General features: G+C 36.5%; 2 protein-coding genes across 3 annotated transcripts; one reads left to right on the top strand and one right to left on the bottom strand.

The window, feature by feature from the left end:
• Positions 1-10,762: 10,762 nt before the first annotated feature.
• On the bottom strand, positions 10,763-70,985 carry Dus1 (Dihydrouridine synthase 1). Its single transcript, XM_090375018.1, has 11 exons — positions 70,770-70,985; positions 58,779-58,938; positions 47,796-47,908; positions 47,471-47,553; positions 40,077-40,180; positions 38,197-38,341; positions 36,105-36,207; positions 33,101-33,189; positions 24,684-24,891; positions 22,643-22,718; positions 10,763-11,078 (listed from the first exon to the last, which is right to left on the bottom strand). The coding sequence occupies exons 1-11, from the start codon at positions 70,929-70,931 to the stop codon at positions 10,849-10,851; spliced, it is 1,473 nt and encodes a 490-aa protein (XP_090231144.1). The 5' UTR covers positions 70,932-70,985; the 3' UTR covers positions 10,763-10,848.
• A 34,856-nt stretch (positions 70,986-105,841) lies between these two features.
• lwr (ubiquitin conjugating enzyme lesswright) lies at positions 105,842-143,892 on the top strand. 2 transcript variants are annotated; one of them, XM_090375016.1, is made up of 8 exons: positions 105,842-106,000; positions 115,286-115,459; positions 120,899-120,976; positions 126,096-126,179; positions 130,839-130,911; positions 137,228-137,337; positions 140,576-140,655; positions 143,480-143,892. In XM_090375016.1, exons 3-8 carry the CDS (start codon positions 120,911-120,913, stop codon positions 143,544-143,546), a joined length of 480 nt encoding a protein of 159 aa, XP_090231142.1. In that variant the 5' UTR covers positions 105,842-106,000; positions 115,286-115,459; positions 120,899-120,910; the 3' UTR covers positions 143,547-143,892. The 2 variants fall into 2 exon arrangements, with proteins under 2 accessions (XP_090231142.1, XP_090231143.1); XM_090375017.1 differs by lacking the exon at positions 115,286-115,459 and having other exon boundaries at positions 105,842-105,998.
• The last annotated feature ends 287 nt before the right edge of the window (positions 143,893-144,179 follow it).

The following is a 144,179-nucleotide window of genomic DNA, read 5'->3' as shown; positions in this document are numbered from 1 at the left end:
TCCATACTTACCTATACAACAGCCAGACCCACAGAGTTATCATTAATGACAAACGAGGAGAAAATTCTTCAAGACATAGAAAACAGTCCAAATTTCTCTGACTCTGATAGATATTTTCAGTGAAAACAATTGTTGCATGGAACTGAAATCCAAGCTGTAATTTAAAAAAAAAGATGAGTTCAGTAGTCATTAACAGGAATGTAAAGAGCCAGCATGGATTCAGGAACAAGCAGCCTCACTTGGCTCACCTATTCCAGTTTCTGCATTCTATAAATTATGGCAGTTGGGCTGCCTGTACCTTCAATCTCGATGCCCCCATCTCTAACCATTTTTTTTTTTTTGTTTATATTTCCTTCCATTTCTATTACTTCATTAATTTTGAGCTCAAATTTGCATAGCTGTCTTGTACAATGTGTATTATCTTCCTTCTCACAATCAGACCTTGGGACTTTTATCAGTCATATGGTACAATGAAGCATCAGGCTTTGTCAGCCTGATGCTTCATTGTACCATAGGAAGGAAAATTGTTTTTTAAAATTTACATTAAAAACTTTTTTTTTAAAATTAATTTTTAATTGTGTTCATTTGTGTTAATGTTTTATTCATTTTAATTTCTGTAGAGTATCATACAGAAGTGTTCTACGTATCATATTGAGGTAAACTTCTCTTATTCTTTTACATATTTGAGTTTAAGTAGCTGAGTGGTTAGACTCCAGGGTGTATTAGTACATGCACTTTGTAAATGGTTCAAGCTCATGTGACTGCTAAACACAGTGCTGTTTCTTGTATTCTCTACTTTGTAAACTCCTCTGACCATGTGATCATCCTGAAGCATAAACAGAAAATTTGTTTTATTTATTTTGAAGAATATTCTGGATATGCTGAAGATAAGTGTGTTGAGCTCCTCACCACCAGGCACAGCTTAGAACTTTAAACTCGAATCAAAACATCAGAGCAACAAACAGTGCTTCAACAAACCGAAGCAATTTGAAGTACTTCATGGTGTTGCTGATATTTGTGATAGACAAATATCAGCAACACCATGAAGTACTGTTCCTCTTCATGCTATACTAAGGATGTTTAATCATTGTGCAGTACTGTTCACCCCTTCAGCACCACCTGCAACTTAAACTAAATTGAAAGTGGATACATTTGTTAGGCATTTCACTTTTTGCATAACAGTACAATGCCAGGGGTTGCAGCACTTGCAATGCAACTTTTTGATTCAATGAAACTGGGAAATACCAAATTCACCCTACTCTTTTCAACTTTTGAAATCAGATTTTGAAAACAGGCCAGCTATCTTACATTGTATAGACCAGTCACTTGGAGGTAGGGGTGTGCTGGAGGAAACTTGCACAAGCTGCTTGTTAAATTCTTAGAGATTTTCCAAGCTCCCTGCTAAAAAAAATTTGTTTGATAAAATGTGCTGGACTATTAACCTGGATGACCCTTAGCTGAAATTCTTCTCGAGTAAGTCCCTTATTAACAAATTGGCAGCACACCCCGGTTTGTATATATTGACAAAAACTTCTCTGAAAATTTTATTGAAGGAGTATAATCAATAACTACATGCTAATAAATTGTACTTTCCTGTTATTACTCTTTTCCTCATAATAAAAGAAGCTTCTGTAGATTTTTATGTAGATTAAAAAAGCACAATCTTCAGTATCTTTGATGTACTAAAGTACATCTTCAGTATCTTTGATGTACTAAAGTACATCAAAGATACTGAAGATTGTGCTTTTTTAATCTACATAAAAAAAATAGAAACTGTTTTTTGAATAAATATGGCATTATTTCATTGGAGTACAAGTGGTAACCTGATAACACTAGCCAACAAAAAAAATTTTGTCATACCACCACAATGAAAATATGTGATTCTGGAGGAAATAAACATGCAGATTCTGAAAATCACCATAAGTCTCTCTCACGTCTACATCAAAAGATGTACCAACGTTTAATGTTAAAATAAAGGGATATATATGTATAATTCAGGTTTGTAATACAAGTATAAAAAAAATATGTTATAACTCATTTAACTTCGGAAAAAATATAACTCATTGCGAAATAGTTATATTTCAATAACATATAATCAGCATACCTGTAATTGTCCTTAAAAATGTTTGCTACTAAGGGATTTTCTCTTGTATTCCTGCTTACCCTCCCTCACAAGGAACCAGCAGTAATCCCCATCATTACAGGATCCCAGCAACCTTGATACCGCCTTTCCATTCTGGAAATATCCTGATGAAACCTCTCCCCTTGTTCATCACTCGTATCTCCCCCATTTTCGGGGAAAAATTCAAGATGGAAATGAAGAAAATGAATTTTCAACGACATTCGACAGCCCATGTTTTTGTAGCACTCGAGTAAATTAGATAACAACATTTCAGTTTTCTTCTTTCCTATTATCCAAAAAACCGTGTACTATTGCTTTAAATGATTGCCAAGCTGCCAATTCAACCTCCTTTAACTGGGTTTCAAACACATCGTCTTTCAGGAGTTTCCTAATTTGGGTCTTACGAAAATCCCTTCCTTAAGTTTGGCATATGTTCAATTAGGAAACACTTCTCAAGTATGTAAATCTGTTACCTTCTTTATCTAGTACCTTCATGAAAGTTTTCATCAATCCAACATTGATGTACAGGAGTGGAAGAAGAACCTTGTTTGATTGCACTAAAGAAATATATTTTGCATTACATTGATGTAGTATGAACTCATCCTGCTTATCCCAATGTTGCACAACATAATGTTCTTCTGTCACAAGGCTGTCCCACAAATACAAAAAATAACATTTTGTGACCCCCCCCCCCCCAAACCAATAATCTTAAGATCACTGCATGTTCCAACCATAATCCTGGTATTTTATAGCATGTAGAACCTTAGACATACTTTCATAACTTTCTTTAAGTCCAACTGAAACACAGAAACTGATGGAAATTCGTTGCCATTATAAAGCAAAACTGCTTTTAAACTTAATTTTGGGGCATCTATGAATAAATGCCATTCATCTGACTTATGCACGACACCTAGTTCTTTCAGAAGTCCAATAATGTCTTTGCAAAAACATAGGCTGTCCTCCATAGTAAAATATTTCAAAAACTTTTCATGTCTTTTTCGAAACGCTGAAATCTTTGTTCCTGTTGCGCGTATATTCCACTGCTGTAACCCAGAACCTATCAATTCAGCTTGTTCTTTCAAAAAATTTAAGTCTTGAACCAAATAATTCAACTCATCTTGTTTGAATAAATGTACCTCACTACCCGAACTTACTGGCTGATACTCAACATCTTGTAAAGTGGTAGGAGGGCTGCACCCACCTACTCTCGAGGGGGTTTATGTTTGGAGAATAGATTTACAACCCACAGAACATGTCACGATCATTTAATACTTGGAAAACCTTGGCACAGCCTACAAAAATCCTCACCAAAAATACTAAACATGCTCTCTTCAAATTGTAAATTGTTGCATTGGAATTTGAACCTAAGGACCATAGGTAGAAGACTGATTTTGTTAATCACAAGAAAACCGAGGCTAGAATCGACTGCTAAAATTAAGAGAATTAGCTTATATCTGTTAAAATAAATCAGTATGTCATACATTACTGGTTAGATTATGCAAAACTGGCATATTGGCAAAATTTAACTCCCTCTATATTTGATAACTGTGACATGATGTGTAACTATCGTGGTGATTTTCGAAATCTACACATAAAAATTGGTTAAAAACAGCATTCAAGTTCTTGGAGGTAAAAATCGTGTTGGTTAGCATAATCGTGTTTTGTTTTTCTAGATGTGTACATCAGAAAATATACAGCCACACCTCCCAATTTTATAGCCACCATCCTTGCCTCAGAGAAAATGGCTAGTTTCCCAACAAGAACATGTTCTTATTCTACCTCCCCTTTGTTTGACAACAAACACAATGGGTGTACAAGCCCAGAGATAGAACTTTCTTATTGTAGGTTCAGGAAATTTGTTCAATGATCTCTATCCAGGAGATGCAGATGAGGTCAGGCTTCTCTTCTACTGCATGCTACCACATATTGTTGTTAACACTTCCTCCCATTGTTGTAATGCAGTCAGGGGTGGATTCAGGCACAGCTAATAGGGCTTGAGCCCTTAGCCCCTCTTGAGTCCAGAGAGCCCCACTAAGAATGCCAGCCCTGGGTTCCCAAGAACCAAGATCCACCCCTGAATGCACTCTCCCATATCTAGATGTTTAAGGGAAGACACACCATAGAATGTCTCTGGTTTCAAGTGGAGACTAGGACTGCTACTTCTGATGTGAGAATACCTTTTTGTATCCATAAAATACCATGTTTGCAGCATTACAGCTTAAAACCACAGACACAGCTTAGAGAAGATTTGAATTAGACGGAGATTCAATATTGAATCTATGAACTGAAATTAAAAAAGAAATTAATTAAAAATTTTACTGATGCTTATATACTTGCATACACTATATGTGAATGTAGTAACGATTATTTGTTCTAGAAAGACCTCAATACAGCTGTTAAGTTATTTATGAAGCATGTTAAGTTCTGTCAGTGCCAGCTCCTTAGCTTTCCATATTTATAATTTATGGAAAATCATCCACAATGCATAAATTCACACGGGCAGTTTAGTAATAAAAATGCCACGGTGTTTTTTAATTTTACACCAAAGAGAATCTTAAACTGAATTGGATGAGAAAATGGGCAGTTCTTCATTTGTTTTGCAGAAAAATATGAATTAGCATCTTCATTATTTTTTGTTTAATTACAGTTTGGTATTACTGACATAGAAGAGGACTTAAAGATCATGAGAATAAGAAGTTGGAAAAGTTTGACTTCTGGGAGGGCTTACTAGTGGAATATCGTTGAGAAGGCTAAGACCTACCCTGGGTTATAATGCCAGAAAAAGAATATTTTGGTATTATACTGTTTTGATGCATATAGTTTTTGTTCATACATTAATGTCATGACTATATTAACGAGATATTTATCCGATTTTGCTCATCCCTGATTCTAATAAGAATATGAGTAATTACTGCAATCTGAAATTTCCATTATTATTTTTATTAAATTAATCATAAGCTCTATTGACTCAAAGTTTCATATCTGAAATTTCCATTATTATTTTTATTAAATTAATCATAAGCTCTATTGACTCAAAGTTACCAATCCAACAAAAAAAAAACCAAAAAAATAAAAAAATAAAATAAAGACTACATGTAGTCAAAGGTATTAATCTCAAGATATATTTTAGGGCAGAAAGCCTCAAACTATGACATTAGTACAATGTACAAAACAAAATATACAATGTATAAACTTCGGTTTGTCTAAAACATTCAACTATATAGTAATGATGAAAACGCACTACCTAATGTCATATCTTAAGAAATTTTAACACTCAATTGAAAAGATTGTTTAAACCATATCATTTCTAAGCATTTTTAATGCTATAATCTTTTTTTAGCAGTCAGTTAGTTAACTTTCTTTAATTTACACGTCCTTTGTTTCTAATATTGCAAAACTGGCAATAGACGATGTTCCACTGAACTGCTTTTTTTCCTTTCATGTTTTCTTTTGCAGTATTATGGAGATGAAAAGGATCTTTTATGAAAATTAGAGAATTTCTATATCTGCAACTTGAAAGTTTCATCTGAAATAATCTGAGCAGTAGATAAGATTGAAGTAAGTTACTTATTGATCAGGATCAGTTTGATTTTAAAGACTTTGTACATCTTCCCTAAATTTTATTAAATACAGTAAATCTTTGATTTTACAGACTTATAGGGGAAAGGGGGTAGATGACCAATATTGCCAAATGTCTGTTAAATCAATTTTTTTCGCAAATATTTGTATCCTACATAATTGAAAATTTAAATAGTTACCCTGTATATGTATGTATTACAAATGTCCAAGTTAAACAACAAAAAACAACAAGCTTTTAACTTGATTTTATTGGTTGATTCATAGTAGATTATTTTTACTGTGATTGTATAGAAAAACTTTATTCAGATACTAAGCGGCTGAAGTTGAGAAATTGGTGAATCTTCAGACCACTTAAAACCTCTTTGAGCATAGCCTTGCTTTTTACAATATATGACAGTTCATTTTTTTCATGCCATATTCTTCATAGATGTGAGAAACAGACACAGTGTAACTTCTCTAACAGCTTTAATTTCTGTTCAACTGCTAGATGGACCCTCTCTTTTTACCATTTTTTTTTAAAGGCCATGATGATACATTGTGAGGTTATATAATAAATTTTATAATAAACAGGGCAGACAAACACTTGATATGATAGTGACTGGGATGCTTGCTGTCAGCTGCTGACACTTCCAGGTTTTTCTTATCTCGCAAGTATACTCAAAATGCAATCTGGTGTCAGTCAAACTTTTTTCATCTGTTAAATCAAGGTCCATAAAACTGGAGGGTTTTCTATACTTCAGTGGTAAAATATTTTGTAAATTTTATACTTTTTAATATATAGTGGTCTGTCAAGGGCAGACCCAAGAATACACTCAACAGTCACTTCTCCATATCTTCCTATCCTCCTTATTCCTCTTCATTTCCCCACATCCACCATCCCCTCTTGATTCATCTGTCAGTTTTTCTCAATTTACCTCTGGCTTCCTTCCATTAACTTTTCCCTCCATTGCATCCTTCATCAAACCTTCACTTCATGACACATCCAATTTCTCTTCTGCCTGTATTTATTTTAGTCAAACATCTGATTTCATCCATCTCAAAATCTCATTTCTCACTTTATCAACTTATCTTTTCCCTCCTTCTCCATATCAACCAAAACTTTCCAATCTTTAAATATCTTTAATTCTCAGTGCCTGTGTCTGTTGTATATAGAATTAAGAGAAGCCTTCATGCATGACAAAATATCTGTTTTCCATAAAAGTATGAGGGCTGTTCAATAAAGAATGATCATAGTTTTTCGTGAACTGTACTACATACTATTTTTAGCAGAGCTGCAGAATTTAAGATCAAACCATGCTGCATCACATAGCAACTGCACAGATAACTCATGCACATGGTGTGACCTTGGTGGTCGGCAAGTTTATGCCTGTTCAGTTTTGCTTATGTAACAATGGATATGACATGCAATGAACAGTATGCTGCTTTCAAATTTTGTTTCCATCTCAAGAAAACATCAGCTGAAGGGTATGAAATGTTAAAAGAGGCTTATGGTTAATCTACGCTTCCAGTTTGCAGGTGGTTCACAATGTTTAAAGATGGATATGATTCAATCACAAAAATCAGTGGTCCTGGAGATCCAACCAATGCTGCTGCCACAGAAATCATCATAACCACTGCTTCTGTAATCATGAGAGAAGATCATCGTATAACAGTAAGGCAACTGGCAGAGATGTTGAGAATATCAGTAGCAAGCACGCATGGTATTCTCCATGATCCTTTCCATGTGATGTGTTTGTGCATGCTGGGTTCTAAGACTACTCACACCAGAGTAACAGCAAGTTTGCATGTTGGTTTTTCAGGAGCTGCAACAGATGCTTACTGAAGGTGGTGAGTTTCTGCACAAGGTGATAACAGCAGATGAGACATGGGTTCATCATTTCAACCCAGAGAGTAAGCAATAAAGTTGTTTGGAAGTCTACATCTTCTCCAACACTGAAAAAAAAAAGCAAAGGTTGTGGCTTCTGCAGGAAAGGTTATGGTCAGCTCTCTTTTTTGACATTCAAGGAATGGTTTACCAGCATGTTGTGCCATGTCATATGACTGTTATAGGACCTTACTACAGAACTGTACTGTGTGGTTTGTGGGATCACATTCATCGCAAACAACCACAACTGCATGCAGGTGGGTGGATGCTGCATCATGACAATGTGAGACTTCACATTGCTCATACTGTCATTGAGTATTTAGCCAGTATTAATGTCAAATGTGTTCCTCTTCTGCACTACGGCCCTGACCTTGCACCGTGATTTTCTTTTATTTCCAAAGTTAAAGGAGATATGAGGAAAATATTTTCAGTTGTCAGAAGCTGTAAAGACATTGGAGGCAATTATCAAAATGCATGTTAAAAAAATGGCTTCTACCTTGTTTTTGAAGAATGGCAGAAATGTTGGAATAAGTGCATTTCATGAAATGGGGACTACTCTGAAAAGGATCATCAATAAAAGTATGTTGTGAAAAAAATATTATGATCATTCCTTATTGAACAACTCTCATATTGTCTTATTTGGTTTATGGTCATATCTTCAAGACTGTTGAAATGAATACTATTTTACCATTAATGCAAGTTAAAAATAATGAATTCTGATGCCTGTGATGTCCCAATTTAAAAAAATAATAATATAACATGTAGCAAAGAAACGAATAAATATGAAACAAATAAAAATTTGTTCAGTTTTATTTTTATTAACTTTAGGACTGATATCAACCTTCAGTAGCATGAATGTACAACTCCCCACCCAACGAGTCACATCAACTACAGAATATCGGCACTTGCACTGCAATAGTCAATTTAATATTTAATTCCTTGATATTCTTCTGGCTGATAATAGAGTATGATTTCTTGGGAAGGCTATCCATATGCTCACACACTACCACATTGGTATTTATGTCTGATTTTGATTAATTTCTTTGATAATTTTTCATATTTTATTGTAATTTAAGGTATCTTGGCAAACAAGCAGCAAAATTCGTCCCTCTTCAGGTTTGGCCTTAATCTGCATTAATATATGATATAATAGTGTGCATTTCGTCAAAGGAGAATATTCAGTTTTGAATGCATGTACTAAAGGCAGACATTTTTTGGGCTCTCTTCTCACTATGGCTGAATTAGCTGGTAGCCAGTGAAAGTTGCTTGAGAAAATATCTGGTTTTATTTTCATCAAATTGGAAGAAAATGGTTCTTAAAGTCAGGCAATTTTTCATCCATGTGGATTTAAAAAACCTTTCACACACATATCCATCAATGCAGTTAACATGTTAAGCAGTATGTACCTGGATTCGACAATGAATGGAATCCCTATGCAGTTATAAATAGAACAGATAGTACTTTTATTATATATGTGCAGCGACTCTTATAAGGAAGGAATGAACTAAGACATGATCAAATGAATAGAATTCTACTGCATCAACTGCTGGTATTTGTAAAAGAATAAAAATAGTAACTTAATTTCTTAACATGTTAGAAACACATGTTGACAACACAATTAGAAGATATCTATTACTTTTTAGCAGTTTTGAAAATTAAAGTAAAATTGGTCGTTTTATCTGCATGTCAATGCTTTAATAAGTATTATAATAAATATAAATGCAACAAGGCATAATACTTTAAGAGCTTAAAATTATACTATTAAATATAGGTGTAGATACTTCTTAAATGAAAACTACAATTGTAGTGTAAAGGCATCAAAGTTAAATTGTATCTCATGTTGTGATCATCTTTCACAATGAGTTACCATGTATTGCATTACCTCGAATAAGTAACAATAGTCTTCTCTATTAGTGAAGAGTTACTTATTCGAGGTAGTGCAATACATGGTAACTCATTGTGAAGGATGATCACAAGATGAGATACAATTGAAATCATGTCTATAGTGTATCTACACGCATATTTAATAGTATAATTTTAAGCTCTTATAGTATTATGCCTTGTTGCATTAATATTTATTATAGTATTATGTACACCTTCTGGTATCTCTCATGATTGCAATACCGGGGTACCTGCCTGCCCACTCACCAATGAAAGACCAACAAGCCTTGAAACGGTGTCGTCTGGGTGGTGGTGCCCACCGAGAATAAGTAACAATAGTCTTCTCTGTTAGTGAAGCATTACTTATTTGAGGTAGTGCAATACACGGTAACTCATGTTGTGAAGGATGATCACAACATGAGATACAATTGAAATGATGCCTTTACAGTACAATTGTAGTTTTCATATATTTAATATTTTTTTTATTTAATAATTATATTCAAACTATATTTAATAGTTTAATAAGTATAAAAAGTGGAGTCCAGTGTGAAAATGTATTCTTATCTTTAAAATTAAAAGTGAATAGAAAATAACTTAATGCTCTCAGGATTTTTTTTAATTTAAATATTTTAAATAAAACAATGAAATTTCAGATTTGTTTTTACTTATTGATTTAGTGATATCAAAATTTGTTTTCCAATTTTACCTTTTCAAGGTAAGTTAAAAATTCTTGATACAAGACAGTCAGCAATTTAAGTTGATAAAATTGCTTGCATAATATATAATTAATTATAAATAAATAATAAAAACAATAAGATATAATACAAACAGGCAGGTTCCCTCCCAACTGTAGTTTATACTGCAAGTTAGTACAATTTTAAATGCATTTGCTACATTGCTACATATCATATTCACTGCCATTTTATATGACAAGCAGACCAAGGCATAATGCAAAACTAGCAGTAATTTATAAATTTGGAAATGTAGTTTTCAACTCAATTTCTTAGAATTTAGAATCACGAACTACTTGAAGGTGGTACTACTACTACTACTAAAGTACTTACGTACTGCCTTGCACATGTTCACACTCGAAAAAGTTTCTTTTATTAAGGCATAAAGAAATCACTTTTCCAAAATAGAATGATTATTATTTAAAACTTTTTGAGAATGTTATTTAAGTATATAAGGGTGAGGAGAAGAAACATACTTATCCGGAATTTTTACAGTAAAACTGCTTTTTGTTTTCACTTTGTTAAAAATATTCTTTTTAAAAATGCTCTTCTTTTTTAAGAAAAGTGTTAAGAAAATATTTCTGTACAACTTCTGTATAACATAGAATGCTCATATTGCACCATTCAAATGCACACTATGTGGGCCCAGTGCTACTAATTACATGCAGTCATCATAAGGATATTTGTTCCAATGTGTACTTATTTGAAGCTTCCAAAGAGCTGTCAGGATTAACTTGTAGATCTTCACTAATAATATTGGTTACTATCTTACAGTTTTCTTTCTGGGTATCAGCACAAATCATGTCAGCTGAACCTTCAAAAGATGATTTAAGTACATGATTTTCTGAGACTGATTTCTCTTGCAACTGTATCCTCTTGGTCAGAATGAACAACTTATGTCCTGTAAAACAACAAAATTTTATCCATTTTAATTAACTTTCTTTAAAAAAGACAGTAAACAACACACAAAGGTTCAGTCAATAACTGAGTTCAATAGCTGCAATGGGCACTGAAAACCTTTGAAATAAAATATTCGAGAAATATACAATGCTACTTAAATTGGAAGTTAAGGAAACATAATAATATACAATTGAACTTGGTTATAACGAACATCAAGGGACCGACAAAATTTCCTCATTATAACCATTACTTGCTATATCAGTGATGAGTTAAATCTACCTCCTATTTTTTTTAAAATTCTCAATAACTTGATAAAAAGATAGTCAAAAAAACAAAAGAAATATTAGAGAGAAAAAAATAATAAGTATATACCTACAATACACTTAATATTAAACACAATTTATTTCTCTGTAATTAAAAACAATACTATTTAATAATAAACACTATTTCAATTAGTCTTTATTTATTAATCTTAAAATTGATGCTTGTTTTAAAGATTTCACTTTGATATTTCTTAAGTTTCCCCTTAAAACACTCAATGTGTTAAAAGTCTCATTACTTGCCTCAGTTCCTTCAAAAAAATTGACAAATGGATCTATTGCACCTTCAGCTTGTGAGATTGTCAGCACTGATTTTGATTCACTTGTCACCATATCATCTTTGTTGAGCACAGCATATACAATGTCACTCTCTGTAGGAAGACCACTAGTTAATAAGTTGTCATCGACTTGTACAAATTCATCAATGTTATCTGTATTAAAACCTACAATGTTTTTACGTAGCAACCATTTGGATACTGGTAAGTTGTTTTCTTCGTTTCCATCTTCTTCACCTACAATTGAAATTTCATTTGAATTTAATTTCAATTTCTTGTCAAAGTAATGTTGTTCTACGCACCATTCAATAAATTTAGAGCATCCAATATCGATATAGACTGGGTAAGTTTCTGTTCTCTTTGACTAATCAGAGGTAGAACTAGAAATCTTTTATAAAATCCTTTCAAACTCTTGATTACACCTATGTCCATTGGTTGTAAAATTGATGTTGTATTGGGAGGCAGAAACACTAGCTTAATGTTGGACAATTTTATTAGTTCCTGTCATATTTGTGCATACGAGCACCATCAAGAGAGCCTTTGAATTTTTTCCACCAACACATTTTCTCCCTTTGAATTTAAATGTATTGTCAGGTGACAAATTATAAAAAAGTCCTGTTTCATCGGCGCTGTAGCAGTAGTAGAGGCATGTGATGTAGCATCAGTAAAAAAAACACAATTTCACACAACCATTACCTCTAAAAGTTTGTCCAGTTCCTCCTCAAATTTGTTTAAGTTATCAACTTCCACAACAACAGATGGAAGTCTGTTCCAGCAATTATCTACCCACTGGCTACAGGCAAATTTCAATTCCACACATCTATTCTACAACTGTCTTTTCTCATTCTGAATTTATGCCCCCTCAGGTTCGTAATCTGAGCTTGCTCAACCCATTCAAAGCCTCATACACCTCAATCAGATCACCTCGTAGGTGCCTAGTCTCCAGATGCTGCAATTTGCAGAATTTAAGCCTTTCTTGGCAAGAGAACCCCTTCGTTTCCCTCACCAATCTTGTTGTCCTTCTCTGTGCACGCTCAAGCAACTCTACATCCCTCCTAAAATGAGGCCTCCAGAACTGTAACCGTACTCAAGGTGTGGCCTGACCATTGCCTTATACAAAAGGATAATCACCTCTTTTTCCCTGCTAGCAAAATTCCTGTATATCATTGACGATACCCCATGACCTACTCTGGCAGCCTGTCTGTATTGCTCAGAAAACTTCATATCTAACTGCACAATCGGTTCCAGGTTTTTTTTCATTTTCTACCACCCTAAGTGTAGTACCACACAGTTGGTACATTCCTCTGGGGTTACTTCTACCCATATGCAGTACTTTGCATTTGTCAATGTTAAACTTCAGTTGCCTCTTCTCAGCCCATCTGCCCAAGCTTTCTAGATTCTATTGCAGTAGCACAACTGCTGTAGATGTCTTCGTCATTGAAATCTTTCCTGATTTCTGCCCAAACACGGTCAATCCTTTCATTTGCCATTATTGGATCTGCAGATCGAGATTCTCCACTAGTTTTTGCATAAACGATGCTATGCTGGTTTTTAAATCGATCCAGCCAACCGTTGTTACACACAAAATCATCACATCCAAGTTGTTTAGCAAATTTTTTTGCTTGAGCCTTCAAGATCAGACTGTCTATTGAAAATCCAGCACTTCTTTGTGTGGTGACCATTGAAGAAATGCTTTCCTCAATGTTTGTAACCTTGCACTTTCTAAAAATTATTTTTTTTTCATTTATGTTCTTTTCCAGTGCTGATATATAAACATCTTTATTCTTCCACAATGTTGATACACTTGAAGAGAACAAAGAAAACTTTTCACACACTTCAACATTTTTTGCGCCACATTCTAACTCACGAATAATTTTGACTTTTTTGCGAATCGAGACACTTTCTCTCGATTCGCGAAAAAGACATGTTTCCAAAGGAAGGGTTAGTTTCTAACTGATTTTACTTTAAACCAATAAAGTGACCTGCATACAAAGTTCTTAGAAGTCCTGAAATAAAATTATGGTTCAGTGAATACAAGACAATCTGTAAATAGGATAATGCGACAAGCAGAATGCCAATGCACTCTATTGTATAGCCCCCGTCCCTGGAGGTCATAAACTGGCTGCTAATTCGACGCAGGTGGCCATAAAGCTAAGTGGCCCTTTCATTTTCATCTATTCCAATAATTGGGTTTTTCCGACTACCCGAGCGATTAAGAATGTTTGCAGTTACCAAAATTTGTTCAGTATATCCATGTAGTGTGCTCGTTATAACAGTGAGCGATTGTATGGGAATATGCATAAATTAAAATCATTATGGCTTTTTGTTCGTTACAGCCGTGATCTCGTTATTTCCGTGCTCGTTATAACCAAGTTCCACTGTATATTAAACAGCCAATACTTCTAATGTAAACACAATACGAAAGCCTTAATAGTATTGTTTCCTTTCAAATGTTACAGCAAAAACAAAGCCAAGAATCACACACAATAAAAAACATTATTACATGAAATGACAAGGTCAGTAGTAATTAAGACAACTGCAAACTTCATATACAAATTGATTAAATCACTAAAAAATAACAATTATTATATAAAGTTATATGATTATATAAATTAATTACAATAAATCCAAGAATCACATAAAAAAACAGATTTTTGATATGCGTCCTTAATAGATAGAAAGGCTGATTTTTAAGGTTATAGATGGTATTACACTGGTGTGTGTGTGTTAAACATTCCTATGAGAGGTGATCAAAAAAAAGCAGACACATTAAAGTAATTTGGGAATGACGATATATGGTGATCATCCACAGATTAATTACATTAAGAAACACTCTTATACTATATGAATAATTCAAAATTAGTTTATTAAGTGCTTATGGCCTGATTTACACTAAATTTGATACAAAGGTGAAGTTTCAGGATCTTTGCCAGATATTTGTCAAATAAATACATTAAAGAGTAAGGAGCTGTTATCAGCTGTTGTTATCAGCTCCTTGCTCTTTAACTCTCATGCAATAGTCTTAGTTTGACAGCCAAAGGAGTGAGAAGCCATTATCAGCTCATGTACTGGTCGATGAGAGAATCTGGAAAGGGTCCAGAAACATTACCTTTGCATCAAATTTAATATAATTTAGGTCATAAGCACATAACTATGATGGTTATTCCTTTTTTGATATAATCCCCATCTACTTCAATACATTTAGTATTAGTATCATATTAGTAGTCGCAAATGATACAAAAAAGCAAGTTTATACAGCATCGGCCAAAATAATAATTCCATTTCACCTATCCATCCCACACAATAGTTTGTCTAGTTCTTTCTTGAATTTATTCAAACCACCAAAGGTTTGAATAAAGTGTGTAAGCAACCACCAAAACAAAAAGGTGTTCACTTCCACAACAACAGATGGAAGGTTGTTCCAGCAATCAACCACCCATTGGCTGAAGGCAAACTTTTGCATCATATTCTGCAACCATCCTTCCTCAATTTGAATTTATGTCTCTTCATGTGCATAGTCTGAGCAAGAAGAACAATCCCATCAGCACTGAGTTTGCTCAATCCATTCAAAGCCTTAAACACCTCAATCAGATCACCTCACAGGTGCCTCGTCTCCAAGGCTCCAGGAAAGAGCACCCCTTTGTTCTCCTCACCAATCTCATTGCCCTTCTCTGTACCTGTTCCAGCAGCTCTACATCCTTCCTAAAATGGGGCCTTGAGACCCGAGTTTGAGACTATTTGTCCCATCTCTCCAACCATTTTCTAAATACAGTGAACCCCCGCTTTACAATATTAATTCGTCCCAGAGATACCATCGTAACCATGTGAAAATATCATAATGTAAACCCAATAACACGGTTTTTTGATAATTCATTCAAAGTCCTCAGAAGTTGAAATTTTTGCTATATAACTAAGCTATTTATCCCTGTAAAAGGTGATTTTTATAATAGAAATTGTAATAGTTTTATATAGAATACTGAATACCGTATTTTCCAGTGTATACCATGCACCTTTTATCTAAAAATAGCTTTCCCTAAAATTGTGGTGCATCTTATACACCGGAATAAACAGTAGGGCATGATACAAATTAAAAAAAAGATAAAAAATGCTAATGGTGCCACACGTTTTTTACTTATCCCCCCCACCCCGCAATGTTTAAAATGATAATTATAAACATTAAAAAAAAACAACAAAAAATCGTAATTTTCATTTAACTTACATTGGAAAAGCTGTGTCAATGGTGGGGTGGTGATGGAGCCGGAAGAGAATCTTTTACCATCAAAATACCAGGACAACCTTCAGGATCTTGTGTTCTTTCCGATCGCTGCCTCTTGCTACTTATGGTATAAAAACTGTCCAAGATGATTTGCTTTTGGTGCTTTCTCTGAAGATTCTTGAAATAACGTAACACCTGATCTTCAAATTTGCAGGTCATCAATTCAGTGGTTTCAATATCTGGGTTTTTTCTTATTGTCCTCTTCACAATATCCCACATAGCAAACATGTCTTTAATTTCTTGAGTTGCTGCTACACAGTCATCCTCCTCATGTTCCTCATCTCCACTGTCATGCTCGCCCATCTGCTCTTAATTCCTGGAGCTCCTCTGTTGTCAACTCCCTTCCATGGTCCGCAATTAACTCCTCCACATCCACCACATCAATCTCTAGAGCCAAGGACTCACACCAAGAGTGATAATTTCCTGCTCTAGAACACCTTCAGCTTCAAATCCTTCAAAATCATGGATGACTGAAGGCCATAAGTTCTTCCAGGCTGCATTGAGGCACCGAGCTGAAACTTCATTCCAAGAACCGTCAATCATTTGTATACAGTCTAAGATGTTAAACCTGGTCTACCAGAATTCCTTTAAGGTGATGGCTCTGTCTCCTGAAGTCTTTTCAAAGCACTTCACAAGCATCTTCTTTGTGTAAATTTTATTTAAGTTGGCAATCACTTGCTGATCCATCGGCTGAAGCAGAGGGGTGGTGTTGGGTGGGAGAAATATGACAGTAATGAAGTTAAATTGCTCCTCCAGAGATCAGGCAAATTGGGGATCATGACCTGGAGCATTATCCAAAATTAACAGTGCCTTTAAAGGAAGTTTGTTTTTTTCTAAGTAACCTTTGACTGAAGGACAAAACACTTCAAATACTCATTCATTGAAGAGGTGTCTTGTCACCCAGGCCTTCTTGTTACACCGCCAAAAGACACCCAACGTGCTTTTGATGACCTTTTGCTGTTTAAAACTCCGGGAGTTTCTGAGTGGCAAACAAACATTGGCTTAAGTTTAAAATCACCACAGGCATTGGACCTTAATAGCAGAGTAAGCCTACCCTTCATAGGCTTATGACCAGGCAATGAGGCCTCTTCTTTTGTGATGTATGTTCACCTAGGCATCCTTTTCCAAAAGAGGCCCGTTTCATCTGTATTTCAAACCAACCTTTGCTGGCTTTAAAGTCCCCATATCGCATATCACTAGCTGAAGGTGTTTAGGTCTTTAAGTCCACAAAATTCTGCTTTGCACGTTCACAAATGTATCGTCCAGGAACTGTATCACCCTTCATTTGTTTTTCTTTTATCCACAGCAACAAAAGCCTTTCCATTTCTACAATCAGTTCTCTGCCTTTTTGGACTGTGTTAGATGCATCACTTACTTTTTTAAGGTTTTCTTTTTGTTTCACTATGGTAGAAATGGTTGATTGTGAAAAACCATATTCATGCACCAATGAACTAATTTTGGCACCATCATCATGTTTTATCACTATTTCTTGTTTAATTTTAATTGAAATTTTCTTCTTACTTTGCTCTTTAGGGGGCCATATTATGTAATGTTGTATGTTCAAGAATTCAATACAGTAAATTTATGGAAAGTAAGCACAAAAAAAAAAAATCACTTGAACTAAAGGATACAAAAACAAAACACATGCCCAACATGTTTACAAATGCTGCTATTGGCTGAGACAAAGGACCACGTGGTCCGGTCAGAGATGATCGTAAGCCATTGTAGAACGAAATAAGCTTGTTTGTTGTTTGGTTTTTAGGAGCATTAGCAACTAAGGCCATATTGCTCCGGGATATGCGGTGGTCATTCCCTGACCTTTCCGCATCCTCCGTATTTGGTGGTGACGGGCTCGAACCCCGGTTTAATCAAGAAGCGTGTGCTATGCACTGCTGCTCCTTCCCACCTGGCTACGGAGGCGCCTACGAAATAAGCAGGCACCAGTGATCACTGGTTAGTAAAATCAGCCGCTCAAATCATTAAAATGCACTACACTTTCACCGTTTATTGCTATGTTTTGTTATAAGAATGAATTTTGAATGCATTTGTGATATTTTTCTAAAGCATGTTTCACGACCATAAAACAATAAAAACAATTTGTTCTTTCCAGTTTATTTTTTTTGTTAGTGCAATCTATTATAAACAGTTACTAAACCCGATCTTATTGCATTTGCGATAATACCGATACTGGAATTCTGCGGGTTTTTATCTTATTATGGTGAAATGTGTTTCCCCTTCACTGAAATCATGTAAAAAACAAAAATAAATTTTCAGAATCTTCTCTTCATTCCTATTTTTTAAACTCTGTTTAACAGAATTAATTAATTAACATAGAATTAAAATTCAATTCATAAACATGATGACAACATCCCGCACTTACTACATATAGCAAAATGTATTTTATTACGGAGAATCCATCATAAAGTGATTTGATCGTATAGTGAACCCATCGTAAAGTGGGGGTCCACTGTACTTCAGAAAAACCATTGTTTGAAAGGTGATTTAAGATACCCTAATTCATCCTAAACTTAAACAGAAAAAAAGAAAGTCACAAGGGGCAAGATCTAGAGAGAGCAAAGAATTTTTGATGCTTGACTCATAATAGTTCCACAACAACTGAGGCTATGTACACTTTCACATTGTTGTTATGTTATGTTGTTATTTTGGTTTTCAGGAGCATTAGCAACTAAGGCCATATTGCTCCGGGATATGCGGTGGTCATTCCCTGACCTTTCCGCATCCTCCGTATTTGGTGGTGACGGGCTCGAACCCCGGTCTAATCAAGAAACATGTGCTACGCACTGCTGCTCCTTCCTACCTGGCTACGGAGGCGCCTCACATTGTTGTAATGCAGAAGTTTTCAAATCAGGTCTTCTGACCCACTTTGTTTCAATTTCTCTAGAACCTTCAACCATAATAATGTCCAGACACAGTATACAACATTTCTTCCACAGTATAAGTGTAAATAATGCCATTCATATCAAAAAAGGTGGTCATACCTTTATTATAGTAAACTGTCAAAATAATGTCACCCCCAAATAACGGAACATTCAAGCTAACGGCACGTTGAGATTGGATGTTTTAAGTACAAAGGGTACTAGGAAAGTTTTGCAATACAGCTTTGTTTATTTAATTTTTTCAAAGTAATTTCCTCTACATTCAATACACCTCTCCATCCTCCGAAACCAATCTTTAAACCAGTTCTGCCAAGTTTCACTAGGGAGTAAAGCACACTCGTTGTCCCAAGCCCGTAGAAGGTCCTCATCACTGGAAAACCGCCTCCCTTTTAGCTTCATTTTCACATGCGGGAACAGTGCAAAGTTGCAGGGAGCAAGGTCTGGACTGTAGGGAGGGTGCTCGATAAGTTTCAGTCCTGTCGTGGTCAAATATTCGGTGCAGGCTTTGGCGCACTAAGCTGGAGCATTATCGTGATGGAGGTACCAGGTGTCCATCCTTGACTTTGGCCGCAGGTTCTTCATAGATCCAATGACTTTAGGCAGGCATTGTTCAGTATACCACTTAGCTGTGACTGTCTTCTGCGTGTCCAAAACGACACGTTCCACAATTCCACTCGATTTGAAAAATACAGCTATCATTTTCTTCTTTACAGATCGGGATTTTCTGACAATTACGGGTGTGTCGTCGTCATCAAAGACCCAAACTTTGTTTTGAGCCTTGGTCGGCAGATCGTAATAGTACAGCCAAGTCTCGTTACCTGTCACGATGTTGTTCACATACCGAGATTGTCCCTTATCAAACTTTTTTAACATCTCCCGGCACCAAGTCACACGTCGTGTCATCTGCTCTTCAGTCAGTTGATGCGGCACCCAGAGAGAACAAAGTTTCTTCACGTGCAAATGATCTTGCAGAATCGAACGAATTGCTGGTGCATTTAGGCCCAAAGTATCCTCTATCTGTTGGTAGGTCACTCGCCTGTTTTCGTCAAGCATTTTCCTCACAGCAGTAACGTTTTCCTCCGTAACTGACATTCGTGGCCTTCCCGGCCTCTCAGAATCCTCCAGAGTGAAATTTCCCCTTTGGAATTCTCTATACCACCTGAATATCGTTGTACGATGTGGACAATCATCATCTAGTGCAAGAGTCATTTCTTCTAAGCACTCGGCTATGGTTAAACCACGCACGAAATTATACCGCAAAACTGTCCTTATCTCATTTCGTGACCACGATGCCATCGCAAGCACTTTACACTCTCACTACTAATGAATAACTGAGCCCATCGACTTGGCGCGGCGGCTACTATGCACGTATGAACATGTCTCAACATGCAGCAACACGCAGCGTCCTGTGATTCATTGTTGCGTCATATTGCAAAACTTTCCTAGTACCCTTTGTACAGCACAGATTTCTTGTAGTGTCGAAAAAAGAAAACAGCAAGTCACGTGATTACTGTATTTGTTTATGTTCGCCATTTTGAAAGTGAATTCTGTATTAATATCACGGATTAACTGCTGTTTTCCATTTATTTTAAATTAAAAACCCCGCACTATGGCTCCTAAAGCTAATAAACCTCATACAGAGAAGAAAAGAACAACATTAAAGCTTAGTGACAAACTTGATATAACCCAAACTATTACATTAGGGTCACCCGGAAAGTTAATTCATATACCCGTGTGTATTGTGTCTGTAAATTGTGTGTGTTCTCTGGTCAATTTTCCTGTTTTTCTGGAGGAAAAAACCTATCTATGCCTGAGACCGACTAACTCTGCCACGGAGTGAAAAAAGCCCATAAAAGTTCCTCGCGTCATCGACGGGATTTGAACCCTGGCCTTTACCACCCAGTGTGGGGAGGATGGTGACGTGCTACCCATGCAGACTAAACTTGTTATAATAAAGAAAATAGAACAGGATACAAGCAGGAATGTATTAGTGGCCGAATATAACGTGGTTGTTTTTTTATGTGCAGTTAATAAAATTTCATTATTAATCTCTCTATTTCTTATTTAGCCTCATTATTCTGCATTAAATATTAAAAATAAAACTTTCTAGATAACGGAAAAATCTAAATAACGGCACCTTGAATCTAAAAAATCTAAATAACGGCATGCTGTTATTCTGAAAGTGTATTGTATTTTGTGATATCAGTAGGTGTTTTTGAGGCAAACACATATGTCAATTCTAACCTGCCATTGTTCAGGTGTAAGCAGTCAAGGGACTCAATGTGAACAAACATATCATTCCTAAGTTCTTTCAAAATGCTTAATGTACTCCCATAATTTTCAAGACTGTCTTCAAGTACAATAGCATATACTACCAATAATCACATCAGTTATTAACGTTGATGAATATCTTGGAGTAAGTCACGTTCTGTACTGTTTCTCCCATCTTTGAAACATTTATGATATCTACATACAGTGGATCTATATGCAGCAGATTCTCCCATATGCTTTTTGCAGAAGTTCATTCTTTAATTTTTGCTTCTGTCCCAAGAATGGGACAAAATTAACTATTCTAACAAACAAAACAGGAGCTGAGCCATGGCTGACATTATTTACAAGCAATTATGAACTGTTAATTGTACCACAAACAGGAAAATGTTGTGATCTCCTGGAGTTGAAAGAGGGATGATTGTTGGTATTGAGGATGCCCCCCCCCCCTCCAAAATAACACAATTGTTGCCACGAAGGCAGTAGCTCTAGGATTCAGAAAGGGGTTGGGGATTAAACAATGGCTCAGCTAAATGTTTGGTTTGCAATTTTTAATTTTATTACATGGAACAAGGTGGGATGGGAGTCATTTGAAATGTCACGATGCATTATAAGTAGAGAAGGGGTCTGGTTGCAGAAATGCTACATAAGAGATTTTTTAATAAAAAATACTTGGAATGATTTCCTCAATAATAGGGGATGGTCAAAGCTTGTTATTAAGTGTGTGTGTGTGTGTGTGTGTGTGTGTGTGTGTGTGTGTGTGTGTGTGTGTGTGTGCCTCATAAATCATGAATATACCTATTCACGATTTATGAATAGACATGATTGATTGGTGGGGAATATAGCAAAAAGATTGTGAATCTGCTACCTATTTATTTACTAATGTTTAGTTTATCATTCAAATTTTACTGAATTCAAACTCTTCTCCAAGCAAAAGTTTAATGTGTAGAAAATTTATCTGCCACACACATCCAAATAGTATTGAGTGATGCACTTATCTTTAAGCAAGATAAGTGCATCACTCAATAACTAATGAAAAATTATGAACATGTTAAACAAATGGGGTTAAAAAATCAATGATGCTTCACATAACTATTATAAGTAATAAAAATTGTCTTTTTTATCAATTTATCAGATGTAATTCTTTTTTAATAATGAGAAGAGAATATTTCAATTATTTATGTATGTATTTCATTTATATATTCATTTTAATATATTTTAAAATTCAATTAGTAAGTACACGTGAATCATTCTCTTGTTAATGAAAATGAGAAATAGCTTTGGAATTTCATTTAGGCTACCTTCTGTCAATATCTTACCATTCAGAACAAAAGGTTTTGAGGGTCTTATTCTGAAAATTTGTTTTAATTTTAATACTCTTCAGATATGAATAGTTGTATGGAAAAAGCAAAAATATAAATAATTACTTTCAAAAATGTTAAAACTAAAAGTCCATGATAAAAATCCTAGAAACAAGAGATTAACTTATTATAGAAATATGCTAATATAAACACATTATGAAAACTTACCTAAACAATCCAATATTTCAGAGGTGGTTTTACTTTTACAACATGCCTTACATAAACCAAACACACACTTGGAGCCCTAAATAAATAAAAAAGTTAAGCTATACATGTAAATTTGTGAGTAGATAAGAGTGCATTTTAACAGATAGAGATTATACTCTATTTAGAACATGGACATACTCTTAGAAATCATGGGTTAAATCAAAACATTTATAATATGATGTACTGCTCCTTCGTTTTCACCTATGCTGGTGTTCACTGGCTTATGGAACCAAAAGAGATAGCAAATGTTGAATGTGGTGATCACTTTCTCTTTCTCTGAGCCATTAATAATGAAATAGTATTTGGCTGCAAAAGTCCAGCATAAATAACAGACCCTCTACAATGATTGGATGTCCGGATGCATTATCCAGGAGAAAAGTTTTGTGATTGAAGTTTTTCTTCTCACAGTAATCCTTAACAAAAACAGAGAAATGTACAGTTATTCAACACTGGGATAAAGTCATAATCCAAAGTTTTATCCTCAAACCCACATCCAAAACAGTCTCCATACTGTCTACAACTTTCATAATCTCACAAAATTTGATGGCCACATTCTTTAATTCTGACAACTTTGCATGAATCATTATCATCATCACTAGGGTCTGTAGTTAAGTTAAGTAAGTGCTTAAATGCCTTTCTTATATTCATCTGCATTAAACTATATTAACACTTAATTCTTTCAATTTCACTTCTAAAGAGGTTATTTTTGTCACTTTCTAACTAGTGTACCAGTAAAAAGCACCCAGATCGTGACATAGAAAGGTTGGGGGGGGGGCAAAACATTTGTTAAATTGTTTATGTATGTTATAAAAAAAGGTTGGTGGACCTCAAAACCAAATGTATACTTAGGCTCCAAAGTACGGATGCACTGTCGGGGCTATATTGGCTGGCATTTTACAATTTGGAGTAACCTGGATACAATTTGTAATACCTCGGCACAGTACTTATACATATTCATTGCAGATATGGTGCTCCACACATGTACAACAAATGAACAAATGACTGTCTCACTGCACAAATAAAAATAATTCTGACACTGTTCATTTTTCTCTTGTTGATATAGTGTAAATTGATGACCAATATAAAATAAGAGCTTATAAAAAATTGAATATATTCTGATAATACACAGAATGCTGTTCCCCCCTCTAAGCCCCTTTTCCATCTACCTATTGAACACTAAATATATAAATAAAAATAAAAATAAATAAAATAAATTTAACAAGTGTGAAGGACTGAGAGAGCTAAAAAAAAATAATGAAAATGATTTTGGGTCAAGGAAAATATTGTATTGGCAGAAGCAAAACTTATGTAGTACCAACTAAAAATGAATAAATAAATAATAAATTTAAAAAATATGAGTACATTAAGAGTTTAACAGGAAGAAAATATGCATGCATTTTTGTTTTATGAAAACTGGGAATCTCAGAAAATAAAATAAAAAATACATTAAGTAAACATTCATTTTAAAGGAAGTAGAAACAGCTGTTATTTAATTTCCAGGCTACATTTAAGTAAATCAATTGTCTATTTTCCTATATTTCTGAGGAGGAAGCAGAACAGTTCTATCATACCTTTCCAAGGTTAGGCTATGACTACATACATGATGTGAACTGATTACTTTGAAATGTGTTATACATAAAAGAGACACTTGTAGATCATTTTTTTTTTTTTTTTTTTTTATCTTGCTAGCACATCTTTTATTTTTTCAACAAAGAATCGATCCTCACTTCCAGCTTCCTCTGAAGACAAATTTCTGGGAGTGGTAATATGCGAGAGAGAGAGAGAGGGATTTCTTCATTTTTTTTAAAAATAAAATGGACCATTTACATGAAAAGGAGGGAGGAAGGACTTTTAAATGCTCTACTGTTATTATACTAAAATCAACATTGATCATATATTGAACATATTAAAAACCTTACTGTTAAATGTAAATAACTTCCTTATCATTTTTATAACTGTTAACTACTATGCATTATTTAATTTTATGAGATTTTTTTGTTACCTTTGGATTAGGACAAAATTCACATTTATCAAATACAACTTTTCTTTCTCCAAACTTTTTCTGTGGATTTCGTTGTAATTTTTTTAATCTCTTTTTTGACATATGAAAATCTTTCTCTTCCAAAACTCTTTTCTGAATGGCCTCTGAAAGTGAGTCACTCAAAGCAACCTTTTCCCTGATATGATCCTTTTTTGCTGCTTCTGAAGGGCTGGCAAAAGTTAAAAAAAAAAAAAAAAAAAAATTGCGGATGCAATAAAAATGAGATGCATATCCCAAATTATACATAAAAACTTGCAATACATATTAACTACTGGCTATCAGTCAGCTTGAAGCAATTGATGTAGTTATCAAAATCTAATATAGCTTTTTTTCTTACCTCTGATGCACAAATTTCAGGAATCAACTTCAAATGAATATTTAACTATTTATTTCACTCTAAAATAATATCCGCCTCCCCATTTTTAGCTCAGAATTATGACAATTCTTATAAAGAATCCAACTATTTAAAAATATATTATTGTAAACATTCAAAAACAGCAGCATGATAGTACTATCACTTTTAATCCTCTAGTGCAGTATTTTCCAAACCGAGGTCCAAGGATCCCTGGGGGGGGGGGTCCGTAGACCAGTTCTGGGTGAAGGGTCTGCAAAACACTATGATCAACCATATATATATACACTAGGTTTATTGCACTCAGGCGAGGCTCGTCGCCTGACTGCACTACAACCTATTGCCAAAATTAAACCCCCCCCCTCTCCCATAGTAAGAGGCTGTATATATGTATATAGTTTTGCCTCTGGACAAACAAGTGCTGTTACGCCTTGGAAAAGCGGGTACCGGCACTGTCCGAGGTGAGACATAAAATAAATAAAAATATTGTAAATACACAACTAAATAAATTCATTTAACCTGCCACAAAACCACCATAATAGACCTTGGCCTGAAGTTCGGGGACTTCTGCCAAAACACCATCGGAACACAGGGAAACGCTAAAGCGACAAAGCCATAAAAATAGCCATCTATAAAACAAGTTAAGGGTGCGAAACATTCCTTTTTCGACTCGACGACCTCCACCGAAACACATCAAGTAGGATGGGAAACTTTCCTGATTCGACACTACGACCTCCACTTATACACATCAAGTAAGTAAAGTTATTGTAATTTTTTAAAAAACTCACCCGTTGGGCTTTGTGTATTCTATCACAGTTGCTGTAGAAATTATGGGATATTAATTCGGTTCATAATAAATTTATAATAAATAATACCTATTTAACTAATAGCAATGGGAAAGGGACAAAAATGGGAATTTAAAAGAAACTTAGAATTCAGTATCGGACAAAATAGCAAAGCTGTGATAGATACAAACAGAAACGGGTAAGTAAGTAATGCATTACATCGAATGGACCGTCAATCCGCTCAAAGCCCCCGATGAAGTAGGGGATTGACGACCATGTGATGTAATACAAATATGTATAAAGATGTAATACAATAAATGTATAAAAATGTTTAATATTTTATCATTTTGTCATAAAGTAGTATTGCTACAGTTTTTCATCTATAATTAATATGACAATTTCTTTAGCAATACGTAACAAGTTGAAAAATAATAAATGAATAGGCCCTGGGCATTTAAGATAACCGAGTTTAGGCTAGCTTAAAGACCAGTAATGTATTAACCATAATACCTATGAGTAGAAAACACCCGTAATTAAGAAAATAAACACAATAAACCACAATAGAAAGATAAAATAATTATATATATATATATATATATATATATAATGTTATATATATATATATATATATAACATATGTTATATATAGGGATCGATAAACCTTTTTTGATTTTTGAAAGGGTCCATAGATCTCAGTAGTTTGGGAACCACTGCTCTAGTGGACATATCAAATAAAAAATAAATAAATAATAATAATAAAATCACGACTCCAGGCATTTTTGGTGTACAGAATTAACCAATCATATTTTTTGGATAAACAGCAAGAAACAATTCAAAATTAAGAACTTAAAATGTCTTAATTCTGATATTATGTTGCACAATAAAATCAAAAAAAACATTGTAAACAGCAGTCCTGTTATCCAAAAATAAAAAGAACCCTGGTAGAGCAGTACCCTTTTTACTCCATCACAGAGACTTAAAGAATTTATTACAGCTATACTTCTCCAATTAAATAATAATTAACAATGCAGATCAGGAGAAAATACCATACTTGAGGAATATTAAAATCCACACTTTGAAACTTCATATGGAAAATTCACAACACTAATTTTTCTATTTCTGGTAGACACTGCACACAGAACCCACTCAAGGATTAACATTTAACTTTCCAAAAATCATAAATCTACATCATAAGCTTGGAGATTTATGATTAATATACTGTTGTTGTATTCAATGACAAAAAGAACAATTTGGTATGTCAAGGCTTTGAGTAATAAAATCACTCCTGAATTTTGTGCTACCATCAAAACTGCATCGATGTGCAGGTTTTGCTATTTAGAAAGGAATTGTATATCAATTATAAATGATTCTGATTTTACAATAAAAAAAATTAGAAGAAATGTTTTTAAAGCCAAGGGATTATTGTATAAATGCAAATGCCCAGTTCTGAATTGTTGAATTTTATATTTTCTTACTTTGCAAGCTTTACACTTAAGCCTTAAGGAGCAAATATAAATATCATGCAAAACAATACTATTTCATGAAATACCGTTGTAAAATCAGCCTACAGGAAAAAAACAAATCTTTTATGGAGCATATCTGAGAAATAAATTAATTGAAAAAATACTGGTTATAATTTTGACATATAATCATATGTCAAATAATCATTATACTCATGTATCATATGAAATTTAAAACTACAATGAACAAAGCAGTACAACTTATATATTTTTTGAATCATTTGCACATATAATTTCATTAACAGATTCAACACAAACATTTTGCAGTTTTGTTCTCATCTCAGTTAGCAAAAAAACCGAAATTAGATTATCAAAAGTAAGGTTTTATATTATCTTTTAACACACTAACAGATAACCTAAAACAGATTTTTTTAAAAAATCATAGAGTAGGCCATCTCATTGAAATTTCTTACAATCAGTGAAGTAGAGAAAATTAAACTATAAAATGTCTGAAGGGTACTGAATCCACTCATAACAGAGATTCAAATATACACAGGATAAAGTGCTCATTTGTTATTATTATAAATTTTGTGTTTAGACAAAACGCTGAGGCGATGTAAAACCGACTATAAAATATTAAATTAAAAACTTATCGGGTTGGATTGGAATATCAATAATATCTCAATACAGATTACAGAAAAATTATTTTAGAGATAATTATAAAACTTTTATTTTGTAATTGAGAATATGTATACAAACATATGATTAGTACAGCTCAAGTAAGAAAAACTGATCTTAACCATTTTAAAATGTAATTTATATATAAACAAAATATTATACATAGGGAAATGGAAGAAAGTGAAAATGAAAAAAAGTTAAGAGAAAAGATATTTATGGACAAGTGCCACTAACAGACAGAGAATACTCAATGACCATAATGAATATAAGTGATATTAAAAGAGAAAGAAATATAGAAAAAAAAGAGTAAAGCGATGAATGAAAGAAAGAAATTATGGTATATGTTAAAAAAATATATACACAAATGTACCATCATATATCCCACAACCATAATCATGAGTCAACCACCAGAATTGCACAAAAAGATGACAATATAAAGCCCCTGTTTCTAATGTAAAGTGCATGCCAAAGTAAAGTACCATTAAAAAATGAGAATTTAATAAAATTAAGAATTTGAAATAAAAAATGTAAAGGTCAAAAGGGGATAAATATGGGTGATGACACATAATGCAGGCACGTGGTTCACAGTTGACTCGACAGAGGAACAAAAGAAAAATGTACAGTCAAGGTCAATCCAAAACAAAAACTACGAGAATATGCAGTAGAAATGTCTAGAATATAAGAATAAGACAAAAGATACCTCAAGCAGTTAAAAAAAAAAAAAAAAAAAAAGAAATGAAAGCAAGAGGTTAAATTCATGATAAATACAACCCAAAAGAGAAAAAGTAGTAAATAAATAATATACAAAGTAGAAAGAAAAAGTTTGCTAAAACTATGTGAAGGAGAAAAATAAATAAATAACGGTAGTACAGTCAGTCCTCATATAGCACGATAGTTGTGTTCCCAGAAACCCTCGTGCAATGCAAAATCGTGCAATATAAACAACATGCCCTATGGGAAAAATAGAGTTAGGTGCCGACCACCCAAGATTGAACACACATTTGTAACCAAACCATTACCAAGCACAATAAATAATCGTAATAAAATACATATTTTATTACGACTATTACGTAATAAAATATTGCTAATGCTTTTGCTTCTACCATAAGAAAACTTGTTTTTTGTTTGATTTTCTATCCAAACAGATGACAGCCATTCCATCTCTTCCAATTCTCTGTCTTAATCTAATGGATTTTAATTACACTTTGAGTTGTTCCTGCTATGAAAGTTTTTATTTTCTCTGCATTCTTTGAAATTCTCAGCGTTGCCTCATTTAGGCCTGTAGCACGTGCAATATCACGTGGTCTTTCATTTCGCTCAAAGTGTTTCACAATTTCATATTTTTTTCTCTATCGACAGAGGCGGACTGGCCATAAGCCTTACCAGGGAAACCATGGTGGGTCAGAGGCCGGCATGATTTTGACCACTACAAAATTTCCCGGGTAAGAATTTTTGACCCAGTCCGCCTCTTTTTATCGATATTGCTTTTCTTTTTCTCTCTGAATCTGTAGTGTCTTCACCAGGATGCTTCCTTTTCACACCTTTTAAGTATTTTACTCATTTTTAGGGAATAAAGCACAATTACAAAATGAGGAGGCATGCTTGATACACATAAACAAAGCTGCACGCATGTAGCAACTGAATAAACAACACCATAAAGGCAGAGACACCATGAACACCTCACTAGCTCACATTTTACTAAAGCACATTTCTGGGGGTTACTACCACAAAGCAATAAAAACAATTTCCAGTTGTGTTCCTGCTAGTGGAATCTGTTATAAACTGGTAGTAAACTTGATCCAATTGCATTTGCGATAATACCGATAGCTGGAATTTTGTTATTATGGTGAAATGTGTTTCCCCTTCACTGATATAAAAAACATAAATACATTTTCGAAATCTTCTCTTCATTCCTATCGTGTTGCATTCAGTTGGGGTTATTCCGCGTCTGACTGCCATTTCTTGTAAACACAAAGGCGAATCGTGCATAAGCGAATTCGGTTCGTGTTATATACAATATCGTTCTCCTATTTATAAATCGTGTATGATCGAATTTGTGTAGTGTAAACACATGTTTACAAGGACTGACTGTATAGGAAAAATAGTTTCTTGATACACATTCATAAAACTAATGAAAAAATCATGAGAAATAAATAAGAATATAGAAAAGTAAAAAATTTTAGAATAAATGGGATGGCTCAGCAGTTCGAGGATGCAAAGGACTTTGAATGGAGTTCTACAAGTATGAATCATGAATTTAAAGACAGTTATAAGAGAATAATAGTTAAAAAAAAAAAAAAAAAAAAACACATACAAGAGTACAGCAATCTGTATTCATGTACAAGCTTCCTGTATAATGTATTCATAGGTATAAGCTTTCCACCACCTATTTACCTTCCTTTTCTCCTCTGGGTTGTATTTATCATGAATTTAACCTCTTGCTTTCATTTCAGTATTTTTATTTTATTTATTTATTTATTTTTTTTTTAACTTCTTGAGATCTCTTTTGTCTTATTCTTATATTTTAGATGTTTCTACTACATGTTCTTTTAGTATTGGTTTTGGATTGACCCAGTTACACTGTCAGTTAGGTAAGTTCTTTTACTATATTGTCCATAAACTTTTCTTTTGTTCCTCTGTCAGCTGTGAACCACATGTTTGTTATTTGGTTTTTAGGAGCATTAGCAACTAAGGCCATATTGCTCCGGGATATGCGGTGGTCATTCCCTGACCTTTCCGCATCCTCCGTATTTGGTGGTGAGGGGCTCGAACCCCGGTCTAATCAAGAAGCCTGTGCTACGCACTGCTGCTCCTTCCCACCTGGCTATGGAGGCGCCGTGAACCACATGCCTGCATTATGCGTCCTCACTCTTATTTATCTCCTCTTGGCCTTTACCTTTTATATAAATGTCAATTCTTACTTTTATTAATTAAATTTTCCCCATTTCACCATTTTTTCATTGTACTTTGCTTTGGCATGTGCTTTAATGTCAGAAACAAAGGCTCTATATTGTCATCTTTTCATGAAATTCTGGTGGGTGACTCACAATTACGACACCAGGATTATGCAATATATCACAATATATTTATCGAATTTTATTTTTAGTTTTTATTTGTACATTTGTGTATAATATTTTTTTATTATATAATATCGGTGTAGGTACACCATAGTTTATCCATAAATTTGAACTACGTATGTAGTGTAAAGACATCGGTTTAATTGTATCTCATATTGTAGGTACCTTCACAACGAGATAGCTGGTATTGCACTACTTCAAATAAATAACACTTCTCTAGTAGAGAAGACTACTGTTATTTATTTTCAGTGGATACCACCACCCAGACAATCGTTTCGAAGCTATTTGGCTTCATCATCGGTTCAATGGGTAAGTACCCTGGTAATGCAATATGCCATCACAGTTGCGAAGTTATGCCTTGTGCATTTCGTCTTCTAATTATTATTTATTCACCATTTGGCATCTCATCTCTCATATTGTGGGAATAACTTCGCAACTGTAATGGCATGTTGCATGACCAGGGTACCTGCCCACCCACCGATGATGAAGCCAACTAGCTTCGAAATGATCTTCTGGATGGTGGTATCCACTGAAAATAAATAACAGTAGTCTTCTCTACTAGAGAAGCGTTCCTAGAGAATACCAGCTATCTCATTGTGAAGGCACCCACAATATGAGATACAATTAAAACGATGCCTTTAAACAACATACGTAGTTCAAATTTATGGGTAAACTATGGTGTATCTACACCGATATTATATAGTTAATCACCTAAACCCATAAGAAATTTTGCCTTGTGCATTTCGTCTTCTAATAATTTTTTTTTTTATATATATATTTCTTTTTTGAAATATTTCTTTTTTACAGGGTGTTTCAAAAGTGATGGTCAATAATTTAAAGGTGAACTGTACAGACTACAATATGCAAAAAAAGCCTAGTAAACATGGGTTCTTAAATGAATCGTTTTTGAGATATTGCACATTTCTAGTTGGGATCCACCACTGACAAGGTGAACTGTACAGAGTTGGGATCCACCACTGACTTGTTTGTTTAGGTTAGGTTATGTTAGGTTACGCTTATTCTCTCCCTTTTCTCTCTCTCAATGCTCTGAGATGTAACAGGCATACTAGTACTTGTCAAAGTCAACACGAAAAGAAGTTACAGTAACGAAGAGTATACAGACATGCACTTTGTGTATGGTAAAGCCAACGGCAGTGCACTTGAGGCTGCACGTTTGTACCAAGAAGCATTTCACCACCGAAGGCACCCCAACAAGCACACATTCATCAGGGTACATCAATGCCTTAGAGAACATGGGCGCTTCGCACATGGAGTACAAGCAGGAGGATGGCCCAGAAGCATAACACCCTGATGTTGAGGAAAGGGTGTTAGAAAGAACATCCTGTAAAACCTTGTGTTGAAACCAAAAATTAAAAATGTATTATCTTCTGTTTAATAAAACCACCCTTAGCAAAGGATTCACAGCTTTTTGCTAAACTAGTGATCCCATAGTCAGTGGCGGATCTTAACAGAAAATGTGCATTATTTCAAAAACGGCTCATTTGCTGTCTGAAGTTCACTGGAACATGGGCGCTTCGCACATGGAGTACAAGCAGGAGGATGGCCCAGAAGCATAACACCCTGATGTTGAGGAAAGGGTGTTAGAAAGAACATCCTGTAAAACCTTGTGTTGAAACCAAAAATTAAAAATGTATTATCTTCTGTTTAATAAAACCACCCTTAGCAAAGGATTCACAGCTTTTTGCTAAACTAGTGATCCCATAGTCAGTGGCAGATCTTAACAGAAAATGTGCATTATTTCAAAAACGGCTCATTTGCTGTCTGAAGTTCACTGGGACTTTTTTTCTTATTTTAGTTTGTACTTTTCACCTTTAAATTATTGATCATCATTTTTGAAATACCCTGTATATATCATAACCTTTTTCTTTCATTTCTTTACTCTCTTCTATACTTCTTCGGTCTCTTTCTGTCTCTACTCTTTTTTCTGTATTTCTTTGCTCTTTTAATATCACCTATATTTACTTAAACATATTACTTATATAATACAGATCTTGATGTTACTTACCAGGGTCTCACATATGGCTGACATAACCAAGGAGGAAACAGAAGCTTGGCATGATCTGAGTGAGAATCTGGAACCCAATCTGTAATATTCTATATATAGGGGAAAAAAAGTAAATAAATATATAAATAAGTTAAGAGTAATACATTGCTTTAACAGAAAATATTAATAAATTAAACAGTAGTGGCATAAATTAAAGCAACCAAAATTTAAAATAGTCATCTTAGCTTGTCAGCAAACTTACGGGGATAGTTTTTCTTAAAAAAGTTTCCTAAACAAAAACTAACCGCCTGCCCTTCGAGTAACTTCGTTATAGTATGGCATTTAGCACCAGCATAAAAAAATTTTTTTTATACTTGTGGTGAGAAGATGCTCATGCAGAAGCTTCCAGACTTTTTGTGGGGGGGAAGGAAATGTTCACTACATATGGGATGATGTTTTGTTCATCTGCTGCGACATCGAACCTAAGTTGATCTTGGATTCAAGATTGGATTTTGGGGATAATTATTGGGAAAGTTAAGGCTTCCTGTTGTAACTTCTAGAATGACACTCTTGAGTAACCTTCATATTCTTTCTGTACAGGCCTTGTAGTATTTAAGTTTTGAGATCTGTAATTCATTTAATAGTCAGGATTGTGATAGTTTGAACTGTGGGATTATTTGCACTGGAAAGTTCCTTGTTGCCATTTATGAGGAAATCCTGTTCTTTGTTCAACTTTGATAAGGAACAGGAAATGTGTGAATTTTTTTTTTTTTTTTCAATTCTGCTCTCAAGTTGTTTTCTGAACAAGACACTAATCTGGGTCTTTGGTAAGCACAACTTTAACATCACATGTCTGTGAAGAAGGGAATGTTGACCCAGTTTTGCAAGGAGCCATAGTAGTTACTGATCCTAGTGGGAATAGATTACCATGTAGTCCTGATTCTGTCATCTGCTTTCCCATCTTGGTCACGTGGATTGTTTGAAACCATTGGCCTTAAGGGCTTGCTACTTAATAACCCAGAATTTTCTGCTCAAATGTGAATTTGATATGTGTGCTTTTTTTTTCCTAATAATGTTTTCTTTAGAGTGTGCTGGATATTTTACACTTTTACTTTTTTATTTTGCTACTAATTATGAGTGTCAGCTTTCTGGCACATTTTTGCAACACGAATTTGTTTCAACACAACTGATATATTAAGGAACAATGAATATAATGTGATTTTCGCATTGGCTCATGTGCGATTTCATCTGTGAGTAACACCAGGTGAAACCCGGCACAAAGCTGAACATGGCGACCTGCATAGCAATACATACAAGTTTACAAAGCTTAAAAAATGTCACACATCAAATGCGTGAAAGCTATATTTCTCATTTACTGTAGTTGTATTGGTTGGGGAGACACTGTTGTCATTCGCTGTATTCACAAGATAACACGTAATATTGTAGGCCAACTCATGTTTTCAGGAACTCACATTTTTCTGTTCAAACAAATTTTGTGAGGCATGATAGTGTGAGCAGAGGAGCACATCTCTGTAGGTCACTACTATAAAACAATAAAAACAATTTGCAGTTCCCAGTTTATTGGGCTTTTCAGTTAGTACAACCTAATTATAAATAGGTAGTAAACTCGATCTTACTGCATTTGCGATAATATCAATAGCTGGAATTCTGTGTTTTTACGTTATTACATTATGATGAAATGTGTTTCCCCTTCCATGAAATCTTCAATCATATTAAATAAATTTTCAGAATCTTCTCTTCATTTCTATTTTTTAAGCTTCATAAACTTGTCTCACTTGTGCGTCCCGTGTTCATCCTTATTGATTGCTTATCTTTTGAACTGTTTTAAATTTTACAACCCAAAAAAAAAAAAAAAAAAAATTAGCATTAGCATTAGTAGAGGCATTTGATGCAAAAAAGCAAGCTTATGCAGCATCAGCCAAAAAAAAAAAAAAAAAAAAAAAAAAACCACTTCCACTTCACCCCTCTGTTCGTTCAAAATACCTGTCCAGCTGAGCCTTAAACTTATTTAGGCTATCAACCTCCACCACAAGGGATGGAAGTCTGTTCCACCAACCAACCACCCGCTGGCTAAAGGCAAATTTCTGCACGTCTATCCTACATCTGTCTTTCCTCAATTTGAATTTATGCCCTCTCAGGTGATTATTCTGAGCTAGAGGAAGAATCCCATCAGCATTGAGCATGCTTAAACCATTCAAGGCTTTATACACCTCTATCAGATCACAAATATCAGTGAACAGAAATATCAATCAAGCAAACTTTGTTTATTAGAATATCTTGTCAAGGTGAAGTACTATTTTTACTGTAATATTTATTTATTTATTAGAAATTTAAGATGTTTAAACCTGTGTTAGCAATTTTAATGGGTTTCTAACTTTTGTTAGTATTTTACTTACCAGATATACATTTTTTTTGAGTGCTCTGCCCCATCCCTATTTTTCCCATAAGCCCCGTTGGTTTTAATGTGCAAAATACCATAACATGGAGATTTTTAGGAACACATGTACCATGCTATAGCAGAACTGACTGTAAATATATACCTAATATACATAAAATTTTCATTATAAATTTAGAAATCAAGCTCCATAACATTCACTTTAACAGGAGAAAACACATCTAGCCAAGCCTGGATGCTTTTTTGCATATTTTATGTTTATACAACCAAGGGAAACCAACCTAAGTTAATCATCTAAGATAATTTTTCTAGAGTAAGAAAGAATGCTGATAAGGTCACGTAATGTTACAACTTTTGCATCTATAATCTTATGCATTGTAAAACACCAAATGATTATTATAACGACATTATTGTAAAAGGGTCTATGTTTTAAAATGAAAATACATTTGTTGTTCAATATCAGAAAATGTTCAATTCTAGTCTATTACTTTTTCTCACATGTAAAATTAACATGCATCCATGTTCTGACTGAAAAGGAGGCAAAATAAATAGAATATATTAATAGTTACCATACTTATATAAAAAAAAAAGATTATTATTCTTACTTACTTCATATCTTTTCTTTAACTGCAGAGTAATATTAAGGAAAGACGATTCTGAGTTGGCTTTAGCGAGATCATCTCTTAAATCTTGATTTCTGGCTATTGTTAGGCTAGAGAAAATTCAAGTTTATTACAATACTTTTTTAGAATATTATCTTTATTGATATAAAGATTTAAAATATTAATTGTTAAATTATTTATGTAAAAATATGCAGTTTCAAAAATAATACATATGCTGACAGAATTTAAAAAATAAAAATCTAAACCAGCATTCCATTTTAAGGTATCTAAATATCTGTATAGTTGTGGATATGTCTTTTTTTTAATTTTTTTTTTATTCTCTGAGAGTAAATCATTTGGCACATAGGTGGAAAAATAACTTCTACATTTCTTTGCATCTTTCCAAGCAAAAACTTTATCTGGTCCAACCACGACTTTATCAACATTGCAGTGACATTCCAAAATTTGCATTGATAACAATAAAACCATTTTTCGTGATTTTATTGTTGCCCACTTTCCTCTTTTCTTTCTTTAATATTGCTCAATCTTATTTCTTTAAGTGACTACATAAACAATGTAAGCTATTTAGTCACTTACCATTCAATTAACAGTAACACATTCCTTGTTCTTGATTAATGATAAAGTAATGCTGCCCACAGCTTCCGACAAAGAAAATACACATTCACTTTAACTATATAAGCACTGCAAGAGAATGATTTCTGACACAGCTACAAATGTCAATGCACTGTTGCAGAAATGTATATCACTCACAAAAGACGTAATAGTTGTGTGTGTGTGTGTGTGTGTGTGTGTGTGTGTGTGTGTGTGTGTGTGTGTGTGTGTGTGTGTGTGTGTGTGTGTGTGTGTGTGTGTTTAAAGGTGCATAAGCTACATTGGCTATAGTGCACCTTGTAATAGAAGTAGTAGTAATGAAAAATGATGCAAGAAAGCAAGTTATATAGCATCAGCCAAAAGAAAAACCTAGACTAGGCACCTCGCAGGTGCATAGTCTCCAGCTAAAATTCTTTCAGTTAATAGCCCTGCATCAAAATAAACAATATCCTTTTCATTCTTTAGCAATATTCTGTATGAAAAATTTAGATATTTATTAATGACAACTATATCATACACCTCATTTCAGTCTGTTGCCTAAATTTCTAATCTCTATGTATGTATGTATGTATAACAATTTCTTGACATGCTACCTTGCTGTCCTGGCCTACCTCTGCCTGGCATTTTCCCAAATAAGCAGAAATTTGTGCAGTCATCTAAAATGAAAGGAAACACGAACCCACTTTCTTCTTTTATTTCTTTAATATTGCTCAATCTCATTTCTTTAAGTGACTACATAAACAATGTAAGCTATTTAGTCACTTATCATTCAATTAACAGTAACACACTCCTTGTTCTTTATATACACTGCATCACTATGAGCCTACAATGACGGAATAAATTTGACAGTGTAAACACACACAAATGGCACAAAGCACTTAATGTTCTAAAAGTATATAATGCAAATGTTAGTAAACAATACATCAGTTTCCAAACTTTGCACTTATTTCTACCAACTGCACAGAAATGGATGCCGTCCCTTCAAATGGGATTTTTTCCATCATTTTACACAATCTTGTCACCTCATCAAATTCTCTCAGACATTTGTATAAAAATATTACTTCTGTAAGTCTGATTAACAATACTTGAATTTCTTACCCTCCACCAACACAGAGACAAACTTTCAAATATATTGTTAGACTGTTCCTCATAGCTATAACTGTTTCATGGGTTGGAAAACTGTAGGTCATCATGGGAAAGTAATAATGGATTATTAATAATGCTGTAAAGCATAGTTTAAAAGAGTTTCTGCTTTGTAAACACTGAGAGCATAACTAATAATAAAACTGAACAAGGACTGAAAGTTCAATAGAGCAAATTTTTAGCATAGCTTTAACTTGGAATAAAGATCTAGCATTATGCTATACCTATTTTCTTTTTGTGCATAATTAAGTAATTTTTCACAATTCTGTATGTGGAATGTGTATTTTGCTATTCCTTTCTGAGGAGAAAGGAACGGCAAAATTTATATATTATAACACACTTACCAGTGATGAAACAGTTTGAATAGGTGGCCCCTAATATACGACAATGGACAAGGATAATGGGTGACTATATCCAAGTACTCCAGTCCTATCTGCCATACTGGAGGACTTAAACCACGGAAGAGTGCAGGATTATGAAGATTTCCCTCTAAAAGAAAAAATAATAAAATTATCATTAAACAGAGAATTAAACATGTAAAATACGAGTATTCTTCAGTCAATGAAAGGGATAATAAAAATATCTTAATGACGTCCACTATACAATTCAAGATACATTCTTACATAATTTTTTTTTTTAAAATTAAGTAATCTAATGAGTTACATTTTTAATTTTGCTCTGGCACATAGAGGGGAGAGGAGGGGAAAAATGCATAATTTATGCTACATGTTTTTCCCCTCCCTTCTATGTGCCAGTATTCTGGGGAGAGAAAAATTCTAACGCTGCCTTCAGGGGCCAATAACCAAATTTATAATGCATATAATGGGATGGGTTCAATTCATATCTTATGAGATTGTGTCTAATGTCAATGACTTCCTGTCTTGTGGGTCAAGACAGGAAATCATTGGCATTTTTTTTTATTGCAATGTGTCAACACAAATGACTGCTTTTTTTTCTTTAAATTTCTTTTTGTTACCACAGTCAATGTGCAAAATTTATATGAGGATACAAATCAAATCTGAAGTTTTCCCAATTTAATAATTACACTTTTTTCCCTTATGTACTTGAAATGTGGAAGGAAACTTGGTCCTTCATCCCACTTGCAGATCCATGTGAAATTTTACTTTTTTTGGACTAAGTACACAATTGGCACCTTAGTACACAATCTGTGTGCAGCATTCTTATGTTCTTCTGTTCCCCCACCTTTCCATGTTTTATTTAAATTCAGTTACTCCTACTCAAATATAGTTTGTTAATTTATTCCATTTTCTCTCTTTTGAGCTTATTTGTGTTTGTTTTTAAATTTTGATTTTCAAAATCTTATAATATGGTATTTAATTTGCTGTCTTTCTTTGTTGTTTTAGTTAGTGTTATGTTGTATATTTGCATTTTGGTATTGTCCTTTCAGCTGACTTTGGTAAACATGGAAATTCAACTTTTCTGTTTTGGTTTGAGTTGCTTCCTGGGTTATTGGGTTAACCATATTTGACTTATATTTCTGTTGTGTCTGTTTCAACTGCTTGCATGGGAGCAGCCATCGTTTTTTTGTTGTTAGCAGGCCATAACAGAAATGGGAGTGTTTTAGGAATTTGCAGGGATGACACCACCTTGAAGTGGGCCCTGTGGTTCTCCCCCCCCCCCAGATTTTCTTGTTTCATCTCTATGCTTGTCTGGTGACTGTGGATGGCTATTTATCTATTTTGTTTTTAAATTATTTATTTAATTTGGTGTCTGATAATAACTGAATGAGGCAATTTGGCACCTCTACAGGATTACCGGTTGCAATAATTCCTTTAATGCATTATAATAGTGTTTAATTTTGTAAATCATTACATGATTTGCAAATTATTTTAAGAATTCCATTTATCAAAAGGTAGCATGATACTGTATAATTTATAAGTAAAATCAATAGTTTAGGAAAACATGTGATTCTAAGAAACTATGGCATTAGAATGCCAATCTAACTGAAATTTAATAATCAACAGTTATTTAAATTATATAAAATAACCTTGGTTTAATTATCAGTGTTTTTTTGATTAACCACCCTTTCTTTCCCCACCATTAGCCTGTGATAATAAGGAGTTTACTGTACCATAACACAGGTGTTTGATGTGTTTCATAGCAAATAATTCAAACTGGATAAGCCCAGCGAGCAAATATTTTAATAGTGACACTCGTTTATAAAATCCTGACATCTTTACTGAATGACTAAGATATACTATACCAGCAGTCATAACACCATCTGCTCCTGTTTCTTGTAGACATCTTTCCACATCTTCCAGATACTGAATATTTCCATTGGCAAAGACTGGGATTTTCACATTCTGTCTAAAAAAAATCAAGTTTTGCACTACAAAACTAAAAATATCTCAGACATCAAACATACAATAGGGTAAATTGATGTAAACAAACAATCTGTAAGTATAAAATTTAACAAACTTTTTTTTTTATTGCAATGTGTCAACACAAATGACTGCTTTTTTTCTTTCAATTTCTTTTTGTTACCACAGTCTAATGTGCAAAATTTATATGAGGATACAAATCCAATCTGAAGTCTTCCCAATATGCCTTTTTCTTACATAGTAAAGAAATGTCGATTTGAAATTGTTTTGATTTTGGAACCCTCAGTTTTCCGAGTGAAGTGAAATATATTAATTTTTCACCTCACTAGAAATGCAAAGCAGAAATGGATTTATTTTAATGTATTTGTTTTATTTATTTATTTTAATTAATTTATGTGAATTTTAATTTTTAGGACCCAATTTAAAAACTATTATCTGATATATGTTATAATGTAATCAAACAGTATTCCTTTTTTCCATAGCATTAAATTTGAAATCAAATTACCTTCAAACTGAATGCTCAATTTTAAACAATAAATTGGTTAACTGAAAATTGAGATATCTACAAAGCACAGATAGGCATTTATTTAATATGCAAAAAAAAGAAAAAAAAAAAAAAAAAAACCAATCTGTGTATACAAGAGAATTCAATACAGTAAAATCTCGTTAATACAAACTCAGTTTATACGAAGTACTCGTTTATATGAAGCACATACCATTCCCCTGCAAAAGGATAGGCTTTTCTATGTAAATATATTCGTTTATTACAAAATTTGGTTAATATGTATTACAAAGTTCTTTTCCACCTCGTGAGAAATAAATATTGTCATTTTGTATGTTTAATACAAATCTTGGCAGAGTGATCCAATTACTGCCCCCGGCAGTAATTGGATCACTCACCCTACTTCATATAATCACCTGGCTCCCTACTTCCTGAAGGATGGCAGTGACTTGTTAGAAATTAGTTTTGTGTAAACAAAAGCAGTTTATGGTAGCTACAATGTCAAGTGCACTCTGAAAAACATCTTTCTGAAGGATGAGTTGTTAAATTAACAAAAGAATAAAAATTTTTTTTTGTTGTTTCCATGCACTCCCTCGCTTTCTACAGGAATAAGATCAGTTGCAATTGTTACCCCAGTTCAAAGAGTCTTTTGCTATCGTATACAGCAATCTATTTTTTGTGCCATTTTATCTGAGCTGATGTCTTTTTCGGAACTTGTCTTTAAATTAATTTAAAATTTGTTTATATTAAATCTTATCTAGCAGTGTTATTGCGACAAAACATAGATGGACAGAATTAATCCTGGAAATTAAACTAAAAATTATACAAGAGGCTGATAGGATGGAAAGAAGCAAAAAGGACATTGCAAAGGAATATAACATCCCTTTACCTACTTTATCTACAATACTGAAAAATCAAAAAAGACTTGAAGTGTGTGACACTAGAGCAGCGATGAAAAACAGGAAACGAATTCATGGTGCAAAACAAGAGGAGCTTGAAACAAAACTTTGAGTGGTACCAACAAATGTGTGCATCTAATTTGCCAATATCAGGTCCGATTTTGCAAGAGAAGGCAAATTATCTAGCTCAACAACATGGGATTAGCGACTTCAAATGCAGCAATGGCTGGCACCAAAGATAAAGACAGGAATAACTTGGTTTCGGAAAATGTTTGTGGTGAGTCTGGTTAGTCGACAAAAGAAAGGCTACAGACTGGTTGTGTTCTGTACAGTCCATCCTTGAAAAATATGAGGCAAAGGATATTTTTAATCTTGACGAGACAGGTTTATTTTACAATCTGCTGTTCGAGGAGAGTCTTGTCGTGCTGGAAAATTAAGTAAACAAAGATCACTGTTCTGTTTTGCTGCAATTCAGATGGCAGTATAAAACAATGCCCACTTGTGATTGGTAAGTTTTCAAAGGATGTTTTAAAGCAGTTAACCAACATCCCTGTGATTATGAGGCCAATAGAAGTGCTTGGTTTACAGTCAAAATTTTTCAGTCTTGGTTATCAAAATTGGACAGAAGAATGGCTTCAGAAAAAAAGGAACATTTTGATGATTCTAGACTGTTGTACAGCACATTCAGCCGAGACACTTAAAGTTGACAAATATACAGCTTTTGTTTTTAACCCCCAGTACCACCATTTCAATGCAACCACTGGATCAAGGCATTATTTATAACCTCAAGAGAGCATATAGAGCCCGCCTGATAAGGTACTTTATCCGCAACGTAGGAGGGAACAATTTACAGCCAAATTGGAATGTCTTGGATGCTATCCGTAATCTTGTTATTGCTTGGGAAAGTATTACGTCAAGTGTAATAATCAACTGCTTGAGAAAGAGTGGCTTTTGGGAGAACATCATAATAAAACATGGTCCAGCATACTTCAAATTCTTAGGCTGGTCACAGGAGTACAGAAATAAAGATACTTACAAGAAAGTAACCACTGCATTTTCGTGAACTGACTAAAACTAACTGAAAGGATCCATTTAATTTTCTTCAATCCTCTGCATATTGATTACCATGTCTCTGGTTTAACTGTGAATAACTTAATTATGCTTTAAATTAGAAAAATAATAATAATAATATATATATATATATATATACAGGGCGTCTCAAAAATACACGGCATAACTTCAGGAATGAGTTCCTCATATGTAGACAGTAAAAATATAATTTATATCAACATAGTTCCGGAAATGCTTGGTTTCCGAGTTTTGAAGGTCTGTCTATGACACTTAACTGTTCACATCACCTTATAGAAAATTTTCAAAATGTCCACCTTCTGCCTGAATGCAGGCCTCACATCGATGTCTCATGGACTCTCAAAGACTATGCCAAATTCCTGGCATGTTTCATATTGTCCCACAACCTGCCACAATTCAATTGCGGAGAGCTTCCACATCAGCTACCGGAATCGAATACACCAATGACTTTAAATGGCCCCACAAGAAGAAATCTATGGGTTTAAATGAGGTGAGTGTGGAGGCCAGGCAGTTGGTCCACTTCTACCTATCCACTGACCAGGAAACCTTCAAGGCCTGTACCCATTGCAGATGGTAAGGATACAATTGATGTTCTCGCAACACTCCCCAAATAGTCAAACGTTGAACAGCCAGTTGCACTGCTATTCTGCGTGTGCTGATTCCAGGAGTGGCATGCACAACATTCAAAATCTCCTCCTCTACTTCAGGAGTCATAGATCTTGGTCATACTCTGTCGGCAGCATGAGGTGTAAAGGTCCCATGTTCACAAAGGTGGTGATGGATATCTTCAAACATTTTCCTGTCTGGACATCTTCATTCTGAGAACCTTTCGTGGTACAAACGACGAGCCTCCAGAGCACTGCTGCCGCCAAACCGTACATAAAGGGCATATCCGCTTGCTCCTGATTTGAGTATAGGGTCGGAAGGGAAAACCACCAGATTCTGTCAGTACCTTGTGTGAAGGAAATCACCTGTGGGAGATAAGACATTCTGGTTAATAACTCAGGAAACAAGCATTTCTGGAACTATATTGATATAAAATATCTTTATTGTCTACATATGAGGAACTCATTCCTGAAGTTATGCCATGTATTTTTGAGACACTGTATATACATGTTAATTTTATTACCTTTCACCCCTTCCACACTTCACATTTGTATTATATTTCACATTACACTTTTGTAAATTTCTATTTATTTTAATTTACATTATTAACTTTATTTTTACACTGCGTAGGGGCTACCTTGTCTACTAGTATTACGATAAAGGCTGCATATTTGCTTTCCCCCCCCCTTTTCCAATACTACAGACAAGTTTGGAAACGCAGTGCCTGGTACATGGTCAGGAGTTATCCATTGATGAATTTCCTGACTATTATTATTTTTTCATCTACTACATTCAGATTTTGCATATTTGCCATCCCCTGATTCGACCACTTGCTAAAATTGCCCTCCCATATCTGAATATAGTGTTATTTATTTATTTGTTATTTATTATTAGTATTTTTTTGCTTCCTTAGTCCCAGTTCATATTTGTACTAGGTTTTTCAAATTCTTTCTCCTTTTTTTTTTTTTTTTTTATTTGGTAGTTGTTGGCGCATCGGCTTCTGTGGCCATATTGCACCTCCCAAGGTTTTTGCAGTACTTTGATCCAAGCCCCCCGAGGCGGGAATCGAACCCGCGACCTTTGGGTTGCCGGGCAGGTACTTTACCCACTCGGCCTTCTTTCTCCTGTTTAACCACTACTTCACTTCAACTTTCAACTATCTCTTATTCACTTCAACTTTCAACTATCTCTTAAACTTCTCTCAGTTCAGGCACCTTGTGTACTTTTCATTTCCATTTTCACAGACACTTTATATATTTTACAAACCACACACACATATATATATAAAACAACGCAATGATATATTATTCATATTATCACCATCAGCCATTTTCAATCCACTGCAGGATGAAGGCCTCTCCAGCAACTTTCCAGTTCCTTCTGTTTTGAGCACTGGCCATCCATTCACTACCCACAAACTCATGAATTTCATCTATCCGGCTTTGTCTTCCAGGTTTTCTTCTAGCTCCTCTTGGGTACCATTCTGTTATTTTCTTAGTCCATCTGTCATCATGTCTTCGAGCTATGTGTCCTGCCCAAGACCATTTTAGTTCTTTAGTTTTGATAAGAATGTCCTTTACTTGAGTTTGCTGCCTAATCCATGTGTTTCTCTTCTTATCTAACAGCCCGATTCCCAATATAACTCGTTCCATTCTTCGCTGTGTAGTTCTCAGCTTCTCTTCCATTCTTTTTGTGAGTGCCCAAGTTTCACTTCCATAAGTCATGGTGGGGAGTATACATTGGTTCATTATTTTACATTTCAGACAAACTGGGATATTGCTCTTCGGTATGTGACTATATTTCCTGAATGCTATCCATCCAAAATTTATTCTTCTCTTGACTTCCAGCCATTTATCATTATTACAGCTAATAACTTTTCCCAGATAAGTATATGACTCCATCTTTTCAATTATTGCTCCTTCAATCATTATTTCCCTTTCTGTGGCATACTTGTTCATCATTACTTTTGTTTTAGCCATATTCATCTTCAGTCCAAAATCCTTACTAACTGTGCATAACTGACTAAGATTTTCCTCTAATTCTTTGGGATCATGGCTTATGACCACAATGTCATCTGCAAATCGTAAATGGTTTAAGTACTCTCCGTTCACACTGACTCCTCTCTGCGACCAGTCTAATCTTCTGAAAGCTTCTTCAAGGGCAGCAGTAAACAGCTTCGGAGATAGTGTCTCTTTGTCGAACTCCTTTCTCGATTTTAAATTTCCTACTGTCTTTGTCTAATCTAATTGTTGTTATTTGGTTTTTAGGAGCATTAGCAACTAAGGCATTATTGCTCCGGGAATATGCGGTGGTCATTCCCTGACCTTTCCGCATCCTCCGTATATGGTGGTGACGGGCTTGAACTCCGGTCTAATCAAGAAGCGTGTGCTACGCACTGCTGCTCCTTCCCACCTGGCTACGGAGGCGCCCTCTTTGTCTAGTCTAATAAAGGAGGTAGCATTCTCATATATTTTCTTCAAAATCATAATATGTGGGGTATCTATGCCTTGTCTTTCCAGTGCCCGAAACATTGCCTTATGCTGTATGGAGTGAAATGCCTTTTCATAATCCACAAATGCCAGGCATAATGGTGTTTTATATTCATTTGCTTTCTCCATTAGCTGTGATATTACGTGAAGGTGATCCATAGTTGAGAATCCTGTCCTAAAGCCAGCTTGCTCTTTTGGTTGATTCTCATAAGTATTCTTTCTAATCTGTTAGTAATGACCCTTGTGAACAACTTGTAGATGTGGGATAACAAGCTAATTGGTCTATAATTTCCAATTTCTGATTTATCTCCTTTCTTATGCAGCAAAACTATGATTGCATTATTCCACTGCTTAGGCATCACACCTTTTCTAATGCATTTGTGAAGAGCCTTGCCAGTTTTTGTGTTATGTATATGTAAATGTTTATTATTTATATACTACTTATAAACAAATGAAAAAAATATATTAAATACTTGTAGCAATATTGGTCAGGATAATGAGCCAATATGATAGATAGACTGAGGCAGAATCACATCTTACCCAATTTTTTGATAGTTTATTGAAATACTGAACTATAGAAAAAAATTACATAAACATTTAAAAAGCACATGTGCTTTTATCAATTTCTCTCCATAGACAACTTTTCCACAATATGTTAATACATGAATTCTGGTCATCCTCAAAACAACATTAAGATCCATTCAGCCTGCCTGTAAAATCAACTCATCACTCCATGCAGTATTTCTACAGGTATATTATATATTTTTGTATCTAAACTATATTCATACATGAATTCTGAATGAAATTTGAATTTTGGAATGAAAATTCATATGCATGACTATGTTGTATTGTGTCTTTTCACTAAACAGTAATGCCTGTGTCAAGTCTTACTGTAACTACATTAATTTATGCTTTGTCATTATGCAAGCAGAAGTTAAGCAAAAGAATAAGGTCTCTAAAGTAATGGAAGTACAGCCAACAATTTTGGTGAAATTCAATTGATGTAATTTAGCAGTAGGTCAGGTATAGGTTCTTGCATGACAGTAATAAAATGTTAAAATCAAAAGGTAAAAAAATAAATAAAATAAAATAAAAAAAAATCCCAGCTATTATTCAGTTTATCATTTAAAACTAATAAACAAAGTAAGTAAATGCTTTTAAAATGCATTCAAGAAGTTTTGCTTCAAAATTAAATTAAATAAGAATACCCATCTGTCTCTGTTTCACCATAATAATATCTCATTGGGATAATTTTGCCTCATGGTGACACTTAAAATCAATCTGTGTGCACCGTCTGGCACAGGTATCATAGACTGCCACTCTCTGATTAAACCTATCAAAGCACAAGTGGAAGTTCTTGGATGAAAAAAAAAAAAAAAAAAAAATTCTGCTGTTAAAATTTTTTTAACAGCAGAATTATATAAAAAACTAGTTACATTTTCAGTGTTATTAAAATATCATCAACATTTTGCGCGTTGGATTAGGATATAAATTTCAGAAAAAAGAGAAAAACGAAAAAATGTTAATTATAAATGCTAACATCATCACCTTTCAATAACATTCGGAAATTTGAAAATCATACCTTATGGTTTTGAATGGCATATCTGTTAAAAATATAGTACAGTTTCAATATATCTAATGAAATTCAACAAACTGATATAATTCAATGATTCAATAAAACAAAAACTTACTTAACAGCTTTGATGTAATCCCAATTTGCAACTCCTGTTGAAGGCCCTTTCTGTTCTTTAGTTCTTCCATGAACTGTTAACAACTGTAATTTATGTTATACATCAGTATCCATCATGTTAACTTTATCAAATGTTTTATACATAAATGAAAAGAATAAACTGCAATATCAGGATTTTCAATAATAGAAAGCCCTTCAATAACATGGTGATAATCATCATTTACTATACAACTGGCCAACTTATGAAAAAAAAAAAAAAAAAAAAAACCTTTAAAGAAGTGGGTTTTCAATACTTTATACATAAGACCCCAGAATCATTAACTTACTTGGCATCCTGCAGCTTCCAGCATCTGAGCATACTGAACAGTTCTCTCAATTTCAGGAAATACTCGAATTTTACAAGTAATAGGAATGTCCACCTCAGATCTGACTTTATTAACTATGAAAACAGAAAATCAGAATGGAGAAATCAGTTTTAGTTCTGAATCACAAAATATGATTTCTGTAACTTGTCAACTAACTTGGGCCATACACTGTATAAGACAATCATTAATACTTTCAATAATTTAACAGTCAATTAAAAAGATGCTGTATGCAGTTTATATTGCTTTTTTTTTAAAATAAACAATATAAAGGAATGATTTTGGAATTAATTAGCACAGTAGACTTCACAAAATAACCTATCAACAGAAAACATTCAATATGTACACCATTGGTGTCTACTATGCCTAAAGTATTAGCAGTGATTCCTGCATGACAAAGAATGCTGAAACACCATGTGCAGAAAAGCACATGAAGTGTGTGGGGGGGGATACTTTCCACAAGTATTTCAAATAACCTGTAGAGATGCACTCATGTGTTGTCTAAGAAAGAGTAAAGATGCTGTTAGCATTTAGTTTGCTTAACCCTTTTGAAGCCTTAAGCTCCAATTAAGTCATCATGCAAATGCCTAGTTTCCAGATGATGCAATATTTACATACAGAACCCTAGTCTTTCTTAATAAGAATATCATTTTATGATCACAACTAATTGTGCTGCTCTTCTCTGAACACTTTTCAAAAAATTTTTGAAATCTGTTCACAGTATTCAAGATGTAGCATAACCATTGCTTTATACAATTAGATATTTCCTGACTTTATCCTTAATGGCAAAATTCCTGTATATTATTGACAGAGCTTCATAAGTTTGCACTGTTCACTGAACTATATGATGGAACTGAACAAATAGTCTTTTTCCTAGAGGTAATTGTATCAACTACCTTGAGTTTGATGCTACCAAGCTGGTATTTTAAATCTGGAATTACTGTCATCCATATGCAGTACCTTGCATTTATCAATGTTAATTAACCTCATTTGACATTTTTCAGCCTATCTGCACAGTTAGTCATGAAGTACATACCCTGATTAATGTCAGCAACTGCCCAGTCCCACTTTTTATATCATCAAACTTGGGACATTAAACTTGAAATAATTAACATTATTATCATTAATAATTAAAATTAAAAGCAGTAAAGAGTCAAACACCGGTAAAGATTCAATATAGGGTACGGCCAACCAAAATGGCGACGAGGAAAGGAAGGGGAAAAGCAGTGATTGACGGGTTTTGACTCCACCCACTCACTGCGTTCCCCCTCCTCTCCTCTCCTCGCCCGGCGGAGGCGAAGTGACACGCAGATGGCACGTGGCACAGCAACGAAAGTGAAAGCTGAAAACAAAGGATAAAAGCGAAAATCAGAAAAATCCACATACAAAAATACACGTTTCTACGAGTTCGCGAAATGTCACGTGACATTTGAATTTCAGAAAACTAACCGTTTTCTCGACCGCAGGTAATACAGCACAACGTAAAATTCGCCAGGGAATTGCAAAAAAGAGTATTTCGCGAGCATTAATTAACAACGAGAATTGCGGATGCACGTGAACAACAGAAATGGTTATGATGATTTTTTTTAAAAAAAAGGTTGTTTACTATCCGATTTCACCAGCATTAACAATGAAAATTTGAAGATTTTCATGAACATTTTTTTCAAAAAAAAGGTTGTTTACTATCCGATTTCACCAGCATTAACAATGAAAATTTGGGATGCACATCATCAGAAAAGCTAAAAAAACAAAGAATACATACCTAAAACAAAGGAATTCACACCTGCACTCAACGTGGCAGCACTACAAATCACAGCTGCACCCAACGTGGCTGAACTACAAATCACAGCTGCACCCAACGTGGCTGAACTAGAAATAAAATCACGAGGAACCACAGAAATGGGGGGAATTAGGAATTACTAATCAGCCAATTAGAAGGCTCAGAAGAGGAGGAAAGTGGCCACGTCACTTTCATCAGCCGACATTTCAAATTAAATTTAATTTTTTTTTTTCTGGGGGCTCTGCCCCCAGACCCCCGTCAATGTGGGGGCTCAGCCCCCACACCCCCGGGATTATTCAGCCGTTTAAGTATTATTTTTTTTTTAAATTTTTTCTTTTTAATAACGATGATTAAACCACGTGATTAATTACGATGATTAAACCGCAACCACGTGACATCAAAACGTGATATCAATATCGCGTGCCACGCACTGTGACACGGGTGACACGCACTTCGTGGCACCGGTGTCAGTTGTGATCTTGAGGACGTAATTGACTCCGCCCACTGGGTGGAGCCGTCTGCCTTCATTCTCTTCATTCTCATTGGCTGTACCCGCAACTGAATCTCAACCCAAACACCAAACTCTTGGGTGACATTCATAACATTAGGCTATGAAATGCAGTGGCTCCTACTTAACCATACTTTTATACATAATAGTAACTTGTCTCTAATGTCACATTGTTCCACAAAAATAACTTATGTGGAATTGTATCAAAAGCTTTACTGTAATATAAGTACAGTGTCCAGTCAAAACATTATGACCATCCCTGTGTTTTAACAAATGGATGTTTCGTCCCTACCTAATGCCACATGTGTCATGGTAAGAAACAGTAAATGTGATAGTGCAGGTTGCATTCTTGCATGACAAAAGGTGCTGAAAGACCATGCAAAGAAAAGCAATCCTCTCACAGCTGATGAACTGTGTAGGGGATAGTTTCCACACGTATTTCAAATAACCCACAAAGATGCCCTTGCGTTTTTTAAGAAAAGGTAACGACCCCATTAGCATTTAGTCCATATGAAATATTTGAACAACATGGGTAAGGAATATGATCTGACAGACTTCGAAAATGGAATGATTGTTGGGTACTGGTTGAAGGGTAGCAGTATTACAGAAACTGCAAATCTTGTGGGCTGTTGTGGAGTGCTGTAGTTAAAATGTTCCAAGAGTGGATCGTTAGTGGAGAGCAGCAGTAGTAGCTGGGATGGCAGGCACACACACATCTCATTGATGGTCGTCAATGTCGGCCATCCCACCTTGTGCAGAAAATGGTGGAATGGCTGACCATGGACTTTAACCAGGGGATGGCAGATGGCCAGCGGTGTTTCTACAACCACAACCCAACAAACTCTTCTCTGTATGGGCCCACTGAGTAGGTGCCTGGTCATGGTACCCATGCTTACAGCTACTCATCACCAATGACACCTAAAGTTTGCATCTCAATGGTGTTGTTGGACCACTTGAATCATGTCTTTTCCAATGAATGTCCTGCTAATGCCATGTGAACAGTAAAGGATAAGATGACAAACTGTGGAGCGGAATCTCTACAAATCCTGGTCCAATAGTAACAGGCAGGTGGCAGCATTGTTTAAGTATGGGGGGATGTTTTCCTGGGAATCTCTTGGTGCCCTCATATCCCTAGACTGCACTCAATGCTAAAAACTATCCATCCATTTTGGCTGATCAGATACTTCCTTTCACAGTGACTGTCTTCCCAGATGGCAGGTTGTTCCACCAGAATAATGCACCCTGCCAGTACTGTTTGAGAGTGGTTCACTGATCAGCATTAAAATTGAGCTGGGGGATTTACAAGGCCCCATTAGGCTTTGTAAACCCCCCCAGCTCAAATACATCTTTCCACATTACAGCACATTCCGACAGAAGCAATGCAGAATCGATTCCCTCCTTTTTTTTTTTTTTTTTTTGGTAGTTTGTTGGCGCATAGGCTTCTGTGGCCATAATGCACCTCCCAAGGTTTTTGCAGTACTTTGATCCAAGCCCAAGGCGGGAATTGAACCCGCGACCTTTGGGTTGCCAGACAGGCATTTTACCCACCCGGCTAGCCCGGTCGGCGATTCCACCTCTGCTTATGACTGTCATTAAACATTTGTCTGTGTAGCTCATCTCTATAAAAACAGACCATTCGGTTAAAAAAGCACAGGCCATGCTGTGAAAAATTCTACCTCATGAGCCTTGCACAATCTCTCCAGGGTCACCATCTCTCCCCATGGGCCTCTGCTAAATTCCAGACATTTTCAAATTCAGCCAACCTAACTCTATCATCTTTTTCTCAACATCACCTCATATGTATGAAGTAAAGTCTCAGATTGCCTATGCTTAATATCATTAATACTTACATGTACAACAATAGCGCTAACTTTTGTCCTACCCTGATCTTATTCCAACCATCCTCATTAAGTTAAATAAAATTCTCCATTTCCCCAATAACAGTCACCAAGAATAACTACCTCTTGTAGGATCAGTACTTCCTGCTCTTGTTGATCCTACCATTCAGCAGATAATTAAAACTGAATCAATCCTGTACATTAATTATATCAAAAAATATAAGCAATTTAAACTGAAGCATCTTTTATGTTTGACTGTAAAACTTAATATCATTAACAAAGATTAGTAGTTCAACCTTAAAGCTTTTTTTTTAAGACAGAGAGACAGAGAGAGAGAGAGAGAGAGAGAGAGAGAGAGAGAGAGAGAGAGAAAGAATAAGATGTTTCAGGAATATATAAAGTAGGAATAAATATATATTTTTTATACCAAAAGGATTGGAACACAGAGAAAATACAGGGGATAATTGGTTCCAGAAAATTCCACTTAAAACGGGAACCAAATTTTCGTAATGTTTATTATTTAAATAAATTAAACAGGCATAATATTTTAAGAATTTAAGATTCTATATCTATATAATATTGGCGTAGATACACCACAGACACTCTTAAAGAAAAGCTACAGCAGTAGTGTGAAAGGCATCATTTCATCGTATCTCATATTGTGCTCATCCTTCACAATGAGTTGCCCATGTATTGCACTATCTCGAATAAGTAATGCTTCACTAATAGAGAAGACTGTTGTTACTTATTCTCGGTGGGCACCCACCCAGGCATCACCATTTCAAAGCTAGTTGGCTTTTCATCGGTTGGTGAACCGGTGCTGTCTGGGTGGGTGCCCACCGAGAATAAGTAACAAGTCTACTCTATTAGTGAAGCATTACTTATTCGAGATAGTGCAATACATGGTAACTCATTGTAAAGGATGGAGAAACGTTGCCTATTTGGGGGATTTATAGTGATTTAGTTCAGTCAGTGAGTGGGAGTAACTGTCCCTTTCTTCTTTCGACGGCATTTCTTCCTCTTCTACTATCACTTTCCAACACCTTTTTGCTTTCCTAAGTCTAATAGGAATAGTATGTGGATAACAGAGTTTCTTATCCCATACCATTTTGCAAGCAGTGCCCACCAAGAATTAGTAACAATAGTCTTCTCTAAGTGAAGCGTTATTTATTTAAGGTAGTGCTTGCTTGTTTGTTTGTTTGTTTGTTATTTGGTTTTTAGGAGCATTAGCAACTAAGGCCATATTGCTCCGGGATATGCTATGGTCATTCCCTGACCTTTCCGCATCCTCCGTATTTGGTGGTGACGGGCTCGAACCCCGGTCTAATCAAGAAGTGTCAAGGTAGTGCAATACATGGAAACTCGTTGTGAAGGATGAGCACAATATGAGATAGAGATGAAATGATGCCTTTCACATTACTACCATAGTTTTTCTTTAAGAGTTGTCTATGGTGTATCTACACTGATATTATATAGTAATGTTTATTATGTACTTGTATATAGTAAAAAAATGGATGAAGAAACTGAAAAATGAGAAAATTATTTTATTAGACATTTTTTATTATAATATGTTGACAACAACTGTAAGGTTAAGTAAAGTTTATTGAAGTTACACTATTTTCCAGTTATACGAATAAAGAATGAATCCAGGGTTATTTTTTTTTTTTTTCGGTATTTTTTCAGATAAAATTGTGTGGTAGCATTTAGTTTATGTCTTTAACTTTGCACATAACCTTTGTTACATGATCATGAAGAAGATCATTCTTACAAAAATATTCAAGTGCTTGGTCAATTTTCTCAATGAAAAAAGCTTTAATTCTTTTATTATCAAATCCTTGTAACTGTGGGAACTCGGATACTGGGGACCCCCTGTATAATCATTTTACAAATTAAATTTTAATACATTGTAGAACCTCTATTTGCCTGTAATACAGCAGATATAGTCTTCATGAAATGCATTCTACCAATTTATGGCAGATGGTAGAAATATTCTTTTAGTAGGAGAGTTGTTAATTAACAAATGAAGTTGGTTCATTGAAAAGGCCTCTGGAGTCAGGAACTCTGTAATTCTTCTGTAATGCTACAAAATAAGACTGACTCAAATCTGTAAAATGTCTTTATTATGATAATATAAAATAAAATATATGCATACTGTATAATAAAACAAAACAAAATAAAATAAATGTTGTAGAACAAGAATAAAATACAATAAAATATATAAAATTAAAAGCAATGAAAGTTGTTTAAAATCACTAGAACCACTAACACAGGAGCATTCGGCAGCAGTGGCTGCCTTCATCAGCTATAGTGGTTGCAGGATGACTGACAATCTATATGTACCACATACGTCTCAGCAGGTCTGCGACATGAACTATGGCGTCTGTGCACGGTTCACTTCTCGTGCATTGTAACCAAAAAGTGGACGGGCCACTCTAAACCATTAGTCTCTACGTAGGATAAGGGCTTCAAAGAGTGGATGAATGCAACAGCCCTTATCCCTATTAAGACTGTAGCGCTCAGACAAACATATTCTTAAACTCTCCAGCCATTTCCAAAATGATGGCCAAAGCTACCCGGATCTCGGATGAATATAAACAAAAGCCAGTGAACAAATATAATAGATTAAGAGAAGAAGAGAGGGGGGAAAGTAATGTAATCACTGGAGGCGAGTTCATTCATAACCTGAGTGATAAGGAGTTAACAAATGAACAGATAGAATTATTAAATCTAGGCCCCAATTTCAGTTTAATCCCTCGTAGGCTCCCCATAGCAGACATTGCAATGGGTATAGAGAGGGCTGTGGCCAATTTTCCTGAGGTCACAGCTAATGAGATCCGGATTAGGACATTGTGCACATTAGGTTCAGCCCACAAAGCCACTTCCAATTTAACAGTTGCACAAAGAAAAGCATTAAGAGAATTAAAACAAGTTGATAATATTGTAATACTACGTGTAGAAGGGTAGATCTACGGTAAAGTTGAACAAAGACAACTATCAGGAAAAGGCCCTTAGTTTACTGAACGGCAGGTCTACGTATAAGATCATTCGTAGAAATCCCCTGGGTGGACTAGAACGAATTAATAAGTTGGTCCAGAGTTGGCTTAAGGCAGGAAAAATATCTGAGGAGGTTTCCTGGAGGTTGCATGCATCGGGGCTGTCACTTAACTAAATTTTATGGTCTGCCTAAAGTGCACAAGGCTAGGGTACCTCTCAGACCCATTGTGTAGTTTATTGGCAGTCCAATGCATGCACAATCCAGATTTCTGGCTGAACTTGTACTCCCCGTAGTAGGACACTCAGATCATATTACTAAAAACAGCAGGGAATTTGTACAGCTCGTCCGTGCTCAAGAGGTAGAAGAGGGTGAGATTATGGCATCCTTTGATGTCGTTTCTTTGTTCACATATATACCTGTTGAATACGGCTTGGATTGTGTGGGGAATGCTTTGAGTAGGGATGGTACTTTGAAAAATAGGACAGCCCTAAGTGGTGAAGATATTTGTGAAGCTATTGGCTTATGTTTATCTAGTACCACTATGTTATTTCAAAAGGTTATGTACCAGCAGGTTCAGGGAGTGGCCATGGGGTTTACCTATTAGTGCAATTATAGCCAACTTAGCCATGGAAGAATTTGAAGATAGGATGTTGGGGAGCTCTAGTCCTCCCCCATTATGTGCATGGAAGAGATACATTGATGACATGTTCATGGTGATACAAAGAGGACACAAAATAGAAATACTTGATTGGTTGAATAGCAGTTCGCCTTATATTCGGTTTACTTCGGAGGTTGAGCGGGGGAAGGGGGCTTCCATTCCTAGACGTGTGTGTACACAGAGAAGGCCGACACTTGAAAACTAAGGTTTACAGAAAACCAATGTGTCTGAGCTAATACACACACTTCAAAACAGCTGAGGCCAGTTGCCACAAAATTAGTGTGGTTAAGGCCTTAATGGAAAGGGTAGGGTCCCACTGCTCCTCGTCTGAAGAGAGAGAGAGAGAGAGGCAAAGAGATTAAACATGTTACAGCGGACTTGTAACGTGCGGTTACACCCAGAGCACCATTGAGAGGTGTTTAAGAGGTATAAACAACATTCGCAGTGATGCTTTTACACCTGTTTCCACCGCATATATCCCCTACTATCCGGGCATTTCGGAACCCATTTCCCATATCTTACATTCGTGTAAGATACACTGTGTGCAGCTGCCAGATCGGAGGCTGTACACAGTAGCATCTGCAACTAAAGATCCTATTGCAGGTAATGACACTAGTGTGGTCATATATGAAATTGAGTGTCCTGATTGTGGGGGAAACGAAACGCAGACTGTGGGATCGCCTGGAGGAACACGATAGAGCCCTTAAGACTGCAAATTACGGAGGTTTGGAACATGCCTGGGAAACTGGCATGGCATTACTGCTAAAGAAGCCGTGATCGTGGATAAGGCAAATGGCTTTTGGAACCGGAAATGGCTGGAGAATTTAAGAATATGTTCATCCGAGTGCTACAGTCTTTAATAGGGATAAGGGCTTGTTTGTTTGTTTGTTATTTGGTTTTTAGGAGCATTAGCAACTGAGGCCATATTGCTCCGGGATATGCGGTGGTCATTCCCCGACCTTTCCGTATCCTCTGTATTTGGTGGATCACGGGCTCGAACCCCGGTCTAATCAAGAAGCGTGTGTTATGCACTGCTGCTCCTTTCCAACTGGCTACAGAGGTGCCTAGGGATAAGGGCTGTCGCATTCATCCACTCTTTAAAGCTCTTATCCTACAAAGAGATGAACGGTTTAGAGTGGCCCGTCCACTTTCCGGTTCCAATGTACGAGAAGCGAACCATGCACAAACGCCATAGTTAATGTCGCAGACCTGCTGAGACGTATGTGGTACATATAGATTGTCGGTATATCAAGAATTAAACATATTTATATTTTTAATTCATTTCTTTAACTGGACAGTTATTATTATAATCATACCCAGAAATTTAATTACAGTAGGTAGTAGTTAGTTATCCAATGTAATAGCAACAATTAACTTTATTCAATTTTACAGTACACTGAAAAACAAAGTCAATTAAATATAGATATAAAACCACTATAGCTGATGAAGGTGGCCGCTGCTGCCGAAAGTTCCTGTGTTAGTGGTTCTGGCAATTTTAAACAACTTTTATCGCTTTTATTTTATAATTTTATTGTATTTTATTCTTGTTATACAACATTTATTTTATTTCGTTTTAATATACAGTTATACGATCAGTACGCGTGTATTTTATTTTATATTATCATAATATGTTGTTTGTTTGTTATTTAGTTTTTAGGAGCATTAGCTATTATTATTTGGTTTTTAGGAGCATTAGCAACTAAGGCCATATTGCCCTGGGATATGCAGTGGTCATTTCCTGACCTTTCCGCATCCTCCGTATTTGGTGGTCACGGACTCGAACCCCGGTTTAATCAAGAAGTGTGTGCTATGCACTGCTGCTCCTGCCCACCTGGCTACGGAGGTGCCAGGAGCATTAGAAACTAAGGCTATATTGCTACGGGGATATGCGGTGGTCATTCCCTGACCTTTCTGCATCCTCCATATTTGGCGGTCACAGGCAAGAACTCCGGTCTAATCAAGAAGCATGTGCTATGCACTGCTGCTCCTGCCCACCTGGCCTTATCATAATAAAGACATTTTACAGATTCGAGTCAGTGTTATTTAATAACATTACAGATGAATTATAAGTTAAGTTGGTCTTCATGGATTAGCCCTTACATATCACTAAGGAGGCTGATTCTACAGTGTTGCATTATCTTCCCCAAACCAATTCATTGCATATACCAGGCTTCGGGACAGAGAGCACTGTCCTGCTTGAAATTGTAAGGTAAGAACGCTACCGGCAATATAAATGTTGGTAGCATTCTTACTCCTTCTTGGATGACACACATAAAGGGATAAATTTAAATCGAAAAAGGATAGTTGCATGAAGATGTGTGAAAATTTCAGCCAGAGGGTAACTGATTTTTTGAAAAATATTCCATTTGGTGTGGAAGTGAGTAGTTTGAATAAATAATGTGGGTAGTTTTTTTTTTTTGGCTGAATGTAAAGACATTTTACAGATTCGAGTCAGTGTTATTTAATAACATTACAGATGAATTATAAGTTAATTCATCCCACTCCTCTTGTAAAAATGCCCCATAATGTCCTCGACTGGCAATTGATTGTGGGCAGCCAAGGTTTAAATCAACAGCCTCACAGCAGCCTTTTGCAGCATTAAACATATTTAGTCATTTCCAGCATTATTAAGGATGTCAGAATGTCATTCCTTCTGCAAGGTAGACAACTGAAACCACTGCAAAAACCACTGGTCAGATCATAAGACTGCTAACACAGTGTTTTACAGATGAGCTGACGAAACCTTTTCCAAAATATTCTACAAGTTCTTCTATCGAATGAAAAACAAGATTTATTGGGATTCATATCTCCCTCCTCTGCAGGTGGTTAACTCCACTGAAAGTGCACTGACACTTGTTTCTGTGCATTAACTTTCATGATGAAATGTTTGTAGACAGAGCTTGTCCACAGATGTATTCTTCTATAGTATTTTCCATGTATATTATTCTGTGATCAATACGTCTGAAATTAGCAAGATTTAAGACCTACAAGAAAAGAGTGTGGTTAGGTTTCAAGAATTATCAAGTGTTTTGTTTGTGATAGGCAAGGCGTAGTCTTAAGAAATTTTCTGTAAATGGTCAGCAACATGCAAAGTCATAAAATGGTGAGGTCTTAATACATTTTAAACTATAATAATTCAAAAAACTAAATAAATAAATAACTGTTTACCCATTTTATACAAGAGATCCCACTCCTCTTGTAAAAATGCCCCATAATGTCCTCGACGGGCAATTGATTGTGGGCAGCCAAGGTTTAAATCAACAGCCTCACAGCAGCCTTTTGCCAAATGGGCAGCCTCAACTAGAGTGCCTGGATCATTTGCACAAAACTAACAATGCAAAATAAGATAAAAAGTAAAATTTAAATTTATAAAACATTTCAATAATTAAAAAAAAATGCAGCATTAAACATATTTATATTTTTAATTAATTTCTTTAACTGGATAGTTATTATTATAAACATACTCAGAAATTTAATTACAGTAGGTAGCAGTTAGTTATCCGATGTAATAGCAACAATTAACGTTATTAAATTTTACAGTACACTGAAAAACAAAGTCAATGAAATATAGATATAAAAGTAAAAGCGTAGCTTTCCAGCACATTCATCTATGTTCGTACAATTGGCATATTTTAAATCATACATTAAAAAAACGGCAACTGTATTACTTACTAACCCAGTAGGAAAAAAGGGCTATGAATTAAGAAATCAAACATTACAAAAATGCATTAAATACAAACAATGTTTAACAGGCAAGAAGAAATTAATTTCAAACCCAAAAAAAAAAAATTTCTTGAAGAAAACTTTTTAGCACTGGAAAAGACTGTACAGTATTCACTGTTTACACTGGATCAAAAGTGACCACTAGAAACACTGATATACTTATGAAAACTATCCTTTGCCCAGCTGCTCCCATTAAAGTATCAGTTACTTAGGCAAGTGTATTTAGCATTCAGCCAAAAAAAAAAAAAAACCACACCCTTCTCATTTCACCCATCCACTCACTCCAACTGTTGGTCTAGTTCTGCTTTGGATCTATTTAAGCTATCAACCACCCGCTGGCTAAAGGCAAACTTCCGCACATCTATTCTACAACTGTCTTTCCTCAATTTGAATTTATGCCCTCTCACGCGATTATTCTGAGCAAGAGGAAGAATCCCATCAGCATTGAGCATGCTCAAACCATTCAAAGCTTTATACACCTCAATCAGATCACCTCGCAGGTGCCTAGTCTCCAGATACCGTAATTTGCAAAATTTAAGCCTTTCTTTGTAAGAGCAACCCTTTGTTCCATTCGCTAATCTTGTTGCCCTTCTCTGTACTTGTTCCAACAGCTCTACATCATTCTTAAAATGAGGCCCCTAGACCTGTATACAGTACTCAAGGTGTGGCCTGACCATTGCCTTATACAAGGGGATAATCACCTCCTTATCCCTGCTAAAAAAATTCCTGTATATCAGGGGTGGCCAACGAGTCGATCGCGGATTTAATTTCGGTCAATCACGACGAATTTTAAATATACAGTCATCCCTCGATTTGTGCACCTTGTGCAATGTAATTTTTGAGATGGTAGATCGTGGTACATTTTGAAGGAAAAAAGTAGATCACATCACAAATTAAGTAGGCCACTCCTGCTGTATATAATTGACAAGACACCATGTGCTACAACTTGCAGACCATCTACACTGCTCAGAAAACTTCATATCTGCCTGCACAATTACCCCCAGTTCCTTTTCACTCTCTACCGGTGTCAGTGTATACCACATAGTCGATACATTACTCTGGGGTTACTACTTCCCATATGCAGTACTTTACATTTGTCAATGTTAAACTTCAGTTCCCATCTGCTCAACTTTTCTAGACCATGTTGAAGCAGCGTACTGTCGTATTGATGATATACCATCATCAATATCATTAATGAATACAGAAAACAACAATGGACCCAACACTGAACCCTGGGGGACCACTAATAACATTAGTCCAAGAAGAGCAGTGTCCATTGATTACCACTCTCTGTCTTCTCCCACTCAACCATCCCTTTATCCATAGCAGCAATTTGCCTCCAATACTACACTGCTCCAATTTGTGCAGCAGTCTTCCATGTGCAACAGTACCAAAAGCCAAATATATGATTTAAATTGTAATGTCCATAAATATCCAAACCCATCCATCCATTAAGATATCCAAAAAAGATCAAAGCTGGTTAAAAACACAGAGGTGTTGCATTCACCTTAAAACAGAAATTGGATATTTGTAAAAGACTAGAAATTGTTACTTTTGAGAAGCCAAGGTCGTGCAAAAGGAGTATGATCTTGGTTTTTCAACAATTTATGATACAAAAGCTCAATTGGTGACAAGTTTACAATGCTAAGTGTAGAAAAAAGTATTTTAAAATTAAACCAAAGGAAAGAAACTACAGTATGACTAAGTAGTTAAATTTCTTAGTGTGACTAAAAAATTTAACTACACATTACAGCATTTTGTTGTATCACCTATAAAAGTAATGCTCATCCGACTGGAAAACCCATGCATCCGGCAATCCCCACAGATGTCAGATAATCAGGCTTTTATTGTATTTAAATATAAGTAAATATATATATATATATATGTGGGACCTCAATATGTGAAATTCTAATATTTAGTGATTTCTGAACAACCTAAAAACAAACTCTCAGAGATCGTGCTAACTCAATTAAGTAGTGAACATTTTGGAAATCAATGAGAAAGGAAAAGAGGCATTCAGGTTCTTACTAGTGATATCAAGGATAAAACACAAATGTGAATTAAATATAAAAGCATTCCCTAACCAGCTTATATTAGTCTCTTGATGTGATTATGATTTTCCTATCTCTCAAAAATAAAACTATCCTTAGACAGACTACAACCTATAGAAGACAGACACAATCTATAAAAATACAACAGGATGAACCAATATTCATAGCTTCAGTAACTACATGGATATTGTTTTATACAACAAAATAAAAACAATGTCAAAGTTTGCAGCTACTGTCATAATTCCATCTGACTATAATGGAGACCTTGACCATTACTGGCAAAAACCCACAATGTAACAATGCCAAAAAAAACCTAAGCATAAATATGCTTTCCACAATCTAGTAGCAGCTATCTTCCTCCTCCTGAATGGAGACACTTAGGGAAAACATTCACAAGACTGATTCAAATTTATAGACAGGGGCAGAAAGATTATGAGTACATAGAGCCACATAATATTGTGGTCAAATTCAGCATAGTCTCCTTTCACCAGGCAAAGTTGCCAGCAGAATGGAAACCTCTTGATGCTGGTCACAATTCAATATATTGTTATCATGGCCAATCACGTTTGGCTGCAACATTTTAAATGCCTTTCACTTTGTTGTTGTGGTCCTCCTCAGAAGCTCAAAATGATGGTAATCACAGTAAAGGTTAAAATTGGACTACAGAGTGAGCAGGGAAGCACTTCCAGGCCCTCTAGGAGTGTGGTAACAACCATAGCCACTACACAGTTGTGTTTGTTGTCCTAAAAAAAAAAGCAAGCCACACCAGATCAGTTAAATAAAATTTTTAAATTTTATTATTATTAATTGCACAAAATAAGGTATACACACTGAGGTGATCATGATGTCTGGAACAACTGAAGGCACCACAGTGTGCACTGCCTCTCGTCCTGAAAAACAACTTTATTTGGCACACCAACTTTCACTACCAGCCAATCTCATATACAATAGCTGACCATTTATCAATGTATACTGACCCCTCTTTGTTCATATAGAACATTCTGTATTCACAGTTTACCAACAAGTTTGACCTCTGCACCCAGAAAAATTGTGGAGACAACAGTTAAAGAAATAATACAAGATCATCTTAATAGAAATGGAGTCATCACAGCATGGGTTTGTTACAATGGCCATCATGCCTGACTGAAATCTGAATCTGAAAAAAAGTCACAAAAATTCAAAAGAAACAAAATGCAAAGAATAATTTTGACATCATACACTTAGTTTCCAGTAAAGCCTTTGATACCGTACCACATGTATGACTTTTTGTATAAACTGCAGTGACGTTAAAGGATGGCTAAGTGGCAGAAATGACAAAGGGGCTTATAAATGGCCACAGCTCTTCATGGACTAACGAGATAAGTGTGATACCACAAGGTTGGTGTTGGATGCCTTTACTGTTTTTAATATTTATTAATGGTACTGACACAGGTACTTCAAGTTTGATGATGATACAAAGGTGGACAATAGTTAATTACAGTAATCAGGATATGCTACTTCAAGATCTAAGTAAACTAGGCACATCGGCCGAAAAATGGTAATTGAGGTTCAATACTGAAAAGTGCAAAGATTACTGATTTGCATCATTAAGCCCAGAATAGTGGTATCAAACTCAAAGTGGTGGAGTATGGGGTAATTGTACTATCCGACATTAAATTCTTTAAGCAATGCAAACAGGCTGAAGAGTTCATAGCATTCTGTCAATGATATACAGAAACTTTGCCAGTAGGGACAAAGAGGTGATTATCCCGAGGTTTTCAACATTTTTTTTTAATAATAGCACCCATAAGTAATTTATTTTATTTTGTGACACCCCACTCAATTTTCTACCTGTTAGATCCAACCCCAGGGGCTCACATCTGGTGAGTATGGGCTTGGCACACCCAGGGTCCTGAGCTGGATATCATCATTCTTCTCTTTCTTGGTGATTCCCTTTTGACTGACTGACTGACTCTCTCTCTCAGGGTAACTTGGGAATTTTTTTTTTGCTGGTGCAGCATAAGCCTCAGGCTTCCTTGCACCATATAGCTAATAATAATAATAATAATTTTCTCTCTCTGTGTATATATATATATATAATATTTAAAAAAAAATGTTATATGATAGTTATTATAATAATATAATTATAATTCATAATACAAATTATATATACTTATATAATAATTTTATTCTTTATATAGAGGTACTAAATAAACATCAATTATAGATTACCACAAAATTGAAAAGATACCGTACAATGGATCCGTACACCTTTTTATAATGAAATAAATATATAAATTTTAAAAAAATAAATAAGTTTAAATAACTTAAACCCAAATTATGTGGCACCCCTAGAATGTTGTTGCAGGACCTTAGAGTGCCGTGGCACTATGGTTGAAACCCACCGGATTATCCCACTACATAAGGTGATGATTAGAGCATATCTAGAATACTGTATACATATTTGAAAACAACATTTTAGGAAAGACAGATCTGTTGGAAATAGTGCAAAGCACAACAAGATTAGTTGTAGACACAAAAGGATATTTTTACCAAGACTGAGGTTCTGTAAATTATAGTCTCTCAAAACTACACATTTGTATTGTGAGCTAACTGATGTGTATAAGGTTTTTAAAGGGTTATGTACACTAAATGCAAATGGCATCTTTACTCTTTCTCAGATGACACAAATTTAAATTGAAAAAGGATGGGTGCAGAATAAATATGCAGAAATTTGCATTCACTGTTGGAATAAACTTCCACCTAGCATTGCAGAATGGGTAGTTGGAATAAATTAAAATGTTTGGACAAATTATTGGAGGGAATGAGCAAATAAAGTGCTCCCCCCCCCTTGGGTGGCGCTATATATGCTTTGCTTCCTTGCATCATGTTGCTAATACTAGTTTTTGTACACATCCAGTCATAATGATGAACAGTAAGACAAAATATATAAATGATAAAAAACAGTTTATTTTAATTTAAATCCTGATAAGGAATTAAAATCATCTTAATAAATCATTCAAAAACATTCTTGTACCAGATAGTTGATAAACACTACTCTCGACAATTTAAAAAAAAAAAATTAGATAAATTACTAGTGACTTTATAACAAAAAAAAGTTGAGTGAATAACAAAGTTTCAGTTGCTAAAAGGAAACTTCAATATTTTCAGTGTTGTATTCAATCATATGCCAAGAGACGAAGTAATACAAAACTGCAAAGATTTACATATTAAATTAACTGATAATCAGTTTGAAGAACCTGATATTGATGGTTTTCAGAATTAATCGATGAAATTAAAATTCTACAAATGAATTTGAAAAAATGACTATACTGCCCAAGATGTAAAATATATTGTGGAAAATAATTTGACATCAACACTTCCCAACATGTGTATTGCTATTTGCATATATTTTATATTGTTGTTGTTATTTGATTTTTAGGAGCATTAGCAACTAAGGCCATATTGCTCTGGGGATATGTGGTGGTCATTCCCTGACCTTTCCGCATCCTCCATATTTGGTGGTCACGGGCTCGAACCCCAGTCTAATCAAGAAGCGGGTGCTACGCACTGCTACTGCTCACCTGGCTATGGAGGTGCCATATTTTACATTATAGTTAGCATTGCCATGGGGCAAAGAACATTTCCTGAATTAAAACTAATATATAATATTATTTAAGATCAATGATAAGTAACGAATATATAAGCAGTCTGGCAATCATTTCAATTGCACGAGTTGCACAGTCAATTAAATGCAAAAAAATTAATAAAAAAAGCTTGCAATAGAAAGCGCTCGCAAAGTACATTTTATGTGAACCTGGAAAAGGACTGATTCTGCATTATTATACATTTCTATACTTTGTTATTTGTAAGATATTTTTTATATTTTGATATTTTATTTTACTTTACACTGTATTTTGGGTAAAACTTTGTAATGCTAAGTCTTGTATTTGAAACAAATAAATTATTCATTCAAAGACATTGTTCATATTATTTATTCTTTCATATATATTATAATTTATCATGAATTCATCCTTTTAAAAACTAAATTTATTTTTTATTTAATTATTATTAGGTATGTGAGCAATAATTCTATATGATTTTTTTTTTTTTTTGGTTTTTAGGAGCATTAGCAACTAAGGCCATATTGCTCCGGGATATGCGGTGGTCATTCCCTGACCTTTCCGCATCCTCCGTATTTGGTGGTGATGGGCTCGAACCCCAGTCTAATCAAGAAGTGTGTGCTACGCACTGCTGCTCCTTCCCACCTGGCTACGGAGGTGCCTTCTATATGATTACAAGCATTTTTGTTAAGTTTCATACCGCTTGCTTTGAAGTTTGTTGCTATAACCAACTTCTGTCAGCTGAAATTGTTCATCCCCCCATTTCAATTGCCAAATAAAAATTTATAAAATTAAACCAAATATCTACTAATTTTTACTAATATTTGAAATTTGAATTAATCTAAACTAATAATTTTGACAGCTGTCATAGTAATTATATATGGATGGGAACTTTACACAACATTCTCAATAATGCACTTTGTGGCAGTAGTTACTATAATTAATATTTTATTAGTAACATTCATTGTGAGGGGTGGCCATTTTTCTATTGCAGAAGGGTGGTCAATACCCTAAGAGCACCTCTAGTCATCATTGGTGTTGTTCTTTATATAGTGCACATACCTGCATGTTGTATGAACTGAAAACTCGGAATAATTATGTACATAAAACTACTTCCTCGGCCTGGGATCAGCTAACTAGCTCTGCCTGAAGAAACTTTCAATCTCCAAAAGATTCAAACAGAGACCTCTCCAAATTTGTGACAAGTGGTGAAACTATTATACTGTCATGGAGGGCAGTGAGATTATTATAAAAAAAATATTTGTTCAGAGGCTTAAGTAAAATGAAATTTACACATAAAATGCATGTATTTACATCTCATGCATTTCTGGTTAATAATTTTTTCCCAAATTTAAAAAAAAAAAAAAAAAAAAAAAATATATATATATATATATATATATATATATATATATTTTTTAAAAGTAATTGTAATAAAATATAAAGAACAATAATTTTTAATACGAAATGAATATCTAACATGCACGCACAAAATAAATGAGAGAGGGGGGGACAATACTCAACTCAAAAACCATGCAAAATTTTTGTCTAGATTCTAAATGTTCATAATTTCCAAATTTCGTTTTTGGGGCAGTTTCCGCAGATCACCACTCTAAAATCATGAAGAGATTGCTGAAATGCAATGATTTTTCTCAACCCTGAATCCCTGAATGCTTTAAATGAGTCAGATTCTGAAATATGTTTTTTTTTATATACCACTAATTATTATTAAACTAACAAACAAAACAATTAGCACAATGTGAAATATTCATTCGTTCATTCGTGTTAATGCTGATTCTCCAAAAACAATATCAAAATTACCATCTGTATTCCACAACTTGAATAGCTTCTCAGCAAGTCATCAAATATATTGTGGATCATGGGTTGACTACCCCCTATAACCTAGCACCATAGGTGCCCCGTGGGGGAGGGCATTGGCCACCCAAAGAACATTTTGTTTTACATTATTAATTATACTGTCATATGGTGATGCTTGTACAACTAACAAATGGAACATACAACCCCTCCCTCAAACAAAATTTCTTAGTTTGCAACTGCTTAGCAAACGGTTTGCCACCCTGTGCTTTCAAAGGAATTGAATATTTTCAATTTCTTTGAAAATAATGTTTGCAATTTTTTTTTTAAAGGAAAATTTTCTTCTTCATCCAGAGATGTTTTCTGAAATAGTGCACCAAACATTTTTCTTTGGGGAAGGATAAGGATCAGAGCCACTGCCTACACCAGGAGAAAATAAATTTTTATTTCTATTTTATTATTATTTATTTTTTTCATATTATTTTATTCAAGTCTCTTTGGGAGGGACTGAAGCTTACAGCCATTCCACTCACCTCCAACCAAGGGTGTGTCCCTGGTGTAAATAACCATTTTTCACCCATCGCCATTTCTTCTTACAGTCGAAGTGAAGGACGTGATTGCTTCGCCCTTAATACCTTATGTGACATGACGAGTTACTGGGAAGGCTATGTGACGAACAGGTCACATGAAGGACATGAACTGAGAAAAATAATCGCAGTTAGAAAGGAAAAAACAGTTACAGGGAAATGTCATGTTTTTAATACTTTCATTTGTCTAGTGAAAATATGTTAAGTTAGATTAGCAAAAGAAATGTGGATTTTTAATAGACTCGTTTTTGTCTAATGATAAAATGTCAAGTTAGTTTATGCCACTAATTCGAGCTGGACTGAAGCAAAAGGAGTGTGAGTTTTTTAATACAAGCCAGCAGGTGAGGTCAGTGGTTGAGATCATCCCATTGGTCAGGTGATTGTTTTTGTTTGTGCTTTTGGTGTTGATGTGGTTTCTTCACAATCTGAATTGTTTAGCAGTCGTAGTTGTACGACTTGTTAGTTTGAAATAATAACAGACGCCTGCAGAAAAAAAAAAAATTGTACTTTTTTATTAACTTATTGTCTTCTTTTTTGGCCTAACTCCAGTTTCTAGTACACCCTCCAAAATGGCGAGGAGAAGAAGGGGTAAAGCAATGATTGATGGGTGTGACTCCACCAAATCACTGCACTTCCCCTCTTCATTACAGGCAGATGTCATGTGACACCACGTCATTGTAGCGGCAACTGTGAAATTATCATTTAGCATTAGCAAAGGCACATGATGCAAGAAAGCAAGCTTATATAGCATCAGCCAAAAAAAAAAAAAACCCTTTTATTTCACCCATCCACTTGCTCCAAATGTTTGTCAAGTTCTGCCTTGAATCTATTTAAGCTATCAACTACGACAGATGGAAGTTTGTTCCACCAATCAACCACCCACTGGCTAAAGGCAAACTTCCGCACATCTATCTTATCTTACAACCGTCTTTCCTCAATTTGAATTTATGCCCTCTCAGGCGATTATTCTAATTTTAGTTTCATTGTTGTTGTGTGCTCGTGTTTGGTTATCATGCTGCATTATGCTGGTATCTTTTTTGTTTTGCTGCTGCCGTGTGTTACCATCACATTTTTTTTTGTTTTATTCCTTGTTCAATCCCAATGGAGAAAGTGACTGCAAAAATGCTGTTTGGTTTGGAAAGGGAGAGATGTAAGGCTGGTGGAACAGACTTCCATCCTTTGTTGTGGAAGTTTATTTAGGAAGTTTATTTACTTAAATTTATTTAGGCTTTAAATTTATTTGTTTATTTGGACTTAAATTTATTTGGAACGAATGGAGGGGTGAAATGGGAGTGTTTTTTTTTTTTTTTTTTGGCTGATACTGCATAAGCTTGCTTTCTTGCATCATATGCCTCTACTAACTAATGCTAAGGCTGTGATTAAATGGTGTATTTTTTTTTTTTTTTTTTTATGTGAACCCCAAACACGAGAGGTATTAGAACCTATAGTACTTAGTACCGTGCTTGGGTTAGGTTGAAGGAGAAGTATGGGGGAAGGGGAATGCCGGAAACTTTGCTCTAGAGACTAAACATGGGTTTCACCACTTCAAGCCTCCAATAAGCAAAGTGGTGGTATTTCACCGGTTGATGAAAGCCATCTACCACGTATGAGGCATGCCAGGAATGATGAGAGGTGGAATCGTCTAGTAATGTTCGGTCACAAAAGTGGGGGTTAGGGGGTGGCAGCTCCATCAAAAACTTTTTAAAAATAGATATTTTTGTAGACATTTTGTGCATTAACAAAGAGCAATTTCATTGTTAATGCACGTGGAATTGTCCAGTGATGTATGATCACAAAAGTGGGGGTTGGGGGAATGGCAGCCCACCAAAAAAAAAAAAAAAGCTTTCTTTTGATGTGCATCACCAATTCTCACTGTTAATGCTTATGAAATCATCTAGTAATGTGCAGGTGAGAAGAATCACTAGTTGCACATGGTGTGAATTTTTGTTACTTGTTTTTAAAAAAATTGCCATTTTGCTGTTTCTTTTTCATTTCAGCTCTGACATATTGTGTTCCCCGAATAACGTGAATTTTGGTTACTTGATTTTTAAAAAAAATTGTTGTTTTGCCATTAGTTTTTCTTCATTTTCAGCTCCGACATATTGTTATGTCACGTGACACCTGTCACGCACAGTCGGAGAGGAGAAGGGGAATGCAGTGTGGGCAGAGTCAACTCATCAATCACTGCTTTCACTCCTCTTCCCCTTGCCGCCATTTTGTAAGGCTACCATAAACTGGAGTTTTACCTTTTATATTGCTCCTTTGTTTCTAATTGCAACCATTTTTCTCAGTTCAGGTCTGTCACGTGACAGGCTTGATGACACCGAGGGTTACCCTATTCTAAATTTTACTAAAAAGAAAAAAAAAAAAAAAAAAAAAACAATAGTGACTTCATAGTTTGCTGCTAACTTTTTTATTTTGATTATTATTCTGATGAACTAACACACTTGTAATAAATGTTCTATCTTAATAAAATAATAAAGTTAAAAATAAAGTTAATAAAAGTTAATAAATGTTCTATCTTAGCCTGATAAAAAATAAAAGTTACTGTATTATATCCCATTTGACCATGGATGTCACATGTGGATCAAACTTCACATCGTTGTTCTGCAAAATTTCATCTAAATCTCAGATATGAGATTTAGATGAAATTTTCATTCATTCTTCATTCTTCTCTTCCTTGGTAATTCCCTTCTACTTCTGACTCTTGTTCTCTCTCTCAGGGTGGTAGTAGTAGTGGCATGTGATGCAAGAAAGCAAGTGTATGAGCTTATGCAGCATCAGCCAAAAAAAAAAAAAATTTACAGAACAATTCCCTCTAAATGTCTGTCCAGTTCCTCCTTAAATTTATTTAACCTATCAACTTCCACAACGACAGATGGAAGTTTGTTCCAGCAATTAAGTTTGGAACAAAATTGCTGGAAGTTTGTTCCAGCAATTTGTTCCACCCGCTGGCCAAAGGCAAATTTCCGCACATCTATTCTATGTCTTTCCTCAATTTGAATTTATGCCCCCTTAAACTCAAAAATTTCTTTTTGGTTGGTGCAACAAAAGCCTCAGGCTTCCTTGCACCATATGGCTAGTGATGATAACAACATGAAACGAGCGGACGACCGTATTCGGGCAATAGTTGCAGCTGTGATCAGCCGCGACTGGGAAACAAATACTATTACTGCGCAACCTTTTTCTGGTAGTGGGAAGAAGCGACATTTTGTTTGCATCTCAGTGTTCAAATACCTTGAACAATGCTCTATATATGTCAGTAATTACTAATTTTCTTATATCAACTTTATGGACACCCCTTACATATCCCTCTTACTTTTAAATTCATGGCGACGCAGCTGTTTGATTATGTACAATACTGATGATAGTACTTTTTTTTACCTGAACAATTAGAGGATGATCCTCTTCACAGGACATTAGATTTTCCCTTCTGTATCGAGCATCTTTAACAAATACGGATGCATGTAGCATCGGAGTATAACACAAATGGGCTCCATACCGCCGACTGAGAAGTCTCCAAGCCAATTCACTTTGGTCAACCATTGGCGCCACGACAAAGCGTGCACCATTCAGTTTAGTTTTCCAAAATTCATAACATGTCGGTGATACCACAGGAGCCATTTTCGTTTTTTTTTTTTTTTTAATATATTTTATAACTATTAACTTTAGGCAAGATTAACTTTCATAATAGTATATATCGACAAGCTAATACAACGTTTACAAAAACCCTTGCACCACATAACCCAGAAGTCTCAATCTTATCAAATTCACACGCGGCGAAATAAATATTGACTTCACTGCCCTCTATAAAACATAAATGAAATTGTAGCTCGTTGATAGAAGGCACCGACCAACCTGTTTGAAATAAAAAAAAAAAAAAAAAAAAAAAGACCATTCCACGTGCTTTTATTTCTTTCTCTGTCTTCGAATAAATAGAACTTCCAAAAGGGAAGTATTTTTCTATTTATTTAAAACGAGGCATCAGATCCCTGACAATTGTTTCGACAGCACCGCCATCCGATCAAAAACAAATGGGCACTGGTCAGTGCAAATAAAGGGTTAATCTGAAGCACAGAAATCATTTCCTCACGAATTACTAAAGGGATTACAGGCACTCTGCCATCCAATTAGCATAGTGAATCAAGGACTAGAAATAGAGGGCAAAAAAAAAAAAAAAAAAAAAAAAGATGGGGCACTACCAGTTCCATTACGTTCAGAGCTGGTGTGAATTGATGGAACTAAGTGTTGAGTCTATCTTTTTATATCTACATAAATAAGTCTTTCATCTAGTTCTGAAGAGAAGTTTCAACATTGGATAGAAGTGTCTTTTCAGGACTATATGTAAGTTTTATTTACTTACACCTATATAATAGATGGAAGCTTTATTTATGTACCAAAGTGGCAGGAGTGCTGTGACTCGGGGAAGAACTGAGGACGGGCGATTCTCCAATGCATCACAGCCTAAACAAATGTGCAACTTGTGAAATGTTTGCCGAACTCTCTGGAACGAAACATGATCTAGCCAATCAGGATGTCTTCGTGTGTGCCAGGTGCAGAGAGTGTCTAGAAATTAGGCTCTGCTAAGCGTTCTGATGGGCGTCTATGAGAGCTTGAAGTGTAGGGTAGATGTCCTCGAAGAAATTAATATGAGGGGCCCATCAAGCTCTCAGCTGCCCAAATCAATGCCATAGCACACTCCTGGGCATCAGGCAACACAGCGGCAACCTCCAAGGCAGAATGCGCTTGTTCCACAGGAATTAGTTTTCGTCGGTGACTCTATTGTCAGGGAGACGGGGAATATATTGTGCGAAAAGGATAGATGGAATAGGACCAGGGTATGTCTGCCAGGAGCAAACGTTGATGACTTTGTAAAGCATATATCATCTTTTAAGGGCACAAAGGGTGATATTGTTGTACACGTTGGCACTAAGGACATTAAAAGTAGGAGATCTGAAGATATACTGAAGAAGTACAGGTCAATTTGCAAAAAAAAAAAAGTCGTGAATTAGGGTTAAATTTGAAAGTATCTGCAATTCTGCCCAGACAAGATAGGAGGGAGTACATGATGAGAGCCCTGTCAATCAATTCGATCCTGGAGGAAATGTGCAAGGCTTAAGGGGTAAATTTTTTTTCAGTCTGGTTTGTGCTTGTTAACAGGAGAGACTGCTTCTACAGGGATGGGATACACTTAAATAGAAAGGGTGCAAGAATATTTGCTGATGCTATCGAGACAGTGTTAGGTGGGTCGGAAAACTGCTAGCTTGGGGAGGGGGAGATTCGCAGAATAAAAGGTTAATCTGCGAATGCAGAATAACCTGCAGGCAGAGGTGAAGGTGATTCTTGCACTACTTCTATTAGAATAAGCAGAGGCCTGGAGCAAGGCGTGTTGGGTTTTCAGGGATGACAGTCATCGTCAAACAGGTGGGTATATGGGATGTGTTAGGCTACCTAATAATAAGAATAGGTACATGTATACTTGCATGAATACCAATGCTAGAAGTATAGTAAATAAATTTTATGAATTTGAAGTGTTGGTCAAGATATCAAAGACATATGGTTGGGACAGCAGAGACGAGGTGCTACACAGATATAAGGAATGCAGAACTGAAATTTGGGGAGTACAATGTGTACAGAAAGAATAGACAGGACAGGAAGGGAGGAGGTGTTATCCTGTTAATTAAGAAAAACACAAAATCAAAAGAAGTGCATACAGTTGATATAGATGAACAGTGCACTGCTGAGTCAGTTTGGTGTGACATAAGCACTGTGAAAGCAAAAATAACAGTAGGAGTGTGTTATAGGCCTACTGACTCGAATGAGTACATTGAACAATTATACAGAGAAATAGAGTGGGCTAGTAAATCGAAATGTCTTATAATGGGGGATTTTAAGTTTCCAGATATTGACTGGAACTTGTGAGTTGGTCACTCACACAATAGTCAGACTTCTGTGGATTTATTGGATGATTGTTTTCTGCAGCAGCATGTTCGAGAGGCAACCAGAGAGGGTAATACTCTTGATCCGTTTATCAGCAGTGATCATTCGTATTTTAAGAATTTGCAGATAAAGGAACCATAAGGTGGCAGTGATCACAGTGTACTGATGTGGGATTTACTTAAAGATATAATTACCATCAGGGGTAAAGGAAGGGATCTTTGCTTCCGTAAAGGTGACTATAGTGGTCTCAGACAGTTTTTAAATTCTGTAGGGTGGGACCAACTGATGATGTTACCAAAAGCAAAGTCTAAGTGGGAAGCATTGAAGGAATTAATAGTGGACGCTACTAAAAGTTTCATACCTATTAAGAAATATTGTCCTAGATTTAGGCTTAATGGTTGTAGCAGTAGCAGTAGTATTGCCATGTGATGCAAGAAAGCAAGTGTATGAGCTTAAGCAGCATCAGTAAAAAAAAATATATATATATATCACACCATTCCTTCCAAGTGCCTGTCCAGTTCCTCCTAAAATTTATTTAACCTATCAACTTCCACAACGACAGATGGAAGATTGTTCCAGCTATTAACCACACGCTGGCTAAAGGCATTTTTCCCCACATCTATTCTACATCTGACTTTACTTAATTTGAATTTATGCCCCCTTAGGTTCGTAATCTGAACAAGTGGAAGATCCCATCAGAAGGATCACATCAGAATTCAGCGTGCTCAACCCATTCAAGGCCTTATACACCTCAATCAGATCACCGCACAGGTGCCTAGTCTCCAGCCACTGCAATTTGCAGAATTTAAGAATCTCTTGGTAAGAGAATCCCTTCATTTCCCCTCACCAATCTCGTTGCCCTTCTCTGTACACGCTCAAGCAAATCTACATCCTTCTTAAAATGAGGCCTCCAGACCTGCACGCAGTACTCAAGGCGTGGCCTGACCAATGCCTTATACAGAGGGACAACCACTTCCTTCTCCGTTCTCCCTTAACAGAGGGACAACCACTTCCTTCTCCCTTCTCCCTTAACAGAGGGACAACCACTTCCTTCTCCCTGCTAGCAAAATTCCTATATATCATTGACAAAACCCCATGACCTGCCCTGGCAGCCTGTCCGCTGAGAAAACTTCAAATCTAACTGCACAATTACTCCCAGGTCTTTTTCATTTTATACCACTTTAAGTGTAGTACCACACAGTTGTCAACTGAACTAATGAGACTCGTGGCAGAGAAGAAAAATGCATGGCATTCACATAACTTATCACGCGACACAGAAGCCTATGATATATATAAGCTAGTCTGTAACCATGTCAAAAAGGAGGTTAGACAGGCGAAGGCAGATTGTGAGAAATCTTTGGCAAAGGATGCTAAGAAAAACAGCAAAGATTTCTTTACTTATATAAACTCTAAAAGGAAGGAGATGAAGCTGATTGGTCTACTTGATATCGATGTTGATGATCCTGCTCAGACAGCAAACAAACTGAATGAGTATTTTGCATCTACATTCACACATGAGGAGATACAATTCGAAAATTGTAGATCTCTTACAGTACCATTTATAACTGACACAATATAATAGCGTAGCTTAATTTAAGTTATTAAGGTTTGAAAATGCCAGAAGGTTATCAAATTGTAACAGGGTGCTTAATGATTTTGTAATAACTGAGAACAAAGTGGAGGAGAAATTGTTGAAGATAAACATAAGAACGGCACCTGGGGTGGATGGAATATATCCAGTTATATTAAAGGAAGTAGCACGGGGGTAAGCAAACCCTTAGCCATAATTATGAGAGCGTCCTTGGACTAAGGAGAGGTCCCCACGGACTAGAGATGTGCAAATGTGTCCCAAATTCTCAAAGGACGATCGAAGGGTGACACGAGTAATTACAGACCAGTTAGTTTAACTTCTGTTCCGGGTAAAATAATGGAGTCACTGGTTAAAGATGCATTGCAGGATCATCTAGACAAGACTGCAGCAATAATTCAGACACAGCATGGGTTTGCTAAGGGAAAGTCTTGTCTAACAAATTTGATTGGTTAGTATGATGTGGTTATAAAGGAACTGGATGCAAAAAATAATTTTGATATCATATACTTGAATTTCAGGAAAGCTTTTGACACTTGCGCATGGAAGACTACTGTACAAATTGAAGCAGAATGGTATTAAGGGTAAGTTGCTACAATGGATAAAAGGATGATTGATTGGGAGAAGACAGAGGGTGGTAATTAATGGGTGGTGCTCTCCGTGGACTAATGTTATTAGTGGAGTCCCACAGGGTTCGATGTTGGGTCCTCTGTTGTTTTGTATATTTATCAATGATATTGATGAAGGTATATCAGGCTTGGTATCGAAGTTTGCAGAAGATATAAAGGTTGGCAGGGTTCTTAATGACAGTAATGGCAGTTTGTTACTTCAACTGGATCTAGAAAATTGGGCAAATGGGCTGAGAAGTGGCAACTGAAGTTTAACATTGAAAGTGCAAAGTACTGCATATGGGTAGAAGTAACCCCATAGAAATGTACAACTGTGTGGAACTACATATAAGGAGGTAGATAATGAAAAAGACTTGGAAGTAATTGTTCAGTCAGATATGAAGTTTTCTGAGCAATGCAGACAGGCTGCCAGGGCAGGTCATGGGGTATTGTCAATGATATACAGGAATTTTGTTAGCTGGGAAAAGGAGGTGATTATCCTTCTGTGTAAGGCAATGGTTAGCCCACGAGTTCAGTACTGCGTGCAGGTCTGGAGGCCTCATTTTAGGAAAGATGTAGATTTGCTTGAACGTGTACAGAGAAGGGCAACAAGATTGGTGAGGAGAATGAAGGGATACCAGGAGTGGCTTAAGTTCTGCAAATTGCAGCAGCTGGAGACTATGCACCTGCGAGTTGATCTGCTTGAGGTGTATAAGGCCTTGAATGGGTTGAGCACGCTGAATTCTAATAGGATTCTTCCAGTTGTTCAGATTACGAACCTAAGGGAGCATAAATTGAAATTGAGGAAGGACAGATGCCGAATAGATGTGCAGAAATTTGCCTTTAGCCAGCGGGTGGTTAATTGGTGGGACAAACTTCCACCTATCGTTGTGGAAGTTGATAGGTTAAATAAATTTAAGTGGGAACTAGACATATATTTAGAAGGGATTGTTTTTTTTTTTTTTTTTTTTGGCTGATGCTGCATAAGCTCATACGCTTGCTTTCTTGCATCACATGCCACTACTACTACTACTACCATTCCATCTCACAGGTTAAGGTAAGCCAAAAAATAGGATATGAAAGGTATATAGACATCTCTTTTATTTCCTAAACAAGAGGAGGAAGAAGAGGAACCATAGAAAACGAATGGGACCTACACTAGTCAAAAGAAAGACGAATCGCAGCATGTGCAAGCAATATTTGTATAAATATGATGACATGCGTACCTTCTTTGTAGTTGAAGCTTTGTAGTTAAAAAAAAAAAAAAGCTGTCATTCAAATCAACAATACCGATAGTTTATGCCTCGCCCGAGCTATTGCAGTCGGTATTTCTGCCCATCAGGACGATGCTAAAACATACAGACAGGTGCGAGAGGATAAATGTAGCATCCAAACTATCAGGGCTACAAATTTACACGGAATTGCAGGGGTTGATTTAGAAAGTTGTGGCTTGAATGAAGTTGAACTGTTTCAGCGTGCTATTCCCGATTACCAACTTGTTGTAATTTCCGCTGAGTGCGGTTTTGAAGTTGCGTATCGGGGCCCCGCTGCTGATAAACAGATATTTCTACTCAGTCACGACAGACATTATGATCTTGTGCGATTTTTGAAAGCTCTGTTTGGCAGTGATTATTATTGTCCCCTCTGCCTTAAAGTCTTACCTACTCGCGAGAGACTAAACACACACAATTGCTCTTTCAAGTGCAATAGATGCAGAGCTGTCGCCGTTCATAATGAAGACAACCTTCTCCTGTGTAATTTGTGTAATCGATTTTTCCAAGGCGAAGCATGCATTAATGCTCACAGGGCAAACAAAACCTGCTCTGAAGTGCATCGCTGTAGCATTTGTATGTGCACTTTTCTTACCAATACAGCACACAAATGCATCCAACCCGACTTTTGCAGCCATTGTAAAACTGTGCACAAAACACAACATTGTTTTGTTAAAAAACCTGAGGACCCGAAGAACGATGTTTCTGTTGTCTACTTTGACACAGAAACAGTCTTGCTGGATGGTGAACATGTGGCTGTGCTCTGCGTTGCTTCTTTTGGCAACCAAGAACGCGTTTACTGGGGCCTAAATTGCATGGCTGAGTTTTTGGATGAATTGTTAGGAGTCCGAGAGACCTTGAAACGAGGTAGTGATGGCCGAAAACTTCGACACACAGAGCCAAAATATAGGAATGTGCGAGTAATCGCCCACAACCTTCGCGGTTTTGACGGCTACTTTGTGCTTTCTTATATTTTTGCGAAACACATAGTTCCTTGCACTATCTATGATGGGTCAAAGATTTTGGGCATCTTTCTGTCATCGCTAAACATAGTCTTCTTGGACTCTTATTCCTATCTAGCAGTTCCACTCCGAAAACTGCCAGCTATGTTCGAGCTGCCAGAGGTGCGTAAGGGCTTCTTCCCTCATGAATTCCACAAGATAGATACATTAGATTATGTGGGAGCTTTGCCCGACCAAAAATATTTTAAACCGGAATTCATGAGCGAAGAAACCCGTACGGAATTCGTGTTATGGTACCAAGAGAAGTCACGAGATACCTACAACCTGAAATGTGAACTTTTGGCCTATGCCTTAGACGACGTGAGGGTATTGCGAGATTCCTGCAATAAGTTCCGTTCTCTCTTCATAGCAGTCTCGCAAGTTGATCCTTTCTGTCAGGATGTTACTATAGCCGGTGCTTGTAGCAGGATCTTTGCCAGAAACTATTTAGAACCAAACACAATGGCTATCCTGCCACCTGGCGGCTACATAGGGAGTAACACACAGAGTAGGAAGGCGTTGGCTTGGCTTTCGTGGCTGGAACAACAGAACAACATTAAAATTCAACACGCTCGGTCGCAGGGGGGGAAGTTAGAGTAGGTCCTTTTTTTTTAGATGGGGTATGTGATAGAACCGCTTACGAATTCTATGGTTGTTACTATCACGGGTGCAAGAAGTGTTTTCGGTCTAGCACTATACAGACACAGAGATACAAACCTATGGGCGCCCTATACGCTGAAACCATGGACCGTGAGGCCTTCATTAGGGCTCAGGGATATGATGTGGTTTCCCTATGGGAATGCCAGTTTGACAACCAACAGAAAAACGACCCTGCCATGAAAGAATTTGTTGCAGCATTCATAACGCACGAATCGATTACCCCTCGTAGCGCTCTCAGAGGTGGTAGAGTTGACTGTTTTAAACTTTACCACAAGGTGGCGGATAACGAGGAGATTCACTATGTGGATTTCTGTTCGTTGTATCCGTGGGTTTGCAAATACGGCGTATTTCCTCGCGGTCACCCTGAAGTCATTCTTAGCGACTTTGACTATAGTCACAATGCATACTTTGGTATAATCCATGCTAGGGTGACAGCGCCCGAAAAGGAGTTCTTACCCGTCCTCCCAATAAGCTCCAATGGCAAGCTAGTGTTCCCACTATGTGGTGCTTGTGCCGAGCAGATGTCGCCCACTTGTAATCACGAGGATCGGAGCTTTTCGGGAATCTGGTGCACGCCTGAGTTTTACCTGGCTGTTGAGAGCGGTTATAAAATTGATAACATCTACGAAGTTTGGCATTTCAAAGAGAGCCATAAGTCGTTATTTGGTGGCTACATAGACACCTTCTTGAAAATCAAACAGGAGGCGTCGGGCTGGCCCGAAGGGGTTGAACCCGATGCATACATTTCCGATTTTAAAAGTAGGGAAGGTATTTCTATGGACAGGCACGAAATAAAGGCGAACCCCGCTAAGCGCGCACTTGCAAAATTATGTCTCAATAGTCTCTGGGGACGGCTCACAATGAGAACTAATAGGGTGAGCACTGCAGTATGTAACACTTACGAAAGCGTTGTAAAGCTTTTCATGGATGACACAAAAATCATCCACGACGCCATTTAGTGTCGGAAGAAATAATGCAAGTTGCATTTGCCCCGATTGACGGAACGGAAGAACCACACCGTTGGGGCAATGCAGTCATTGGCTCTTTCGTCGCTTCCTATGGCCGAATAAAGCTCTACAAAGCTATGGCCCCCCTACGCCAATCTCTTTTATATTACGATACCGACTCGATGGTGTTCATCCAAAAACCGGGCGACGAACGTCCACCCATAGGTCACTCGCTGGGTCAGCTCACAGACGAATTGTCTGGGGACCACATTGTTGAGTTTGCCTCGACCGGTCCCAAATCTTACTCCTTCCGCACCCAAGGGGGTAAAACAGTGACCAAATGCAAGGGTGTGACTCTTAATGCCAAAAACGCGAAGCTGATCAACATGGACGTTATGACTGCTGCTGCAAAAGGCCAACATGTTGACGTTTCTGTCGAGGTGCCGTTTTCTGTCCGGAGAGACAAACGTACTTCTCGTCTCCTTGAGTCCTCAGTAACAAAAAGGTTCGGATTTACTTTCGCTAAACGTGTGGTAGGAGACGACACACGCACTTACCCTTATGGATATTTCCAAGACACATAGCGAAAGCTAACCACCTAATCATCATACTTTCAACATTAGAAAAAAAACCCAGTGAAATCCCCATGTTTTTGACACTAAGCAGTTTTTCAATGGCTACCTCTGGTGAGTCTCCTTTTTTTTTCAGGATGTCGGCGAAGTCGATCGGGCACGTCTTCCCCATCCTATTCCCACCGACGTCACATTCGTGACGGCACTCGGATGGGAATCGCAGGGCGCCGGAGCGTGGGGGGATCGCGGCACCCCTCCCACCCATCACGTTGTGATGGGCGCGCGCACGGGGGGATCGCGGCACCCCTCCCACCCGTCACGAAGTGACGGGCACGCTTAGATGAAGGGGAACACCTTTTTTCATAACTCACAGTTTTTTTTTTTTTTTTTTTTTAAAAAAAAAAGGGGCCAATGTTTCGGTTTTCTGGAGACGTCACCTTCTGTCTTTTACCGTTACTAGTCCTGCTTCTCGCATCGGCGCGCGAACACACATAAATACATGGTCCAGACTCGCGCGCGATCATTTACATAATGTTTCATCATCCCTTCACAGCGATAGTCTCGGGAGCGACACAGAGCGGCAAGACAACATTTGTGTTGTCTCTATTAGAAAATAGTGAACATTTAATTTCGCCACCACCTCAAAGAATCGTCTATTGCTATTCAGAACTTCAAGATAAGTTTCAGTGTTACCCGCAAATCGAGTTCGTGGATGGTTTAAACATCCCCGAATTCGATCCAAAAGTAAACAATTTACTTGTTTTAGATGATCTCATCAGCCAAGTAAAAGATAGTATTGTTGTGTCAGAGATATTTATTAAAGGATCGCATCACAGAAATCTGAGTGTAATATTATTAACGCAAAATTTGTTCTCCCAAGGTACACAGTTCCGTACAATTAGCTTGAATTCACACTACTTGATTGTTTTTAAAAACCCTCGCGACTCGCGACAAATCTCACATCTAGCTAGCAAAGTGTTTCCCGGAAGGACACGAGTTTTAGTCGACATATATAAAGATGCCACACGCGATCCGCATTCATATTTGCTGTTTGATTTTCGTCAGGAAACTGCAGATATACTAAGGCTGCGCTCACACATATTGCCAAGCGAAGGATCTACTATAATCTATGTGCCCTCATGGCTAAGCGTCTAAAAAACAACGCTAATTTCATAAAGTATCTGGCGGAAGCTCGACCAAAACAAGCATCCACTCTGCTAAAAAGCTCAGACCCCACACAAATAAATTCGCTCTGTGAAATCTGCAAAAATATAATCAAAGGCTGTATTCCTTTGCCTGACAGAGTGAAAAACAAGTTACAGCGCAAAAAACGTCTGCTCAGAACACTAGCAGATAAAAAAGTGGCATTTAAAACCAGACGGAAGTTAATAATTCAACAAGGAGGTGCTCTGTTCCCATTATTGGCCAGCATCGTAGCCCCACTAATTGCAAGCTTGATTCGAAGATGAACGAGTCTTTCCGCAAATTCTTGCTTGTAGCTGCACCGCCAGAACAAAAACAGATGCTCTCTTTAGACGAGCTAATGTCTGAAATCTTAAAAAGGCAGGATTTACCGCCAGAGTCAAAAGTTAAAATGTACCTTCAGATACTGCAAACATATTTAGGTCTGAAAAATAATGCCGCAAAACAGCCGTCTCCGACGGCATCGAATGACATCGAGGGTACCGTATCAACAGCCACTGCCGCCGCCGCCGTCTCACTACCCAGAATTCCCGATTCTGAAGCGCAGCAACAACAGCCCGAGGGCGGAGTGAAAAAAAAATCCCGTAAGCATGTCAAAAGCCAATATACTGCTCTGATATCACCGCGTCGTTTGAGAAGAAAACACACTTGGATATCGTTGTGGTAAGTTTTTTTTCAATAAAACAGACACTTTTTAAAATAAATAAAATTTTATTTTGCAAGTAAATGTTGAAGTACATGTATTGTGGCTAAAACATCATTTGCCCACAAATCTTTACAATAATATTTGTTTACAATCTTTGACAGAAATATTTCTACACCTATGTATTAGGAAAAAAATACAGTGTAGTCCACAAGCTATAGATTCTGGATGTTGAATCACCACTTTGTTATAAGTCCATTTCTTGCTGTTTTGGTTAAGGAACTCTGCAATGTCCTGTGTCGGCGGTCTTGCAAAGCTGTCGAAATATTGACTGCTGTTTTTTCCCAGGAAAATGCAAATCCAGTGAGTGCCTGGCATATACGAAAAGTCAGTATTGATGACTAACAATGCTGGTTTTCTCTGTATTCTTGACGGTAACTCGTCCCTGGCACAGACACCGATCAGATGTTTTCTCGATTCACTGTCTGCTTCTAAAACCTTTAATATATCTCTAGTGTTCATAATTTACGATTATCGAACGGTCTTTAGTCACAGAAAGAATGTTTTCGAATTCGGCATACAAGATCACTGTAACGTTTTCGGGTAGAGGTTCTGCGAATTTCAGTTCGAGCCGAACTCCACCTCGTCGTAAAGAACTAATATGTGCGCCCACCGCATTGCTGTCTGGAGTTAGATCAAAAGCATAAAGCACGTTCCCTTCAGTATAATCCAAGAGCGATATGTCGTTACCGCAGTCGGAATTCCATTTATTTAGCGATGTAAAAAGCGATAGGTAGGACCGGGTATAATGTCCATTCTTATAATCGGGTGTTAGCGGAATGGAAGGGTACTGCACACCATCAGCAGTCAGAAGTAAATAACACAGGTTGTAGTGACCAAAATTGAATGGGTTGGTTTTGAGGGAGCCGTTGAAACTATCACTGGACACAATACCGACTATTAAACGAGCGGGGATCTGGCCTAGATATATATTATCTCTAGTACAGTCTGACATGCCTTTTGGAATTGAATAGTAACTTACATCAACTCTGTTAACGGGATACACAAGGGGATGTTTTTCAAGACCACTCATGTGGGCTAGCTGTATGCTGGGGTTAAGTTTAACTTTACGCACAAAAAGACACGCCTCGCGTACGTGAATTTTAGCAGTATTGTCGAGAGACAACAGACAGAACTCGGGCGAACTGCGAACCATTCTAAGACGGATCGATACGCTGTTAATAATATATTTGGCTTGATGGCACAAATCTAGTCTGAGACGACCCAAAAGTTCCACAGTTTTGGTTTTCGAAAAAAACTTCATACGTTGATTCATACCGCTGTCGGCCTGAGAAAACATTTGTGAAACATCGGAAACATTGTCTTTTACGAACAGCTCTGTAGTGAGTTGGGATTTTTTTGCTCCTCTGTCAAAATTCAAAAGCGTTTCTAAATAAGCTCTATACGGATATGTGTCACTGCTTGGATTAATTAATTTGTCTTGAACGAAAAGATCCACATGTTTAAACATGGAGTGAAAAAAGTTGACAACACCGACACTCGATGTTAGTTCTTTTCCATCGCTTTGAGTTAACTGTGCTTTGAGTCGCAAATAAGTTTTTCCCAGGTCCAGATATTCTTCAGATGTTCCGGGTATGGAAAATTCTATTGGCCCCAGCGTGTCCACGGATGCTAAAGGCAAGAAAGTAACGTATGAAGATCGTTCGATGCATAGATTCGTAGCAGGCTGTGCAAACAGGTCTAATTCTGACATCATAACCTCGCCCATCATTGAAAGATGTCCTGATATTTTTTTTTTTTTCGAAGCTTGCCTCCACTCTGACTACGGACTTTTTGCTTAATGGCCTGTCCTACTTCAGAAGCTCGATTTATAAATGATCGTTTCACGGGTGCCCCCGAAATGACATCATCGATCATATTACGACCTGCCGACAACACTTGGTGACCTATGAACTTGGCAGCGGGTTTCAAAAGTGGAGAAAGAAATGTAAATGCTGATCGGAATATACTGCCTAAACCCTGGCCCCTCTGGATCGCTGCTCCTGCAAAGTAGGGATTTCCCCCCGCCTGCACTTTGTAGTATTCGACGTACGCGTTCATTGGGGCCGAAAATGCAACTTAATTAGAGTTTTACCACCTCTGAATGGAAATAACTGACCGGTGTCTGTGCGAATTTGAATAGAAACGGACTGAATGCTTGAGAGAAGCACAGGGTAATAATCCAAATGTAAGAATTCACCACTGCTTCCGAACGGTACTACTCGCAACAGAGGCGCTCTAGTATCGCCTACAAACTGGTCCTCAATCAAGGCACTATAAACGAAATAAGACCCGACCCCTCTATTTATATCACCCGGAAATTTCGATCTCACCGTTCCTTCGAAACCATTGGGCATACGTTCAAAACCGAGTAAATCGCCGAGTCCAGTCTCAGGGAAGCGAAGACGCACACTGCTTTCTATTTCGAAAGAAACAAAACCATGTGCATTAACAGAACCTTTAATTTCAGGGGCTATAAAAGTCATAACCTTTAGAATTTCGGAGATGCTATTGTAACGACCATAAGGAATTTTATGCTCGCGAACATCACGAGTCGGTGGTTGTACGAACACAAGCTTCCTGTCAACAGACTCACTGTCAGTTTTTATTGATGGTATCACTATTTTACCTTTAGCTATCCACTTTCCGATGTGCTCTCCTTTGAAATTTCTATATTTGTCAACAATAACACCCCTCACTGCTACCTTGTGGGCTAGTCCTAGAATTCGAGCTGTTCGTAAAGGCATACGCAACTCACAACCATTTTTACCACGAATTGTGAATCTCTCTTTGAATTCTGTCTCTTCTACTTTAAACTCTAAATTGGCATTAAGACCATACATATGCTCAATCAATTTAGTCGAATTTTCGTACTCGTCGTGCAACATGTAAACCTCGGGGTTCCTAATTGTCGGTTCTTTCTGTAGAATTGCAAACTCGGCCCAACCTTCGGAAATATTGTCCCAGGACTTAGGTACGTGTATTTCGGCAAGTGCTACCTCCCACTTGCCTTTCAGCGATATAGTGTCGGGTAAGACGATGGTAAAATTAGATTGCGTATTCTGGGGATGGAAAGCCATACAGGCATTACTAGGTAGGGTTAGGAAGAACATCTTTAGCCGAAACCCAACTGTTGTAGGAAGCTGGATATCCTAACCACTTAACACGCAATTGACGCTCTCCTTCCACACGTCGCTCCTTAAGTACTTTTTCAATAAGATACACGTCGATTGGTAACGAGTCGTGAATATTAACAAGCTGAAGCTGTTGTTCGTAAAAGGTACCTTCGATCGTATCGCCTGTTTTGTCTTGTACTCTGTACACAACTGGTTTTCTTCGTTTCAATACTTGAGATATAGTAAAAATCTCACGCGTCCAATTGCCCCAGAATCCTTTGCGGAATAGATGTGAACCTGTACTTAGAACGACACGATCCCCCAGTTTAAATTTAGGAATCTGTTCTTTGGTTTTTTTCAAGTACAATTTCCTGTAGACGTCTTCTTCATTATGCAAAGTGACATCGGCAGGTGGCATTCCTATGGCTCGATGTGGGGTTCATTATAAGTAGCTACAATGTCGGGAAGAACATGCACATATTTCTTACTTTCAGAATAAGTTATCCATTTAAATATTTTTTCTTTCAGAGTTCGAATAAAACGTTCAGCGATTGCAGCCTTTTTCTCCGATCTAGTAGTATAAAAATTAATGTTGAGAGATTTAAATAGGGCCCTCACATCTTTGTTGATAAACTCTCTGCCTCTGTCGCTGTTAAGACTGAATGGCGTTTCTTGCTTGAAAATTGATTTGAATGCTTTTACCATCTGCTTCGATGTTTTATTTCTAAGTGTTCTCACCCAGGCGTATCTAGAAAAAGCGTCTATACAGACGAGTAAATAACGCACTCCGCCATTAGCATCAGACAGATTGGAAACCTCTGCTAAGTCACACTGAAACGTATGGTGTAGTCCAGGAACTATTATTTGGTTTCTAGGAAAATTAACTCTTTGAGGTTTGTGTCTGACATAAGCAGGCTGAGATGACAAATACTCTTTCACGATACGCCGGGGTAATTTTGTATGCTTTTGTAATGCATTAATACCACTAAAACTCCCAACGACGCGCGGATCGTTGTAATCTTCTAACATTTCTTTTTTTTTTTTTCCAGATGGAGTTCTACGAAAACCAGGAACACTTATGGAGCGACCCATGTTTCTTGGCATCTTATATGGATGCTTTGGATGCTAATGACCCCACTAAGTTGTAAACCCCACTAAGTTGTAATTTTTATTTTTTATTATGTATATATGTAAGTGTTGATTTTGTGATTAGTAACTACATCTGTAAAACTTACAAATAAAAGTATCTCTATTTGAAAAAGATATTTTCTGTCTTTTTTCTTAGAAAGTAGAAAATAAGTTTCCATTAATCAATAACCTTTTTAAAATTGAAAAGTTACTTTTAGAAAAGAAAATGATTTCAAATATATATTAAAAAAAATAAAGAAAAAAATAAGTTTTAATTTTCCATTAATCAATAACCTTTTTTAGGAAAGAAAATGATTTCAAATATATATATATATATATATTAAAAAAAAAATCGAACTTGCAGACAGAAACAGAAGATGGCGCCAGTGCTTCACGAAGACGGTAAATAAATATAAACACATTTTACTTTTCAGGTTTTTTTTTTTTTTCCTGTTTAGAAAGACTACACATCAGAATACAAATTCAACTTGCAGAGAAAAAATGGAAACATCATAAATAATTATGGGTAAAAATATATACATATAAATTTAACCATAAAAAGGATATAAAATGAAATCTTCTTCTTCTTCTTTAATGCTGCCGAATGGCGTTTGCGACTTCGTTTTGATATTGTTCTCTGTCTAGCGCTACGTGTAGAATTTGTGCTGTTGTCATGTGAAGCCAGGTGTTGATGTTATCTAGCCATGCCATTTTCGGTCTGCCTGGGCGTTTCTTGCCTTCGATCTTTCCCTCCAGGATGAGTGGTAGTAGGTGATATTTTTGTTGGTTCCTAGCGATGTGACCTAGGTATTTGCATTTCCTGCTGATGATGGTTTTGAGCAGGTCCCGTTCCGTGTGCATGTCCTGCAGGACCTGTGCGTTGGTTATCTTGGCTGTCCACGGAATTTTCAGCATTCTTCGGTAGAGCCACATTTCGAAGGCCTGGAGCTTTTTTGTAGTGGCTGATGTTAGAGTCCAGGTTTCTACACCGTAGAGCAGTATTGGCCAGATGTAGCATTTCAATGTGCGTAATTTGAGCACGATGTTCAAGCTTCTGTCGGTGAGGAGGGTTCTCCATTTGGTGAATGCCTGCCTGGCTTGTTCAATTCCGCTTTTGATTTCGGCCTCATGGTTCAGCTGGTCATCAATGAGCACTCCGAGATACTTGAAGCGGTGTATTTGCTCTAATTTTTCGTTGTTTAGTTTGATCGTGATTTTGCTTGCAGTCCTGCTGACCTTCATCACCTTTGTTTTCTTTTTGTTGATTCGTAGCCCCCATGCTTGGCTTTCTATGTCCACTTCGTTCAAGATGGTCTGTAAATCTTGTTCTGAATCCGCTATTAGTGCTGTGTCATCGGCATATCTTAAGTTATTGATGTAGTGTCCATTAACTTTTATGCCGATGTTCATTCTGAAAGCCGAATTTCAGCTTTCAGAATGCTTCCAGAGATAAAATGAAATAAATTCCTTAATTTCAGATTTTTCAGCTTTCAGAATTATTCACTAGATGGAGCCAAAGTTTCTTTTTTTTTTTTTTTTTTTGGTAAATATCAAAAGCAACTTAAGTTTTTTTTCCCATAGATGGTAAACAGTAGAATACAAATTCCAGAGGAACCATCACAAATAGTTATGGGTAAAAAAAAATATATACATATAAATTTAACCATAAAAAGGACATAAAATGAAATAAATTCCTTAATTTCAGATTTTTCAGCTTTCAGAATTATTCACTAGATGGAGCCACCGTTTTCTAGGACTTCCATTGTCATGGCAATCTCCGTGCACAAACTGTTGTGGTCCCAAGTATGTGGGAAAAAAATATATATATATTTAAACATCTTAAATAAAATCTTTAATTTCAGCTTTCAGAATGCTTCCAGAGATGGCGACACCGTTTCTTGGTAGTTACGATGTCGTGGCAATCTCCGTTCAAGAAGTATGTGAGAAAAAAAAATATATATTTAAACATCTTAAATAAAAATCATTAATTTCAGCTTTCAGAATGACACACTAGATGGCGACACAGTTTTCTAGGTCTTACTTTGTCGTGGTAATCTCAGTGCACAAACTGTTGTGGTCCCCAAGTATGTGGGGAAAAAATATATATTTATTTAAACATCTTAAATAAAATCATTAATTTTAGCTTTCAGAATGACACACGCTAGATGGCGACACAGTTTCCTGGTAGTTACAATGTCGTGGCAATCTCCGTGCGTGTGTGTGTGTGTGTGTGTGTGTGTGCACGAACCCACAATTCATTGCGAACACGGTAGCTTGAAAACCAACGCGGTAAAAACAGACGACTTCTACGGCATCAACCGGCCAGAAATTACAGGCAAAGTCACAGACGTAGTCGTTTTATACCACCCAGACCAATCAGAACATTGGTTCGTATCCCCCTCCAATCAGAACAAGGCGAAATACAACTTCCTACGTCACACTCACACGACTCTTAACTATAACAGCTACATTTACACATATCCTTACAACTGAAAGTGTAGCCATGAGGATAAGCACCGGACCATCAATAGCAATGACTTTGGGTTCGAGCCTGGGTAAATTAAAAAAATAATTTTAATTTAATGTCGAAAATAAGTGGCGCCATCTAGCGGGCGAAATAAGAACTAAAATATATTTTTCCTCCGAATCGGCAACTAAGCCTCGGCGCAACAGCTAAACCTAAACCTCGGCTTGCCTCACCGAAGCACGCTCAAAACCGAAACGGCAAAACAAACGACCGAGGCGGCAGCACGCACGAAAATTTAGAGCCGTACTCGGTTAGAACCCCAACCGGATCTACTCACGTACACCAATTCCAGGGGTATAGTTAATAAATTCGATGAGCTTGAAGTGCTAGTCAAGACATCAAAGGCAGATATTCTTGGGATATCAGAGACATGGTGTCACACAGACATAAGCAGGGCGGAACTGGAATTTAGGAAGTATAATGTGTACAGAAAGGATGGACAGGAAGGGAGGAGGAATTATGCTGTTAGTTAAGAAACACACAAAATCTAAGGAAGTGCATCAAATTGATGTTGGTGAACAATGCAATGTTGAGTTTGTTTGGTGTGACATAAGCACTGGGAAAGACAAAATGAGAGTACGTGTGTGTGTTATAGGCCTAATGAATCTAATGAGTATGATGAGCAATTGTGCAGAGAAATATAGTGGGCCAGTAAATTAGAGTGTCTTAATTTCCCGGATATTGACTGGTTTTTGTGTGTTGGTCACTCACACACTAGCAAGGCTTTTGTGGATTTATAGGATGGTTGTTTTCTACAGCAGCAGCATGTTCGGGAAGCAACTAGAGGGACTAATACTCCTGATCTGATTATCAGTAATGATTCTTCATGCATCAAGAATCTGCGGATAAAGGAACCACTAGGTAGCAGTGATCACAGTGTGCTAAAGTGGGATTTCCTCAAAGAGGTAACTACCATCAAGAGTAAAGAGAAGGGGTTTTTATTTCGTAAAGGTGAAAACGGTGGTCTGACACAGTATTTAAATTCTATACGGTGGAACCAACCGATGATGTTACCAACAGCAAATTCAAAATGGGAAGCATTCAAAGAATTAATCTTGGAAACTACTAGGCTTTCCATACCAAAAAAGAAATATTGTTCAATATTTAGGCCTAAATGAATCTCAGATTAACTAATTAGACCTGTGACAGAGAAGAAAATGCACGGGATACATATAAATCAAAATGTGACACAGAAGCCTATGACAGATATAAGCTGGTCTCTAACCAAGTTACAAAGCAGGTTAGGCAGGCGAAAGCAGATTACGAGAAATCTTTGGAAAAGGATGCAAAGAAAAACAGCAAAGAGTTCTTTACTTATGTAAACTCTAGAAGGAAGGGGCTGCATCAGATTGGTTCACTTGATATCGATGGTTCAACTGTTGATGATCCTGCTCAGGTAGCTAACAAACTGAATGAATATTTTGCCATCGACATTCACACATGAGGAGTTATTCAGTAAGGGGAATGCCAGAGGTGTATTCAACGCTAGCAGTAAGCTACAGAATCTTGAAATAACTGGGAGTAAAGTGGAGGAGAAATTGTTGAAGATAAACACAAGAAAGGCACCTGGGGTGGATGGATCCTATCCAGTTATATTAAAGGAGGCGGCAAAGGAAGTAAGCAAACCCTTAGTCATAATTATGAGAGCTTCCCTGGACTCAGGAAAGGTACCCATGGACTGGAGATGTGAAAATGTGACCCCATTCACAAAGGAGGATCAAAGGGAGACACGGATAATTACAGACCTGTTAGTTTAACTTCTGTTCTTGGGAAATTAATGGAGGTACTGGTTAAAGAAGCATTGCAGGATCATCTAGACAAGAATTCAGTTATAGCTCCGACACAGCATGGGTTTGTTAAGGGAAATTCTTGTCTTACTAATTTGATTGGATACTATGATGTAGCCACAAAAGAACTGGATGCAGGGAATAACTTTGATATTATATACTTGGATCTTAGAAAGGCTTTTGATACTGTTGCACATGGAAGACTGCTACACAAATTGGAGCAGTGTGGCATTGGAGGCAAATTACTGCTATGGATAAAAGGATGGTTGAGTGGGTGAAGACAGAGAGTGGTAATCAATAGACACTGCTCTTCGTGGTCTAATGTTATTAGTGGAGTTCCTCAGGTTCAGAGTTGGATCCATTGTTATTTTCTGTATTTATAAATGATATTAATGATGGTATATCAGGCTTAATGTCGAAGTTTGCAGACGATACGAAGATTGGCAGGGTTGCTAAGGACACTAATGACAGTACACTGCTGCAACAGGATCTAGAAAGTTGAGCAGATGGGCGGAGAGGTGGCAAATTAAATTTAACATTGGAAGCAGTAATCCCAGAGTAACATATCAACTCTGTTGTACCACACTGACAGTGGTAGAGAATGAAAAGGACCTGGTGGTAATTGTGCAGGCAGATATGAAGTTTTCTGAGTAGTGCTGACGTTATGCAAGAGTAGCTAATGGTGTCTTGTCAATGATATACAGGAATATTTCTAGCAGGGATAGGGAGTTGATTATACCCTTGTAGAAGGCAATGGTCAGACCACACCTTCAGTACTGTATACGTGTCTGGAGGCCTCATTTTAAGAATTATATAGAGCTGTTGGAACCAGTATAGAGAAGGGCAACAAGATTAGTGAATGGAACAAAGGATTGCTCTTACGAAGAAAGGTTTAAGTTTTGGAAATTACAGTGTCTGGAGACTAAGCACTTGCGAGGTGATCTGATTGAGGTATAAAGCCTTGAATGGTTTGAGCCTTCTCAATGCTGATTGGAACCTTCCTCTAGCTCAGAATAATCGCCTGAGAGGGCATAAATTCAAATTTGGAAAGACGGTTGTAGGACAGATGTGCGGAAGTTTGCCTTTAGTCAACTGGTGGTTGATTGCTCGAACAAATTTCCATCTGTCGTTGTAGAAGTTAATTGGTTAAATAGATTCAAGGCAGAACTTGACAAACATTTGGAGCGAGTGGATGGGTGAAATAAGGGGTTTTTTTTGGATGATGCTATATAAGCTTACTTTCTTGCATCATGGGCTTTTGCTAATGCTAATCTACTAATGTATATTGTGTCTGTAAATTGCGTGTGTCCTCAGGTCGATTTGCCTATATAGCTAGACGAAATAATCCCATTTCTGAGAACAAACCTTGCTGTCTACGCCTGAGACTGACTAACTCAGCCACGGAGTGAAAAAAAGCCATTAGATTCCTTCGCCTCATCGACCGGATTCGAAACCACTGTGCTACATGCGCAGGCTGTACAGCCTTACAGTAGAAAAGCAAAAAAAAAAAAAAAAATCTTTCTTCGTGAGGGTAGCATAGTAGTTATAATCATTATCCTCGCCATACCGGTTGGAAAATGCCCAGATTCGAATTTCATCAGTGACGAGAGACATTTTATTTTATGAAACTAATTAGTTTTTAATTAGCTGAATTAGTTTAACATTCTCAGGAATTCTGTAAATAAACATATATATTGTTTGTTAATTGAGTGTGTTCTGTGGTCAAGTTTCTATTTTCGGCATGAAAAATCGTGTTTTCTGGAGAAAAAACCATACTACCCTTGCTTGTCTCAGCCACGTCGTGAAAATGGCCTATAAAATGACTCGTATCATCGATGGGACCCGAATTCAGGTCTTTTGCACACGGTGTGGCGAGGACGGCTATTCTACCATTTAATTTTTTTTATACACAATTTTAAATGCAGTCTCAAGAATTTTTATACATTAATTTATATGCAAGATTTATATATATTTTTTTGTACATTCTCATATATCTATATCCAATCTTTATAATACACTGGTGTAGAGAGTGTTTAGTGTCAAACGGCACCAGGGGTTTCCTCCATCTCCGCGTAGTATACACTGTGGGTGTGAAACAGAACACTATCATCGCGCAACACAGCGGCAACCCCCAAGGCAGTATGCGCTGGTCCCAAAGGAACCAGTAGTTGTTGGTGACTCTATTGTCAGGGAAACGGGGAACATGCTTTGTGAAAAGGATAGGTGGAACAGGACCAGGGATGTCTGCCAGGGGCAAAGGTTGATGACGTTGTAGAGCAGATATCATCTTTTAAGGGCACAAAAGGTGATATAGTTGTACACGTTGCACTAATGATATCAAGAATAGGAGACTGGCAGAATTGCTTAACAAGTACAGGTCACTGTTGAAAAAAAGCCGTGAAATAGGGTTGAATTTGAAAGTGTCTGCAATTCTGCCCAGACAATATAGGAGGGAGTATATGATGAGAGTCTTGTCGATCAATTCGGCCCTGGAAAGATTGTGCAAGGCTCAAGGGGTAGAATTTTTTTCAGCCTGGACTGTACTTGTTAACAGGAGAGATTGCTTCTACAGGGATGGGATACACTTAAATAGAAAGGGTGCAAGAATATTTGCTGATGCTACCGAGGCAGTGTTAGGTGGGTCGAAAAAACTGCTAGCTTGGGGGGAGACAAAGACCAATAGATTGACAGTAGCCACTGGCAGAGGTGAAAGAGATTCTTGCACTGCTTCTATTGGAATGAGCAGAAGCCTGAAAAACAAGTTGCAGGATATTTCAGAGACTGCTGGGTGTCATTGCGGTACAAGTAAACACATGGGTTATGTTAGGGTAGCTAAGAATAGAAATAGGTGCATGTCTATTTGCGTGTACACCAATGCTAGTAGTTTAGTAAATAAATTTGATGAATTTGAGGTATTGCTCAAAACATCAAAGGCAGATATTGTTGGGATATCCGAGACATGGTGTCACACAGATATAAGGAATGCAGAACTGGAATTTGGGGAGTACAACGTCTACAGAAAGAATAGACTGGATAGGAAGGGAGGAGGGGTTATGCTATTAGTTAAGAAATATATAAAATCCAAGGAAGTGAAGCCAGTGGACATCGCTGGACAGTGCAGTGTCGAGTCAGTTTGGTGTGACATAAGCATTGGGAGATCAAAATTGAGAGTAGGAGTGTGCTATAGGCCTAATGACTCTGATGAGTATAATAAGAAACTGTACAGGGAAATGGAGTAGGCCAGTAAATCAGAGAGTCTTATAATGGGAGATTTTAATTTCCCAGATATTGACTGGAATTTGGGGGCTGGTCACTCACACACTAGCAAGACTTTTGTGGATTTAATGGATGGTTGTTTTCTACATCAGCATGTTCGGGAGGCAACTAGAGGGAGGAACACTCTATCAAATTTTTTTTTTTTTTTATGAAATCCCCAAACACGAAAGGTATCAAAACCTATAGTACTTAGTACCGTGCATGGATTGAGGGAGAAGTGTGGGGGGAGGGGGATGCCGGAAACTTTGCTCTAGAGACTAAACATGGGTTTCACCACTTTAAGCCTCCAATAAGCAAAGTGGTGGTATTGCACCGGTTGATGAGAGTCATCTACCACCTCGAAATACATGATATACTATCATCAATATCATATAAATGATATTGATGATAGTATATAAAGCTTAATGTCGAAGTTTGCAGACGATACAAAGGTAGGCAGGGTTGTCAAGGACACTACTGACAATATGCTGCTGCAACAGGATCTGGCAAGGTTGAGCAGATGGGCTGAGGGGTGGCAAATGAATTTTAACATTGACAAATGTAAAGTACTACACATGGGAAACAGCAACCCCAGAGCAACTTATCAACTCTGTGGTACTACACTGACAGTGGTAGAGAATGAAAGGGACGTGGGGGTGGTTGTGCAGGCAGATATGAAGTTCTCTGAGTAGTGCAGAGGGGCTGCAAGAGTAGCTCATGGTGTATTGTCAATGATATATAGGGATTTTTCTAGCAGGGATAAGGAGGTGATTATTCCCTTGTATAAGGCAATGGTCAGGCCACACCTAGAGTACTGTATACAGGTCTGGAGACCTCATTTCAAGAAGGATGTAGAGCTGCTGGAACGAGTACAGAGAAGGGCAACAAGATTAGTGAATGGAACAAAGGGATGCTCTTACGAAGAAAGGCTTAAGTTTTGCCAATTACTGTGTCTGGAGACTAGGCACCAGCGAGATGAGCTGATAGAGGTGTATAAAGCCTTGAATGGTTTGAGCGTGCTCAATTCTGATGGGATTCTTCCTCTCGCTCAGAATAATCACCTGAGAGGGCATAAATTCAAATTGAGGAAAGACAGATGTAGGATAGACGTACGGAAATTTGCCTTTAGCCAGCGGGTGGTTGGTTGGTGGAACAGACTTCCATCCCTTGTCGTGGAAGTTGATAGCCTAAATAAGTTTAAGGCTCAGCTGGACAGGTATTTCGAACGAACAGAGGGGTGAAGTGGAAGTGTTTTGTTTTTTTTTTTTCTTTTTTTTTGGCTGATGCTGCATAAGTTTGCTTTCTTGCATCAAATGCCTCTACTAATGCTAATGCTAATGCTAATGCTATCAATGCCAAAGGTTTAAAAATGTATAGATTTTGTATATGTGTAGTGTCTTGTACCGTTGTTCCTTTGGTCATTTAGCCGCTGGGCCCCTAATGGGTTCCAACATTGTCCACGCCCTGCCCCATGGAGGCAGACCAGTACACCACTATTATAGTTATTTACTCTGGCAGGGCCTGCCACCCAATTTCCTGAGATTTCAGTGGCTATGACCTAAAAAAAAAAAAAAAAAGAGAGACTACAGATATAGGTCTGCCAAAATTATTACTGGTTATGTGATTTGATGTTATTAAGTTTTTGGGTGTAGGGCTCAGGCAATTTAGAGATGGTTTGGAAGTTGGTTATAAGTTAGAGAAGGGGGAGGGAGACTGAAGGCTGGGGAGGAAAGACAGCGATAAGGGATCGATAGAGAGAATGACCTCGAAAACAGTGGAGCAGGCCCATGCGAGGGGGGAAGGCGACCAGGCGTAACCTTTCCCCCGCCTAGGTGTTGGAGGAAAGAAACACGCATGGGAGCATGGCAAGGAAAGCTTAATGGCAGCAGCTGATATGTGCTTTTGAGTGTCATACCTGGGACGAAGGTCCCGTCCCATCTTGTCTTCTTTTTCAGAGTCTGGCGAGGCTGTCACACTTGGGACGATACGTAATGTGTCCCGCCAGAGTCCCTTTTCACTACGAGTTCGGAGCTTTCAGGTCTTGTCGTCAAGTGTGTGGTTATCACTGGACTGTGTCACTAGTACGAGTCTCTTCGATTTTTCCCGTATATTAAATCAGAATTAGAGATGTATGTTCACTGCAGTCTGACTTGGGAGCGGTTTCAGGGCTTCCGTCCATTTGGTGACTGCGTCAGCAGAGCTGCATAATATCACAGTTTGTGAAGAGTCGAAATCAGGAAGGTCCAAAACAATGTTGTCATTCATGAGACCGAGGTCCCATCCCATTATCGATGGTAGTCCTTGACAATCTTGCTTGAATTTGGGCAAGCAAGACGAATTAGTCAGGTGCACGTTCGTTCCAGCGGAAGCGGGTCTTCTTGTGAAGTGCTACTGGCAGTATTGCGTGAAGGCCTTGAACTCTCTCTCGCTGTCCAACAAGTAATGCTCCTGGCGTTTTGGATTGAAGTTAATTCTTGTAATCAGAATGCAGCAAAGGTTCTCATACAAAGGGCAGTCATACATTAGGTGAGTCTCACTCTCCAGCTCTCCACAGTGGCAGAGGGGATCATCAATAATTCCAAGACTTGAGAGTTTGGCTCTGATGGATCCGTGACCTGTTAGCATGAAAGTTGCGTACAGGCCGGGGGAGAACCATGAAGGAGACTTGGGATATACCTTGTTGATATGTGGAATAAATTATCCAGTGATATCTGCTTTAGTAGAGTTAGCCCATATATCTTGCCATGTCTGCTGTAAATGGAGGCTAAGGCGCTTCTTTTCAGCATTCAAGTTGTTAGTGGGATCAATGGTAAGTGTAAGTGTAAGTGTAAGTGTGTGTTGTTGTCTTACGGCACCAGGGGTTTCCCCCATCTCCGCGTTGCTTTCATTGTGGTGAACCAGTTCACTGGGAAATGCCAGAGATTTAAAAGTGTGTGGGAATTGTTCATGTGTTGTGTTCTGTACCGTTGTTCATCTGGCCATTTAGCCGTTGGACCCCTATTGAGGCCCAACGTTGTCCCACTTACGCCCCGTGGAGGCAGACCAGGAACCCAGTAGCTGTAGATTCACTCTGGCAGGTCCTGCCGCTTAATTTCCTGGGATTTCGGCGGCTTGGACCTTAAAAAAAAAAAAATAAAATAAAATAAAATTAAATTAAAAAAAAAAAAATAATAAAAAACAAATAAAAAAAAAGTATACATATATATATAAGTAAATAAAAAATCTGCGCTGTTGTAGGGGTAATGTCGCTTTGGTTTGCTAGGCCGAGTTTTGGGCGTAAGGTAATTTTATCATATTAAGTTTTTGACGTGTGGGGCTTTCGCTATGATGAAGGTAGAGAGGGGAGGGAGACCGAAGATTGGGGGAGAAAAGACAGAAATATGGGGCCAATAGAGTAGATAGCCCCAGTTTTCAGTGGGGCATGCCCATGCCCCACCAGAGTAGAAGTTTGGGGGTGGAGGAGAAGGAACAAAAAATGTCCCCTCCCCCCAAGGAAGTGGGAATAATAGGTGAAGAGGGCGAGGGTGTCCTCATATCCTGAAAGAGGCCTCTGAGGTCGGGAAAACTCATGTCTAAGAATATATAAATTCATACACCGACCATTGAATAAAATTTAAAATTTAATATGACTACAATCTTTACACAAAAAAAAAAAAATATTTACAATAAACTATTACGGAATGCTAAAAACTGTAATAAAAGATCATTTACAATAAAATTTGCTAAAATATAAAACATTAAAAGCGCTAAAAATCTGAAGCTTTCGGGAGCGTCAGCTCCCTTCTTCAAGAGTGATATGACTTCCTGCAACAATGGGTATTGAACGGGCCATTAATAAGTTTCCTGAGCCTTTAGCTAATGAAATCCGGGTGAAGTCAGCTGCAGTGTTGAGTCAGGTGAGGAAGGCACCCCCGAATCTCAGCCTTAGTCAAAAGAGAGCTCTAGAGGAATTGAGAAGAGACAAAGGAATAGTTGTTTTACCAGCGGATAAAGGGAGATCAACGGTGGTCCTGAATACAGAAGATTATAATAAGAAGGCATTGGATCTTCTGCAAGATAATAACACTTATAAGGTGATCCAGAGGAACCCGTTGGTGGGGCTGGAACGGCGAGTCAATAAACTGATACAATCCTGGTTGAACACGGAGAAGATTACCAAGGAGACTTACTGGTCACTACACACTACAGGTAGTCAACTCCCGCGATTCTACGGACTGCCAAAAATTCATAAGGCAGAAGTGCCCTTGAGACCTATAGTTTCATTTATAGGGAGTCCTTCCTATGCGCTATCAGGGTACTTGGCTAAATTAATTGCACCCATAGTGGGGCAGTCCGAATATGTTGTTAAAGACAGTAGAGAGTTTGTGAATTTTGTGGGGAATTTGACTATAAATGATGATGAGAGCATGATCTCTTTTGACGTTATATCTTTATTTACATGCATTCCTATTAGTCATGCAGTATATTGTGTAAAAATGGCATTGACCAGGGATGTCTCCCTTGGTAATAGATCACTTCTCGGTGTGGAAGACATTTGCACCGGGGTAGAATTATGTCTAGCTAGTACTACCATGTTGTTTCAAGGAACTATGTATAAGCAGGTTCGCGGTACTGCCATGGGTTCACCCATTAGTGCCACCGTGGCCAATCTGGCCATGGAGGAGTTGGAAAGTAGGGTTTTTAGTGGGTGTTCGTTTCCTATTAGGAATTGGAGAAGGTATGTTGATGATACCTTTGCCCTGGTCCAGAAGGGGAGGGAGGATGATGCCGTTTGCTGGCTTAATAGCTTCTCCCAATTTATACAATTTACCTCAGAGGTGGAAACGGGTGGTACCCTGTCATTTTTGGATGTATTGATCTCCAGGGTGGGTTTTAGACTTAAGACGTCAGTTTTTAAAAAACCCATGTGTGGTGGTCAATACACCCATTTCAATTCAGCACAAGCTGGACAATATAAGAATAGTGTTGCAAAAGCTTTATTTGACAGAGTAAGATCACACTGTACCACTTCTGAGGATAAAGAAAAAGAAATTAATCGTGTCACGCCAGAACTTAGAAAGTGCGGATACCCCCAGAGGATCCTGGATAGATATAGTAGAGGAGTGTCCGAACGTAGGGAGTCGTTCGTTCCGGTAGCCACCGCATACATCCCCTACTATCCGGGCCTTACTGAACATCTAGCAAGAATTTTACGGGGTTATGGGACACGCTGTGTACAGCTTCCTGGGCGGAGGCTGTGCACAGCTGTGTCTCAGGTCAAAGACCGCGTACCAAAAGATCTTAGTAGTGGAGTGGTTTATTATTATTATTATTATTATTATTATTAATGGCCATATGGTACAAGGAAGCCTAAGGCTTATGCTGCACCAGCCAAAAAAAAAAAAAAAAAAATTCCCAAGTTACCCCCTGAGAGGGAGAGAGAGAAGTAGAAAGGAATCACCAAGAAAGAGAAGAATGATGATATCCAGCTCAGGACCCTGGGTTTGCCAAGCCCATACTCACCAGATGTGAGCCCCCGGGGTTATAGAATAGAATGCCCGGATTGTGGGGAGTGTTATGTGGGGGAAACAAAACGGCGGCTCAGGGATCGTCTGGGGGAACATTTAAATGCCATAAGAACCGCTGAATACAACAAGTCTGCTGTGGCCGAACATTTTTGGGAGAAGCAGCATCAAATCTCCCCGGAGGACGCTATTATTTGGATCGTGCACATGGATACTGGGAGCGTAAATGGCTCGAGGGTTTACGGATTAGTTCATCCAGTAGGAATACAATAAACAGAGATAGAGGTATACGTATTAATCCTATCTTTGAAACAATTATATTAAGGTCGGATGAACGATTTTCTTTGCCACGTTCCCGAGACATTTCCGCTTCCAGTTCTGACCATGTGCCGATTGAACCACGTGGAGAAATACCACGTGTGGAGGTACCGTGAGCCTGCTACTTAAGGAGATGTTGCAGGAAGTCATATCACTGTCGAAGAAGGGAGCTGACGCTCCCGAAAGCTTCAGATTTTTAGCGCTTTTAATGTTTTATATTTTAGCATTTTTTATTGTAAATAATCTTTTATTACAGTTTTTAGCATTCCGTAATAGTTTATTGTAAATATTTTTTTTTTTTTTTTGTGTAAAGATTGTAGTCATATTAAATTTTAAATTTTATTCAATGGTCGGTGTATGAATTTATATATTCTTAGACACGAGGGTGTCCTCTTCAGATCGCCATCAAGCTGTTTGCAACTGTGCTGCGTTTAGTCTGTTCTCTACTGTCTGTGCTGCATTCCCCCGTCCTTGCTTTTCTCTTCCGTGTGATCAGCACTCTTCTTGTCCAAGTACTGGTCCTCTGCAGGGTTTCAGTTTTTTTTTTGTCACATTTGGCGCCGATTTTTGTCAATCTCTGTGTACGTTGCTGTAGATAGCTATTAGTGTTTTTCTCCTGGTGAATAAGTCTTGCGCATACTGGGAGAGTGCCCTATATTCATCCTCAGTGTCCAGGAAGTGGTGCTCCAGTCCTTTTGGAAAGTGTCTTAACCTTGTTATTAGTAGCCCTCTGAGGTCTTCATAGTGTTGACAATCATAGACTATGTGGCTCCAGCTTTCACTTTCCCCACATATGTAGTTGGGGTCCTCAACGAGTCGGAAGCCAAACAGCTTCTCCTTGTAGGGTCCGTGTCCGGTTAATAGTGTTGTCATATGGTACCCTGGGAAGTACCACGATGGCTGCTTTGGGTATATTTTCTGGAGGTCTGGTAGAAATCTTTTTGTTACTTCGCCTTTTGTAGTCTCTGTCCATCTTCTCTGCCAAAGATCTAGGAGGTGGGTCTGTAGCCTATTTTTTTCGTGTTTTAGGTTGCCCGCTGGGTCTGTCGTGTATCCTTGGTGGGTAGCGGCCACACCCCTGGCCAGCAAAAACAGTAGCCCCGCCTGAACTGCCTCCAGGTCCAGAGGGAGCGCTCCAGCAAGTACCTGCAAAGCTGGGGTACTTACCGTGCTGCAGGCGCGCGTTGTTGATAGCAGTATGGTCCTTTGGGTCATTTCTAGTGTTCTTTTGTTGACTACCAGTGTCGTTTTTAGATCAATGGTGTGGTCTATGAACGTCACCGATGTGCCTTTTGATAGTTGGTAGAGGAACTCGCAACGTATCACCTCCAGGTCCAAAGGAAGGGCGCCTGGCAGCACTGAAGGGCATGGATGCTGACAGTACAGCAGACCCTGGTAACGGTAAAGAGGATAAATCTTTGAATAGTTTCGAGCTTCTTTCTGTTTACTGCTATTTTTGCTCTCGGATACCATTTCACAGCAGCGCATGTAATCGCCGGATGAAATACTGCTTTGCAGAACAGCGAGAGAGTGCGGCGGTTGAGGCCCCAATCCCTATGCGTAATTCTGGCGACCAAGGCAGTATAGTTCCTTAACTTTGTTTGCAAGTGTTTCAAATGTGCGAGGGATGTAAGTCTTGAGTCCAGGATTATTCCTAGATATTTCAATTCAGTAGTGAAATGCATTATGGTCTCGTTTATCTTAATTTGTGGACGTCTTCTGGGGGACCCTGTCAGTAAGATGGAATTAGTCTTCATTAGAGAGATTTGAAGATTATGATCCCTTGCCCAGTTTTGTTATATCGAGAGAGCTTGATTTCCAGAATTTTCTAGTTGCACTCTACAGTCTGCACATACGGCCAGGATCAAATTATCTGCATAGGACTGGGAGATAACTTCATTCACGTTAGTGGTGAGAACGTCATCAAATACAACATTCCAAAGGAGCGGTCCCAGTACCGAGCCTTGGGGAGAGCCCCTGTAAACCTGGCGTGCAAATCTTAACGACCAACATTATTTCTAAAGCTTACGACCACAAAATCAAACGAAACAGCCTGTGGCGATTTGCCAAACCGAGGCCGTTCAATAGAAAGTTGGTGCTCCTGAAAAAATTTAAATCGAGAGGAGAGGGCTCACATGAACAGCTAAAAGCAGCAGTTCAGCATTTACAGATTCTCACAGACGTTCCATTGGTTTCATACAGTGCTACAGACAACGAAATGGCCAGTAGACAACATCTGGTTGACTTTATCCGTGGTGGAATAATTGGGAAGCTCGAGGAAGGTCGAATTGTGACGAATGTGGCTGCAGAATTCAGTATTGCCCCTAGCATCGTCTTCTGTACGTGGTCAGCCTTCAGAACGACAGGCACAGCTGTTCTAAGGACCAGTGATGGTCGTACACGAAAAGCAACGCCCAATGATGGCCGCTATATACTCCAACACGCCAAGAGGGACCGACACCAGATAGCGGGATCCATTGCAAACCAGTTGCCAACTAGATCCTTTTGCAGTAACACACTGCCATTACTGTCATTAACAATTCTGCCAACCTTTGTATCATCTACAAACTTCGACACTATGCCTGATATCCCTTCATCAATATCATTGATAAATATACAAAACAACAGTGGACCCAACACCGAAACCTGTGGGACACCACTAATAACATTAGTCGACGAAGAGTAGCACCCATTGATTACCACCCTCTGTCTTCTTCCACTCAACCATCCTTTTATCCATTGTAGCAACTTACCCTTATTACCATTCTGCCTCAATTTGTACAGTAGTCTTCCATGCGCAAAACTGTCAAAAGCTTTCCTGAAATCCAAGTATATGATATCAAAATTATTTTTTGCATCCAGTTCCTTTGTAACCACATCATAATATCCTATCAAATTTGTCAGACAAGACTTTCCCTTAACAAACCCATGCAGCGCCTGAATTATTTCTGCAGTCTTGTCCGGATGAACTTGCAATGCATCCTTCACCAGCGACTCCATTATTTTGCTCGGAAGAGAAGTTAAACTAACTGGTCTGTAATTACTCATGTCACCCTTCAATCCCCATTTGTGAATAGGGGATAGATTTGAATATCTCCAATCCGTGGGAACCTACCCTGAGTCCAAGAATGCTCTCATAATTATGGCTAAGGGTTTGCTTACTTCCTTTGCCGCCTCATTTAATATAACGGGATAGATCCCATCCACCCCAGGTGCCTTTCTTACGTTTAACTTCAACAATTTCTCATTCACTTTGCTCTTAGTTATTATAAAATCATTAAACACCCTGCTACAATCTGATAACCTTCTGGCATTTTCAAACCTTAATAATTCCTCACGTGTGAATGTAGATGCAAAATACTCATTCAGTTTGTTTGCTATCTGAGCATGATCATCAACAGTCGAACGATCGATATCAAGTGGACCAATCAGATTCATCCCCTTCCTTATAGAGTTGATATATGTAAAGAAATCCTTTGTCAAAGATTTCTCGTAATCTGCCTTCGCCTGCCTAACCTCCTTCGTGACTTGATTGCAGACTAGCTTATAGCTGCCATAGGCTTCTGTGTCACCTGATAATTTATGTGCATCCCATGCATTTTTTCTGCTCTGTCACGAGTCTCATTAATTCATTTGATAACCATTTAAGCCTAAACCTTGAACAATGTTTCTTAATACGTATGAAACTTTTAGTTTCATACCTATTAGAAACTGTATGTGGGTATATATGTATGTGTAGAAACTGTATGTATCTATAACATGTTTTGGTGGTACCTAGACCCAAGTAAAACTCCAACTTGTAAGTCTGGTTTAGAAACAGTAAAACTGTCTAAAGGAATGTTGTGTTTGTTTATGTAAACACACACACACAAGCACAGCCAACATCTAGTCAGTGGCTTCCTTGCACCCGTCTCTAGACATGTGTAATGAGAGCAGTTCTGCTCTCTAGTGCTTACTTGCACCAAGTTCACATCTATCGGACGTAGTGCAATACCAATGGATGCACTAAATGGCTTTACCATTAGAGGGGTGAAGTGTAATACCTACAAGCAAGATGATATAACGCCTTCCTAGATAGCGCAATTTAGAATTGCCGTCATTCCCACACCGGGTGGTAAAGACCTGCGGTTCGAATCTCAACAATGACGGGATTAATTTTTAAGGGTCTTTTTTACAACGTGGCTGAGTTAATCGGTCTCAGCGAGATAGTATGGTTTTTCCTCCCGGAAACTCGGGTTTGCATCGAACAAACAGAAAAGTTTGTTCCATATCGATCTGATTTACATTTGATCCATATTATTATGATTTGTAGAAATGATTGTATCGTTAATTTATGGATCAAGGTCTAAGGTTGCTACTTTTTTTTTTCTTTTTTTTTATGGTAGGGTTTTATATGCCTCAGAGTCTTAAGCCATATTGTGGCGTATGAACAAAGTCTGTAAATTCGTGTTTTGTGGTCAATTTTTCTGTTTGCTAGAGAAAGAAAAAACCGAGTTTCCGGGAGAAAAAATGTGCTACCCTCGCCTGAACCAACTAACTCAATCACGTTGTGGAAAAAGCTCGTAATATTTCCTTAGGTAGTATAATAGTTGTAGTAGTGGCATGTAATGCAAGAAAGCAAGTGTATGAGCTTATGCAGCATCAGCCAAAAAAAAAAAAAAAAATCACACCATTCCCTCCAAATGCCTGTCCAGTTCCTTCTTAAATTTATTTAACTTATCAATTTCCACAAGGACAGATGGAAGTTTGTTCCAGCAATTAACCACTCGCTGCCTAAAGGCAAATTTCCGCACATCTATTCTACATCTGTCCTTTCTTAATTTGAATTTTTGCCCCCTTAGGTTCGTAATCTGAACAAGTGGAAGGATCCCATCAGAATTCAGCGTGCTCAACCCATTCAAGGCCTTATACACCTCAATCAGATCACCGCGCAAGTGTCAAGTCTCCAGCCACTGCAATTTGCAAAACTTAAGAAGCCTCTCTTGGTAAGAGGATGCCTTCATTCCTCTCACCAATCTTGGTACCCTTCTCTGTACACGCTCAAGCAAATCTAAATCCTTCCTAAAATGAGGCCTCAACGCCTTATACAGAGTGACAATCACCTCCTTTTCCCTGCTAGCAAAATTCCTATATATCATTGACAAAACCCCATGTCCTACCCCAGCAGCCTGTCTGCATTGCTCAGAAAACATCATATCTGACTGCACAATTACTCCCAGGTCTTTTTCATTTTCTACCACCTTAAGTGTAGTACCACACAGTTGGTACGTTTCTGTGGGGTTACGTCTACCCATATGCAGTACTTTGCATTTGTCAAGGTTAAACTTCAATTGCCACTTCTTACCCCATCTGCCCAAATTATCTAGATCCTGTTGCAATAGCACACTGCCATTACTGTCATTAACAACCCTGACAACCTTTGTATCATCTGCAAACTTCGACACTAAGCCTGATATACTTTCATCAATATCATTGATAAATATAAAAAACAACCGAGGACCCAACACCGAACCCTGTGGGGCTCCACTAATAACATTAGTCCACGAAGAGCAGCATTCCTTAATTACCACTCTCTGTCTTCTCCCACTCAACCATCCTTTTATCCATTGTGGCAACTTTCCTTTAATATCATTGTGCTCCAATTTGTACAATAGTCTTCCATGCATAACAGTGTCAAAAGCTTTCCTGAAGTCCAAATATATGATATCAAAATTATTTTTTGAATCCAGTTCCTTTGTAACCACATCATAATATCCTATCAAAGGTCATTGATCAGTTTCGAACTTTTTGGGTCTTTTCCATCCGGTTCAGGGAAGACTGGAATTCTACTAAGTGTGCTATCTGGTTGCTACGATAAGGGTAGTACTAAGTTCCCCGAAGTGCCCATTTTTAATTGCTTATGCTATGAGAAATGGAATATTCTTATATTACAACTAACTTTTTTTTGCGGTATTTGTTTATTGTGTTTTATTTGTTTAGTTCCCTTCATTCATATAATAAAAATTTGCACTAATCAATTAAAATTTAGAAACTCATCCCTCATGTTCCAAACTTAAAAAAAAAAAAAAAAAAAAAAGTAGTTCTCAATCCAGTCATCCGTATGTAAACCACTTTCCGAGGGTTGCTCGTTACAGTTTACAAAACTCTGCCTTAAATAATTCTTGTTTAAATTATAAAATATCAGCATAAACGGGTTCAGGGATATTTGGTAAAAATCTTTCATTTAAATACTCTTGGACCGGAGGATGTGTATTTTGTTTTGCGTTGACAATTTCTCTGAATAGCGTCTGGTTGGAGATTGCAATTCGTTGAGAGAAGATATAGTCATTGTTTTATAAAAGTATCAAAATTGTGTAGAGTTTGTATTCTAGTTGCAATAAGCAAAATTTAAACTATTGTGATTTTGCAGGTCTGTTAAGTGTTGTGTAACTTAATATTAGGGCCTTTGCCTACGGCCAGCTTCCCCTACGTATATTGATATTCTTGTGTGAGTTTTTGCATATTTATCTTTATTCGTGTCTGTCATTTTTCTGTAATTACTCTGTGTTATTTTAAATAATGATTTCCCTAAAGACCCTGAATGTGCATGAGTTTATCCATATCAGTTGACCCATAAAATTAATTTTAATTTTTTATATTTTAATTTTTAGGTGTTTAAATGTAAGCTTGATTTTTTTCATTGTTTGGCTGAAAAAATTTATCAGTGCATCATATCATTAAAATTCTGCTTATATAGTTACTAATAGGTCTTTTATGAAGTAGCACTTTATAAATTTTATAAAAAAATTTCAAATTAATGTTGTGGAAAGTAATATATGTTTAAGTGTTCGACAAAATTTCTTACCCAGCAAAGAAGCTTCGTGTGCTGTAATTAGTATTCTGCTTTTTGTGCGGAAATTTTAAATTGATAAAAAAATTTATTTTTAAAGTGATAAAAAAATGTTTTATTTAATGATGCTCAGTAATTTTAAAAACGGTTTCAATATTTGATGGGCACTTAGTCCGCTCTGATGGCAGATACTAGTGTCATATTTAGAATTATTAGCAAACAGTATTACATTTTTTTTTTTTTTTTTTTTTCAGTATTTATTTGAAATTAATGAATTTTCAAAAAATGTCCTAAAAAGATTAGTGGAACAGGACAGTAACACCAAAGGAATTTGTTTCTTGTGTGCAAACCATTCTAATTGGGGGGGGGGGGGGGGTTGACTAGACTTGGTTCCAAAATGGAAAAAAGAGGTACCTTTCTATATTTTTGGTTGCCAAAAAATATAAATGCATATAAAAAGGCAGTGAAAATGAATAAATTTTCACTCTTTATTTAATCTTATATTTAAATGTTATCATATTAGGTGTTCCTCTTGTAACCCAACTAAGTCAGTATCTCTCTCCCCCCCCACCCCTTTCATAGATTGTAAAATAATTGATGATCAGCGTCTTTCCCTCATCATTCTGTTGCGGCATCAGTTTTAATGCTATGATACATGTTACATCTCACAATAACGTCCTGGTCTTTTCTGGTAGAATAGGATACTATCATGAACTGTCTTGGCAGCCTGTCTGCATTGTTCAGAGAACTTCATATCTGACTGCACAATTATCCCCATGTCTTTTTCATTTTCCACTACCATGAGTGTACTAATACCACACAATTGGCATGTTAATCTGGGATTACTGCTACTTGTGTGTGTGTAGTACCTTGCATTTGTCAATGTTAAATTTTTACTGCCATTTTTCAGCACATCTCCATAAATTTTTTTTTTTTTTTCAGATCTTGTTGGAGCAGGTTACTCTGATTGCTGTCATTAACCGCCCTGCCAACCTTTGTATCATCTGCAAACTTAGACATTAAGCCTGATATCCTTTATCATTAATATAGAAAACAACAGTGGGCCTAACACTGAGCCCTGGGAGCTCCACTAATAACATTACCTGATTAATAACCATTTTCTCTTCTCCCACTCAACCATCCCTTTATCCAGTGTAGTAACGTGGCCCTTAATGCCATACTGCTCCAATTTGTACAGCAGTCTTTTATGTGCAACAGTGTCAAAGGCTTTCCTGAAATCCATGTATATGATATCAAACTTATTTTTTTTCATCCACTTCCTTTGTTATTTCAGCATAGTCAATTAAATTGGTCAGATAAGATTGACCTCCTGTAACAAATCCATGCTGTAACTGCACTATAAGTGCATTCCTGTATAGATAATCCTGCATTATATCTTCAACCAGAGACTCCATTATTTTCCCCCAGAACAGAAGTTAGGCTAAGAGATCTGTAATTACTCAATTTTTTACCCTTTAATTACTCAATCAATTACCCTTTAATCCCCCTTTTTGAATTGGGGATATATTTGCATATCTCCAGTCCATAGGGTTTGCTTACCTCCTTTGCTGACTCCCTTAATATAATTGGATAGATTCCATCCACCTTTTTTATGTTAAGCTTCAACAATTTCTCTTCCCCCCCTTTCCTCTCAGTTATCATAAAATCATTTAGCTCCCTATTCATCATCATCATCAGTCATTTTCAATCCACTGCAGGATGAAGGCCTGTCCAGCAACTTTCCAGTTCCTTCTGTTTTGTGCAATGGCCATTCATTTACTATCCATGAACTTGTGAATTTCATCTGTCCATCTCCATTGTTGTCTTCCAGGTTTTCTTTTAGCTCTTCTTTTGTACCATTCTGTTATTTTCTTAGTCCATCTGTCATCATGTCTTTGAGCTGTGTCCTGCACAAATCCATTTCAGTTCTTTTAGTTTTGATAAAAATGTCCTTTATTTGTGTTTGCTGCCTAATCCATGTTTCTTTTCTTATCTAACAGTCTGATTCCTAATATAATTCCTTCCATTCTTTGCAGCATGGTTTTCAGCTTCTCTTTCTTTCTTTTGGTAAGTGCCCAAGTTTCACTTCCATAAGTCATGGTGGGGGGTATACATTGGTTCATTATGTTTCAGACAAATTGGTATATTTCTCCCTGCTATGTGACTATTTCTTGAATGTTATCCATCCGAAATTTATTCTTCTCTTGACTTCCAACCATTTATCATTATTACAGCTAATGACTTGTCCCAGATAAGTATATGAATCCACCTTTTCAATTACTGCTCCTTCAGTGATTATATCCCTTTCTGTGTCATACTTGTTCATCATTACTTTTGTTTTAGCCATACTCATCTTTAGTTCGAAATCCTTACTAACTCTGCATAATTGATTTAAGATTTTCCTCTTAATTCTTTGGGATTGGGACTTAAGATTACAATGTCATCTGCAAATTGTAAATGGTTTAGGTACTCTCCATTCACATTGACTCCTTTCTGCGACAAGTCTAACCTTCTGAAAGCTTCCTCAAGGGTGGCAGTAAACAACTTTGGAGATAGTGTCTCCTTGTCGAACTCCTTTCTCAATTTTAAATTTGCTGCTGTCTTTATCTAGTTTAATAAAGGAGGTAGCATTCTCATATATTTTCTTCAAAATCATAACGTATGGGGTATCTATACCTTGTCTTTCCAGTGCCTGAAACATTGCCTTATGCTGTATGGAGTCAATTGCCTTTTCATAATCCACAAATGCCAGGTATAATGGTGTTTTATATTCATTTGCTTTCTCCATTAGCTGTAATATCAGGTGAAGGTGATCCATAGTTAAGAATCCTGTCCTAAAGCCAGCTTGCTCTTTCGGTTGATTCTCATCAAGTATTCTTTCTGATCTGTTAGTAACGGCCCTTGTAAACAACTTGTAGATGTGGGACATCAGGCTAATTGGTGTATAATTTCTGATTTATCTCCTTCCTTATGAAAGCTCCCTGTTAGATTTTGTTAAATATCAGGAATTCCCCTTTGTAAACAACTCATGCATGAATATAGATGCAAAGAACCTATTCAGTTTGTCAACAGTGTGAGCAGGATTATCAAAAGCAAAACCATCAACGTGATTGACAGAAACAAGCCACATCCTACATGCCACTTTCCTCTCCACTAAGGGAAAGTAATGGAATTAGCTAAAAAAAAAAAAAAAAAAAGACGCTAAACAGCAGAAAACCTGCGATTTCGAAACGCAGCAGAAATCACAAAATGACTCGAAATAAAAGCAACACCTTACTTTTCAGCATTGAAAATTGTAATAATCTATCATTATGAATATATATATATTTTTTTTGACTCCTACTAGGGGGGGGGGATACACCAAGCACTAGAAGATCTGCTATTTCCGAATAGCAGAAATCATGAAATGACCTGAAATACACACCTAACTTTTTGGCACCAAAAAAACCTGTGATTTATTATATTAATGTAAAAACGATGGAAAAAGAAAGAAAGAAAAAGAAATTTGCCTATTCATCTTTCCTGCTTGGAGGAGAAACAATGATGGTAGCCTCAGTATTTTTCAACTAACAAGCTATCGAAAAGATCTAGTAACACTAGAGAGAATTAATGTTTCACAAACCGAAGAGAACTTAAGTTTCATGAACAAATAGTCACATGGTAAAACGGCAAATAATAAATACATAAAATTATACGTACAGCGATGAAAGGTAATGACCTACCAAGTAAAGCTAAGCACCTCCCTCTCCTCGACAGCACAAACAGCAAGGCATGTAGTTTTGTGTTTATTGTCAGACTGCGGGCTTAACTGCATTTTAATCAAAGAAGTCTTTTCCATTATTCTTTGCCAGAGACTTCTCATAATCTGCCCTAGCTTGCCTAACTTCCTTTGTGACTTGATTACAGACTAGTTTATTTCTAGCATAGGCTTCTGTGTCACCTGATAATTTATATACATTGCATGCATTTTTCTTCAGTGCCACGACTCTCATTAATTCATCCGACATCCATTTAGGCAAGCCTTGAACAGTATTCCTTAGTTGGTTTGAAAAGTCTATTAGCTCCTACTATTACATCCTTGAATGGTTCCCATTTAAAATTCACTGGTGGTAACGTCATCAATGGTCCCACTGTATAGAATTCAAAAACTGTCTGAGACCACTGTAGTCACTCCTCCAAAAGCCTTTCCCTTGACAGTAATTATGTATTTAAGTAAATCCCACATCAGCACACTGTGATCTCTGCCACCCATAAGGCCTTTTACCCTCAGGTTCTTAAAGCATGGAGATTTGCTGCTGATAATTAGATCGAGTATTGTTTTCTTTCATTGCTTCTCTAACATGCTGCTATAGAAAATGGGCATCCAATAAATCCACAAAAATTTTGCTAGTGTGCAAGTGACTGATCCCCAAGTTCCAGTTAATATCTAGAAAGTTAAAATCCCCCTAATTGTTCATCCTAAAATTATGAGTGGGTATGAGATGTACTTGGTACAACAACAGTAAGAGATCAGATTTATTTACGTCCATACTTCTTGAATTCTAATACAATCAGTGACATTGATCAAAAGTCAAAGCTATACTGAAGGAATACCAAACTTCACATTTATATTAGTGTGTAAGTTTTTTTTTTTTTTTTTTTTTTATCAGCCTGTTTTATCAGTTAGTCTTTTTATCACATTGTAATAACCACAAAGGCAACCGCAGCATTATTACCTTAGTTTCTGCAAAAAATCTGGCAGAATTGGATTTCTACAGCAAGATTAGGCAACCTTTGCTGGAGTATGGATCTAGTTCCAAGATCAGATTTTTTGTTCATGTGTACAGGGTGGTACCATAAAGTAATTTAACATGAAAATATGTTTCATTGTTACCATATTAATTTACATACAAGAAAACACAAGGACCAATTTTTTTTTTAATGCTTTAGAGGAAAAGGAAAATAATGCAAGTAAGGAATATTTTGAAAGTGCTATACAGATTAAGTTATGTATTTCACTAAAATATTTCAAAAGTAAACATTGTGCTATGATTTATATATAATTAATGGAAAGTAGAGCAGCAGAATTTGTAGTTAGCAAAGTAGTGTTCCCTTTGGATTGATGCAGTTGCATTTGAGAGAAGGCAACCGCAGCATTATTACCCTAGTTTCTGCATAAAATCTGGCAGAATTGGATTTCTACAGCAAGATTAGTCAACTCTTGCTGGAGTATGGGACTTGGTACTCACATTGACAAGATAGGTGCTTTTGCCCTCCTGTCATCTTTTAAATGCCAAACAAAAATTTAATTTCTTGTAACTCATAATATATCAAAATAAAACAGAAAATACTATATAATCATTTAGAGGGAAAGTGATTTAGATGAGGGAAAGGTGGACAGGATTTGATTTTGTTTACAAATTAAAAGAAAAGAAAGAAAAGAATTTGTCAGATGCCATATTAGCACTGCAGGGGTTAAACATTAGTATCAAAGTTTGAACAGACTGGATGTATTATGGAAAAAAAAAAAAAACTGTACTTTGGTCAGATTGAAACTGTTTCTGGGATTAGCACAACTAAAAAAATTATCCTCAACATCTTTCATTGCATTTGCCTTAGGGAAATGCAGTGCAAGAGATGTGACCAGATGTTTATAAATACCTAAGACATTTGTGCTTAATACAGTGCCCACAATCCTGAAACTGCATCCTTATATATCAGAAAGTCCAAAAGTTGTTACCCTCTGACTCAGAAGTCCATCTGAATTTTGCAAATCTGTGTATCACTCACAGTGAATATGGACAATAAATACACGCGTTGTGTGGGCTGAAAAAAACACACACAACTGACAAACCATTGTATGATGCAGTGCAGTTTCATAATTAGATCATAATTTTTTGAAGAAATTGTTAGCAGACATTTTGTTATTGTATCCATGAATAGACAAAGATATGCCGACATGTTGAAAAGTGTTGTTATTCCAGACTTCAGATGTGAGGGGGAATATTGGACCATGTGATCTTTCAACAGCATGGCCGCCCCCACCTAGTCACTTCGTTATTAAGAAAACAGTTTCATGGAGAAACATCCTAAAGAGGACAATCCGAATAGAGATAATGTGTCCTAAGATCAGCATTCTTCTGTTATTTATAATTTTATTACTAAAACCAGAGTTGTTAACCTTCTATGGCAGAACAGTGGTTTTGCTACTTATCAGTTTGGAGAGTCTAGATTTGATTCCCATTAGTGACTGGAGAAATTTCTAAAGTCCTCTTCGGTTGAGGCTGTGATTTAGTCTGGATTTTTCAGCTCATACAATATACAATCATCTGTGATCACACACTAGTACAGACAATACCCAGTCGCATAATATGGCGTTAGTTGTTGACGTGTGCCAAAAACCAATGACAGCTGTTAAGCTGAATGGCTCACATGATTTAACTCGTATCCTGGGAAATAATGCAAGTTTATAATAAAATTTATAATCTATTTGAAATGTATTGGCCTATATAGGAGCATTTAATTAAACGTCTACAGCAGTATATTTCAAGTAAAATAAACTACGAACAAAATATTTGGCCTCAGTAGCCCATGTGTCGTTAAGCCCACCAACAATGACAGCTTCTAAAACTTAAATTTAAAACTTGGTTCTGTTTTCTTATTGTAGATGTTTTATGTCAAAATGTTTACATATTTTTAAGTTATTTTGCCTGCCTATACAGAGGCCACAAATTCACCTGCATAAGCAATCTCTTTTTCTTTATGCCCACCAATACACCTATAATTTTTTGCATATATTCCACTGGATTAAGATTTTTATTCAGTTAACATTTGCATGAATTATTTGTATGAGCATTTCAAATATTTTCAGAGATTATTCTTTTATGTTCAATCTACCCAACTATTTGATTACTGAACAAAAAAATTCCACCCATCAGTCTGTGGTTTTATCATCTATTGTAAATCTTTAGGCATGGTATATGTACCTGATGAATGGGCCTTTGGCAGGATAGTGGCCTTGTTATTTAACACTCATTTGGAAAGGCCTGAGTTCAGATCACATTATGAGGATCTTATGGCCTTTTCAAGTAAGTTTCAGTTAGCAGATCTCAGGTGAAGATTGAGAATTTTCACCAAGCTTCTTCCCCCAGTGAGTTTTTTCATCCTGCAAATAAACAAACCAGTCTTAAAGTACATCCAATTTACAGACATGACACTGATATATTCATCACCTGAGTTGTTTGGACACAGAAGGTGTGGCAATAAAGTCCAGGAACTTTATTGCCACATCTTGCAATAAAGTCCTGGAATTCTTTTAATTGTTACTGGTGCAATTAAAAGAACATAAAGTGAAGCTGAAATATTATTTTATTTTTATTCAAAGTAATCACCACGCGATTGAATGCACTTATTACCCTATTCAGAAACTTCTGGAAAGAGTCAGTGAAGCTTCCAAAGAGACTGATGTTCATTTCGGCAGGTATGTTTTTCTTTATGCCCTCAACATTCTGAATTCTCTTTCCTTTGAGGGCAGTTTTCACCTTGGAAAGAGGAAATCTGCAGGTGCTAGATTGGGAAAGTAGGGTGAATGTTTGATCCGTACAGTGCCATGTTTCAACAGAAATGTCTTTATAACAAGTGAAATGGGGGGGGACATTGTCTTGTAACAAGAACAGCTGCCTTTCCTTTCAATTGTGGCAGCACTCAGGAAATGTGCTTCAGTAGTGCACATTTCTTGGGTGCACTATATGCATGAGTATGTAGAACAGTGTTGATTCTCTCCCTTTTGGGTACAAATTCCTTGTGAATCACATCCTGTTTGTCAAAAAACACGATCAGCATAATCTTGCACCTGGGCTTCTATAAACAATACCTTGTGGGCCTTGGTTTTGAAGTCCACTGCATGCTCTGATGCTTCATCTGCAGGTCTTACTGAAACACCCAATACCCATTTATAGTGACAATACAGTTCAGGAAATTAGGATTGTTTTAAGATATATATTTTTTTTTTGTTAGTTGTTGGCGCATCAGCTTCTGTGGCCATAATTCACCTCCCAAAGTTTTTGCATTTTACTCTGATCCAAGCCCGAGGTAGGATTTTTAACCTGCGACGTTTGGGTTGCCAGGCAGGCACTTTACCCACTTGGCTAGCCCGGTCAGCTAAGATATCTTGATAAAGTCCTCGCATGATGTTGCTCTTCATTGCTTCTACTTTATCTACAAGGCTCTGTGGCATAAATTTTGCACAGGCATTCCTTTTCCCTAAATCATCACACAGAATTTGACTCATCTCCTTATTCATATCCTGCTCATCAGTCAGCATTATAAGGGTCAAACAACAATCTCTTGTCACAATTTACTCAACTTTTGCAACTTTGTCCTCATTTTGAGAGGTTGACAAATGCCCACTTCTTGGTTCATCACAAACATCCTCACTTCAGTCTTTGAACTGCTCATACCATTCAAACACATTGGTATGACAATAATGACACCAAACGTTAATGCTACCAAAAAAACTGGTTATGTTCCAACTGTCAGCTTACCGGACAGTCTCTGTACCATTATCTGTTGGAGGAAGTTTGAAATACAACATACCACTTCTGTTTATTTTTAAAACTCATTGACCATGACTGTAGCAGTCCAGGAATTTTATTGCCACACCCGTTTTTAACTTATTCCTAGTTACACAGGACTCATTTTAATTCTGTTTAACAGAATTTTCAAATCTTTTATAGAGAAACCAAGAAGAGAAACTTGTCTTTGAAGGTATTCTGAGTTCTTACTGAATGAATAGGGAATGTACTTTTAAAAATGGGGATCAAAATGATTCCATTCTATGTGTAACTACAGATTATTTATTGTTAATTACATGTTTATCAGCTGTGGAAGACAGCTGTAACAAGTTAAACAGCTGTCACCTTTAGCAGTTCACGATGAAAGTAACCTGTTTCTTTTCATACATAGGGTGATTCTTCATCAGGGGGCATAACTTCAGGAGTTTATGTTCTCTGTGGTAGTGCAATGGTTTCTCCACTTGTCACTAATTTGGAGTGGTCTGGGTTCGAGTCTCATCATACATTGGAGGAATTTCTAAAGTCCTCTTCAATCAAGGCTGTAGTTAGCTGACCTCAGGTAGAGGTAAATGAATTTTCCCTGTCAGTTATTCTGGCTTTTTCAGCTGATGCAACATGCAGATTTGCGAGGAACCCACACTTGTACACACATAATACACAATGACAATAATGGTTTAACTCACTGGTGCTCCTAACACTAAACAACAATGAGCTCGTGGTAGCTATCACTTCGAGTAAAAAAAGTTAATATAAACGTGTCCAATTTTGAATAGTTTACAGAGCTATGTCTATTTGAACATTTAAAAAATGACTGGAGTTTTTGATGGTTATAATAAATAAAATAATGAATAAGAATAAACAAATTACTCAATATGAATAAACTTTTTATTGCATATGTTGCTGCTTAATCTTATTTATTTTTAACATCAAAAATGCTATATCTGCTTTTTTTGTTTGTTTTTTTAATCTGTAACCCTTCAGGGCTGGACACATTTATTGTGAACTTTTTTTTTTTTTTTTACTTGGAATGATTGCTGGCATGAACTCCTAAAATTGTGACCCTTTGATTCAAATCAATTTATATATGTGGTGCTGTTATGAGAATATGTTAAAAAACAGATTTGTTTAATTTAACTAATTGGTGTTATGTCTTCTTCAGAGTGCATTCCTTCGGGGAGTACATTGAAAGGGAAATGATATAGATACACAGGCAAGTGATTCTTCCATCATTCGAAGCATGTTGAAATTCTCATTAATGTGAACAAATATCAGTCTTTTTATCCCAAAAAAAAAAAAAAAAAAAAAAAAATCTGAATGACAGTTTGTGCCAGAACACAGATCCATAAAGAATTTTTTTATGCTATACTTTTCAAATTAAAAAATAATGAAGCATATTACAAACAAAACCATGCTAGGGAAATACTAAAATTTATGCTGAAATAATTGAAGCTGGAAGTGGGGGAGGATAAAGGCACATATATTTGGTTCTTGTTCAGAAACTACCTGACAGAGAAGTGGTGATTTATCCAAAGCATCTCTACATGTTCAAAGATAGTTGGTAGCATGTAGATGTTGCTTTGGATAAAGCATCTCTGATATATTATGGATAATCTTTTAAACAAAACAAAAGGACAAAGAGCTTGATATAAGGTGTATGTTCTTTTTAATCATTTAGTAAAGAACATTGCAGAAAACATATGTGCCTTTACCAGACAGTATCATATTACATTGCATGGTTAATGCAACATAAATAGCATATAACAAGGAAAACTACTACAAAAGTACACCCATTACCATCTAACTTAAAATTTTATATTTTTATTGGTAGTGTCAGTACATGACCATCCTCGTAACTTTTGGGTAGCAGCTTGTACATAACAAGAAATCTCTTAACATAAGTTTAGTCTTTTACAAAACTTTTAGGAAATAGTTAATTTAATTGACCTTTTGTTGGTAAGTGCCAAATGCTGCATCGGTTCTAGTTGGCAGCCGGCTGCAAAGTTATTTACCACCAATTATGCAAATATTAAATGATTTAGTATTTGTGGGTGTTTTTTTTTTTTTTATGAAAACCCCAAACACGTAAGGTGTTAGAACCAATAGTACACTTGGGTTGGAGGTTGAAAAGACGAGAGAAGATATTTGTTTACATTAGACTTGAACTTCTGTAGACTGTAATTTTCAGGAAATACGTATGGAGGAAGGTTGTACCAGAAAACGGCAGTTGAATTAATAAACGAGGAAGATGAAAAGTTGGTTCTGTGAGTTTGAAGTTGGACAGTAAATGGCTGTTGGCGGCACTTGTTTGGACTGTTTTGAAAGAGCGGGAATTAAAGAAGCCAATTCAGAAGAACAGTGCCCATGGAAGTATCTGTAGAAAAGAGAGAAACAGTATGTCTATGAGACAGCGAGTGGAGAGACTCTGTTAGAGATGATCATTAATTAACCTAACTGCCCTCTTCTGAATGGAATCTAGAAGCCTGAGAGAGGTTTTGGGGGGCACCGTCCCAGATGTGGGAACAATATTCCACGGTAGGATGGATTTGTGATTTGTACAGAGTGAATGGCAGTTTGGAAGAAAATTAACACCAAGAGCAAAAGAGAAAACAAAGTTTTTTAGATGCAGAGGAAGCAATATTTGTAATGTGCTTGTGCCAAGAGATTAGAAGTCAAGGTATTCCCCAAATGACATATATCAACTTGCCTAGGAATCGGAGTGTCACCAAAGATAAGCATAGGAGCAGAAGAATCCTTTTTGGGAGACATAAGACAAGACTGAGTTTTAGAAGGATTGAAATCAACTAAGTTGTCTTTGTCCTACTGGAGAATTACCTGGAAATCGGCATTTAAGGAATTGATAGTGGATATTCGAGAAGTTGAAGCTGATTGAGCAGGGCAAGCCTTCTCCAAGTGGAAAGTGGAATGCAATGTGCTATCATTGGCAAAACTATCAATAGGATTTCAGTCAATGGAAGAAGGTCATTAATATACAAGAGGAAAAGAGTGCCAGAAAGAACTGAACCTTGGGGGACACCAGCATTAGTGGAGAAGTTAGAAGTCAGAGAGCCATCTACCATCATCCTCAGTGAGCGATCAGAGAGAAAACTGAATAACCAATTACAAAAAAAAGTTGGTAAACCATAAAATGGAAGCTTGTTTAGAAGACCTTTATGTCAAACACGATCAAAAACCTTTGAGATGTCAAGGGCAACTGCTTGTGTTTCACCGAACTTTTCTATTGAATTTGTCATAAATGAGTAACATAAGCCAGAATATCACCAGTGGATTGACACCGATGGAATCCATACTGACGATCATTGACGAGACAGAAGTTTTCTAGGTAGTTTTAAGAGTTGGAAGTTAATTGATTTTTCCATCACTTTAGAAAGAGTAGAAGTAATTGCAATGGAACAATAATTGGATGGGAGGGATTTGTCACCCTTTTTAGGAACTGGTTGGATATGAGCAAATTTTCAAGTAGAAGGAAAAACACCTTTTGGAATAAGAAAGTGAAACAGGTGGCAAAGAACAGGAGTAAGTTCAGGAGTGCAGGTTTTGAGAACAAGTGGAGAAATACCATCAGGACCTGGAGCTTTCTTAGCATCAAGATTCATCAAAATCCTTCTGACTTCCTTTTGATGGAAGACCACAGGAGGCATTGAATGGAGCGTTTTGGGAGTGGTGGAGGTGTTTTGCCAAGATCATTAATACATGAGTTGGAAGAAAAATGGGATGCTAGTAGGTCAACTTTATCCTTGGTGACAACAGAACCATCTGGTTTTGACAGAGGTGGGAGCAGAGATGGGCAAAAGTTGCAGCCAATAACTTTGGCAAGAGATTTGGGCAAAAAAGCAAGTTTTCTACTCCTACCCTGTTCAAAATCTAGTTTGGACTGAATAATAACTGCTTTACAATTGTTGCGAGCTTTGGTGTAGGCAGAAATGAAACTGAAGATTTGGAAACAAGCCAATTACGATATGCAACATTCTTCTCCTGAATAGCCTTAGCACATTTATTGGAAAACCAAGGTTGAGATAAAGGAAGAGATTTTAAAGTAGAATGTGGGATAAAAGATTCCATTCCTACAAGAATAATTTCACTGACACAATTAGAGCAAGCATTGACATCAGAAATTTTGAAACTAATCCAACCAAGGAAAAGAAGAAAAATCTCGCAGGTCATCCCATTTTGCATTCTTGTAATGCCAAACAATATGAGGTTGGGAAGAGCCATGAGATAAAGGCTCCATTGGAGAAGAGACAATCACCAAGTTGTGATCTGAGGTATCTAAAGGACCTCTCACTTTGACCGTGTACTTAGAAGGGTTGTTTATGAGAAAAAGATCAAGTGTGTTGGATGTATGGTTGGGATTGTCCGGTATTGTTATAGGTAAATGAACAATCTGTGCAAGGTCATTAGTAATTGCAAAAGCCTCAGCATCTTGACCAGCTGGGTCGGTGTGAGTAGAAAACGGAAGCCTGCTGGAGTTGTGAACATTAAAATCACCAAGGAAAATTACCTCACTGTTAGGAAAGTTGGACTGGAGAAAGTCAAGTTGCAAAGAGAGGAAGTTGAAGAGCTCCAAGTGATTAGTGGAGTTGGGAGAACAGTAGAGACAACAGATGAATTTGACAGAATGAGGAAGAGAGATTAAGCCAGAGAAGATTGAAAAGAGGAGATTCCAAATTGCCAAGTCTCTGACAGGGAATATTGGAACCGACATATGCACAGGTACCACCTTTGAGGCAAAAGGAATCATACCGCGAATAATTTGGGCAAATGAGATGAGCAGTAGTTGAATCAACTGATAACTGAGATTCTGTCAGAAAAAGTGCATGGGGTTTGGCAGACTGCAAGTGGAAATGGATATCATTCAGATTAGAATTGAGACTATGTATATTTGTGAAATGAACTCAGAAATGTGTGATGACATTTATAGTTTAATTCTTTACTTATAATAATTAAACTGAAAATGGAATACTATTATTGCATGACACTAACATTCCTATTATATGGTTACAATAATATTGTTAAATATCAAGGAATATATATAAAATATCACAAGAGAACAATTTAGAAAAATCAAATATTGCTAAAAATTAACATTTTTGAAACTTATTGTGAATCTGTATTTTGTAATATACCAAATTATAAGATGGAGATAGGAATGTAACACTTAAAATAGCCTACGCTGCTTGGTTTCTTAATGAAGAAATGGGCTGTATGCAGCCCCTGAGCTAATCCAGTCATGGTGGGTATTTCTCTACAGGGTATTAAGTTTTTTTTTTTTTTTTGTACTTGTTGAAGATACAGTAACAACTTGTGTCACTACCTAGGGAGAGGGGGGAGTAACACTTTACACTGATCTAAGCTGGTTTACCTCATTAAATAAAGATCATTTGTTATGATTGTCTTTTTTTTTTTTTTTTTTTCACTCTTGACTGTTTCTATGTTAAATGTTTCTACTACTAATTGTTAAATTGTAGAAGTTTTTTTTTTTTTTTTTAAATTTAATGCTCACAACATAAAAAGTTTTAAATTCTCATTTTGAAGTATGTTGCACCATTGCATTCAAATTATTTACACACAAAACAACATTTGAACCAGCTGTTTACAACTTAGTCTGCTCACTTTTACCTTAACCCTGACATAAACAAATGCATGTATTTGGAAAAACTGGTTTGTAAGTTTCAGAAGCACCACTGTATTTTTAACTCAATCTATTTGTTTGTGTCAGGATTAAAGTAAGATTGGAGAGACCTATAGGTAATAATTGTTCACAAAAAAAGACTAGTACAGTAAATCCAAAGGTAAGGACTTTTAGTAGATGTAATTATCATCAATATTTAAATTAAGATAAATTATTAGTTTAAAGAATTCTTTTTTTTTTTTTTTCTTGAAGGGTAGTGTAATATAAAAAACATTTACTGTATAGGGCATTTTAAGTATTAAATAAAGCCATCCACTTTTTTTTTTTTTTTTTTGTATGATGTATACTTTTCAGGGCTCTACTACAATGTCTGGAATTGCCATTGCTCGCCTTGCTGAAGAGAGAAAATCATGGCGTAAAGATCATCCTTTTGTAAGTAACTTTTTTTTTTTTTATTTTAGTTTAACTGTATTATGAAGTTATGCTTGACAATAGATTTGAAAATTTACTTTCAGCCAGAGAGTAATTGATTGTTGGAACAAAATTTCATCAGTTGGCATGGAAGTGGGTAGTATGGATAAATTTCAAAGAAGTATTAGATAAAATATTAGAGGGGATGGACAAATGATATGGGTAGTGTTTTTTTTTTTTTTTTTGTAATGCTGTATTAGCTTGCTTCCTTGCATAATTTGCTACTACTAATATATGGGAAAATGTATTTTGTATATTCATGAGAATTCCATCAGTATTTAAAAAGTTTTTTATTTATTTATAATTCTTGATTTTAAAACTAAATAAATACTTCCATATTATATTTAAAATCTGGAAATTATGTATTATTCAAGTTTGATTGGTTCACTTCATTGGAATGCTGTAGATGTCATTTAATCATCGTATGTGCCATGTTAGTCATTAATGATTAAAAATCTGAAATTATTTCTGCTTTCCTAAATACAGTCAAACTTTCAATTCAGTAGTTTCTGAAGTAATTTTATATGGTGTTTGTATAGAAATTGCATGCAAGAACCTGTCAGGTGACCTGCCACTGACTAGAACTGTTTGGCTTTCTGCTTGAAGAGCTGGCATGATACTACTTACGGGTGCAGTGTTTGTGTATAGTTTTTAAAGGTTACTTATGTTTATTCTCCCACTGGTTCAGTAAACCTCTACAAGCTTACCCAGAGTTGTTGTTTTTGCAAGATTTATTATTGTTTTCACATAGTAAAGAAAGGAACATTAAACCCATTATTCCCTCAAGATGGCCACTATATTGCAGGAAGCAAGGTATGTAGTTTAAAAAGATATGCACAGTGTGAAGCATTCCAACTTGAAATAAATATTTGAATAAAAGGTATAAAAAGAGCATTTTTTTTTTAAACTTGAAGTGCATACAATAAGTATCCATTAAGAAATGATGAAATATTGGCATTGTTCAAGCAGAATAAAAAATAAAAAAAATCCAGAAATTAAAAAGGAAGTTAGGCACTTTGTCAGGTGACCTACCACCATTTTTGCTTGAGTTGCCACCACCGAGTTAAAATTGGGTACTGTCACATTTTTCCTTTGGATGTTATCTCATTGGGAATACAGTAAACTTGCATTATTCTATTTCTTGGGAACCCACTCTAAAGAGGACTAAGTGGGAAAGCATTATAAGCGAGATCCCCGTGCTCTTCATCGACTAATGTTATTGGTGGATTCTACAGGATTTGTTTGATGTTGAGCCCATTTTTGTTTTCTGTATTTATCAATGATATTGATAAATACAATAAATGCATATCTGGCTTAAATCCAAGTTTCCAGATGATATGAAGATTGGCAGGGAGGTTAATGACAGTATGCTACTGCAATTGCATCTAGAAAAGTTAGGTAAATGGACTGAGAAGTGGCAATTGAAGTTTAACGTTGACAAATGCAAAGTACTGTATATAGGTGACAGTAACCCCAGAGTAACATGCCAATTGTGTGGTATTACACTCAGGGTATTGGAAAATGAAAAAGACCTGTGGTTAATTGTGCAGTCAGATACGAAGTTCTCTGAGCAGCACAGACAGGCTGCCAGAACAGCACAATGGGTTTTATCAATGATATACAACAAATTTGCTAGCAGGGATAAGGAGGTGTTATCCCAATGTATAAGGCAGTACTCAAGAAGTGGGCCACATCTTGAGTACTGCATGCAGGTCTGGGGGCCTCATTTTAGGAAGGATGTAGAAACTGCTAGCATGGGTGCAGAGAAGGGCAACAGATTGGTAAAGGGAGCAAAAGGATATTCTTACCATGAAAGGCTTCAGTTCTGCAACTTGCAGCATCTGGAGACTTAGGCACCTGTGAGGTGATCTGATTGAGGTGTTTAAGGCTTTGACTGGATTGAGAAAGCATCAGTGCCGATGGGATTCTTCTTCTTTCTAAACTACACATGTGAGGTGACATAAATTCAAATTGAGGGTGGATGGTTGTGGAATTGATGTGCAGACGTTTGCCTTTAGCTAACAAGTGGTTTGTTGCTGGGGAAAAAAACTTCCATATGTTGTTGTGAAGTTGATAGCTTAAAATTCAGTGTTTCTCAACCTTTTTGTTGCTGTGACACTTAAAGATGCTAAAATTTTGTGGCACACCGCTTACTACAATCATTACTATACTCATATAGTAGTGATTGTACTATATGAGTATAGTACAAACGGGAAGTTATTTCTGTCGGGTATATTTAATAATGCACTTATTTGTTTTAAATGCCTTTTTAATATCTTTTTTTTTAACATACATGAATTATATGAAATTTAAAAGAAATTCATTGAAAGAACACGACATCACGTTGACAGCTGAAAGGCATTTTTTTGTTTGCATTAATTTTTAATACAAAACTTGATTTATTATTATTATTTATTTATTTTATTTTATTATTATTATTTTTTTTTTTTTTTCAATTTGCATTTTCTGCGGCACACTTGAAGCATACTCGTGGCACACAAGTTGAGAAACATTGGCTTATGTAAATTTAATGAAGAACTAGACCCTATTTTAGGGAATGGATGAGTGAAATGTGAAGGTGTTTTTTTTTTTTTGGCTGATGCTGTTTAAGCTTGCTTTCTTGCATCATATGCCACTAGTAATGCTAATGTTTTTGTAGATAACATTGATTTTTTCCCTGCTGAGTGTTTTTGAAGCAATTATTTATATATAAATTGAAAACCTGCACACTTAATTGCACTACTGTGTTTTTCAACTTTTTTTTTTTTTTGCGTAATATTAAAAATAGTGAATTTTGAAAATATTTTATTATTAAATTAAACTAAACATACACTGTACTGCCACTTTGTTAGGTATTACTGTATACCCCCTGCTGTGTACACAAATGGTTTGTCCCACAACGTTGCAAGTCACATGACCACAGTTGTGGATATAATTGCAACAGAACAACCTTTCTAGTATTAGTTAAGCATACAAACTGTAGCAAGAATTGGGGAAAAGGCGTGATATAACAGACTTCGAATGTGGCACATTGGTAGGAGGTGCAAGACGTGCTGGCACGCTTCTTGATTAGACCGGGGTTCGAGCCCATCACCACCAAATACGGAGGATGCGGAAAGGTCGGGGAATGACCACCGCATATTCCCGGAGAAATATGGCCTTAGTTGCTAATGCTCCTAAAAACCAAAAACAAAACAAACAGCAAGACGTGCTGGACAAAGCATCTCTGAAACGGCAGTTCTCCTGAACTTTTCATGCACCACAGTTTCAAGGGTGTATTGAGAATGGTGCAATGAACAGAAAACATCCTCTCAACAGCACTCCTGTGGAAGAAAATCACTTGTTGATGAGAGAGGTCAGAGGAGGATAGCTAGAATTGTGCAAGCAGACAGACGGGCCACAATGTTGCATATCACGTCAGAATACAACCTTGGTGTGCAGAACAAAATATCTAAACGGACCACTAGTCGCACTTTGTCGTGAATGGGCTACAACAGCCGACGGCCACATCGCATACCTTTTTTGTTATCAATGAAGAACAAAAGAGCATGCCTCCTGTAGGCACAGCAACACCAGCACTGAACTATCGAGGATCGGAAAACAGTTGCTTGGTCTGACGAGTCGAAGTTCCTGGTGCATCATGTTGATGGAAGGCTCAGAATTTGGTGAAAACAACATGAATCCATGGACCCATCATGTCTGAAGACTACTGTGCAAGGTGGTGGGGGCAGCATTATGGTGTGGGGAATGTTTTCTTGGCACACATTGGGTCCATTGATACCCATAGATTCATGTCTGAATGCCACATTGTTGCTGACCAAGTGCATCTGTTCATGTTGACAGTTTATCATCAGTCAGGTGGTTACTTCCAGCAGGATAATGTGCTGGTGCACAAAGCCCGAATCACTATGGAATGGTTCCAGAAACATGACAATGACTTTTCTTTGCTGCAGTGGCCTGCTCAGTCCTATTGAACATCTTTGGGATGAGCTGGAAAGGGCTGTTCGCTGCAGGCCTACACCTCCTCCATCCAGTCTCAAGAAACTGTGTGACACTGTCATGTCTGCATGGTACTCCATTCCTGCACTATGTTTTCAGCATGCCTAGATGAATTCAGGCTGTTTTGAAGGCTAAAGGAGGCTCAATATGTTACTAGATAAGTGTACCTAATAAGGTGGCAGCACAGTGTATCTTGAGTATTATAAATATGGTGTTAATATAATAATGAGGCTGTCATTACATTAATTATTACAGTAGACCAAACAGTTCAAACAACTAAATAAATCTGCTTCATTTTGGATTCAATGTGGAAATCTCTCTTCAGGCCTGGGTTTAGGATAAGTTTATAACTTGATCTTGGAAGACACTGTGCTGTGGGTGATAACAAGCTATGCCACTAGAGAGAGAGGCATAGCTTGTTAAAACTGCTGTGGTTTTACATGTGGTAGAGTTTATTTAGTAAACCCTTAGTAGTAATTTCATGTAATGTTGTTGTTGTCAAGATTAATTAAGTCACAAGTTTATTGTATTTAGTTAGTTGTATATCTGAACACTGTATCACAAATATTAAATAGAATTTTCTTCACTGTTTCAAATAGTTAAAGATCCCAGTTAGTAAAATATTAATTTGAGAGATCTGAAGTTATGCCTAACAAAAGAATTAAAACATTCAGTAATCAAATCAAATTTAAATATCACAGATCTGTAATTACAAATAGCCAGATTGTCAATATTTACTTCCATACATTTTAATTTAAAAAAGGTGCCCAAAATGTATGGAAGTAAATGAAAGCTAAATTAAAAATGGTCTATTTCTTCCCCATATTCCTTATGTAGTCATGCCAAAAAATATTCTCAATCAGGTTTAAAGAACAATTTGAGACTTGACTAAAGCAAGTAGTACATTTGAAAAATAAACTAGGATCACCTTCAGATTTCAATGCATTTAATTACTGATATATGCATCTAAGAATTATATATTTGTTATTCAAAATAAGGATACTGATATTTGCTTCTTTTTTTTTTTAAAAGAAGCAAATCAGTCTTCATGCATTAATTATTAAACTTCTTTTCATTCTAGGGATTTGTTGCCCGCCCAACAAAAAATAATGATGGTACTTTGAATCTCATGAACTGGGAATGTGCTATTCCTGGAAAAAAGGGGGTATGTTTGTGTTCAGCTTGAATTTTACGAAGTACTGTTTATATAAAAATTTCTATTTTAAAAACTTAAAAAAATAATAATACAGTAATACCCCGAAGTTACGCGATAGGTGGGTCCGACGAAAATCGCGTAAGTCGAATTCGCGTAAGTCGGGGTACAACTTTGCATATAAATTTTGCTTAATTGGGACCAAGGACTAACAAAAACACTAGTTTAGAAGAAAAATATTAATAAAATTGCAGTTCTTTATACATATTAATACAAAATATGTATTAAAAAAACAAATGACTTACGTTAAAAAGTTATTTCGATGTCGATGGCTTCATAAAATCTAACAAATTCGTCTGACGACACAGCGCGTTCTTTTTTTCACGCAGAATTTCTTCGTAGCAAGCTAATAAATTTTTTTTATTCCTTGCTTTGTAGCTATAACGCGTTCTTCGTTCCATGTGCTTTTCGCCGTTGCCTCATTTAGGCCTGTAGCACGTGCAATATCACATGGTCTTTCATTTCGCTCAAAGCGTTTCACAATTTCATATTTTTTCTCTATCGACAGAGGCGGACTGGCCATAAGCCTTACCGGGGAAACCCCGGTGGGCCAGTGTGATTTTGGCCATAAACCATAGTATGAGGCCACTATAAATTTTCCTGGGTAAGAATTTTTGACCCAGTCCGCCTCTGTTTATCGATAATTGCTTTTCTTTTTCTCTCTGAATCTGCAGTGTCTTCACCAGGACGCTTCCTTTTCACACCTTTTAATTAAGTATTTTACTCATTTTTAGGGAATAAAGCACAATTACAAAACGAGGAGGCACGCTTGATATGCATAAACAAAGCTGCGCGCATGTAGCAACTGAATAAACAACACCATAAAGGCAGAGATACGCTATTAACACCTCACATTTCTAGGGGTTACTACCATAAAACAATAAAAATCCAGTTGCGTTTCTGCTAGTGAAATCTGTTATAAACTCGATCTAATTGCATTTGCGATTATACCAATAGCTGGAATTGTGTTGGTTTTTACGTTATTATTATGGTGAAATGTGTTTCCCCTTCACTGATATAAAAAAACATAAAAGCAGCAAAGTTGAATTTTGTTCATCTTTCGCTCTCATTCTCTGCCGTCGCACCGTATATCGATAACATATGAAAAACGACCTTGAAGATAGTGGGCGGCAGCGTTGCCAAACGAAAAAATCAAGAACCGCGTAACTCCGAGTTCGCGTAAGTCGGGGTAGCGTAAGTCGGGGTATTACTGTAATCTAAAATTAGTAATCTAACTAATTGCATTCTAAATTCACACATTTTCAGTTGTTCTCAAGTTTAATTTTCATATTAATGTGGGAAAAAAAAAGAGTTAATGCAAAAATGATGTATGTATTTGTCCAAAAGTTGTTTTTTTTTTTTTTTTTTGTTTTAGACATAATACAGTGCCATCAAAAACTGGCTTGCTAAAAATTGATCGTACAATACATTGCATAGACCAGGGTTTCCCAAAATGTGGTCTGCGGCCTGGTACCGGTCCGCGAACAACTTATATGAAATATACCTACATAAAACTATAAGAAAATTTCCTGAAGAAATGAAAATATACTAAAAATACTCGTTAAATAAATATTTATTTTACCAAAAACAGACTCAAAAAGATGTCAATTTTATGTAAACTTTTGATAATAAACAAAGAAATGAATACCTAATTGCATTATTACTGGTATGTTAAATGTCCTATTGGTAGTGTCATTATTTCCTGAACCTATGAGTATAATAATTGAAAATTCATTAATTTATAGTTATAGGTGGGCCATGAAAAAAAAATCTGCAAACACTGGTCTGCGCTTGAAAAAGTTTGGGAAACCCTGGCATGGATAATAAACATATCAAAGACCAAGAAACAAATTTCAGTGAAATGGATACCAAAAGAGTTTTTTAATGCACATCAGAAGAGGGAGAGGATGAATTGGACAAGCTCTTTGCAGTGATTGTGTTGAATAAAATTTGACTCATTTTTAGATTTCTTTGTTCTTTCTGTGGTAGACCAGAAACTTTTCAAATACTCTTCATCGGTAGGCTAATGGTTCCAACTAAATTTTTCAGAGCTAAATAAGATTATCTGATTTTATTATTTCTTTTTTCTTATATATATGTATATATATTATTGTACAAAATTCTGATAAAATCAGTTTCGATAAGATTGCATTTTTTTTTTCTCTCTCCTCGATGAGAAATGATATACAAATGTCAAAGATAAAATGTCATAGTTGTTATTTTAAAAAAAAAAACTTGACTTTCGTGATCTAAATAGATATGTACAATTGTTTCCTACTGAAAATTGAAATGCTCATAATGCTACATGAAGATTTCCAAACTTTTTTTTCTTTCTTCAGTAATAAGACATTCATTCATGAAAGTTAATTTATATGTTTTTAACAACTACTTAATTTTTGTTCTTCAGACTAAACTTTATTTTTACATAAACAGTTTAAACACCTATAACAGAAATTAGTTTTCTGCTTAAATTGTTTTTCCTAGTCAGTTATATTATGTACATATGATGTATGTGAAATATATTCACAGCAGTAGTAATTATTTATTTATTATTTTTTTTTTATTAAAATGTTACAAATACTGTTATATAAGTGAAAGGCCTATGTGCTCTGGATTCATTATATATATTATTACTACGTGACACAGCAAAACAAAAAGAAAATAACAAGGTGCAGCTAAAATATGTTTGATGCTAAAATACGTACAGAAAAGTAATACAGAGCTTTCGGACAGTATGGTGCCTTTCATAAGTTTCAACAGTTAATCTAGAAGTATAAAGCCTACGTGCGTGTAATGGCAGTCATGTATGGTGAACTGCGGGTATTCGACAATTAGCTGTTAGAAGGCAAAGCTTGTGGCTGTGATGCATGGGAACATTGTAAATGCCAACGTTTGTCAGCCATGAGGATGGTTGCCTCAGTAATGGGATGGACACAACACAACATCCTCTGTTTCTGTTAAAAGAATCGTTATAGCACGAGATATGCAGTGATTTCAACCAGGCGCAGCGACTGTAATGATGGGACCGATCGATAATCATGACATCGCGGTGTGGGTCAATGTCTTGCTAGGTCGACCAGCAGTGCTCGGCAATGGCTGAGTGTTCCACGTCTGCTAAACGGATAGCTCTTTCATGCTCAGAAATGCGATTGCTAAGCCTCCTGTCAGTTTCCCCAACGTAGCAACTAGTGCAGTTATGGCAGGAAATACGCTAGACTAATCCACTCTGCAGCAAGGGGGAAACCGATGTTTTAACTCTGGAGACAAGGGATCGCAACTTCCTGCCTGGGAGCTGTAGGCACTTTATCCCATGAGACTTTAGGACTAGAAATCTGTTGTGATAGGTTTCGGTAGAATGGGATAAAGGCAGTCGTGGCAGAGTCATTACTGTGAATGGTCCTGTAGGTCGCACCTATCTAGGGTACTGGTGGGGTAGCCACACCTCGCAAGATCTGTCTTGACTCTAGTAATTGGCACCTCCATAGCCAGGTGAGCAGGAGCAGCAGTGCTTAGCACATGCTTCTCGATTGGACCAGGGTTTGAGCCCGTGAGCCACCAAATGCAGAGGATGCGGAAAGGTCAGGGAATGACCACTGCATATCCCCGGAGCAATATGGCCTTAGTTGCTAATGCTCCTAAAAACCAAATAACAACAACAACCCTGGTAAACTCAGTGTGCCTCTCATCTGCAGAACTAGACTGGGTCCAGGTGCTGGTTGACAGGGTTCACGCTGTGCTGAGAAAATATGTTTAACATTAAACATATTTTAGCTGCAACTTGTTATTTTCCTTTCTTTCCGTTTTGCTCTCTGTCACCATAGTAATAATATACATAAATACTGTCATAGTTCCTGTGATTCAATGAATATTTTCAGAATATATCAGTCAATTTTTTTATCCATTGGTGATCAGTACTGTAAACATTTTAAAAATAAGCTAACGAGTTCAAGTTATTAATTGTTCTAATCTTGTCTGTAGATAACAATTTTGTCTGTAACACAACTGTGCCCATTTATTAGATAATAAGAAAAATAGAACAAAACAAGCATAAAACAGTTAATAGCCAAAACTTAAAACTTCATTTTCTTACTGCTTTGGCATCTCATTTTGTGAGCTAAATCATCACTGGGATTGTCAGCTTCTCTACTGATGGGATGCTCAGCCCCCCCCACCAGTGAGGTGCCAACAAGCACCTAAACAACCATTTGGGTGAGGGGGCATAGCACCACTTTGAGAATGATGCACATGATATTAGCCTTACAACTTGAGCAATCAGTGTGTTTGAAATGGCATCTTTTCATTCAGGTTGTCGGTTCAGTAAAAAATGCATGCAGGACCTATTATTATACATGAAATATGCTCATAATTGCAATGGTTATTGGATAAAAAAAAAAATTTTTTTTCAAAGATTTTTTTTTTTTTAAATGCCACTTGGCACATGTTGGCCACTCATTCCAAATGTATTTACCAATTGCATGTTATTTACAGCAAATATGACAGTTTTTCTTACTTCATGAATGTCTTATCTCCATGCACTCAATAATTAAGATCATAATTATTGCTACTGTTACATGAATTTTATTCATAAAATCATATCTTGGTTTATTCCAGACACCCTGGGAAGGTGGACTTTACAAATTAAGAATGATATTCAAAGATGATTATCCCTCAACACCCCCAAAATGTATGTAAAATGTTCTGTTGCATTTTTGTCTTTCCTTAAATGTCACTTTATTCTTTCTAAAATTAATATAAACACAGAAAAAAAAATGTGCCCACTGAAACAAACAGTTTATATTTAGATTTACAGTTAAATGTATAAAAAAAGTGATAACACATTTGAGAGTAGATTATCAAAGTGATTATAATGATGATAGTTATGACCAGAGTTAACATAATTTATATATGAGTGATAGTTGATTAAATATGCTATTTATATTCATATCTTTAAGAAATTGCATATTGCACCTTGATTGGGAATATAACTTTCTGTTATATCTTTGTTTCTACTTTTTTTTTTTTTTTTTTTTTTCTGGAATCTAACCTGCCAGAAGTCCAATGACTCTTTGTATTATAATTTTTTAACCAGGCTGCAGTTACATGGGAGTGTAAGCTAGTCTGTGTCTAGCACAGGAATTTTTGAATCTCTCTCTCTCTGTGTTTTCAACTTGGAATCACTAAATTTCATTAATGACAGCATTATTTTATTATAATGCTAATACCACATTTATCACATCTATAATGCTCAAGATATGTTTAATTTAGTTTTATAAAATGTTTTTATTGTTATGGAAAAAAAAATAGTTAAAGGTGCCAAAAAAAAAGCAAGTGCAGTACATCAGGGGTATAGGTTTTTCCCAACTTGCTTCATAAACACTACTTTTAAAGTCAAAATCAATATAATCTTCCAAAATATTGATGAAATAATGAAAAATAACCCCAAAAAAATTCCATTTTTTCGAATGTTGTGCTTTTTAAGGTTAGGCTCCTCCAAAGCACTATAATGGAAGTTTATACATGGTTTCGCAGATGTTTTGGAATCTACTTCTTGACTAGCCATTCCCCATTTCGTTGTACACGTATTCAGGTTCTTCAGTGTGATTCCATGCTTCTGATATTACTGTTGTTTCAACATTTTGTTGATTTTACCTTTTGAGGCGAGTTTGAATGTATGTGGACTCTTGGAGTAAATTCTCTAATGGATGAACTCTGTGGAGGTTTCTTCATGGAATTTGTAAAAATGAAAATATTTTACATAAGTGCTTTTAAATATTAATTTTATTGCTCAACATTAAAGTGAAATTATTGACAAAATTCAAATCGGGAGTTTAAAAAAAAACCTCATTACAGTGGAACACCCCCCCCCCCCCCCCCCCTCCGCTTTACGATATTAATCCATTCTGGAGACACCATCATATTGTGAAAATATAATGTGAACCCAATAACACTGTTTATTTGGTAATTCATTCCAAGACTTCAGAAGTTGAAGTTTTCACTATATAACTAAGCTATTTATCTCTCTAAAAGGTGATTTTTTATAATGTAAATTGTACCTATTGATTAAAACTAATGTATTGATTAAAGCACAACACAAATCACTTCAACTAAAGGATGAAAAAACAACACACATAGCCAACACATTTACAAATGTTGCTATTGGCTTGAGGGGAAGGGCTATGTGGTCTGGTTGGAGACAATCGTAAACCTGTCATGAAGTGAAATAAGTAGGTGCCAGTTAACACGATGACCAGTTAGTAGAATCAGCCACTTTATAGAATAAAATTTAAAAAAAAAAAAAAAAAATTCAAATTATTAAAATGCAGTACACTTTCATTGTTACTGTACTGTATGTTCAGTTATAAGAATCAATTTTGAATGCCTTTGTGATATTTTTCTAAAGAACATTTCTTGGAGGTCACTAATACTGCTCCCAGTATTAGTGTATCAGCAAGTAAGCGTCTGCCTACATGTCCCATGAAGACCCCAGAAAAATCTTTTAATCCCCCCCCCCTTCTCAATTCCATTTCTGCTTTTGGCTGCTATTAAATTATTATGTTGGGTGTTTCCTCCAAACTAGTAATTCACTAACCACTTAACAGTGCCTTGATAGCATCAGAAAATATCTTCTTATCCCCTTCAGTTCAAGTGTATTCAGTCTGTGAAAACAGTGTCTTCTATTAACAAGTACGGACTGTACATAAAGCATTATTTCATTCTCTTAGTGTAATGCATTATGGCCAAAGTAGCCTATGCGCCATCAAACCCCCATATCAACTTAGTGTAATTTCCTTAGTTATCTAAACAAAATTAGCAATAAGCAACAATAATTCTTTCTGTTAAATACTTTTAACAGAATGAATTTCTCCCATTTTCACCAAGGTCTTCAGCTACCTTGCTGAGGAATTCAAATAATAGTGACCTTTTCTGTCAAACTTTATAAGTAATAAGCATGCACATATCTGTAACTTTATCTTATGAGTGGAAATTAGACAAGGAGTTCCATCTATAAAACAACTTGATTAAAAACATAACTTCTGCTCAAAAAAACTTTGGATTTATTTAAGCTACAGTGCTTTAATCCTTTATTATCTGACTACTTCTCATCTTCAACTCCAAAACAAGTAGTATTTGCAATGTGCATATAATCATTTGTTTTCCTAATAACTATTGCAGTAATTTTGTTAATACTACAATATCCTTATCTTTCTTTATAATATTTTTTTCCTTAATGCTTTATAATTAGCCATGTATCAAGCCTTTTCCTAACAACTAGTGCATTGCTTTTTTTAACACTGTAACATCCTTAACAATATATTGTTACCTTATTGCTTCATAATTAGCCATGTATCATTAATCAGCAATATTAACTATATTTTGCTAGACTGAATCTTAATATATTACACACCCACATGGAATTTTAAACTATCTTTTTTCTTTTTTTTTCCCCCTCCTAAATCTCTAATCATGCACATGGTGGTGATATATCTGACAACTGTGCTTGTTCACCCTTGTGAAACCAGAAATAATTGCTAGTGAGAGAGTTTTTCAAAATAAATCATGTACTTTATATAATAGTGTAACATTTTTATCTATAACATAGAAAGACTGTTACTTTAATAAACTGCAGTGATGAATTAACGATATGATTCATTATGAATATATCTATCACATAAATTTTAGCTTTTGATTCATAATGTATAATTTGTTTTAATACAAATATATATATTTGTACCAATATATTAAAAATCTATGAATTATTTGTATTTCTTAATTGTTTTTTTTTAATATATATTTATTTATATTTTGTATCCTACTGTGTAATGAGGATCCCACAGCCCTTTGGAAGAAATATGGGAATGACCAATCATATAAACTTTCAGAACCAGCACTAAACCTTTCTGCATTCAAAAAGGAACTGCTGAAACTATAGTTGACTCCATAGAAAGCATAATAATTGACAAACTTGTTTCAAGTTGAATGAGCTTATTAGGTATTCATATACCTAATGAGCTTATTAGGTATGCGTACACACACACTGTGGCGGATTTGGGGTAGGGGCATCGGGAAACATGCCCCTCCCCTGTTGTTTTTTGGGAAATATACACCAATCATTTAAATTCCCTTTAGCTATAAAAAAATATATTTTTTTTTTCATTGTTAACATAGGGTTTTATCTATTTTTCCATTGTGGCTCAGCTATTTTCAACTGACTACAGTCAGCAACACTGTTAATGTGATCAACATCTAGTGCACAAAATGGTACCCCTCCTGTTATTTTATTTTTTTTTCTGGATCCATCACTGTGCTGCGTACACACAAATATGTATTAATATGTGCCTATTGTCTTCATTATGTCTATCTGTCCACATAACTGGACTCCTGGTGGATGGATTTTCATGAAATTTTATATTTAGGCCTTTTAGAAATATTTGTCAAACCATTCCAATTTCCATTAAAATCAGACAAATAGAAATCTGGGAATTTTTTTTCTATAGTTTGTAATGGAAAAAAAAATTCTCAGATTAAAACTATATTTAATGCAGATTGTTAGCTTTGGATGGTGTGCACACTTTGCGTATATTGTTATGTATATCATGAATATGGTGTTGTGCCTTTTAGAGATATTTATCGAGCCATTCAAATTTCATTAAAATCGGACAAATAGAAATCCAGCAATTATTTCTCTTTTCTATACAGAATGTATGGGGGGAAAAGAAAGTCATAGATTAAAATTTCCACACGCTATTCTTTTTTTAATTTAAATTTATTTCTCTTTAAGTGGATTGTCTGGGAAAGGGTAAGGATGCCATCAGCATTTAGTCTGCTCAACCTATTCAGTGCCTTCCTTAAACACTTAAGTATTCACTTTGTGAGTAGTTTCAACACAGTCATCAATAGTTATGCCATATTGTGTGAAACACCACTATGGGCTAGCAGCCCATAGTGGTGTTTCACTCCCTTCCTATAACTTTTAACATAAGTAAATAATTCTTAGCCAAAGACTTAGCTTGCATACCCTTCCCCCCCCCCATTTAATGATTAGAATGCATGCTAGAGTGGCACCTCCGTGGGCAGGAGCGGCAGTGCGTAGCACACTCTTCTTGACTAGACCGGGGTTCGAGCCCATGACCACCAAATATGGAGGATGCAGAAAGGTCAGGGAATGACCACCGCATATCCCTGGAACAATATGGCCTTAGTTGCTAATGCTCCTAAAAACCAAATAACAACATGCTAGAGTATACTTACTCTGGGTTTCTGTGTCCCTTGGTATTTTATAATCATCTCATAATCTTTTTTTTTTTTTCTTTTTCTCTGCCACTAGTTTTGTTATTTCATCTGACATCAGTTTGTCTAAACCTTAAGCAGTATCTCTTAGTTTAAAATTTGAAAAGCTTCTATGGTTACTTCCCTAAATGCTTTCCATTTAGAATTTGTAGTTTTTAGCATCATCAGTTGGTCCCACAGGCCGCCTCCGTAGCCAGGTGGGAAGGAGCAGCAGTGCGTAGCACACGCTTCTTGATTAGACCGGGGTTCAAGCCTGTCACCACCAAATACGGAGGATGCGGAAAGGTCAGGAAATGACCACCGCATATCCCGAAGCAATATGGCCTTAGTTGCTAATGCTCCTAAAAACCAAATAACAAGTTGGTCCCACTTAAAAGAATTTGAAAACTGACTTTTGAACATATGACCACTAAACTGTTTTTGGTGGGAAAAGAATTTAAAAACTAGCTATGACCATTAATAGACACCTTTAGGTAAAAACACTTCTCTGCATTAAATATAAAAAATAATTTGTTATTAAGTGATTGGAAGAGCTTACATGAAATAAGATTTTGAATTGCCAAGTTTTAAAAAACCTAAGTATTTATTTAAATTCAGAAAGGCCATATGTTGACCTGATTTTAAATGCCTTGCTGCAATTTCTGTGGTGAATGATGTCCAGAGAAAGTTTAAAGAGGCTTGGGCTATCCAGAATAGTTCTCTCCAAGCCAACAGGGGGGGGAGGCTATTTCTCCCCAGCTTACATTATTCCAAAAACATTGAAAATCCCTGAGATAAATGGCTTTCATCAAGATATCAACAGCTTCAAATCCCTCAGCACTTGGTAGTCATTGAGAAACACTCTGAGAGCAGCAAACCACCAAGGTTTAGATTCAGCACTCAAACTCGGATCCGGGCTTGACCATCTGCCTGAAAATCATGTCAGTAATCAGGCAGTTATTGTTTGTTTGTTTGTTATTTGGATTTTAGGAGCATTAGCAACTAAGGCCATATTGCTCCGGGATATGCGGTGGTCATTCCCTGACCTGTCCGCATCCTCCGTATTTGGTGGTGACGGGCTCGAACTCCGGTCTAATCAAGAAGCGTGTGTTACGCACTGCTGCTCCTTCCCACCTGGCTACGGAGGCGCATAATCAGGCAGTAGGGACTATGCACCGCACAAGTGCATAGTCCCTACTGCATAGGATTATAAGAATGGAAATCATTAGTTGTTTTTATTTAGACCATTTGTTCACCACAATGGAGACTGTAAAACTTGGTAATAACATTGCCTTTCTAAATTTAAATTAATATTTAGCTTGTTTAAAATTTACCAGTTAAAAATTGTATCGCACATAACCTACTACAAGCAGTTTAACAGTAACTTAGGATTATATAGACATGAAACACTCATTGTCATGAATGACAGTGATTAGGATGTGTTTCAACAAGTAAGCACCAAACTATTGCTGTCGAAATTGAATTTCCACCATCCCTCTTTTTTAAAATTAATCTCTTCCGTGTAGTGGTGAACAACATTTTACAACACTTAATTTTGCAGTTTAGAATTAATCATCAACATACACTGGATCCACTACATTGTTCAAAATTGGAATTTTGAAAATGTCTTGTTTTATCATTAGCACTTTTAATTTAGAATCGAAATGTGTCATAAATAACAATATAAGCAAGTTCATCTATTTAGTCCTTTGGTTTCATATAAACTATTATAGGTAAATTTGAACCACCTCTCTTTCATCCAAATGTATATCCATCTGGAACAGTTTGTCTGTCACTTTTGGATGAGGAAAAAGACTGGAGGCCTGCTATCACAATTAAACAGGTCAGTTTTATGGATGCTTTTAAAATTCACTGAGCATTTCACAAATTTACTGTATTATGTCCAAATTAATAAATATTAAAATATAAGTTGTCATGCATATAATCTTTTATCATTCATTTTTATGTACTGGCTCATATCTTGTGATTGTTTTAATAGTGTTTATTTTATTTATGAATACCATTAAGTTTTCAATAATAAATTTGTTTTCCCTGAAAGAAGTTTCTGTTTAATCATTTAATGCATAAATAACTATAATTAGGCAGTTCTAATAAATTTATAATGAAACTATACCTTGTCAAAACTGTTCTTCCTCTCTCTCTGTTTGTAATACTCCCCCACTCTATATCAGTTGACCCAGGAAAAACCACTATTTCAGTTGTTGAGCTGTACTTCTGGTTCTTAACACAATCTTTCATCTGCATTTGAAAATGAAAAAGACCCGGGAGTAATTGTGCAGTCAGATATGAAGTTTTCTGAGCAATGCAGACAGGCTGCCAGGCAGGTCATGGGGTTTTGTCAATGATATATAGGAATTTTGCTAGCAGGGAGAAGGTGATTGTCTCTATGTATAAGGCAATGGTCAGGCCACGTCTTGAGTACTGTGTACAGGTCTGGAGGCCTCATTTTAGGAAGGATGTAGATTTACTTGAGCGTGTACAGAGAAGGGTAACAAGATTGGTGAGGGGAATGAAGGCATCCTCTTACCAAGAGAGGCTTCTTAAGTTCTGCAAATTGCAGTGGCTGGAGACTAGGCACATGCACGGTGATCTGATTGAGGTGTATAAGGCCTTGAATGGATTGAGCACGCTGAATTCTGATGGGATCCTTCCACTTGTTCAGATTATGAACCAAAGGGGGCATAAATTCAAATTAAGAAAAGACAGATGTAGAATAGATGTGTGGAAATTTGCCTTTCGCCAGCGGGTGGTTAATTGCTGGAACAAACTTCCATCTGTCATTGTGGAAGTTGATAGGTTGAATAAATTTAAGGAGGAACTGGACAGGCATTTGGAGGGAATGGTATGTTGTTTTTTTTTTTTTTTTTTTGCTGATGCTGCATAAGCTCATACACTTTCTTTCTTGCATCACATGCCACTACTACTATTTCCTGAAAATTAGAATGTATAAAAATTGATGTCCAGTGTCACAAGTTCTTGTTTTCCAGCCTCCAACCCATCTATGTTACTGTTTTTAGTGTTTGTCACAAAAGAAATAGTAAAATGAATGGAGATAGTCCTCTTGACTGAATACCATACTATGTTTTTCAGCATGTCATACTCAGTTTCAATTTTTGTCTAGTGAATTGTAATACACCTAATTATAACATGCACTGAATTGATGTGATCCCAGAACAAACTACTTGAGGATGCAACTGCTGAGACAAATCTAGAACAGTGAGCACTTCAGAATGCTTATGAACCCTAGTCCCCATTTGGCCATAAAACTCGAAACCTGATGCTTCCACAACTGAACTGAAGACAAATGCCCAGTTGATGGCATAAGAAAAAAAATATCTAGAAGATAATAATATAACTTCCAAGAAATGATAACAGTACATCAAGGCAGACATTGTTTTTCAGATAGTCCAAGCACAAATGTATCACAAGGGGCAGTTGACCTGACCAGTTGCTCATAAATACAGCTGTCACTAGCAACTTAAGTATATTATATAAGCACTGTGGGTACTGGATAACAATATATCATCAAAAATCACAAGCAACCTGAAGACTTCTGTGAAGTCTTCAGGTGGCTTGAAGATGTAACATCAAATACTGCATGGAATAAACACTATGCCTTTGATAAAGAAAAATATCTTTCTATTAAACTGCATGCTTATGAAGATTCAGCATGTGTAGGTCAGAAAAGGCTAGTTGCTTCCACTATAGCTCTAACCCAAACTCAGCATTGATTTTGCTTCTTTACATCAAAAAAAGGAAGGAGATCCGGTGCCTTCCATATTGACAAACTGAACTGCTTACACACTGAAAACCCTGATACCTATATGCATGAAATTATCACCAAAAAGATATGCACAGTGTCAGTCGTGCTAGACACTGTATGTCTAGATACTTGAAAATGAATTTATGAATGTGCCAGTAAGTAGAGTAAATATTTGATTTACTAATCAAAGATGCTGAGGACCTCACTGAAGTAGAGGAAAAGATTAAATGGGAGAAATCTCGAAATCAGAAGATTGGACCAAGTATTAATTTACCAATACATCAACAGAGCTTAAATAGAGGTTAGAATTAAAAATTATAGAGAAATAATGGCACCATTAATAAGTTTGTATAAAATTGGGAAGTCTACAGTGAGGATTGAAGGAACTTGGGTTTGAAGTTAAAAGCAGTCGGGTAAGGCCACACTTATCACTATTTATACTTATTTTTATGGATCATTATTAAATACAAATTTATATTGTGCTGTTCATTAGTAACCTGCAAGAACAAGAATATTTGAATAAAATAAAAGGTTGTAGAGAATTTTGTGGAAAATCAGTTACAAAAAAATAGGAAGTTATGAAAATATGCAAGGGAATGAAATTTTAGACTATAAACTCAATAACTAAAAATCGGACCTGGTTAGTAAGTTAGGATGCCACTAAAATTCATTTGGAGCAGAATAGAAATTAGCCAAAAGACAAAATTAGTGCAATGTTTAAGCCTATTTAACGTATGGAATGGAATTGAGAGCAGAGTTAAAAATAAAGGGATTGATCAAAGATGGGAATCTAAATAAATAAGAGTTTTAAAAAATATATATGGAATTAACAGGTGGAAAAAATTTATTTCCCCATATTACAAATGGGGAAATAAAAATTCTTGGTAATAAATAACCAATCAAAGGCAAATGAAGCAAGCTTAAAAGGAAAAGAAAAATTATCTTTCTATTAAACTGCATGCTTATGAAGAGATGAGCTAAAAAAAATCAAAGCCAAAATGAATGGTGATAGACTTGGGGGAAGACCAAGAGGAAAGAAAGGTTGATCAATGGTGTCATTAAAGAAAAAAGGGGCTTATTCTGGCTAATGCTAAATTTCTAATAGGAAATAGGATGACCTAGGGAAAAATAATACAAATTACTCCTTCTTGACCTAGTCCAGAAGCACTGATTAGAACATACTATAGTAACCTGTGTGTGTGTGCTGAGTATAACAGACTTGGATGATGATGTTAAATTTTTTTATGTTAATTAAACTAATTAATATGAAAACTGATTAACTTTATTTTTAAATCAGATCCTTCTAGGAATTCAAGATCTTTTGAATGAGCCAAACATTAAAGATCCAGCACAAGCAGAAGCATATACAATCTATTGGTAACTTTATTAAAATAAAATTTTGAATTCTTAAAATCTTAAATAGTTGTGATTTGTTAGAGTTTTATAAAATCACCTATGCTAAGTTAATCTTATTTTATATTTGATATTTAAAAATGTGCAGTATGCTTCCTTTTAGGGATAAAATATATGTAATAAACTTAGAAAACTATAAATAATAGAAGAAATATAGAAAAAAAAGTAAAGACGTAATAGAGTGAAGAAATGTAGAAAAGAGTAGAGGTTTAAAAAAAAAGTGAAATTAACCTCTAAGTAAGAGGGGTTTTTTACGACTTGAGGTCTCTATTGTCTTAGTTTTTTTGTTCCAGATATTTCTGTTACTTTTTTTTTTTTTTTTTTTTGGTTTCATTTTGGCTTAGTCAGTTTGTTTGTTTTCTATTTTGATTGTACACTTTAGTTCCTCTGTTGATTCAACAGTGAGCCATGGGTGTGCATTAACCATTCTCTCCCATATATATCACCTTTATGCCTTAACTCATAAATCATTGCAAGAAAAGACAATACATTGTATTGTTGTCTTTTCTTGCAATTCTGGTGATGGACTCTTGATAATGACACCAGAATCTAAATAAATAAAATATACTTATGTATATTTTTATTTATATATATATAAAGCCTCCATAGCCGAGTGGTCAGGAGCAGGAGTGCAGTAGCACACACTCTGAGTAGACCGGGGTTCAAGCCCCTGACTACTAAATACGATCTATTTGCCAACCTCCACTGTACCAGCGTAGCAGACAATGGTCCAATTCCCTCAACATGAATTGTTGAGGAGGCGTCCATCCTGCAGTGGGTTGATAATGGCAGTAGTAAAAAAAAATATATATTTTTTTTTATTATTATTTTTTTTTAATACCCTAATTTCTTTACTCGTTTATATATTTCTTTGCTCTTTACTTATGTCACTTCATTATGATCATTGGATATTTTCTGTCTGTCAGTGACCCTCTTTCTTCCTTTTCTCATTTTCACTTTTTCTTCTTTCTTTTTTTTTTTGTAAAACAGTTATTAAATTTTCACATTGTTGTTGGTAAAAATACCGAAAGTTAAGCATGGTATCAAGGAAAAGCCATGGCATTACCATAAAGAAAAAGGGGAGGAAATGGCTTGTGTACGAAGGTTCCCTCGGCTTTTGGTATAACCAGTCAAAATATTAGACAATTACATGCAACATATCTCAGAATTCAGAGCTGTCAAAAACAATGATAAATCAAAGGCAGACACTGCAGTGGGTGCAGCAGCAGTTTTTACTTTTTTCTAAGTTGTATCACTTCCTGTAGGATGTAATATGTATATTGCAGAATTATAAGATAAATTTAGCCTTAGAAAATATCAATAATTTTTGTTTTCCAGGCTAATATGCACTGACTTTGAGTATGGTATCACCTTTTTGCCCAATAATGAAACAAATCTGATCTTGACTGCTATTTTCAGACCACTGAGCATATGTTTATCTTTTTTTGGAATATGATGGCATTCTTGGGGACATGTGTCTCCATTAATTTACCCAAAATTGTACGTCTCTCCTCAAAAACCTATAGACAAAACATAATTTTGCAATATTTCTTAAAAATGCCACTTTGACATAAAACAATAACAATATAATAACAAATTTACCACAGTAACTATCTGTGTACACCACGACATTCCAGTACTGAATGTATGTTATTATACTATTCATGGTGAATAGTAACAACCATCGGCATTGTGGAAGTTTCTTTTCTTTGTTTATGACAGTTTTCACTGATGGCAGAAATGTTGGATAGCCCTGTGGCTAAGAATTGGCTGGTGTTCATGTCTGAAGATCCAGAAGCCATTCAAGCAAGAAGGCTACTGCATAGACTGCCTATGGTTGATGTGAGTAATCATTTTATTGGTCACACAATGTGACACCATAATGTTCAGGCATAATGATGCACCACTATTGTGCCTGAATGTTAAGATTTCAGCTGTTCCTTTCCTCAAAGCTATGTGTGGTCACATAAGAAGTTAGCATTCACTACCCTGTGGCTGCAAGTTTTCAACACGACATAACTACAGATTTATGTAGTCAGGTTAGTTTGGACACTCGTGCATAGTTAGCTTGTGGAGGTGAGTAAGTAGTTGTATGTGCACTCTTTGTCAGTCAGTTGTTTTCACTTCAACAAAACAGGATTTCTGTCCTTCCATAACGCACTACTCATCAGATCTATTTCCCCCCCCCTTATTAATTTTTGACCTCAAGAATAAAACAGTTACTGAAAAGATGGCTACGTAAAAGATGGAACATGTACAGCAGAGGCACTTATAGGTGTCATGAAAGACCTCCAGTACTGCTTTCATCAGTAGTAATTTACCTGGCCAAAGCATATGATGATGGACAAGAAATTTGAACAGTAATACTCCCCCTCCTTTTATCTCGTAACTCTACATTGAGAACATTCTCTACTGCATAATTTTTGTATTCTTTTGGCATCTGACAATCAGACTGACTTCTTTTTGTATCTCAGTACAGTGTACAGCAAATATTTATAAAGCTTCCAGTGAGCTTTTCAAAAATCTGGGGTTTAATTAATAATAGCCGGCAACAATTAAATACAGCTGCTGTTTAGTATTATATAGTAATTTTGCTATGCTGCTTTTTTTTTTTTTTTCCTCAAAATCTTCACATTGGTAATAAGTATTTCTGCCACTAAAATAGTGCAAGTATTAATGTTAATTCTGCATGTTTTATTTACAAAGGAAAAACTATAGAAACAGGTAGTGATAATGACAATTTCTAGCTTTTATTTATTTATTTTATTTTTTTATTATTTTTTTTCAGTCAAAATAGGTTGGAATATGAGAAAAGAGTGAGAGCACAAGCCAAAGCAATGGCACCTCAGGAATGAATGATAAACCTTGAGGATATTCCTTAATCTTCTTTGTATGAGAAAGTGTCCTTGTAAAAGACAATGTGACTTTGTTATCAGTTTACCCTTGTCTAGTTTCATCTGCTTTCTATTCTTAACTTAAGATATACTTTAGATGAACTTCTAATTTGATTATTAGTTTCCTGTTAATTCATTGTATCATTATTAAAGATTAAACATTCGTAATTATGCAGTCAAACTGTCATGATGTAATAGAACACCTATCAATCCCACCCACCTTTCTCAAGTCATGTCACATTTTTGTGTATGTATCCGTTAAAAAGTAATATAGCCTCTGTCGGTGATCATGTCTTTTATGCACGTGAAGATGCTTGATTTTAATGTTATCTTGTAAATAAAGTGTTTTTTTGAAAAATAACTGTTTTGGGTTATTTATTATACACACTGAGATTATATAGAATTTACCATCCAATACGTTATTACCATCTATTCAGCTGCCATTGGTGGTATGCTAATTATGCAATAACTGAGTAGTATACATGATATACACTGAATTATGATGACCCCTATGAAAGGCGCCTCCGTAGCCAGGTGGGAAGGAGCAGCAATGCATAGCACACGCTTCTTGATTAGACCGGGGTTCGAGCCTGT

This window comes from Mastigoproctus giganteus, chromosome 6 (genome assembly GCF_048544385.1).
Source record: "Mastigoproctus giganteus isolate SK-2022 chromosome 6, ASM4854438v1, whole genome shotgun sequence".
In the NCBI taxonomy this organism is placed as follows: Eukaryota; Metazoa; Arthropoda; class Arachnida; order Uropygi; family Thelyphonidae; genus Mastigoproctus; species Mastigoproctus giganteus.
This window is presented reverse-complemented; position numbering and strand designations above follow the sequence as displayed.

Excerpts from the sequence above, each read along its gene's own strand:
- Dus1 (XM_090375018.1), bottom strand. The coding sequence starts at position 70,931 with ATGGTTGACCAAAGTGAATTGGCTTGGAGACTTCTCAGTCGGCGGTAT. Across the intron at positions 40,181-47,470 it reads GATTACATCAAAGCTGTTAA|ACAGAATGTGAAAATCCCAG; the intron begins GTAAGTTTTTGT and ends GATTTTTTTTAG. Across the intron at positions 11,079-22,642 it reads TGAAATATTGGATTGTTTAG|GACATAAGTTGTTCATTCTG; the intron begins GTAAGTTTTCAT and ends GTTGTTTTACAG.
- lwr (XM_090375017.1), top strand. The coding sequence starts at position 120,911 with ATGTCTGGAATTGCCATTGCTCGCCTTGCTGAAGAGAGAAAATCATGG. Across the intron at positions 120,977-126,095 it reads GGCGTAAAGATCATCCTTTT|GGATTTGTTGCCCGCCCAAC; the intron begins GTAAGTAACTTT and ends TTTTCATTCTAG. Across the intron at positions 137,338-140,575 it reads CTGCTATCACAATTAAACAG|ATCCTTCTAGGAATTCAAGA; the intron begins GTCAGTTTTATG and ends TTTTTAAATCAG.